Here is a 144,179-nt window from a genome sequence, read left to right on the forward strand (position 1 = left end):
GAATGATGATATGAAAAATTATATAGAATAAATTTTATAGTAATAATTATATTTTTGAACAGAATTACGAACGTTAAGTTGCGATAAGAAAAAAAAATCTTATATAGAAAATGTTAATCGGTGTATTTGCATTTTTGTCATTCAAATACAAGAAAATTTTTAATAAGTTTAATTTTGATACATTGATAGTTTAAACCATTTTATACTATATTTAATCATGTTTATTTTTTTAGATTACTAATTACACGTTAATGATTAAAAGTAGTTATTTTTGTTCATATGGTGATATAAAATTGAATACACATATAAAATTTTTTTATACGTTAGTGCATTAAAATTAAATTTATTTTTAGTTTCTAAAAGAAATTCTCAAAAAATTTGCTTCAGATGAAAAAGATATTTTTGTCACCATTTTAATGAGACTATCACTCTTATTTTTTAAATAATATTTAAAAAAATTAACGATGTGATGCACACTAAAATAAATAAATAAATAAATTCAATAATGGCATTTTAAGTCAATAGACTAGATATATACAATAGGCATCTAAAAAATAAATATTAAAAATAGATTAATTACTAAAATACAGGTTTAAGGGAGATTAATTGATCAAATTGTGTATGTGTGCCATTTTATTTTTTTTGAAAGAAAGGAAGAGCTCAACACTGAAGGTGGAGCAAAGAAAGACAAACAAAAATCATAAAAGACAAACAATTTTTATGTCATCTCCGTCATAGCCATCGAACCACATGAGTTATTTACTATACCACTCTATAGCATATGAAAACGATTGATCCACACACTCTGTCACTCATGTTGTCTTGTTCTGAAATATGACGTCATTCCGTCATAGCCAAATAGTCCATATTACTGAGAAGAACCCAACTAGCCAAAACTTGCACTGCTTGTTCCTCATCGGCATAGATCTCCAACTCTCAAAGTGGTCTTTCAGATTATCGGGAGCAGTCCACTATTGTCCAAACGCTGATATCCATGCACACCACACCTGTCAAGAGAGCTCACACGTGACAAATAAGTGTTGTACATTTTCTACACCTTTTTTACAAAACACGCAGACACTTTCATTGTGTTGTAGGATTTCCAGTCTACTTAGCCGATCCTTTGTGTTGACCCTGCCTATCAATACAAACCAAACCAACAGTTCGACCCGAGGTGGGACTAGTCTATTTTATTGTAATTTTGCAGGGAGAATAGTCACTACTAAAATACGGATTATTACGAGTTTACAACGACCCTTAATTAGGCTTTTTGTTGCTTGTTAGTAGACATTTATTTCATGTTTAATAGCAATGTAAACAAGGATTGTGAAATTACTGTTTTGAAAAATATTGATTTTGAAAACAAATTGTATGGATATGGTTTATATTTAGTAAAAATTAAATTTTTAATAAATAATTACTGTAACAATTCGATAATAATTTTTTTCAAATAATCTTAATTTTAAAATTCTTTAAATATTACCGTTGAAAAAATTTACTGCCAGATTCATCTATCTTGTTGATGTTTATTGCCGGAGAATTCTGACCAAAAATTGGTGTCGGATACGATAAATGCAATGATAACATATTTCCGTCGCAATTTTTATATGCGACAGTTTGAGTGTATTTTTTATAGTGTGAGAGTATATAGCATTTCTAATCATGTATGCATGAAATGAAGGTTGGACAATTTCTACACAGGTGCCATTGGACGAGTCCGATTTGTTGTTGATCAACATAAAATGACTATTTTCTTTAATTCAAAATCCGCCTATCGTTACCAGTATGAATTTTTTTTATTTTTTTATTTTTATTTTTTGCGAAAACCGCTTCTTAGTTCTTACATCACACTCTTTCTATGTTTCTCTTTATTATATGTCATTTCAACATACTTTTCAGCTTACTTTTTTTTGTTTTTACAATAAGTAGCACTTATTATTTTTATGTAAAAAAGTTATTCTTGAATGATCAGTCATATAAATACTGAAAAATTGTTCTATTATTATTCTTTTATTAAATAAGAATGTTCTATTATTATTATTATTATTATTATTATTATTATTATTATTATTATTATTATTATTATTATTTCAACGCTCTTAGTTTCTATTTTTATCTTTTGAATACTAACTCTGTTTATTATTTGGGATAATAAAACTAGAATGAACAATTAAAAATACTATGAAAGGAGAAATTTCTTTAACAAGGTAATTCTTCTTTCGTTTTTTTTTTGGTAATCTAACAGAATAATCTATTATCTATTAAAACTATTTAAATATTAGATAATTTACTTAAATAAATTGATTGGAATTTATATTTTTGCAAATCCAACAATTTTAATTTTATTATTATGCCTATTCTATTTCATTTTTATGTAAACCGCATAAAATTATCATTTGACCATAAAGTGCGAGACCTCTACCACAATTTATAAAGAACAAAATTCGTATATAAATCGTGAGACTCTTTTACCGTAGTTTATGAAGGTACATAAAATGTAATAGACAGTGACGGATTTCATTTTCTAAGATTTGAGTCTTTGAATTTGAGAAGATTTGAGAGAAAATCACTTGCCATCGATACTTTAGCGGGTTAGGATCACGGAAGAATAAAATCGTTTGTACCGATTGAACAGTATTGCTCACGTGGATAGAAACATCAATGAAAATATTAGTTGTTTATAGGTTGTTCTCTTTATATGTTAGTTGTTTGTTATCCCGTTCATATGTTATGTCAGTTTGATGTGTAGTTTTGGTATTTTATAATAATTTTGAAGATATTAGTGATTTATCTGTTAAAATTTGATTAGTATCAGTTTAATTTTTTTTGTTAAGTAATGTGTTAGTCTTTTATCTTTGAATTATTTATTTTATAAATAATTTAAATGTTAATAATTTATCTATTAAATTTGATTAGTACCAAATTAATTGTTTAGTTAATCGATGTGTTAGACTTTTATATGTGAAGTATGTAATTTATAAATAATTTAGGTGTTAGTTGTAACATCCTCACTATCAGAAGTCACGCTTCCGGCTGCGCTGCTCTGATAGAAAAAAAGTATTACGACTACTTTATATATTAAATACTAAAATAGGAGCCTGTGACTCGACACTGTATCGCTGTTTTCTTTGAACATCGGAAGTAAATACTTTATCTTAAAAAAAACAAACAAGCAAGCATAGATTCATATACAAGACTCCTTACATAATAACTCAACATATTAGAAAATATAAAACGTACAATTCCTATCCCTCTTACAAACTTGTAATAGAAATTAGATTTTAAGAAAAACCCCTACCTCGATGTCGCAACCGCATAATTTTAACACAACAGTCCCGCTTAGCCTAAACCCACAATAATAGTGGCGATTCCAACACAACCGGGGCGATGTTGAGAATGTTGAGAATGTGAATTTTGAATTATTCACATGGCTTATGAATTTGAAATATCTGAGATACGAGGTTCCCTGGATTAAGTGCCGTGGCTTGCCACCACGTGTACCAGGTTGAAAACTCGATACTCTGTTGACCCTACGATGTAAGTGGGTGACCGGGCACTATATAAATTCCCGGGAATGTTACCCCTATTGAGTAATATTGATTATTTGAGAAAAAGCCATGCATAGACTCTTGTGGATGCACATCGGGGGACAGTCTAAGTACAATTCAGACTTGTCGGGTTGGCTGGATAACCGACAGATGAGCCTCATCAGTCATAGGACAGGCATGCATCATATGCATTTGTATGCTTTGCTTGAGTTTGAATTTGTTTTGGTTTGCCTAATTGCTAAACTGTTCGTAACTGCTACTTGAACTATTTGCTGTAACTGCTGCCTACTTGTGCTTTCCTTGTCTGTCTTGCCTGTGTTTGTCTTGGTGTGCTACATTAGTGCTTTATTTATTAAAATTTGATTAGTACCTGTTTAATTTTTATGTTAATTTATGTGTTAGTCTTTTATCTTTGAATTAATTATTTTATAAATAATTTATGTGCCAGTGATTTATTTGTTAAAATTTGATTAGTAGGCGTGAACGCGGATTGGATCGGATATTACCAAAATTTTGATCCGATCTGCACTAAAATCATCGGATCGAATCCAATATCCATAGTTTTTTTAGCTTGGATCCGATCCGATCCGCAGATCATATATCAGATATATCCACAAAACATAAAAATACTTTTTAAAAGCTTATTTTTATTTAAAAAATCAATAAAATTTCCTTTTTTCCCTTTTTAAATATGTTTACTTTTAAAATAATATTAAACATACTTTTTTCTTAAATAATAAAAACAAAATAATACAACATATATAATAATTATTAGTTGAAATAAAACAAAAAAAGAATATTTATTTATTTATTTATTTATTTTTGCGAATTTGCGGATATGCGAATCAGATATGCGGATACCTACATAAAATCCGCAATCCGATCTTATTAGTGTGCGGATCCGGTCCGATAGCTTTGCGAATCGGATCCATATCTACATTTTTTTATCGGATTCGGATAAATACTGCTGAAGTGCGGATCGGATCTAATCCTTGAACACTCCTATTGATTAGTACCAAATTAAATTTTCGGTTAATTGACGTGTTAGAGCTTTATTTTTGAAGTATGTAATTTATAAATAGTTTAGGTGTTAGTGATTTATCTATTAAAATTTTATTAGTATCAATTTATTTATTTTTTGTTAATTTACGTGTTAGTCTTTTATCTTTGAATTGTTTATTTTATAAATAATTTATGTGTTAGTGATTTATCTCTTAAAATTTGATTAGTATCGAATTACTTTTTCAGTTAATTGATGTGTAAACCTTTATCTTTGAAGTGTTTAATTTATGAATAGTTTAAGTATTAATGATTTATCTGTTAAAATTTAATTAGTACAAATTAAATTTTTTTTTTTTGTAATTAATGTGTTACTCTTTTAGCTATGACTTATTTAATTCAAAATTAATTCAAGTGTTGGTATTTTTTCTGTTAAAATTTGATAGGTACGGTTTAATTTTTTTGTGCATGCATGTATTCGTCTTTTATCTGTTAATTATTTAATTTAAAAATAATTAAAGTATTAGTCTTTTTTTGTTAAAATTTAATTAGTATTAAATTAATTTTTTTTGCATGATGCAGTCAATTAGGTGCATTATTGGTGTTAGGAGACAACAAAATATGCTTCTACATGAGCGGATTATACCTTATTTTAAAATTACGAATTTGTATCACTTGACGAGGCTGAACAGTCATTGATTTTGGGTGGATGAGTCTCTGGTGAGTGCATTCATTGAGAGGCAACGCTAACTAATGACTTGCAATGTCGAAAGACCTAAACCTGTTTCCCAACTCTAACTGGAGAAGTTTTCAACACTGTAATGGTTCCAAGTATGGTGAACTGGACTCCAAGTATCCAATGTGGTAACTCACTGTAGGACTCTTCTCAATCTCCATAGATCTGTGTTATTGCCTTCTGCTTCGCCATCCAAACCTTCCTATAGGTAGGCCTGAAATCGTAAATTGCTCTATTGCTTCCTGCAACACCTTTATCGTAATCGCAGCATCCGCTCTAACCAACGGAACGATTCTCGCACAGATGACGTGATAATCAAGTTGCTGGTGATCGCTTGAAATAGATGTAGCTAAGCAAGTGTGCAAACCATTATACCGTCTAACCTCTCAAGTATCCATTCGTTGACGTAGTGTTCAACTATGTGCAACCTTTCTCGAGTTTCTTGCATTTTTCATGGTACTTAAGATGATCTGATTCTAACACCCTGTACTCAACTCCTCTATGGATGTTATGATCCTTCACACTCAACACAACTTTCTCTTTATTCTGGAATGATTGTCCAATCTGAAATTTTGTAGGAGTAGTTCCATGAGGCAATCCTTGACCACTAAAGACAGCATCTACATTCGGCTGTTGCCCTAAAACTTCCAAGTTCAGGGTTGAAAAGTGTGGAGGATGCTGTTGTGTTTCGGAAGTTGATGGGCCCTGCTGTGTACGTAGATTGCTCCTTGTATCTTCGTCACTGTCCCCAATTATATCGATAGGCTTTCCATTCGAATCATCCTCGCTCATTGCATTTTCAACTCGATCAGGTTCACCGTCACCTACACAATCAGGAATCATGACAGGAGAATTAGCCATCTCAACTGCAAACTACTGGAACGAATGATTCTCCAATGTTACACAACCATCTTCATCCGCACAATTCAAATAAACCGCAACGGATAGGGATGCAACGATCGGACAAGTCGGTGCAGCTACATGCATCAAACTGGAAGTACCCCTAAGCCAATCGACTGAGGAATTGGAGCTGATGCTCCATAACTGTTGACACCATCCTTCAACTTCATATACAGCTCGTGTGTTCTGACCTCCGAAAAAAATTTCTGACAAATAAAATAGAACATGCAGATCTTCATCAGACCCTGTCATAAACGTACCATACTTCACACCAATTGACACAACTAGAATAGATATCTAAAATAACTTCTTCACCCATTTGGTCCCAAATACCCCAAACTTCTACAATATACTTGATTTTAGATCTGACAAGGTTTTCAATGAACGGATAAATACATTCAAGGGGTTCCTTGTCGGTAAATTTCACACCCTCTCTTATACTAGGACTAAGAAACTATCTTCCTCACTAGACGTTGTGAAGATAACACTCTCTCTCTCTCTCCTTAACAATTACCTTCAACTCGTATATATAAAGCCAACAATTTTCATAACTGTAATAGAATCCCACAGTATATATTCGAATGCTGCATTTCATAAACCACGATAGAAGTCTCGTAATTTATACCTAAATAATATACCGTTGCTATCCATCGCAATTTACATAAAAACGAAATAGGACAGATATCTAATTAGTTACATATTATTGAATTTAGATAAATATAAATCCCAATTAATTTATTTATATAATTGCTCATAAATATTTGTTATTAATCAATAAATTATTAATAAAATTCAAATTCTAATGCCTATTTAAACAAACTAATTACTAATTATGAGACTAATTCAAATTGGTTCTTCTTTCGTATTATTTAATTGTCACAAAAGTTAATTTAAAAAAGAAAAACACTGTAGAATCTTTCCAAGCAAAGAGATATATATGAAGGGCATGCACTCATTCCATCATGATCCTGATAATGAGATAAAGTGGCCGAAAATGGGAAGGCACGTGCGACAGAGAGGACATAGCTTGGAAACAATGGTGTCCAATTCTTACTTTATCCACTTGGCACTTCCTCATTGGTTTGCTATTCCCTAGGTTGTCTAACTTGTCTTGGACATTTTTGGAAATTAAAGACAATTATTATTTGGCTCATTTTTTTCGATATGGCAGCAGCGTGTGTATTGTGCGTGGATGTGAAGAATATAGGTATTAGACATGAATGTGGGATAGTTTGTTTTGAAATAGTAAAAAGAGAAATCGGACTATCCGATTTCTTTGTTAAAAAAAATTTGCCTTCTAATCGGACAGTTCGAGTTATGTGGGAGAGAGAATTTGAATTTTGGCTAAACTAATCGGACCGTCCGATTTGTACATTCTAAATTTTTTTAATTATTTAAACATAAATCGGACGGTCCGATTTTTGTTCCTGACATCACAGTTACGTAAAATACCCATACACTCCATAACTGCGACCTACACCATTTTTCTCTTCATATCTATAAAAAAAATGTCTTATTATTTGTATACTCCAAAGTATAATTTTTTAAAAAAATATTTTTTGTTTAATATGTGTCTTAGAATATTAATGTTTTCTTGTACCATACATAAAAATAAAACATGCACGAAATTTTCAGTTAGACTTAAATTAATCACAAAGTACAAATGAGAGTTTAAGTGTTAAGAATCTTACTGGTTTTTTTTTTCTTTTGAATAACTATAAAAATGTACTTTAGTTAATATTAATTGTTTTTATTATAAAATATTTTTATAATTTTTATGTTTTTAAAAAATTTAAGGTTTATATTTAAAATTTAAGATTTAAAATCAAGACAAAATAATAATGTTAAAATATTAATAAAAAAAGTTACACATCCAAATCTTTTACCTAACAAAATTCAATCAAATTAAAATAATACAGTCATGTTATACATACAAGTCTTTTTGGTTTACAAGTTTTACAAGTTGGGCCAAACCCAACAGAAACTACGCTCATCCACAAAAGCGTGTTAACACGCGCATCACGTTTCCAAAGCGCTCCCTCACCATTAAGAACGACTCTTCTTCTTCTTCCTCGATGAAAATCATAACTGTCATTTTTTCTTCGCGTTTCTCCTCCTCCTCTTCTTCCTTCTTCTTCTCCTTTTTCTTTGTGGTTCTCCTCATTTTTCTTCGCGTATTTCATCTTCATCATCGTGTTTCTCCTCCTTCTTCTTTTGATTTTGCAATATTATGTATTTTTTTCTTCTTTGTTTGATTTTTTCCTCCAAAAAAGAATTATGAGAATATGAAATAAGAAGATGAAGAAGAACAGCAGAAAATGAGGAGGAGGAAGATGAAGAGTTCTGAATTACACAGAACTTATCAGAATAAAAATACACCCAAATATCTTCATTTTACACTCAGATTTGCTGCAAATACAGAAATGAGTTATGTTACATGTACACTAAAATCAACCACTAAAGTCAGCCACCAGTATAAAATACATACTGAAATACAAATAATACATTGAAAATAAATTAAAGCACACATATATTTATACACAAATATATTGGTGGTTGATTTTAGTGACTGATTTTAGTGTACAAATAGCATTTTTGTACAGAAAAATATTTCCTTTAATGCTGCATTTTTTTCTTCTTCTTCTTTTCCTTATTTCTTTCTTTCTTTTAGTTAAATGAATGTAAGTTCATCATCTTCCAAGTAATTTTGCAGCATTATGTGTTTCTTCTTCTTCTTTGTTTGAACAAGAAGAAACTTGAGAAGGTAAAATAAAAAGAAAAGATGAATAAGAAAAAAAAGAAGAAGAAGATGGTGATAATGATGAAAAAAAAGAACCAGTAGAAGATAAGGAGGAGGAAGAAGAAGAGTTCTGAATTATGCAGAACTTATCAGAATAAAAATACACCCAAATGTCTTCGTGTTACACCGAAATATCTTCGTTTTACACCCAAATTTGCTGTAAATACAGAAATGAGTTATGCTATGTGTACACTAAAATTAGCCACCAAAGTCAGCCATTAGTATAAAATATATATTGGAATACAAATATACATTGAAAATAAATTAAATCACATATGTATTTATACACAAATACATTGGTGGCTGATTTTAGTAGTTGATTTTAGTGTACAAATAGTATTTTTGTACAAAAAAATGTTTCCTCTAATGCTGTATTTTTTTCTTCTTCTTTTCCTTATTTCTTTCTTTCTTTTAGTTAAATGAATGAAAGTTTATCATTTTCCAAGTAATTTTGGAGCATTATGTGTTTCTTCTTCTTCTTTGTTTGATTTTTTTTTTTATTCTTATTAAGAGAGTAAAACAAGAAGAAACTTGAGAAGGTAAAATAAAAAGGAAAAGATGAATAAGAAATAAAGAAGAAGAAGATGGTGATGATGATAAAAAAAAAAGCAGCAGAAGATGAGGAGGAAGAAGAGAAAGAGTTTTAAATTATGCAGAACTTATCAGAATAAAACTACACCCAAAATTCCTTAAAATACACCCAAATATCTTCGTGTTACACACAAATATCTTCGTTTTACACCCAAATTTGGTGCAAATACAGAAATGAGTTATGCTATGTGTACACTAAAATTAGCCACCAGTATAAAATACATACTGGAATACAAATATACATTGAAAATAAATTAAACCACATATGTATTTATACACAAATACATTGGTGGCTGATTTTAGTGTACAAATAGCATTTTTGTACAGAAAAATGTTTCCTCTAATGCTACATTTTTTTCTTCTGAATTGAACCACACCTCAGCTACTTGATTGGATTCAAAACAATAAAAGGAGGAGAAGACTTGTAAAGACTTGTATGAGAAAAACGCTTGTATGTGGAGAACAAACTGCTCATCAATACCATAGAGGGGCTGCAAAATATACCAAAAATACACCATATTAAAACAAGCATAAACTATAAAATGCAAATAGAACTATAAAATCATCATAAAAAAATAACAAAAATCAGATTCATGAATCATCATTAAACAGAAACTAAAACAATTCAACTAAAAGAGTAAGACAATTAACCCTCAATGAGATGAAAAGTTATAAACTGTAAATACACCCAAACTTTCTTAAAATACACCCAAATATTCCTGATTTACACTCGAACGTCTGATATAAAATGCAAAAAATTCATCAGAACTAGTACATTAGATTCAATTCAAATAAGGAATAATAAACAGCCAATTTCACGGACAAGGTTCACGCATTATTCAACTATATAATTATAAACTACTAACTGGATTCAAATTCAAATTCAATTATTAATTGGAATAAAACCACACCTTGAGAACTTCATTGGATTCAAATTCAAAATCCACTTCGCTCTGATTCAGCTGATAATCTGAAATTGAATCATTCATTATCTTCAAAATAATTTCAGAGCTTAATTTCAGAAATAATTAAAAACGAGAAAAATGAAGAAAGAGAATAGAAAGAGAAACTTACGTAAATGGCGAAGAAGGGAAAGAGAAACACACGAAAGAGATTGAAAAGAGAAGACAAGAAAAAGTAGAAGGAATTCAAAAAAGGAAACGAAATCCTTTCGAAAAAGAAAGTTATATATTTGTGCGTTGATTGATTGAAAAATCTGTTAAGGATGTGCGTGAAACATACATGTCATAAGAGATGCGTTTTAGGAATTAAAAATTTTCAAAACTTGTATAACTTGTATAGTGAAAAGGCTTGTATGTAAAGATTAATCCAAAATAATATATCTCAAACCTATGTGCCTTTTCTCATTCGCTAAATTTTTTGGAAGGGTAACAATGATGGAAGGTATCTTTTCCTTACTCATTGGAAGTTATTAATTACTCTAAGAAATTTTGGTGGTTTACGTTGGTGATTTTTTTTTTTAGTTAATGTTACTATGATAAAAAAAATTAGTGTGACAAATAATAAACTATCAAGACAAGCTATGGGTTTAAATTATGCTTAATAAATATATCAATCAGTCTTTGAACTTTAATTTATCTGTTCCAAAAAATGCATCATATTATTGGAGGAATATTGTGACAGTGATTCAGAGTCTTCAAGAAGGATTAGCTTAAAATCCTGGTAGTATAGAACAATTAGTCTGGTAAGATCTTTGGCACCCAGATAAAAAAAATTGTGATTATTTTCTTTTGTGCACATCTCTGATATTAATTAAAAATTAGAGATATTTAAAATAGGAAAAATTTAGAAACTAACATTTTTATTAAATTCTGACTAACACTTAATCATAAAAAAAATTTAAGTAATCTTATATCATTCGATGTAATCTCACACAATTAAAAATATTATTAATGACTAATTAATGCTTATAAATCACATAATCTGCTGGCTCCCTAGCACTTTTCTATCTTTAAAATAATATGCATGGTTGTTGGAACGGATTGCAACGCTTTTACTAGAATAAGTTCTTCATATGTTTCAAAGTACCACCTTCTCTAGCCAGCTCTCAGCAAAACCATAATGGGTTTGGACGGAGTGCTCCAACAAATCTTATTTAACCAGAAATGTATATTTGTGGCTGTTGAGGAAGAAGGATTCACTAGTACGAGGGGCAGAGCTGGAAGTATCTGTGGCGAATGAACAGTTTGAAAAAATCTAAGTTACTGACCTGGTTAGCCATTCATGGTGCTTTTTGTTCCTTTCTTTTTAGACACTTAAAAAAAAAACCTACTTGCCATTTTTATTTCGGCTGAAATGAAAACTTATATAACAATTTTACGTACGTTATGCGTCGTCATCTTCTTCTACGTCTTTAATTTTTTTTCTTTCTCATTTCTTATCTTCATTATTATCATCTTTTTCTTCTTTTTTGTTCTCTTTTTCTCTTTCTCTAAAAAGAACAAAAACAAAAAAAAAAACAAAAAATCATAACAAAATAGAAGAAGTAAGAATAAAAAACAACAACAACAAAAATAAAACGAGAAAAAAATACATAACAAAAAAAAGAAGTAAAAGTAACCAAAAAAAAAAAAAAAAGAAGAAGTCAAAATTTTTGTTAAGAAACTATTGCACATGTTTACATAACAAGTCCATAACCTTATTGAAAATTCTTATGTTACAGTTAAAAAATTTTAGTATCAAAGCGTATTGTAGTTAATAATTTTTGCGGCTATTTTTCTATTTTTTTCTTTTTCTAAATTTTCCTTCCTCCTCCTCTTCTTTCTTTTTTTTCTTTTACATTCTCATAATTCTTCTTGTTTCATCCTCTAAGAAGAATAAGAACAAAAATAAAAAAAAATCAAACAAAAAAATGACGAATAAAATAAAAGAATTATGCAACATTTATTTTTTTTGTTTATCCTTTTTAACAATAAACAAAAAAGTTTGAAGAAAAAACATGTAACTTTATAAATAAAAACATGTAAATTCTGTTTGAAAAAGGAAAAAGAATAAAAAGCTGAAGTTTTGGTTAAAAAATTGTAGTGTCAAAATTAAGAATTTTCAATGTCAAAGTTAAAAAAGTCTTGTGGCATGATTAAAAATTTTTTGTACTATTTTTCACGTGAAAAAAAAAGAAATGTGTGATTTACACGCAAGCTTATGAGTGGTTTTGTTGAATTTAGACCAACTTAGTTGACAAAAATGTTTAAATATATAACGAGACTGAAAAATTAATTGAAATTAATTAAAATAATTAATTTCATAATTAAAATTTTGTTTTTAATTATTTTAATTTTAGGATTTTATGAATAAAAAGGAAAAAAATATTATTTTTATTGTTTCTACATTTCTTTCATAACAGAGAATATCAAAATGAAAAAGGAAACACCATTCTAACTTTAATAAGTGTTAGGTTTCTATGGTGAGTGTCACTATAATAGATAAAAAGTCAGGAGCTTGTTTTAATTTCTATTTTAACCTTCAAAATCTTTTGTAGCTAGAAAAAGTAACAAATATATTTTTTTAATTTTTTTTCATTTTTAATAAAACTAAAGTCTTAAAATTAAATAAATAAAACACAAAAATAATGATATATATATTTACAATATTCCTCCTTGGGAAACCAACAGAATCAATCTGTTCCACTGCAAGCCATGCCCACCTCATCTTACTCCATATATAGTCCAAATATTCAACAAAGGTACAATAATAATTACTACTAAAAATAAATAAATAAATAAATAACACATTTCAATTTCAAAACATCAAAGATCAAACACAAGTGATGTATAGGGATGAGCATGGGTCGATTTGGTTTGGGTTTATGGTAAAATTAGAATCGAACCGATCAAAATGTAATTGGTTCGGTTTGGTTCGGATTTGTATTTTTTTGTATATGTATCCGAATCAAACCAAACCGATTAAGAACGTATTGGTTCGGTTCGAGTAATTGGATACCCGATGACTTTGAAATTAAAAAAAAACCAAATTTTTATCTTAAAAATTCAACAAATACACTTGTAACATCAATAGAAATAATACAAACATGTTAAACACCAAATACATTAAAAACTAAACTCATTAAAATACAAACATATTAATAATGAATAATCATTGTCTAATGAAAAAGTCATATATATTTTTTTATTTTTTTATTTAATTAATATATAATCGGATTCGCGGGTTGGTTCGGGTTCCGTACCCCCAAAACCGATATCCGAACCGATTACTAACAAAAACCATTGATTTGATTTAGATTGGACCCGATTAACCGTTGGTTTTAGAACCAATTTAATTAGTTCGGTTCGGATTCGGACGGGTAATACTCACCCCAAGTGATGTGTTTTTTATTTCACGTTTGTTTCACTGAACTGACCCACCCACAGATTAGATTCAATCCCCCTCTTATTAAAATGCTTGTATTGATAAATAAAAAACAAAAAACAAAAGAAAACAAAGGAAAATGTAAAAACCTTATCTGTCCAAAAATCGTTATGGTGTTTCCTTTGTCATTGCCTTTTTATTAGTGCATATACACTTATCTTTATAGTCAGCATAGTCAAATAAAAACAATGGTGTTGATGATTAACCGTAAGAAACGGAGGGAAAAGATAGAAAGTAATAATAACAAAAATAAAAAATAAAAATTAATCATTTTGCATACATTGCTATGATTTGAACTTATGAATAGTTTGTGTCTTAAATTATTCTACCAACCAATGCCGACGCACGTAAATTTTACTTGGATATATATAGTCAGTTCAGCTTTAAAGGTAAGTGATAAAGAAATAAAAAGATAAACAAGACAATAATTAAAATTGAATAGAAAAGATACATTAACATTGAAATAAAAACAAAAGAATAGGTTGAAATTAAATACAAAGAGAATCACTTTATTTTCTATTCAATTTCTTAACGCAATAAGAAAGGGACTCTTCAACCTAACTTGTCAACGCCATAGTTTAAAAATTGAATCGAAGAAACTCATCAACCTTCTACCCAATTCCCCGATGTAATAAAAGAGGAAATTCTCAACTTCAATTGTCCACACCATGGTTTCATCACGAAACCAAAAAAGGAATTTTTAAACCTCTAAATCATTCTATACTACGACTATCCTAGTTTATGATGTATTTATAACCTCTTATTAGATTAAAATATAGAAAGCCCTAAGCCTATAAACATAAGGCTCAATCTAGTAATTAAATAAATAAAATTAAAATATATTAAATTAAATAAAAATATTCTAAAAATATAAACTAATATCTTCTAAATAATACTTAAACTCTTCGTATCTCGAACATTTGAAGCATGTATTTGTAAGGAAGAGAATATAATTTATAATTTATAATTTATAATTTTATTTTACTTTTTAATTATTTTCTGTGTTTAGTCGGGTTGAGAATATATTGAAGTGCGCTACATACAAAATTTATTGTATATGTCTTTATTTTCATGAGTTATTATTTTTTATTCAATTACAATGGAATAACATTGAGTTATAACTTTTAAAACTTTTAAGATACAAATAGAATAAAAAATAATTAAGAATAACATTGACACTTGTTTAAAATATTGGCCATAAAAAAATATTTTATTTTAAAAAATTTTAAATATTAAAAATTTGGTAAAAATTGTGAAAATACAGAATATGTAAGATAATACATACACTTTTATTATTATACGCTAAATCCTATTCTTCTTATAACAATATAATAAGTATAGAATAAAATATAATTTTTATTTTTAATATTTTAAAAAATAAAAATATTTTTAAAATATATATGTATATACATGTGTGTGTACATATAACCAAGTTGCAAGATTAGCATGCATAAGGTTCAGTACTACTATAATAATAATCACGAACCCCAAAGGAAACAGAACAAAGAGGTACAGAGAAATCACAAGCGGGCTAATTCAGCAAATCGAATCCTACGTACTAATGATTTGTCTGTATGTACATGTTTCATCGCTTACATAGTAATATTGATAAGTACTTATCTCTTTAGGAAAAAGAATCCGATATGATAGGATTACCATGAAGGATGAATATTTCATTGAGTTATCGTATTTGTATTGAGTTATTTAATTGAGTTATTGTATTTGTATTGAGTTATTGTATTTGTATATTAAATATATTTTAAATATAATATTTATTGATATTTCTTTGATATATAAACTTATTGTATTTAATTATTTTTAATAATTTCTTTTAAATACATTTAAATATTATCACTGCAAGTGAGGCGCAAAATACCGGCAATTTTTTTATGATTAGCGACAGTTTTAAATTGCCGCAAAATCAAAGGCCGGCAGCTCACTGGAACGCCATGGTTATGGATGTCGGGATTAGGTTTGGCGGCGGATTCCAGCAACCGCTAATATAACTACCGCTAAATCACTATTTTACGGCAATCATTCAGAAAACCGCCGTTAAATGCGAGTGACACGATTTTTAGCATGTTTACTGGCGGTTCCAAAACCGTCGCTATTTACTTTGACGTTCTCAAGTTGACATGTATTAACCGCCGCAAACCGGTGAAATGGTTTCGGACATAGTTACCGACAGTTGTAAACCGCCGTAATATCGAACAGACTTTTCAAATTTAGAGACACTTTTCGGCGGTTAAAAACCGCTGCTAAATTAAGAAAAATTAATTAAAAAAAAAAAGAAAATTTGGGTTTTCGTAAAAAGATCATAGAATTTTTTTAAAATATTATAGAACTATTTTTTTCTTTTTAGATTTTTTATTATTTTAAGAGTTAATATTTTTAACCTTAGAATCTAAACTTGTATAAAAAACAAAAAAATTATCTGTGAAATAAAATAATATATTCATGAAAATACGAAGAAAACAAATCTCCCGCAAAGAATTGCATAGTCTAATTCAAAAAAATGTTTGCTTCAATCCAAAATATCTCCAATCTTAATATACTAATTTTCACTCTATCATTCCACGGATCTCAGCCCTGCAGTGATGCCTGGTGGCAGCTCCTCACCCTGCCGTAGAAATAGATAAATCAGTGCACTCTCCATCGCCTGCCTCTTTTTTTTCTCTGTTGCTCCCTCATCCTCCATCGCCTTCCTCTTCAACTTCTTGCCTTCCAGCTTTGGCTGCAGTTCAAGCAGCTTTCTTTGTATCTCCTCTACTTGGACTCCGTTGCCTGTCGCATGTGAATTCGGACCGAATAGTTGACTAGGAGTTGGTTTGAAACCACGTATTCTACTCGGTTTCTCTTTTCCGAAAACCTGAATAATTGAATCATTTTGAGACAACACTCTAGAAGACTCATCCTATTGCTTAATCTCCTCAATTCTTTCCTACAGACACAAATTAACAAATACAGTCATTTTGTTGATGGGTCCAGGGTGGAGCAGAGGTTAGGGATGTCGCACACCTTGGATGAGGGAGTATGGGTTTTAGGAACTGTGGATGAGGCAAAGGGTCGACGGCAGCCAGAGGACGATGGATCAGCAGCAGTAGCGCGGTAGAGCAACGCTGGCAGTGTTTGCGCGCTTCCAAGGACTCTTCGCGGGTTTTAGTAAATTTGGGGAGGAATTAATTAAAGGTTATAAGATAAAAAAGGGTAAAAAAATTGAGTTATGAGTAGATTCTCACCTAGCGGCATTTCACTAAGCAATCGCCGCTAATATTGCGGCACACGAAAGAATCCTTTTTCCGCATTCTTGTTTTGCGGGGACAAGGTGAAAGGCCCCCAATTTTCCGGTGCAGTTCTTCGTTCCTGTTGTAGTGCATCACGTGTCAATATATATATTCAGCCTTATTCTTAATATGTATTTTTTAAAAGAGTTTAAAAATAATATATATTATTATTTATTAAAATAAAAATATTTTAAATATTTACATAATTAAAAAAGATATTAAAATAGTTAAAAAAAATTATTTTATATTTTAATATCAATAAAAAATAACATATTATTGTAATTTAACTAAAAATAATTTATATTTTATATATATACAATATTTTTGTATATTATAAAATTTTAAAATTTGTGTATCTAATACTGTATCGTGTCCCGTATTCAAGCATCATTTGTGATGGATATTATCATTTATGAATATACCAATCAGCTTTTTATCTGCTTTTGGAGCAACATGAATACTATACCCTCACTATAAATAATCATAAACAAGCTTAAATATTTTTATTATTGGGTCGAAATTTCACAAGTATTGGGTTGGGATTAGCATTGTGCTGAAGAAGAGTTATATATATATGTTGAGTCAACCCAGGACGACAAAAACAGTTATTTGCATATAAATCATGGCCAGCCAATTATTTATACTAGTGTATCTCAATAACCACTCATTTTTTTATTTATTAAATATGTATAAAAATAATAAAGATTAAATTAATTAAGATGATAAGTAGGTTATAAGTTAACTAAAAATTTTTAGATTCCAATGTTGGTGATATAAATTCAAGATTGAAAATAATATTTTTTTATAAATTATATAATGAAGGATATTTTAAAAAAAAATTAGACACCAACTTTTCTAATATCTCATTATATAATATAGATATAGAGATAAATTAGTTTAAATTGATTTTATTTTATAAACTGCTATATTATATTATAAATTAATTTTAAATTCTCTTGTTATGCAAAAGGGATAATTTTGTGTGACTTCCAAACTCACTACAACAAAAATTATTTTTAGTGATAATTATATTTTTTATGACAATAATATAATAGCTACTATATGTCTTATTTAATTTATATTTTCACAATAATTATATATTTGTTGTTATTATTAGATATTATAATGATAATTATATACTTTTACAGTTATTAAAAAATATTTTTATTGATAATTGTATAATTACAGCTAAAAATTTTAGTGACAAAACATAAGATAAATAATGTTTAATTATCGATAAATATATTATTAGCATTTATTTTTATCGCTACTAAAAATAAAATAAATAATCGTTAAAAGTATTTTTTCTAGTAGTGACTATTTATAGAAATTTAGTGATATTTTGGTTTATTTTTGAAAAAACTACGTACAAATACTGTTAATGCTGACCACATTATTGGCTTTTCAAAATAAACAGGAAAATATCACAATGGCAAAATGATCAGTATGGTATGGATAAATAGTTTAAATATAGATAATATTTTGATACTAATAAATTATGAGAAGAATGATGGTTATATTATGTATTTTAACAGTTAAAGTTTGGAGGTGAATTACATTTTAAAAGTCTTTTGGGTATAGATAAATAAATAAATAAAAGTTTAATTTATTGTTTTGTTTGTTCATGTTACTTTTGGAATACAGAAAAAGGGAGCTTAGGTAGGTTTAAGTTTAGAGGGCATTTGTTGCAAGGATGTGATTGTGATGGGTGGGTGAATGTCTATTTAATTTAATTTGTCCTCACAACAATGATTACATTTGTTGCATTTGGTTACCAGAATAGGATAAGATAAAATACTAAAAATAAAATATAAAAAATAAAAATACAAAAATAAATATTTTTATATTTTATTTAATAATAAATTAAAATAAATTATAAAAATTAAATTTATTTTCATTTTTTTAATTTAAAAAATTAAAAAAATATATAATAATAATGAATAATAAATAATATTTTTTATTAATATTTTATTAAAATAAATACAAAATAATTTTAATTTAATATTTTTAAATATAATATTTTTATTTATATTTTATCTATAAAATATAATTTTATATCTTTATATTTCTGCTCTCTCAGTGTCTTTGTAGACAAAGGCAACGCAGCCACAGAAATTTAATTAGGTGATGAACCTAACTCAATTGTAGAAGTCCCTTTGAATCATGATTGTCAATTATATTAAAGATCTTGACGTTTATGAGTTTCAATTTATTTTCCTGACTAAGTACTCATCATCAATTCTTATTTAGCTACTCAGGACGTAGTATTATTCTTTAGAGTAAATGGTTTTTTCGATCTCTAATTATTTGCCTGATGGACTTTCTATTTTTTAAAAAATCTAAATACTTAAATCGGTTTTTATCTATTTTGATTTATGTACGTTCCGGTCTCTATCTATTTTAAGTAAATGCCTTTTTCGATTCTTAACCAAAGACCGAAACGTACATATATCAAAATAGATAGAAACTAATTTAGGTGTTTAAATTTCTTAGAAAATGGAAAGTCTATCGACCAAATAATTAAAGATCGAAAACGACATTTACTTTATTTTTTATTATTTTACTATTAATTACCCCTGCATTAATTATTTGAATAACTTGGTGATTGCTTTGAATCAAGCCCACTGAATTGTCCGGGTACAAAATCCAAATTTAAATTATATTTTGTCAAGTTTAAATTTATTATTTTTATCTAGTGTTATTTTTAGAATTGGATATGAATATGAATTATGCTTTAAGTTGATCCAATCCAATACGAAATCATATTATAAAACTAATATATATATATATTTTATAATTAAATTAATAATAAAATATTATATTTTTATATTTTAATTAATATTTTATATTATATAATGTCATTTTATTTTTAAATTTGACTCGCGGTGAATATGATTGACTGGAGTCGGATTGAACTGAGAGTAGAAGGTTAGATTCAAATTTATGTCATCAAGCCAATTCTATTTGACTAATCCAAATTCTTAATATATAATGTATATATTTAAAAATATAGTATATAAATTTAATAATTGTATTATTTTTTATTTTGACATGAATTTAATTATGATTGTGTTGTTTTTAATTTTAATATAAATTTATTTTTATAATTTTTATATTTATATTATTAATGTGTTTATGGAATATTTTTTAGTAATATTAAACCCATATGTAAAGTACGTATTCGATAATAATATTACACCCATATGTATGTATATATACTAATGGAATACTATTAGTGAAAAAGCAATTTATTAGCATGCCTAAAGGTAGTTATTTTGATTTCTTATTAGTAATGGAGAAATTTATCTTGATAACATATTGAAATTTGAAACAATAATTGTGACTAAAAATGTAGTAGCTATTTTTCTTCCACCTTTAAATAGTTCTTTGGTACCCTTAAGATGTATTTGTTTATTGATACAGGATATTCAGACATAAAATTTTATTTAACAGATAAGATATGAATATAGACATTGTATTCAAAAGGTTTAATTATTCTGTTGGTTTCTATAGTTTTGCGAAATTTTTAATTAGGTTCCTATATTTTTTTTAATTGAGTCGCTGCACCAATTTTTTTTAATTAGGTCCCTCTTGACAGTAAGTGGCTTAATTTTATAGGGACCTAACTAAAAAAAAAATAGTGCAGAGACCAAAATAAAAGAAAAAAAAAGTATAGGGATCCAATTAAAAAAGAATTTTTGTGCAAGGATCCAATTAAAAGAAAAAAAAAATACAGGAACCTAATTACAAATTTTGTAAAACTATAGAACCAACAAAGTAATTAAACCTATTCAAAAATACTAAATTAGAATATTTTGTATCTATCATGACAGAAAAAATACAAAATTACTAACAAGAAACAACTTATTTTTTATTTTTTTATTATTTTTATTAATTTTTTATAATTATATTTTTTTCAATCTTTTTAAATAGAAAAATGATAATAAATTAAATTTTCATAATTTGTTATAATTTATTATCAAACAAAATATAAAAGTACTAATTTTTGTGCCTCTATCTTTTATATCTTGTTTTTAATATATTCTTTATATCTTGTCTCAATATTTTATTTTATTCTATTTTCAGAACCAAACACAACGTTATTGATGAGCTCCCATCATCAACATGGAATGTAATTATTAATCAACTTTCATAATTATAATTCAAAAGTTTTTCACAGCAAGTCTCAATTATTGATGGACGATGTAACATAAAAGGAGTATGACAAGGGTAAGAATTTTCTGGTAACAGTTTCTAAAAGATAAGATTTTTTTTTTCACGTACATGCATGAGGTCGTTTTTGGCGGACATAATCATTATTATATTTTGCTAAAATTTACTTTATACCTTAGCGGTGACAAGAACTTAGTAGTGTCCCTTCACCTTCATCCACTTCTACAAAACAATCTAGGTAGAATGAAGGCCATAATAATTTAGGTTAGGATGTTGGTATGTGATGTGAGGTGGATATATTAGCTTCAAAAATTCGGTTGTTAGCTAGAAGAAAAGCTGGTACAAAATTTAATGGAGTGGGTATTTGACAAGTGACAAATGATAAAAATTGAAGCCCACAAAAAAACTAATTAAATATATATAAATAAAGTTTATTTTTTGTCTTTGATGTTTTTATTTTTATTCAAAATTATTCTTAATATTTAATTTTATTCAATTGTCTTTCTAACGTTTTCAATTCATTAAATTTTGTTATTAATGTTTTTTATTTGTATCACATCTATTTTAAAAGAAGAAAAGAGCAAACGAAGCATGTCCAAAAATAAACCAACCCCTTGGACTGCTACGAAAAATACCATCTAATTTTAAAGTGGCACGATCTAATTCAAAAATTTCACCCAATTGAGCACGTTTAGCATATTTTTTCATAGTAACGGAATCACTATAACTGACTCTGTTGAGTTCGCCTGATATTTTTAATTTTGTCTTTCAATAATATTTTAGATGGAGTTAACGTGTATTTAGAATAATTTTAATACACTTAACTAATGTTGTGCATCACAACGAGAAATATAACCACAGTAGCAGAGAATTACACAATTAGTTGTTAGTTTCTAGCAACAGATATATGGACATCGCTAATCCACAATTACTTACTTTTAGCGACGGCCCACCCTCTTGTTATTTTTGTAGCGGATATATTTTCCATTTTTTTTTCAACTATTCTTCTATATAACTCGTATTTTTGTTTGCGTTTGGGTTTGGATTTCTTAATCCAGTTTGAAGAAGAATGGACCCTGTTACTTGCTTTTGGGCCAACCAAAAACACTATCTAAATTGTGGTGGTGATCAAAGGTCTAGGGTCACGTCCAAAAAAAAAAAAAAGGGCTAGGGTTTAAATTGTAGAAATTGTAATTGAGGAGAAAATTTGGTAAATATGTGAGGAGTGTGTGCATGTATTGCATACTTAGAATTGGGAGTTGTTCAATCCATTAGGTAGCGTTTGGTAGAGAGACAGAGACGGAAAGACTGAGACTGAGAGACAGAGACTAAGAGACAGGGATTGAAATAAATCTCAGTATTCTGTTTGGTGCAAAATGGAAGACAGGAATTGAAACAAGAATGAAACTCTAATTTAATTTGCATAAAGGGTAAAATTGGAATTAATTAATTGAAATGAAAGTATTTTAGTTATAAAATGTTATTAAAGTTTCAGTCTCCATCTCTAAAAATCTCAGTCCCCTGTGTCCCTACTTTTTGGAGGTACTGAAATACTGAAATTTTAGAGACAGAGACAAAAATTTTAATATCAGTCTCTGAACTAACAAACATGATACTGAGTCTCAGTCTCTCAGTCTCTGTCTCAGTATCTCAAAACAAACGCTACCTTAGACGTCTAAAATTGGAGATTGTTTAATCCACTGACCCAAAAAAAAATTGTGGTGGTGATTGGGTTTTCAGTCTAAATTCCATTTATATAAAATAAAAGGGAAGTGACAAAAGTGTATTTGACTAAGAGTTTAATCTTTTAATCAAGTTGAGTTGAGTTGGTTTAGTAGTTAATTTACTAGTCTATTTAAACAAGCTAAGTATAAAAAATTTGAATTTCACCTACATGCAGCAACCCGTTGGTAAACTCTTAAATAGAGCTCAGATCCGCAACAGATTAGTCCTTAGCTTGTAGATAAAGAAATACCAGTAAAAAATAAAAAATAAGAGTTTTTTTTTAAAAAAAAAATTAGATGGTTTTTTAAGTTGTGTATTTAAAAATTTTTTATTTTTACTGATATAGTATAATATACAAATGATTGTTTATCTAAACCTCTTTTACAAAATATTTAAATTTTAAATTTTTTGTACAAATATAATCCACTAAAGTTATGCAAAATTATCTAAGTTAGAAATTAATTTAAGAGAAAATGACAAATAAATCATTGACCTTTTAATCCGCAGGCATTTATATATTTGAGAATTTAAAAATACATATCTGCATATGTACATCGGTCAGGCCAATACTATGAAAGATTTAAAAAAGTTCGAAATTTAAATATATTTTCAAATCGTTAGGAATTTAAATGTTTATAGGTTAAAAAATTAATGATGTATTTATTTATTTATTTTTAATTTAAAAGTTTGATGATAGTCATAAATTACTTACTGTGTTTCACAGAGTAGAATTTAAATCTTTGTATTTGTTTTTTTGACGAATGAGTCAAACATGTGATAAACCAAAGGATACATATTATTGTTAATAACAAGATATGATGATATCCAAGTAAAATAAGTAAATATCCAAAAACTAATATAATCATGTCAATGGCGTTCATAGTTAAAGTGATCCCTCTGCATACACAAAAATTAATTGGACAACACATTATAAAAACTGGTTGGATGAAAATTATATTCATATGACAATATATAAGTATTAAACTATCAATGTCCTTAATCATCCTTATAATAACAAAAAAGAATTAGTCAACGAGTTATAACTCAAATGACATAATCTTTCCATACTCAACGGATTCAAGTCTTCCTATATCTTCAATAAAAAAAATGAATTAAAGATGTATACTTGATGAAAATTCATGTTGGGACTAAACCCACTTCACCAACACCAATTCCAACATAAATTACAAACATATAAATCACAAGAAAAGAAAAAGCAATAAACCAACAAAAAATACTAGCAAACATCCTCTTCCTTTTTCTCCTATTCTCAACCCTAGCAAGTCTCATCTCCAAAACCCTAGCCGCAATATCCACCATCGCTCTAACTGCCTCTTCATTGTCCACGTCAGCATTGTAAGCCGACGACGAAGACACCGACGACGACGACTGATCACAACTGCAATAACAACCTCCATTTATGGCGTAACGATTATTAGGGCAACATTTTTTATACTCGTTATTATCATAATCACAAAAATTTGACCTAATTTCGTCGATACAAAAAGGACTCGAATCCACATCTTCAAAAATTTCAACATCATCTTCTTCTAAATTGAACAAAGGCATGTTACACTTCAATTTGCCACTTTCAATAGCCTCCACGCGCTCATGGATCGCCTCACGCGCTTCAATGTCATTGTCCCTCGACACGATGATCGGGTCGAAGTTGCAATAATCTTTCTCGGCTTCACGTTGAAGCTCACACGTGTTTTTTCTTGAAAAATTAGAAACATACCCATATCCTTGTTCTTCCGTTAAATCAGAAGAATAGTGATTGTAACTGCTCAATGATTTTTTCAATGAGTTAGAATTTTGCTTCATGGCGTGCCAATCTTGTTCCAGCTTCTTGTAAATCTGCTCAAGATTTTGTGTTTCCCTTCTTTTTTGTTGGAACCCTTTCATGGTGTTTTCTATTTATTTTTTCTATGAATGTATACTATACATATATATAGTTGATCCTCTATAGGGTTTGAATTTGAAAGGATTCGAATTCGATTAAATTAAAGGAACTCAAAAATATTTGAGATCTATCTAATTTGATTTTGGATTTGATGAGATTATTACGGGATAGCAACTAACCACGTTCTAATAACTTAAAATTTATTTTAAATGTTAAGAATAAAATTAAATCAAATCAAATATTAGAAAATATTGTTAAAATTTTTTCAAAGATTTCAAAGATTAAAAACATATTTTATCTTTTTTGAATTGCCAAGTTCTTTTTTTTTTTATATACTTCTTAAATCATTAAAAGAAATTGTGGAACTTTTCAACCTAACACGATTTATGTGTTTTAGTTGGTAAATTGTTTCATAAATCGCTAGGAATCTTTGTGTTTAATTTATTGACCAATTTATAAATTCACATGCATATCTATATCGATTTATGCTTTAATAGGTGATGTTAATTTATTCATATGAATCATTATAAATGTTTTAAGTTTTAGGAATAAATTGTAAAACCCAATCACCCAAAAGAACGTACTAATTGACCATAAACGATAAGAAATCTTTGACTGATAGTAATGGATTCTTTAGAATGTAGAAAAATTTTTTTTGAGTGTTATTTTGTGATTTTTTTTTGGTTGGTCATATCCCTTGTTCTAATAGGTTAATGACTAATCTGTTAGGGATTTAAATTTTAATTAAGGGTATGTTACTGATTAATAGGTTACTGCATGCCTATATGTATAAAACAGAATTTAAACTTCTGACATTTATTTAAACTAACAAGTAAATTGACCACTTGACTAAATTGGTTTACTGAAATTTAAAACAAAAAAACAGTTATTTGAAACTCTTTTTGTTGGGCTGAATTGTTCGGAGTTGGGACGAATTTTTTTAATTTCACTAAATAAAAACCTATCTTGTCATTTACATTATTGGGCATCATTCAAAAATCAAAGCCCAAAATCTCCCCCTCTCGTCATTTTCTTCTTCCACGTGCTTGCTGTCTGATACGAGAAGAGCTTAGCCCATGTCCCAAAAAAAGAAACAATTCAAAAGTCCTAAAATATTTTACATTTTTTTTTTACCAAAGATAGGAGACTCGAACCCACAACCTCTTAATTAAGTATAAGAAGACTATGCCATTTGAGCTATTACTCATTGGCTAAAATATTTTACATTAGACATATTAGGAAGATTAAAATTTATTTATTAACAAATTAAAAATTAAGAGATTAATATATTTTATTTATTTTATATTTAAATTAAAATAAAAATTCAGATGTAATTAATTTTATATAAAATTAATAGTTAAAAAATTCTTAAAATATAATTTAGCTAAATTTATTAAATTATTTAATAATTTTTAACTATTAATTTTTATAAAGTTAATTATACTTAATTTTTATTTTTAAGTTAGAAGAATGCTAGGGGACAGTAATTTTTGTGATTTGTAGCCATCAAATAGTCATCAATAATGGTTTTAATGGTGTGAGATTGTGTAAAATTTTATCCAATAATTCATTTTTCTTTGCTGGTTACAGGTCAAAATTTAACAAAGTTGCTATCCCTAGACTTTTCTTTTAAGTTAATATTAACTAATTTATATTTATTTTCATTTTTAACTAAAGTGTTGGTATTTACTATTTTCTTATTAGAGATTAATTTATTGAAAATAAAAATTAATTGGGAGAAATTTGATTGTTTATTTGGAAAAAAAAAATTTAAGAAAAAATCAGATCAGAAAAGAAAAATAAAAAAATAAAAAATAAAGTCTGAAAAATTAGATCATGTTGTTCGTTCCTTCTTCCTTGACCCAAAATTGAACCACCGCATGGAGGACTCACCGTCACCGTCGACATCGACATCGAGACAGAGCAAGAAGGCGGAACTTTCGAATGACGCTAACGTCACCGGGAACGGTGGAAGTTTCGGTTCGGTGAACGAGGACCTTCTCCAGAACATTCTGGCGAGGCTCCCGGCTCGTTGGTTCGCTTCCGCTGCTTGCGTCAGCAAATCATGGAGCTCTGTCTGCAATCGAATCCTTACTCGTCCAAAGCTCTCTTCTGCTCTTTCTCTCAATCCTTCACTTTCCGTGAGTTTCACCTATTTCCCCCGAATCAAAACATTTCTTAAAAGCTAGGGTTAATTGAAAATGGAAATGGAGCTTCATGATTCTGTCAGCTTGTTTTTGGAGTAAAATTTTCGAATTTGTGCTGAAAACGATACATGTTATGTTCTGACGAACTTAGGAAGATTGCATTTTGCCCTCAAATTGGTGATATATATGGAAATGAATTTAGTGCTTGAATTTATGATAAGGACTAATTTTATGCCTAGCATTTTTTTTGAGTCACCAATTTGAGCATTTACCCTTATTATTTATCTTTTTGATAACTCAAATTTATCATCAAATGTGAAAAAATTTGGTCTGTGTTTCGACAGAAACGATGTTTGTGTGCATGTGTTGAGATTCTTAAATGAATGGTATGGAATAGTGTGAGTTGAATATTTTTGAAGTTGATTACCAATGTGTGCTTCATACTAACAGGAAGCTGTAGATGATGTTCTTCAGAAGGTTCTGTGTGAGCCGATTCGGCCTCATTTTGCCATTGTCAATGTTGGAAGTGGATTTGACTTGGAGAAGATAATGCATCTTGTATGGGATTAAAAAATCTCTTCTGGTTTTTGTGGTGGAAGCATTGTTTGTTTTGCACCGCTGACTTTGGTCTGTCTCTTATGCAGATAAGAAAGACCCTGGGATGCAACATTCCGATTATTGTTACCGTGTCAAATGGTATTATAGGAAGGGATGCACTCACTAGTGAATTTAAAGAGGTTGGATCTTGATGCTTGTTTCCATTTATGTTATGGATTTGGTAAACTCAATTGAACATGGATACTTTGTGTAGGTCAAATGGGGAGCCCTTTTTAGTGGTTTTGAGGGTGAATCTTACGCAAGAAATGTAAATGAAGGCATATTATTGACAGTTGGCTACCTTCCAGGATTAAAGGTTGAAGCTATACCATTACGGCATCCAACCCGGGTAACGAAGTCTCTTGTTAAGAATTTGAAGTTTGCATCCTCAGACATGTGTCCTTGACTCATCCCCGATATTAATGAATATGTAATAGTATAGCATATATGCAAGAGGTTCCTTAAGTTGCGATGGCTTTTTAGCTCCTTTAGGCTAGTGGCCCCTCTGCTCCCCCAAGAAAGGCATTAAAATTGTGACAATTTTGCATTAATTTATTGTAAATTAAGTTCTTAATCAAAATAGTAGGGTCCTTCATTAGACAAGTAGTTCTTTACTTAATGTGCTACTATTTTACCATTTAGCATCACAATTAACAAATTATGAGTTGCTATTATTTTAGAAATATTTTTGATATAGTTATAGAGATAAGTTCCTAAGAAAGATGCGCTAACCCCTTCTGGTGCCTCACTGCAGCTCCGTAGATGCGACATTCTGTACTGCTTTTGATTACCCTGATACCATCTAGATTAAACAATTAAATTAAATTAAGACTGGTATGTGTTATGCTTTTATGATTAACGAAGTTTTTAAATAAAAACATTTTTGATGCAGATATATTCATCAGTGTGTGTTGACGATTTTATAAAGGATATCAAGGAATATTCAGCCTCTGTCTCCAACTGCCCATTTCCAGTTGGGATTATATTATTTGGAGTTAGTAGTTATCCACATACTTGCTAACATTTTATTTAATGTTAATAGATATTTTTATTTTCTCATTGTTTATGTCATTCTTGACTCCGAATCACACTGATGTGGATTCACAGAAAGCAAATGGTGACATGAATCCAGTTATGGAGAAGCTAGGTGAGTAGTACGTGTATGCATATATTTTGTTTTACCTACAGTGTTTCTTAATGATTTTTTTTTTTTTTGGTGATACCTAGTTACTCTTTGTTTAACTTTTTTAGGAACAGTTATAACATAATTTGGTATTTTACTTGATAGAGCGTGTATCCATTTTTTGTCTGATAAAAGTGTAGGGAATTAAAATGCACTGATGTAGATAGATCAAAGATATATCATTGACTAGTGCCTTGCTACATAATCTATAAGGGATGCATAAAATGGGAATTTGGTGCTTGATTTTTTACAAGACGTGCATTTTCTTTCCCCCCTGGATGGAGCAACTTCTGTTCTTGACCTATTACAAATAACGCATATTTTTGCTTCAGGAATGTGGTTGGCTGTTTGTTTTGGGTTTACTTAGTGACTTATTTTATTACAGATTGTGCCATGCCAAGAGACACTGTTATTGTAGGTGATGAGAGGGGCTGCTTTATATACAGAAGTGGAAATGCTAAAAGGAATACAATTGGGTCCTTAGATGCTATTGCTCTTGTATTTGCTCAGGATAGAGACAGGTCTTCAGGTACTTTTCACTATCTTTTTGGTAGCTCTTGTTTCTTGGTGTACATATGATCCATACCAATCTGTTATGGTGCATGCTCTCCTTTTTCATTATATGGAATGTGATTTTATGTATTTCTCAAAGGATAACTCCTTTATTTTCTTGTGTAATATTCTAATATTTCATGGGACAAATTGTATCATCATTCAAATAGTTTTCAAAGAAAATAAATAAATGATTGGGAAATAACCTCAACTTAGATTAGACATGTCTAAATATCTATTAGCTTCTTCTCTCATATAGTTGCTGACAATAAAGGGTGTCTTATGCATATGATCTTAGAAGTGATTGTTTCCGGATACAAAGCCTTGATATTGAGTTACATGTATTATTTTAGTTTTCATTTATTTTAGCAATTCTTCACAAGTTACTCATTTTTTTGTGGAATGATTTCTCAATACAGGAAATATTAAATTTCATGTTGCATTGTCAAATGGTGTTTCACCTGTGGGTACAACATACAAGGCAGCTTCAGTCAGAACAAGCAACACTGATTGTTCAACATGGTTAACTGCCAAGAGGGAAGGGCAACAACAACTTCTTGATGGTCAAAGTATTCTGGATGACATTAACAATTTGGTGCGCAACTTTTGTGTGTGTATTTTTCGATAAAACTGTCATTTCCATTCTTGAATAACAAACCTTGATATAATGTAATTAACCCTCATCCCTTTTCAAAATGCTTTGCAAGATAAGATTAATGGAATTAGGAGCAAAACAATTTGACGAGAACTTATTTTGGAAGTAGAGACAAATAAGTAAATAAAATTAGTTGAGTTCTTATAAGATTGATTTAATGGAATTTTAACTAAATATGTTCGTGCCATTATATCATGCTGATTTTCTCCTATTTTATCATTTTATATCCCTTCAAGTAAACTATGATTATAAGTTTTGGTATTGATCATGATGAAAAAAAAAATTAATGCACACTTGACTAGTAAATTTGGTATGCTAGTTTTTGCTGCAAAACTGAAGATAACATAGGGTGATGCTATCTGTTGTTGCCTTCCCTTTTTATTCTTTAATTTGTAGTTTTCTGAACCTTAAACAAAAATGTGGCAGCTGGAAAATCATATTGCATCACCTGATTTGTACATTGGGGTGATTAAAAACAGAAAAGTCTCGATAGAAGGAGGGAAGCCAACACCAAGATCTTGTATTGCATATCATGGAGTTGTGGGGTATGATACAAAACACTTATTATTTTTATCTTCTTTGTCATTTTAAACAAATATCGCAAATTTTGGCCAATTTAGGTAATTGGTATTATACAGCTGCTTATGGCATGACGGTTATGATATGTAAGCAAATCAATGAATATCAACTGAAAATCACCGCAAAATTTTATGTTTTTTTTTTTTGTTTTTTTTGTTTTTTTTTTTTACCTTATTGGGGAATCATGTGCTACATTGATAAACCTTAGCAAAATTGGTCAAGCATGTAACTATCTATATTATGCTGTCATTTAGATTCTTGGAAGTTGGAACTCTGACCAATATTCCAACTCGTATTTCTTGTTCGTTCTAGGTACAATTATATTTAGAGAAACTCTTGGAGGTCAGTAATTTTTAGTATTTTTTGTCATGATTTGGCCAGCACAAACAATAAATTGTCTTTAACAAATAAATTTTACTAATTCATGTGTGCAAACTCAAAAAAATGTGGGTGCAAACTGTATTGATTCATGTGTGCAAAACTCTGATAAATATAGGTGCAAACTATATGTTTCTTGTGTGCAAAACATCTGTAAATATGAGTGCAAATTATTGCTGGCCAAATGCATGTAAAAAAATGATAATATTTGCTGGTCATGTAGCATTGCTCCTATATTTTATTACTTCAAAGTTAAGCATTAAAATGTTCTCTATTTTAAACTCCCTCATTAGAAAGGGCTATTGTGTTTTGGACAGAGGTGATGAAGAGTACCTCTACGTTGATGGAACTGGCATGAAAACAGGAGATATCTTCCAATTCTACTATTCTGATCCTAATGCCGCACAAGCTTCAGTTACTAAGGTCCATGATGCTCTGAAGAATATTAAGCTCAAGGGTGAAGGAAACAATAGTTGTGTTTTTGGGGGCCTTGTGTTTGCTTGTTATGGCCGCGGCGAATCATTCTTTGGATGTCACAATGTGGATAGCTCCCCGCTCTTAGAGTGTTTTCCAGGGCTACCAGTGGCCGGAGTATTTTGTGGCGGAGAAATCGTGCGTCCTTTTACTACTATGATTAGTCGAGAAGGAAGCCATGTTAACTGCTGTCTGCATGTTTACAGCTCTGTATATTTGGTAATGTCATATACCCCTCCATCTATGGGATGTTAGATTTTTCTCAGGTCTTTGTCTCATGAGATGTACATTGCTAAATTGAATATGATGGTTTGTTTCCTCTTTGCTATAAAAATTGATAAAACTATCTTATGGTGTATTTAATAATAATGTTGCTTTGGATGCTCATGGAATTTGTGTGGTGTTATGTGGTAATGTTCTAATATCTCCATGCTTCATTTTATGATTGAATTGGACACTTCTGAACCCCACAAAGTTTCAAAAGTGCCAAGCTTAGCAGCAATGCATGGTGACCCTTTTTGTTGAAGGGACAGATTACTGTATATATAATATATGTTTACTTTTTATTTGAGAAATTGAGATAACAATTAAAAAGGTTTCCCAGTTTTAATTCAAAATTGAAATGGTCCCCTAAATTTTAAACTAATCAAAATGGTTTCTCAGTTTTAAATAGTAAATCAAAATAGTCCTTCCGGCAATCATCAAATTAACGCCCATAAAAAGGGACCATGTTAATTATCTCTATCTAATATTATGCCAATCAAAAAATTAACGTGCCCTGCACTTTTGTTGATAGTGTTAATTCGGTGATTGTCAAAATGGCCATTTTGATTTAAGTTTAAAATTGAGATACTATTTTGATTAGTTTTAAAACAAAAAGATCATTTTGATTATCAAGCTAAAACTAAAGGACTATTTTAATTGTTATCTCGAATAATTTGATATTAGTTCTCCAATTCCAAACTTCCTCATTCAAGCCTATTGGCAACACAGAAAAAATGATTACTGATATAAAAATATTTTTATGTAAAAATATATTTAATTATTTAACGATTCTTAATCATTATTATTATGAAATTTTAAAAATTTTGAGAATAAATTTGTTTTTATTCTGATTAATCAATTATATTTTAGATTATAATTATAAGTTTGTTATTATTTTTAAAATTTTAAAAGTATTAATAAAATTAAAACTAATTTTAAATTAACAAAATAAATATTTCACACCAGAAAATTTTTAAGTAAAAATTTACATATAATTATTTTTGTGTAAAATTAATATTTAAAAATAAATAATTTAATTAAATATATTAAAGAGTAAAATATCGTTTTTGTCCTCAACGTTTGGGGTAAATTTTATTTGTGTCCCTAACGTTTAAATATCTCTTCTTGAAGTTAGAATACAAATATCTGGTATAAAATCGATGATCCACTCTGAAAAATAGTTCATCAAAAGTTAAAACTAATTCCTACAACATTTACATAATTCACTTTTCTAAGAACATAATTGAATCTAAACATAAATAGTGGATATAATATTAAAATCAAACACATCCAAGTGAGGTCTAATTGAGAATGAATACATCCAAGTGAGAATAATTGAAAAATATAATCTGATTTGATAGTATAATTGATAGTAGGATAACATTGAATCACTTTTATAAACGTTAGGGATACAAATAGGACGATTTAAACGTTGCGGACACAAATATGACTTACCTCAAACGTTGGGGACAAAAACGATACTTTACTCTATATTAAATTATCTAAATATTATTAACAAATAATTTCTATTAGTTTATTACAGTTACATGTACCCGCGCACGCTGGACAAAATTCCACGTGTAACGTGTGTTGTAAAATGTCCCAAAAGCATGGCGTTCTACTCTTTCTTTTAACATCTCTCACCACCACGACAAGGAAGAAAGAATCGCTGACGTGGATGAATTTTATTGGCTCCATTTCCAGAAGTTAGCGTGCACTGACTTCTCATCTCTCATAGCGTCATAGTATCTTCTCTTCTCTTCTCTTCTCTTCTTCTACCTAGGGTTTGCTTCCTCCTCTCTCTTTCTTCCTTCTCCCTCTTTTCTTAGTCGCCGGCCGGTCCTTTAGCTTCACCGGAAACTCAATTTTCCGGTCATTTTCCCGGCCACCGTTACTCCGAGCTGCGTTTTTTCGATTAATTCGTCTTCACTTTGAAGTCAACATAATTTCACAGCAGAGTGTTTCAAATTGAACTTGCTAGCTTCTATCTTCTATCTTTTCGGTGAGTTTCTTTGATTTTGAATTTTGTTAGTTTGCTTGTTTATTTATTTATTCATTCATTGATTTTGGTTTTGTATTTGGAGTAGAAGGGAATAGAATATGGCAAGTCAAAGTGGTGCGTCTCGAAGGAGCATAACGTCTGTTAGAAAATCCATTGATCATGGAGCTTCTCAATCTAATGCTCGAAAGTCTCTTTCTTCTTCGCGTCCCTTGTACGTTAACTCAAGTTCTTTTCTCTTTCTTATTTTCATGTGGTTCTGTGTAGAAATGTTACTTTTTCTTCAGCCGAATGATTCCTTTTTATTTCGGATAAAAATGCTCTTTTTTGATACTATTTCACCTTTCACAAGTATGAAATGAAAAACTTTTCATCAATTACAGAACTGTACCAATGTCAAAATTTACATTTTATGACTTAATTTATGTCCAAAATCCTTGGAAGACTTCGATACTTCGATGATAACACGTGCATTTTCATATTGTTGATTCTCTGCTCTTATTTTTAGGTGTAAAGGAATTAACTTGAGAAAAAAAATGTTAAAATATTTAAAAGCTATATTCTATTGTTAGTACTATTAAAATTTAAAAGCTATTAATTCCGGTGGTCTTTCTTTGATGTCGCTTTTAGAAGAATTCACGTTTTTCGGTGCTATAATTGCAAAAGTACTTTGAAAGTGTTATTGTCAGACAAGTATTACTTTGCAAAGCGTTGCTTTATTGATTGGTTTGTACTAATGGTAGCAGCGAACTGTTTATTACAATATTACTTTACTGATTTTGGGGTCAGTTTCTAGTTTGTTAGTAGTCAACTTCAAATAATTGAAACACTTTTCCAAACAGATCGTTTTCCAAGAACTCTTAACAAGCAGAGTACTTGAAAAGTGTATTCCAGAATGTTTGGTACTTTAACGTTGCTTGTTGACCTGTTGCTATATTCTGGTACTATTTGGATGTACTTATTATGCATTGACATTAATAATCTACATCAACGAAGTCATGTTTGTGTCTAAGGAGTAAGAACTGCCCACAACTAATCTGAACCACTGAATCACGTACATTACGACATATCATTTAATTTCTGAAGGCCAAAATGTTGGATACATTTCATGAGATGATAAGTGCACTTAGTTCATCTTTAAACAAGCTTGTGAATTATGATAGATGCTGCTTAAGAATCTAAAAAGATGACACTTTTTATCAATTTAAATCATGATATGATCTCTTGTTGCCAATTGGAAATCTGATCAGGGGACTGACGGCAGAGCGGACAGTAAAATCATTGCGTCTTTCAAAGGCTCTAACAGTACCTGAAACAACAACCATCTATGAAGCTTGTCGTCGCATGGCTGCTCGCAGATTAGATGCTATATTACTCACTGATTCAAATGCTTTGCTCTGTGGGATCCTTACAGACAAGGTATTTACTCATGAAGACTTTTTCTCATCATTTAACAAGAAAGTTTTAATACTCTGCCTGAATTTGCAATTTTAACATGCATGATTGTGTCCTATTTTTGTGGGTTGAAGGACATAACAAAAAGAGCTATTGCCTCAGAGCTTAGTCTTGAAGACACACCTGTTTCTAAGATTATGACAAAGAATCCAGTATTTGTCCTTTCTGAAACTCTTGCAGTGGAAGCCCTCCAAAAGATGGTGCAAGGTTGGTTGTATTTATAGAGAACACTTTTCTTTACAAGTTGACTATTCTTTGTTATTCCTTTTAAGTTTTAATACAGAGTTGACATATGTTGACAGGCAAATTCAGACATTTACCTGTGGTGGACAATGGAGAAGTTGTTGCCATACTTGATATAGCAAAGTGCTTGTATGATGCTATTGCTCGTATGGAACGGGCAGCTGAGAAAGGAAAAGCAATTGCAGCAGCTGTTGAGGGTGTTGAAAAACAATGGGGATCATCTACTGCGGGTTTGTAGAGTATTTTCATTTTTGAAGACTTATCTCTTTCACTTTGAAATCTAATGAGGGGGAAGATGCCCTGGTTGTTGTTAGGTTCACGGTTTATTCTTTCTAGTGGCTGAATTTGTTAAATGCTAATGTGGTCTTTGTGCAGTCAATTCAACATTCATTGAGACTATTCGGGAACAGATATTTAAGCCATCATTGTCTACGATCATTCCTGAGAATTTAAAGTAGGTAATATCTTCTTTTTGTTTGAGTTGATGAAAATTTTCTACTTAATTATTCTATGTATGTAGTTCCCATTTCAGTTACTTTAACAGATAGTGTTTCTTTTCAGGGTTGTAACAGTTTCACCAACAGATTCTGTTTTGACAACTACGAAGAAGATGGTTGAACTTCATTCAAGTTCTGCTGTTGTGACAGTTGATGGCAAACCTCGCGGCATCCTTACGTAAGTTTGTAGCCAATGAAATTTTCAGCCATCCACTTTGTCTTTTCCTTTTGCCATCCCCCAGTTGTTTTTATATATCTTTAGATTATTTATTTATTTATATTATAATATGCGTACAAATTTCAGTTCCAAGGATATATTGATGCGGGTAGTTGCGCAAAATCTTCCTCCAGTTTCAACTCCTGTTGAGAAGGTACTTAATTTTATTTTTTGGCTGTTTAGAGCAAGCTAATTTATTTTGTTCACCTCCTCTGTTCTTTGATTTTGGATCACCAAGGTAAAATATTTCATGTCACCATATCTTAGAAAAAAAGAAGCTATTCTGAATTTCATTGTTTTATTGTCCCTCTTGTATGAATCTGTTCAACACTATGTAGGTGATGACTCCTAATCCAGAATGTGCAGTTATTGATACACCAATAGTAGATGCACTTCACACTATGCATGATGGGAAATTTTTGCATCTTCCTGTGGTTGATAGAGGTAATGCCATGATAACTGGAATGGCAAAGAGGTTAATGCATCAAATATATTTTCTGATTTGGGTGGTTGAAAACAGATGGTGGGGTAGTTGCGGTGGTTGATGTGATTCATGTCACGCATGCTGCTGTTGCAACAGCAAGTCAGGTGTGTTTTAATAGACTTTTATACTCGATACTGTTTATTGCATGGACTGTCCATTTGATTTTTGTTGCATGAAAATGGGATAAATGGAAATATTTATGTATAGACTTCCGACCAGTATCCTTTATTTGGCTCTGTTGATATTGTTGATTGCTTAGACTAGATGTAGGTTTAAAATTATCAAATACTGTCCATGTACTGATAGGCATTGATATCTCAACATGTATGGCTATTATTGACAAGCAGTTTCAAGTCTGCAGTTTAGTTCTGAACCTGGCAAAATGCAACATTTGTTTTAGCTGATTGTTGCTCTTTAAAAACTTTTCAAAGATAACAATTGGGTCTTAGGAAGGGAAAGGGAGTAGACGGATCATGCTAAACAAATTAATTACACCATGTAACCATTTACCTGTGAATTGGCACACAGTATGTTACCAGCATGCCCTTTTTTCTCCCTTTGCAAGAGTTTCATGATGTCATTTTCTCCACTAATTAGGTTGGAAACAATGAAGCTGCCAGCACCATGATGCAAAGATTCTGGGATTCGGCCATGGCCTTGACTCAAAATGATGATGATGACGAAACACGAAGGTTATATATGTTTATACGTATTGAGTTTTTTGGAAAAGTATTTCAAATTCTTTTGATGTACTTACACTTAATTTATTATGTACCAGTGACAGTTCCTTGAAATTTGCTTCAGAAGGAGGGGAAACTGGGAGATCCCTCACTTATCTTGCAGCAGGAATGCCAAATATATTTTCATTCAAAATACAAGATAGGAAGGGCAGAATGCATAGATTCACATGTGGTATGAGTGCATTACCAATTGGATCTCTTTCTGGTTTCTGTTATACTTTTGACAGCATGTGAATGCTAGTGTCAACTATAACTATCAACATATTTTCTATCTAGTCCTTTCAAGAGTCTCACTTGAACAAGACTGGGTTGCATAGTCTCCAGTCAGTGGATGCATATACTCCTCAAATATAATCATGTATTTTCTTCTTGATCTACTTCATAGGTAGTAATGCAGTAATAATAAGACTTTTGTGCTTGATTTGTTTTGAATTATTAACAATCTTGTGTGTTGTGGTAATGCATCTTCTATGTAAATACTAAACATTGACATCAAGTTTGAGGGCAAGTAGAAAATTATGAGTTGAGTGGTTTCTGTGGTTGGTTGCAATTCAGATACACGGAGCATGACAGAGGTTATAACTTCAATCCTTCAGAGACTTGGTGATGATATTGACCCCAATAATCTACCCCAAATTCTGGTACTCTTCTGTATTATATATTCATTCATAAGATTGAGTTGACATGATTCCAACCTGAGGCAAGTTGGTCATTGTTTTTCTTTTTTTATGTTCAGTATGAAGACGAAGATCATGATAAAGTCATATTGGCTTCAGACAGTGATCTTGCAGCAGCTGTAGACCATGCAAGGACAACTGGCATGAAGGTATAGTTGTTATGTCTGCTGAATCCTTTCTTGAATGGACATTTTCTGGAAGGGGGGTTACACATTTGTTGCTTTGAAGGAAATTTTAGTCTAGTGCAGTATAAGATAAATGTGTCTTTCTATTTTTTGTATAAATATCTTTTCATAGGATCAGAGATATCACACGGGACCAGCAAACCTGGAAACTTTTTATAGAAGCACAGGTCTATTATAGCCGCGCTGAAATTAAATTTGTTAAAAGATATAATAGTTTCAGTGGTGTTGAACCCTTGGCCATTTGATGGCATTTGGTTTCATGCAATCTCAGACACTGATCATTTTGAGAAGGTTTAAGGGCAAGATAAAGCCTGTAGACTTCCTCAAGAGTGGTTTGTATCTGATAAAGCATTCTCTACACCTGTTGAGGCTTGTGGCAAAATGGCAATGCCCTCTCTTTATTTGGGTAGCTTCCTCAATATATAAAACTTGGAATTCGACTTATGGTCGAAGTACTTGTAGGTATCATAAACTATAAATCTGCCTCGATGAGTCTGACTATGGATTGATGAATTTTCGCAGGGATTGAGATTGTACTTAGACTACTCTGGAACCGGAACCGGAACAGGAACAGGAACAGAAAAACGCATTCATGGGAGAGGTTCTGGTTCAGGGAGTTTGGATCATGCTACTAAAGATGCATGGGCCTCAGCATACAGTACCTATGCTGCTGGAGCTGCACTTGTTGCAGGCTTAGGCATATTAACATACTTGAAGCGAGTTTGATCGAAGTTTAGTGGCTACGCCAAGCTGAAGCCATGCACATCCGCTAGCTCCAAAATTTTGTATTACTGAAAACCATTTATAGGTAAATTTTTTCAACAAAAAATAAAAGGCAAAAGGTCAAAAGCATTTTTTTAGCCTTCACTTTGGTTGCAGCATAGATCGTTGCTTGTATATTTACAATTTTAGTTTTCTGCAGCGTCATCAGCCCTGCATAGTGTACAAGAACAAACGGCATAACCACAAGTTTGTGTCCATTTTCTTCCCTCATCTATGTGAGTTCATAAAGTCAATCACTCAGGATTGAGTTTGGAGGGGATGATGATTTTTTTTTTCTCTTACAATAATGATCTTGTTTGTACTTTATCAGTAAAAAGTTTAATAAGCTGTGTGTAATGACTAAATACTAATGATAGTGTTACAAAGATTGATTGACTTGGTATAATTGAGACTTGATAATGTAAACTTCCTTTTTCTTACTAATTAACATTATCTTTTACTTCTTGAACCAAATTGAATTAAAATCTTTTTCTCTAGTTGATGAGGATTCTTCTTAATTATTTATGCCAGATTTGTGGCTGTTACTACTACATAATGTCTACCCCAGAAAATTCGGACTCACATCTTTTCTGAGGTGTGTTTTTAGATTTTATCACTTTTTTTAATCCTCTTTGGCTATTCTATTATTTAAGTAAATAACACTTTACCTTTGAAATCAATTAGCATCCAACCGTGAAGAGAGACTACAAATTAGTTATCCAATGCCAACTCTTTTATTATAGATTAAAGATATATATACTAGGAAATAAATGAATTATTTTTAGGTAACTATTTGTATTTTGCTGTTTTTCATATTATTGGTGTTTTATATGTTTTTTGGTCAGATGAGAGGCTTGGAACGCTCCAGGCTCCAGCATAAAGACATGGTCTGGCCCATTTGGCCCATCCAATCTTTTGATTTCGAGTCTCTTGTTTGTATCTGGGCCCTATTGGCCCCATGTTTGTCTGAAAATCAATTTCGTTTTCCCCTACTATTTTTCCCTCAAAATAATTCAAAAGTAGGACAAAAAAAAAAAAAAAAAAAAAGAACAGAAAGCAAAGCGCGTCACAATTCACAACTATTCTTTTCTGTGCTCTTTTGACCATAAGCACCGACAGAATCATAACCATGTTACTCTCAACTCGAGCATAAAGAAATTGCCATTTTTCTTTTGTTAATTTAATTGTTGCCGGCAACAAATTAGTAAATTACACTCGAAAAGATGACACTACCATAATAAAGCTTAAAACCCAAATCCTAAAGCGAGGTTCATATAAAAATAACACTAGAAAGTAAAAGAATATTAATATATAAAACACTCAAATTTAAAATCTAAATTTAGGAATCCAAATGATGTTATGCTAATTGTTAATAATAATAGTGAATATAAATAAATAAATAAATAAATTGCACGTTGTTCTTGTCTCTCACATGCATTACTGTGTGCATGTCAATGTACAAGTGACCACCAATTAGTCTACATAACTAAAATAATATAACATAAAATATAACTAAAATATTTAATTTCCTCAAGAATATAAAATAATACTAAAATATATAACTACAAATTCCCTTGTGGTCTCAAACGCGTGGATTGTGTTGCTAGTTTTCAGAAAATTTGCAGTTTCAAACTTTCAATTTCTGTCCTTATATGAAAAATTCAACTTATTACTTTCATATTCATTTTAATTGCAAGACCAGATAATATATATATATATATATATATATATATATATATATTTTTTTTTTTTTTTTCCTTTTGTTTAATTAAGATATTGTTGTACGGGAAAGGATTGAAGTCTCTTTCTTTTTACCTGCTTTATTAATTCATGTGGTGGTAAGTTTCAAATGATTGCCGCTTTTAATTCACATATTTATTTTCCAATCATAGTAGTATTTTTAATTTTGAATGATACGAAATAATGAATATATATATATATATATGATGATGATGATGAACTTTGTAATTATTTAATGAACGGAATTTGATACTCATCAAGAGACAGCCAATAATAATTTGATTAATTTCTACTAAATTGAAGTTATTTGCAAATGCCAGCTCAGCATCATTTGTCTTTCTTCATCACGAGAAATTACAACTTCGTTACATGACAAGAAAGATTTATAGGATTAAATTAACTTTAAATTCATATCAACAAGCTAAGTACCTAGCTGCCCAAGATTCATGTCTTTCAAATTCTTCGAAATTTAGGATTCTAATCCACATCAAAGGGTTGGTTAATGGTTATTCCGTTCTTGTGAACCCAAATCACTATTTAATCATATACTTATTTCTATTACGTGACAAAGTTCTCTTCCAATCATATGAAATATAATTAATGCATACTGACCTAATGACAAAAGGACTATCATTATTCTATACATGTACAAAATAATTAAATAAGACATAATCACATAGGATATTTCCTTATAGATTATAAAGTGAACAAAGTTTGAGACTTTGAGGTAGTTAAGAAGGAACAAATTTATATTAACAAAATTCTAGTTTGATTTCTTTTTATTAATGGAAGAATTCTTTCTTGCTTCTCTAAACCCAAAAACAAACTACTTAAAAGAAAATAAAAAATAATAATGACAATCCTAAAATTCTATTACAAAATTTTAAATAATTAACAACTCTATTTTCATTCTTTTTTTTTTTTTACCAAAGATAGGAGACTCGAACCCGCAACCTCTTAATTGAGTATGAGGAGACTATGCCATTTGAGCTATTATTCTCATCGACTATTTTCATTCTCTCTTCTTCACAAAATAAAGAAAAAAAATATTTGTGTAGTTAGTTTCTTTAATTTGTTTTCTTATGTTTTTTTTTTAATCAAAAATAGGGAGATTCGAACCTACGACTTCTTAGGTAAGTATGAGAAGACTATGCCATTTGATTAACATTATTAAAAATATATATATTAAAAATAAAAAATATTATATGAACAAAAAATCAATCATCATATATTGTGTATAAATATATATATTATTTAATTTATTTTTAATATATATTTTATATTCTAATATATATTTTATATGAATAATTAATTTAATAACTAATTTTTTATATACACTTAATATAGTTAAAATTTAAAAATATATTAATAATTATGACCTATAAAAGTGGAGTTTGAATTAAATACTACTAATTTGAGTTGATTGAATGTTCAATTCATTTATTCGCTTAAATAAATATAAAAATTTAAATTTTATCTTATAAATACAGCAACTTATAAACCTTTAAATAAAATTTAAATTCAGAACGAATTATTTCTTGTCCCATTAAAAAAAAAAACTACTAGTAAGAATGCTTTAAACAGAGTGTGCGTAAAAGGAGGGTGTAGGAACCACAATACGACACTTTCAATTTTCACATTCCCATTAATTGCGTCACCTTTTTCTTCTTTTTCCAAATAATATTCCCACTTGAACTTGAGTGATTGATTCAGTGAGGTAATGCACAAAAACAGAACAACCATAACCAGAAGCTTCTCTTTGCTCTCTCATGTACTTACTTTGCTATTACTGCTATCTAAACACTTCCTCAACCATATCCATTGTTACAAAAAAACCTTCTTAGTTCTTAGATTCACATTTACATTACGAAATTTGCATTTTTAGATACCCATTTGGCAAAAGAATCCAACTTTGGTGTTTAACAATGGGGGTTATCAAACCCAAATCATCACCACCAAACCTTGTTTCCTTCATTGTTTTGCTCTTTCTCACTGTGTCAAGTGTGTTCCTTAACCCAACAAGTTCTGGTTTTGCAACAGCACAACAACAACAACAACAACAACAACAACAACCTATTAAGACCATTGTTGTTTTGGTTATGGAAAACCGTTCGTTTGATCACATGTTGGGTTGGATGAAGAAGGAAATCAACCCTTTGATTGATGGTGTCACAGGTGATGAATGCAACCCGGTTAATTCCACGAACCCAAGGAATGGTACAATCTGCTTCACTGATGATGCTGAGTTTGTGGATCCGGATCCAGGACATTCATTTGAGGATGTTATGGAACAGGTATTTGGTTCAGGAGGTTCAATTCCTTCAATGTCTGGTTTTGTGGAACAAGCATTGTCTCTGTCTCAGAATCTCTCTGAGACTGTGATGAAAGGGTTCAGACCTGAGTCTGTTCCTATTTATGCCACTTTGGTTAGGGAATTTGCCGTTTTTGATAGGTGGTTTTCTTCAATTCCTGGTCCAACTCAACCCAATAGGCTTTTTGTGTATTCTGCTACTTCTCATGGCTCAACAAGCCATATCAAGAAGCAATTAGCAAAAGGGTATCCACAAAAAACCATCTTTGATTCATTGCATGAGAATGATTTGGACTTTGGGATTTATTTCCAAAACATCCCCACAACTTTGTTCTATAGGAATTTGAGGAAATTGAAGTACATTTGGAAATTCCATCAGTATGATTTCAAGTTCAAGAAAGATGCTAGAGATGGAAAGCTTCCACCATTGACTGTGATTGAGCCTAGGTACTTTGATTTGACCGGTATTCCGGCCAATGATGATCATCCATCTCATGATGTTGCTAATGGACAAATGCTTGTTAAGGAGGTTTATGAGACACTAAGAGCAAGCCCTCAATGGAATGAGTCTCTTCTCATCATTACATATGATGAACATGGTGGATTCTATGATCATGTCAAGACTCCTTTTGAAAACATCCCTAGTCCGGATGGAAACACCGGTCCAGCTCCTTATTTCTTCAAATTTGATAGATTAGGCGTTCGCGTGCCCACGATCATGGTGTCTCCTTGGATCAAGAAAGGGACTGGTAAGGTTAAAATCCTCATAGTTTACCATTTTGTAGCTTCTAGTGGGTTATCAAAACCAATTCCATTGGATACTAGATTTGTTTTCCTTGTCCTTGACCTCTTTACTTTCTTTTCAAGGGTATTCTCATCATAGTTACATGAATTCACCAATTAGGTAGTATACTGCGTACCAATTCGCACGAGCTGCGTATCAATTCATCTATGTACTGGAACGTATTGCGTCCCATGTAATGATGATTATGATGCCTTTTAGGGATCAGATAGCCTTAACTAACCTTGAACCCAATTCCATTGGTTGATTTTCTAGAGCCTATATATGCTTTTGTCCTTTTCCTTGTGTTTTGAGGTTTGTTCTTTTGTAGTTGAATGTTGAGTAAGTGTGGGTTGTAATTGATTGATTGTATATGTTGGAATCTTAAACTTCAAGCTACCCATGATTAGTTTGAAATGTGAACTAATGTACTACACTGATCTGGTTTTGTAGTTGTAAGTAGGGCCAAAGGACCTACCGAAAACTCCGAGTTTGAGCACTCTTCCATCCCTGCCACCATAAAGAAGATGTTCAACCTTTCATCTAACTTCTTGACTCATAGAGATGCATGGGCTGGGACATTTGAGCATATTGTTGGGGAGTTAAGTTCCCCAAGAACAGATTGCCCAGGTATCATTTCCAAATCTTTTCGTATCGAATTGTCAAGTTCCTTCATGTATGTGGCATCATGTGGTAATTGAATTAAGATTGTGTGGTATGTTTGTTCTAGTGACTCTACCGGATGTAACACCTCTAAGGAAGACCGAAGCGAAAGAAGACGGCAAGCTATCCGAGTTTCAGAGTGAGGTGGTTCAATTGGCAGCTGTTCTCAATGGTGACCACTTCTTGAGCAGTTTCCCGGACGAAATGAGCAAGAAGATGAGTGTGAAGGAAGCTCATGGATATGTAAAAGGAGCTGTTTCAAGGTTCATAAGAGCTAGCAAAGAAGCCATCAAGCTAGGGGCTGATGAATCTGCTATTGTTGATATGAGATCCTCCCTCACTACTAGAACTTCAATTCACAATTGATAGGAGTAATAAAAGAAAAAAAAAAGAGGACAAGTGTGGTTATCTTTTATCTAATTATTAATTATTATAGGTTGTGAGATTGTTCTGGTGTTAAGATACTGTTAGGTTATTGAAACTGAAGTTTCAATAGTAGGGAAGGGTGTGTGCCAATGTGGTCTGGTATCTTGTGTGTGAAGAAAGGTTCATTTTGTTTTTATTTCTTCAAACATTTACTCGAAGAGTAATGGTTTGGTTAGTGCTTAAAGTTAGCAGTAGAAAAATTTTAGTCTTCTTGTACAAAGTACAAATCATATTATAAATGAAGCACCACGATTTTATTGAGTTCCTTCTGTTTTTCATGCAAATGATTTTCTGGCATTCATTTTATTATTATTATTATTATTATTATTATTATTATAATGAAAACGTCCAAATTTTGGTTTGATTCCATAGTTGTCAAAAATTTCATTTGGGTTGAGTGAATTTTCTTTTCAAATCAAACGGCAAACACCCTCCTTTAGGGTATGTTTGGGAAGCTTTAAAATAATTTTTTTGAGCTTTTTATTTATGAAAAGTAGTAGTAATAATGTCTGGTGCAATTTTTAAAATTAAATTACGGCTTTCTAAGAAACTATTTAGGAACTTATAGAGAAGTTAAAAAAAAAAAGACTTCTCTCATAATACTACTTTTTATCACATTTTTATAAAATAAGCACTTTTAGAACTAAAAATCAAAATACAAAATAATTTATTTATAAGCTATTTTTAATATAGTTATTTATTGTTTAAGCTTTTTTTAAAAAAAAAATTAATTAAGCTATTTACCCAAACTGAACTTAGTGCAACTCCAATAAGATATTTTTTGGATATTATTTTTGACATCTACAGTAACTACAGATTAGTATTCCCACAGGACTGAAACCTGTCCCGTGGATAAATTGGGATGGAGGAAGGAATTGATATACCTACCTCACAAGGATCCGCGAAAAAAAAAATTAATTAAATGTCTTTATATATATAAGTTGTGTAAATAACTCTAGTTCATTTTTATTTTAATTTATATATTAAAAATTTTATATATATCATTATGTTAAACTTATGTTTAAATTGTATTTGATTTGATATATTTAATTGAATTGTATATGATTTTATTATGGTTGTGTAATTGGGCATTGAAGATGCTTTTATTGGTGTTGTAATTGGGCATTGAAAAGTAGTTGACAACGATAATCTTGCCTGAAAAGGAGGCAATTTATAAAATAAAAATTCAAGGGTTATATAGAAGTACTGATCAGAAATTCATAATATTTATTTACAAAACCTATTCTTTAACTCCCAAGTAGAGAAGAAACAGTAAAGAGAGAATGTATTATCTGCAGTATAATAAAAATCATCCCTTTGAGTGTCCTAGAAATGTTAAAGGGTCGCATATTTTTCAAAGCAATCATGCTACTTACACAAAAACAAAGACACTAAATTAACTACAATATAAATTTTATAATAAAATATAAAATACATATTGACAATAAATTAAAAAACAATGTATTTATACAAAAATATATGATGACAAATTTAATGGCTGATTTTTTTTTATGCGCATAGCATTTTTGTTTCTGAGGATAGAGGAAAACAAAGAATTCCGCTAAAGAATGACACCAGATCCGTGAGACCAGAAATCCTGCTACACAACATTGAAAAAAGAAGGTTGTTAGGATCATGTTTAGAAATCACAGGCATGAAAGAAATAAAAGGGAAAGTAAAGAAGATGGTAGGTATAGATTCTTTCACTTTATAGAGAGTAAGGATCAATGGATACCAATCTCATCTTGGTTTCTTTTTTCTTTTTTTTTTTTTTAAATTTGAAATCCCAACAATTTTCTCTCTCAAAGTAGAGAAAGACCTTTATCCTTTATTTTCTTAACTCACAAGTAAAGAAGAGGGAGATCTTTTCTCATTAAACTTGAAGATTTTTTATCACTAAACTATGTAACCACTTTCCCATCCCCTTTTTTTTGGTTCATACACACCCACTCACACACTACACTAGAAGCTCTTTTTCAACCACTAGGGATCACGCTTGGTGTGTCTCTCTAAGAGGCAAACATATTTGCCACTAGTACACAAGCCTCAGCCACACTTTCCCATCCCTTAATCAAATATTTCTCAAAATCAAATAAATGAATATGGTAATTTTCAAACTGGACCTGGAAATAAAAGGCACCAATCTTAAACCTATATAAAAAAAATAAGGTAACAAATACAATTCTTGTCATAACAATCGGATGACTTAATTCTTTGATAATAGTTAAGTAAAAAAATTCTAATCGTAATCGCACATTAAACAATAATCTCAGGGAAGGAAAAGATCCCTTTTGTGATCAACTATGCAACTTCAAGTGTTAGAATATCAAGAGGCATAATTATCACTTACTGTACTCTGAACTCAGGTTTTCATTTTATGATACTATCCTCAAATTTAAGAGTTCATCCTAATCTTCAGGTTGAATAAGGACTTTGCCACGTTGATATATCAGAGAGAAGATCACGCAGTTGATCAATGAGTATCTTTAGGTGCATGTTCTTGTTGGCAAGCTCCTATATTAACGAACAGATATTCAAATGTTAAACACAATAAATATAATTTGAAAAACAAAATAGCTTGTTTCAGCAAGCTAAATTTATTAACCCAATTAAGTTGTTTCAGCAGTATTAACCAGTTAGATTGGCAAGCCCCTAGAAGAATAAAATAGCTTCCAGTAAACTTAGCTGACATAACATGGATCCCCCAATACACAAAATTTGAGCCCAAAGTGACAATTTCAATGTTCAGGAGTTGAAATATTTATCATAAAAATATATCAAAGTTTATAGAAACATATAAAAACTTCGCTGCAACTTACCTTTCTTAGAGAAGAGGCTCGCTCCTCCAATTTCTCAATTTCCATATCATCCAATTCCATTGGACTATCAGTTGAACCAGTGTCAAATGATTTTGCCTGTAACACCGACCTATTTAGTTTCGTGGGAAAAGGGAAAAAAGCATCCCTAGACAAAAAGTTGTTAAGTTCACAATAAAGAATATGCAAGTTTGCATGCCAATATCCTTTAAACTTCATTTTACACTGCATGGTTCAAATTCCGGCAGATGACATGATAATACACAAGAAACAAGTTCAGTGAAGGTGATGTATTATAGTTCTACAACTATGGTTCTGTTGTTTTATCCTTTAGTAAGATCACTATCACACCAGTGTTTATCATAGTCATGGAACAAATTATATATAAAACACATGAATGGATAAGTTTGGAACTCTTGTGAGAAAATATTTGAAACCACTCAATAATTAACTAACTTGATATCATATGAATATGTCATACACTTAGAATTAACTAACCACTTTACTTGAGATAATCATTCGTTAATCCTTCAGCCAGATAGATCATTTTCAGTACTCTATGAACAACAATTACCATAGTATTCTGACAGTTCTAAAAACTTAATCCCTATCCAAACCATGCATGTGCCAAAAAATAAAATATATTGAATAAATAAGAGTTTAATTTATATGCAACTGTCACATACATAAAAATGGTTTGTCTTCAAATTCTGAAAACAAAAAAAAATGTACCTTTTGAGAATTGGGAATTGCTTCGAGAACGTTTCGAAGAGAAGCAATAGCGTTCTTATAGCGAAACCTTGCCTCTTCGAGTGCGCCACCAGCGCCAGCTCCTCCACCAACGGCACCACTCTCAGCATGGTGGTTGGAGTTATCGGAGGCAGCATCTCCGGCGCCACCGTTGGAAGAGTGAGAAGAAGGACCGTTGTTATGGTGAAGCGGGGAAGCTGAGGAAGCTGCAGACGGAGAAGCAATGGACCACAAAACGGGGTTGCAGAGCTCGTCGTTCATGGAAGATAGGATCTGAAAAGCGTACTCTATGGTTTCTTCGAGGTACTTCTGGCCTTCCATTGCAAGCTCCTGTGTCGTTCTGGAACTGCTTGAACCTGAAACGATGCCGTTTACTACTGATTGCTCTTCCATTTTAGTTACTGCTGAGTTCAATCGAGTGTCTTGGATTGTTGATAGTGGGAAATTGGAAAAAACCCTAACCCTAATTTGGAGAAAAGAAAGTGAAGATTGAAAATCAGAGACAGAGGGATTCGAATCTGTTCGGGTGAAACCCAGAAAAATCCAAGTTTACCTCCTTTACCACGTTCCCCAAATTTTAAATTAATTTGACAAAATTATTTAAAATAAATAATCTATCGAATACTTTTATTATTTTAATTTTTTATCTTTATAAAATTAATTTATAAATTTTATTATTAAAATGGTTAATGCTCAAATTATAGTTTACTTACCTAGAAAATTAAATAAATAAAAAGCCAGAAATGCACTTTTACTTTCTATCTATAAGCTTTTACTTTTAGATTTTACTCTCTTCATCGTTTATAACAAAAAAATATATTATATATTATATAAATGGTTAGATTGGTCTTAAATTTTTTAAAAAATTAATTGTTAAAAGTATATTTGATACAAATAAAAAATTTTTAAGATAAAATTAAAATAAAATAAAATTTAGAAATATTTTTAAAATTTTTACTAAACTTTAAAGACAAAATATATATTTTACTCTTTTTATACAATTGTCTGCCCAAAATTTCATCCCACTCAATTATATACTCATATCAAATTTTAGAATCATGTCATATTTATCAAATCTTTTATTTTTCAAAAAATATATAAATATTTAATTAAAATTTATTAAAAAATATTTTTTTTATTTTTAATACATTGAATATACTACGGATTTTAAGAATTTAATTTTAAGATATTATTAGTGTAAAATAATTTTATACTTATATTTAATTATATAATATTACATTAATAAAATTAATTATTTTTTATATATTGTGTGTGAATAATTATAAAAAAAATTGTAATTTGCTCTGTAAAATATTTTATTGTAATTATATCCCTCTCACCGGCACCGCAGCAGTCGTCGCGTCGCGCGCCTGAGAAACCTCAGAGAACGTTGTCGTCGCGCGAGAGGCAGCGCGGTCGCCGTCGCCGTCTTCGTCGCGTGAGAGGCAGAACCGTCGCCGTTTTCGTCGCGTCATCTTCGTCGCCGTTCAGAGGAGAGTCATCTTCGTCGGCGTCCAGAGGAGAGTTCAGCCTGACAATATTACCATTTTGCCCTTCATTCTCAGAGAGATTGCACAGTAGCTGAAAGCCTGAAACAGTGAAAACAACACTCTCCTCAGAAACCAGCAACTCAACTAACTATTCAATACATCACAAAAACAGAACCTTTCATTCTCTTTCGTTTTGTGTTGTATTGTTCATTACTTCACTGCCAATAATTCTTCTCGCAATTTCCTTTTCCCGGGAAAAAAAAAAGTATCCTTTTTCTCAACCAACAACAAGGTTTTGTTTCCAGTGGGTCCTCCTCGATCTTGTGGTAACTCCATCACCTACTACTGTTCCATTTTCCCTTGCCGTAGTTTCGAATCCCTTGAAATTGATGCCGCGTTTTTTTTTTTTTTTTTTGAATATTATTAGGTTTTATGTGTTTTTTTGGTCATTTTTCTTTCCTGATTTTTACTCTGCTGACTGATTTCTATTGCCTGCTGCAGGATTAGGGATTTCGTGCATGGATCCTGCTCTCAAGCTCTGTGCTTTGCTGGTTCTTCTTCTATTAGGTATCAACGGTGGATGATTTTAAAAATGTGGTTAAAATTATTCTTTTTTAGTACTTAGGTGTTAGAACTTAGAACTATGCATGAGTGCGTTTCTTATGGTATTAGTGAATGGTTCTTATAGTACTTTGATTGTTTTTCCTATGTTTATTGTTTTGGTGCTAGTGAATGATGCTTTTGCAAGTGATTTTGGGCACTGTGAGAGAGTTGTTAAGAGTTGGGCATACACTTCACTTGATAATGAAATCAGGGAGGATAAACACACGCTGGGGGATTTGCTGTTCTTCCTCCATGTGCCTAGGACGGGAGGGCGGACATATTTTCACTGGTAAATTTTGTTTTGTATGATGTAGTTATTGAGGCAGCTGAATGACTTTTAGCTGTGTTGTTGACAAGTTTGTCGACCTTTGTGTTTTTGCAGTTTCTTGAAAAAATTGTATCCCAACTCTCTGGAATGCCCTCGCTCTTATGATAAGTTGCGCTTTGATCCAAGGTGCTATCTTGTTCTTACTATCATGCAGATGTAAAGCATAGCAGCTTCTCTAAGTTCACAATATTCTTACTGTTAGTTGTAGTTTGTTCTTGAATAGCCATATTATACATACAAAAGTTTACTGTAAACTGAAAACAGATTACTTATTTAGTGTTTTCTCTGTGTTTGTCAATTTGTAGCAAACCAAACTGTAGGCTGTTAGTTACACATGATGACTATAGCATAACATCCAAACTTCCGAAGGCAAGAACTTCAGTTGTTACCATACTTAGGGATCCGGTAGATCGTGTCTTTAGTATGTATGAATTTTCAATAGAGGTTGCAGCTAGATTTTTGGTGCATCCCAACTTGACATCTGCAACACAGATGACTTTACGCTTGCGCTCTAAGACCAAAGGAGTTAGTACACTGGATATCTGGCCATGGAAGTATCTGGTTCCATGGATGCGGCAAGATCTTTTTGAAAGGGTATATCATGTTTCATTTGTAAAGCTTACTAATAAGTTCTGTGTCTGACCATCTATAGTAGCATTTATTAGAGGAGGATGGATATTGCTGATATAGTAGCATTGAAGAGCATATGTATCTAGCCTGGTTCTTGTGTGAAAAGTAATCTTGGACTTGCTAGGTAGTCTATGTTTAGGTGGATAACTTGTTTTTTATGGTATGATTATGACATAGATGTGTTTAAACCAATTGCTTATTTTGAAGATGGAAACATAAATCACCAAAATTGCCAAGGAGAAAGTAAATTATTTACTCCATGATGTTCTCTATTTCGATGCGTTGCATATATGATTTATGTGGACCTTAAATTGACAGAGAGATGCAAGGCGCAGAAACGGACAGCATATAATAGAGAAGGGTGATTATTATGACATGGAAGATTTTGCAATGCCATTATATGAATACATCAATCATCCTGCGGCCAGGGATATTGTACATAACGGAGCCACATTCCAAGTAATTCAGCTTGCATTTCTTTACGAGTATAGGGATTCTAAGTCATCATTTTATGCAATTGCCATGATGTGTTATGCTGATTTCTCAAATAGTGGTTCAACTAGAATTTGTTGGCAAGAATTTCTTTCTTTCTTTTTTTTTTGGTCAAATCTTATGTTGTTGATTGTTGCCACAAGAAAATATGGATGAATATATTTTCATTTGACTATAATTAACATCACATTGTATTAATTAGTTTCTTGGTAGTGGTGACCATAATCAATAAAAAAAATTTGACTCTGACTATCAGGTTGCAGGTTTGACGAACAATTCTTATCTGGCAGAAGCACACGAAGTGCGCCATTGTGTGCAGAAGTACAAGATTCTTGGCAAATATGTGCTACAAGTTGCAAAGGTAATAAATAAGCTTTGGAAGTTGTGATAATTTCAATATGTAGTTCTCAGCTTCTTCCTGTTCCTTTTCTCAATATGTGTTTCTTGTGCTTGTACATCTTGCAGAAGAAACTGGATAATATGTTATATGTTGGTCTTACTGAAGAGCACAGAGAATCTGCAACTATGTTTGCAAATGTGGTTGGTGCTCAGGTTATATCACAGCTTAATGCTCCAAACACTAGCCTGGAGCTTGTTGATAAAACAGGTTAGTGTATTATATAACTTTATAAGCAATTTTCAGTTTCGGTCAAACTTTGACGTAGGTTACAAAGGGGCTGTAAAATTAGTACAGAATTTAGAGCTAAGGCTATGTACCTGTGCATGTAATGTTTTCAGATGATATCGGTGAGCTTGTCTAATATTCTAATATCGCGTTTTACACTGAACTTTGGTAGACATTGATGTTGTCATCTTATGTTTAGTCTTGGGCTCTTGGCCATATTTTTTATTTTTTCTTGAAAAAAAAAAAAATTCAATGACGTCTATCGTTGATGTACATGTACTGCAGAACAGAGTTCAGTTTCAGATTTTGATCCTGATAGCAGTGAACATCAGGTAAGAAGCACCTCTTTCTTGATGTTACTTGGTTATTAAAGTTTGGGTGAGGGTAAATCCCTTTTCATTAAAAAATATAAAGGGAAGCACTCTTATAGCATTTCTCCCTTCAAGACAGAATAGTACCTCAGAGACAGTAGCAAGTGAGGTTACTTCAAGCGACAGTGGTGAAGCAACAAAGTTGAAGGTAAAGATGTTTCCACAACAACTATGCCGGTTTTATGGATTTATCAAATAGTTTATTTCCAATCTCTGATTGCATGCTTATTTTTCATCGATTTCAGATGTCTGCTAAAGAGCTGATGGATGCTTATGAAGGCTGCATCTCTAATTTACGCAAGGCCCAGTCAAGCCGGCGTATCGCTTCTTTGAAGGGGATTTCTCCAGTGAACTTTACTAAGGAGGTAAATAAATAGATCTAATGCTAAAAGAATATCATTCCACAATTCTGTTCAATGAAGCATGAAACCTAGTCTTGTTGTTTGTTTGACTTGGGTGTTGGATAATTTAAAAGCCTACCATTAACTTGCAGTGTTGTGCTATCCCTTGCCGATGACTTTTATGATTTTACAGGCACGTCTTCGAGTTAGCAAAGATGTTCTCCAAGAGATACGGTCTCTTAATGACCTGGACTTAGAGCTTTACAAGTATGCAAGAGCCATTTTCGATAAACAACATAAAGCTACAAAGCGGACGTTCACTGAGGTATGTGTTGAAGGTCTGATCTTTCTTCTTTTTCATTTTCCTCTACAGGTATTAAAATAGTTAGGATAAGTAACAAAAGATATATTTATTAGGCTATGAAGTTGGGTTAACTATGAATTGGCCTGTTTTTCGTGGCGTGCATGTTTCCGAGTTTTTTAATTTTGATTGCTTTTTACCTTTTCTAAATGCAGCAGAGATGGGACATCATATCAAGCAATGCCTCTGAAATCACTTTCTGGGAGTTTCTTCCATTGGCAATTACTTTTGCCTTCCTCATTTTCGTATCGCTACTAATTGTAAATCTGAGAAGAAGAACGTTGAAGATTAAGTAAGAACTGTACTAAGTGCCATCTTTTTGTTCCTAGTTTTGTCCCTTCATATAGAAAGCTCAATTCTCAAGTCTTGGTTGGGGGTTCTTTCTGGTTTAACCATTTAGACATTTCGGTGCAACTATGAACTGTTATGATCATGATGGTATTTTTGTACCAACCAGTTCTACACATACAAGTATATGATTATAAGGAAAATTCAGAGCAATAGATTGGGCCCTTATTTATACTCTTCATATTCTACACTCCTATCAAAATTCCCATAGATTAAAGGACGTCATTGACCCCTATCATGTATCAAGTCACAGTGAATTTGTTTACAGAGATTTTTTTTTACCACCTCAAGTATAGTAAATTTCTTGTATCAAGCAATATGTTATTTTTCACTCTTATTTAAACACAGCTTTGCAGAAGTTGCTAACTTTATCTTGAACGAAAGGTTTTGATTTACATTGTACTGAACAGAATCAACAGATATAATTGAGCATTCCAAAATAGGGAAATAATTGATTGGACACTTGTACCCTTCATATTCTACAGTATGAGGTTTATTATGTAGATGTATTATTACATTAGTATTTGGATTATCCACTGTATCAAAAATCATATAAATGCATTATTTAATTGGACAAATAGTGTAAAATTTTTAAAATAATATGAATTCATAAAAAAATGATTTTAATGCATGTTTAGTTTTCTAGCTTTATAGAGGCAAATCTAACTACACTTAAATGGACTAATCTTTACCTCAATAATAATGAAAAAGGATTTCAATGGAAAATGAAAATAGTATTGATATATTTTTATTGATGGATACTATGTACATAAAAAATTGATCATATTAATATTAAGTTATAAAGGAATTTCAATTCAATTTATCCAATACATTATGAAACATCATTTATTATGTAATAATTGTGTGTGTGAATAATTATAAAATGTTTTACACAGTCGTATAATTATAACTATTTTTTTGGATAACTATTTACGCAGTCAATATAAAAGCTAATTATTTTTATTAATATGACGTTATAACAGTGCATTAAAATTAAATTTTTATGTAACACCCTCAAACACTTTTTAGTTTGAAATGCAGTAACTGTAAATTTGTATGTAAATTTGTACTTTCACCTTTCACAAAGGAACCTACATACTTGTGTGGCTCTAACAAGCTTTTAACTGAAGAGATGGATAGAGAAACTGACTTCACTTTCATGAAGTCATGAGTTTTATGATTCTATCATTCCTCCCTCCTCTTACTTCTTCTTCTTCTTCTTCTTCTTCTTCTTCTTCCACAAACACCAACAATCTTCTTCCAACACTGAAGAAAACTCACCCTCATAATCCAAAACTTGGTGGACAAAGCAGGGTCCTACCTAATCTTCTGTCTTTGGCCCTTGCAGCTTCAACATTAACCTCTCCCTTCCATTATTCACTTGCAATTCCTTCCCTCAATTCTCAATCATTCCCTCCACCAATCTCTCCCACAACTCCTTTCTCTCAATCCAAGAACTTACAGCTTGGACTGGAAAATGGGTATGTCAAAATTCTCAATTATTCATCATATATTGCCTTGTCTATTTTTAATTTTGAGTAGATATCCAAATTGTTCTTCTAGAATTCTTTGTTGAATATTTTGCCATCTAATTAGTTTTTATTTTAGAGAATTATTTTTATCAGACAAATTAGTTCAGTCATAATGATATTTTTAAGAACTAATTGTCCTATAATAAAATCTGTTAAAAATTTATTGATCTAACATGAATATTAAGCATTTGATTGAAAGCAAGAACTTCTATGATAATAAAGTGTCTCATCTGAACTAATTTAAATGTTATATATTAGACTAAGTTTTATGTATGTATAAGTGAAATTTTGCTCAATTTTGTAGTCTATAGCATGTTTTATAGTGTTTTTTTTTTTAATTTTATAAAAAAGACTTATAATTACCAAAAATCTTTTTGTATTATTATTCTCTTGCAGAAAAATTAGACCATGCCCATCATTCAATCCAGGATGTATATCAACAAATGCTAAGTCTTCATCATTTGCACTCCCTTGGACAATTCCAGAAAATTCCTCAGACAATGCTATTGAGGTTACTATATATTATATCATTAATCATTAATTAATCAAAAGTGCCCTGTGTTTCTTTTATCCTAATTTCTTTGTTTGTGACTTTCTTGTTACATTTGCATTTTACATTTATGTCTTCTAGCCATTCCTGATTATTATCTCTTGAATTTTCTCCCATTTTTTATATATTTTTTTTCCCAGAAATTGCGGGAAGCAATACTAAAGACTCAGAAAAATGTGAAATTTCAGGCTGTGGAAGATACCCCTGATGGTAATGCATATTGCACTGTGAAGACTTAATCCATGTTTGATTTTATATCAACTTTTTATAATTTAATCATTCTTTTCAAAACTTCTATCATAAACTCTTTTGAGTTTTGAACACAGGTCTAAACTAATGTAACTTGCTCTATTCAGCTTTTAATTAAGGTTTAATTACTATGTTCGTCCTATAGTTTCGTGAAATTTTTAATTAGGTCCCTATACTTTTTTTCTTTTTAATTAGATCTCTGCACCAAATTTTTTTTTCAATTAAGTCCCTCTTAGTAATAATTGGCTTAATTTTATAGGGACTCAACTAAAAAAAAAAAAAAGAATTGGCACAGGGACCTAAATAAAAGGAAAAAAAAGTGTAGGGATCCAATTAAAAAAATATTTTAGTGTAAGGACTCAATTAAAAGAAAAAAAATATAGGGACCTAATTGAAAATTTTGCGAAACTATAGGAACCAGTAGAGTAATTAAAACTTTAATTAATATACAAATTTGTTAGGGTAACTCCTTGAAGTTTAACAAAAAATTTTAAAAATATTCTTTAAGTTTTATTTGTTTCAATTTCGTCTTAAAATTTTTCGATTTGCATCAAATATACCCCCAACAACTAAATTTTTAAAAAATTTAAGACCAATCTAACAAAAATACATGAAAAATTGAAATTATGCTTGATTTATTTGTGTTGAAGGTTGCTTTTACGAAATTATTGTTGAATTGGTTCTAAATTTCTTTAAAAATTAGCCGTCATAGATAATTTAATGCAAATCAAATATTCTTTTGATAAAATTAAAACAAAATAAAATTCAGGAATATTTTTAAAATTTTTAACCAAATTTTAGAGACAAAAACTATATTTGACCCAATTTGTTACTAATATCAGCAAGATAGCAACAATGATATAGGAAGTTACATTAATTACCAAAAGTGTCATGATTCATGAACCATTTCTCCTTAAAGGTTAAACTATTAAATAGCCGAACATGTATTGTTATATATCTTACCCATTCTTAATATCAAATTGTAAATTATATTTAGATTTATCTTTGTCTTATAATGAAATTCTATCTTAATTTACAAGAATGAGAATTGTCATGTAAGTTATTTCATAACGTAATATTAGAGTTTTTATAACAAAAAAATAAAGTTTGATTTTTATTATATAAAAAAAAAGAATTTTAATATAAAACAAAAAAAAAAAAGGAAAAAAGAATTTATGTAAACTTCCTATAACTATTTGTATCACTGTCCATTCATTTAAACTTTTGAAATAAAATTTTAGATATTTTATTCATATAAATTCTAACACCATGTTATGAACTATTTTCTTAAAAAATTAAAATATCATAAAAAAATAAATAATTATATATCTAACAAAAAAAATAATATACCATAAGCAACAATATAAGAATGAAGTTCTATTTAGGTTTAATTACTCTGTTAGTTCATATAGTTTTATTGAATTTTCAATTAAGTTCTTATATTTTTTTTCTTTTTAATTGAGTTCCTATATCATATCAGATTTTGTAATTAAGTTCTTACTGTGACAAAAACGTTAAAACTAACCGAATATTCTGTTAAATTATAAAGAATATTCAATCAAGTGTGAGGTATATCCGTTTTATTTAATAGAATATTCCGTTAATTCCAGCATTTTGTTTACAAAATCTAATATGTTACACAGACCAAATTAAAAAGAAAAAAATGTATAGGGACCAAATTGAAAATTTGGTGAAATTATAGAGACCGACAAAATAATTAAACCTTGTATTTATTATAACTTCATTAATACTAGGAATCTATATATGCAGGGCAATATCTGCAAGCAGAAGTTGATGGAGGGTTTGATAGAGATGTATTTGAGTTTCTAGTGAAAGGTGATGTGGTTTTATACAGATGTATGGCAACAAAAGTAACTTATGTATACCCTTTCACAACAGCATTTGGAGATTCTAAGGGTCAAGAATCAAGACTCAAGCAAATTGGAGACCAATTGGGATGGTATGCTCCAACTTTTGATTCCATGCAAGAACAAGAATAATGCTCTTTTCATCTTGTTTTACTTCTTACAATTATTTGTATCAAACTAGCAAAGTTCATTCATTTGTCATCAACACAATTCTCATATATCAAATATATAAATAACAAAGTTCTATTACAGGTTTAATTACTCTGTTAATCTCTATAGTTTCGTGAAATTTTCAATTAGGTCCCTTACTTTTTTTCTTTTTAATTGGGTCCCTGCACCAAATTTTTTTTTTCAATTAAGTCCCTCTTAGTAGTAATTGGCTTAATTTTATAGGGACCCAACTAAAAAAAAAAGAATTAGTACAGGGACCTAAATAAAAGGACAAAAAAGTGTAGGGACCCAATTAAAAAAAAATTTTGGTGCAATAACTCAATTAAAAGAAAAAAAAAGTATAGAGACCTAATTGAAAATTTTGCGAAACTATAGGGACCAGCAGAGTAATTAAACCTCTATTATATTTTACATTTTAGTGTCTGCAGTTTCATGGTTTTTGCTGCTTATTATTAATTATTAATTTATTATTAATCTCAGAGTCTCAAACTCACCAAGACAGAAACATATTTCTGGATATTATTCAATATTTTTTATTTTAATGTGTCATAAAATTATGTATTCTAAAAATTTAAATCAATAGAAATAAACACATGAATAATTATATTTCTAACAAACTTCTTCATTTAACAACTTTTTATTTTAGGTTTATGTAAAATTTTTACATAGATTTTTTTATATTGTTTATATCATATTGAAATTCTTTTCTTTTGGAAGTAATAAGAGACAAATTTTAAATCTTTTAGTCATAAAATATTCTGACAATATATTATAAAATTATTTATTTTAAAAATTTAAGTTGATAAAAAAATATATATAAATATTTTAGCTTTTGATGCATTCCACTTAACTAAAATAAATAGTTGCAAATACCTTAGAACAACACGGAATAATTAATAATTTAATATTCTATGTACTTTCCAAATTTTAAACCAAGGTAGAGAATTTCTTGTGAGGAAGGATGGTAAATTACTACTTAATCTTAGGCATTGGGAATAAAGAGATCAATAGTATTGCCCTTTTATGACTAACAGAGGAAAAACATAATTTTTTAATTATTTTTGAAAAAAAAATTGACAAAAAATGCTAGTTATATATGTTACCATAGATGTAAATATCATAAATATCTTTATTCAGATTTAAATTTTATTCACTTATTATAAGTTCAAATGACTTATCATCATATATAACCAGTTGTTAACAACAGCCTATATATATAATATAAAAAAATTTTAAGTATATCAAAAAACACCAGTATTTCAGTTGTTTTAACCGTTGATTTTAATTAATATATTATATATATATTTTTTTATAATTCAGATCAATCGGTTAAAACAACTAAAATATATGTGCTTGTGAACCACATTCTTCCTATAATATATACATATGTGTGCTTCTGAACCACATTCTTCTACACAAAAATCATCATTATTTCTTAGTTTTTATAATTTTAAAATATATTTTTTAATATTTTTTCAGCATCACATACAAAAGGTTGAGCCCCACATGATGTGATGGATCTAAAAGGCCTGATATTTCTTTGGAAGTATTAGCAAGAAGGACGGTTAACAAAAACCAATTAATAAAAAAGACTAATTATATCATTATTATTAAAAAAAATTTATTTAAATAAAATTTATAAAGAACGACAGATTTATTGTTTTAAAAGGATAATAACGTTATTAGTTAATCTCTAATGGTATTTTAAATATCAAACAAAAAAAAAGATTTTTTTTTTATTTTTTCAGTTTCAGTTCATTATTCATCTTTTTATTTTGTGTAATTTTAATTTTTAATTATTTTCACAAAAAAATCACATATCAAAATTAATTATCAAAGATAATTCAAAGAATAACCATAACCAAGTCTCAAGGTAAAATGAATTTGTATAAAAAAAAATTATTCTTAGATGCTCTAAATTAGGCTATAAAACTTACTTTGCTAATTGGTGATTTCTTTTTTTTTTTTTTTTTTTTGATAAATTTCTTCAATTATCCTCTATTTTTAAGTATAAATAGCGTTAGAGACTTAGATGAGTAATATTTTAGATATTACAATATTTATAAAAGAAGATTAAAAATTTAGAGTTATTAAATTTAGGAATTTTGAAATAAAAAAAATGAATTAAAGTTTTTTTTATATTTTTTTAATGTTAAAAATTGATTAAAGATATTATTGTCTATTTAAAATAATTATTTAATCCTTTTCCTTGAATTGATTTAAATTGGTCTTTTAAAATAATTTTAATGTAATTAGTCCTTTTTAATAATTATTTGTTGTTAGTGGTCCTTGGGATTAATTAATTTTCCCTATTTCTTTTGAGACTCCAGCACCTTTAATAGAATAATATCTTCCAAAGAAGTATCAATTCCATGATGGAAAGTGATCAAGAGAGAGACACTAAGAAATATCTTTACTATAATTACAAAACTATCATCTTTAGTATTAAGATATAGGCTATCACAAATATCCAGCAGTTTAAAAGTATTATTCAATGGATTTTCTCTTAACAAGAAAGATATTTTCCTCCTTACAAAATTTTGGATATATTAAGTTAACACACATTTCTTTCTATATTATTATTAAATGAGATATAAAATTTATAGTCAACATTTAAACTGGTCCCTAAAAGATTTTAAATAGGATCTTTTATTTTCAAGAAAATTTTATTATTTTTTAAAATTATTTTTATAGATATATATATATTGATTTTTTTATTATTTAAAAAAACTAATTTATATTATATTAATAGTTTTTGAAATTAATTATCTTATAATAAAATTTATTAAAAATTTTATTTGTTCAACATACATATTAAAATTTTAATTGAAAGTGATTAAAAGACTAATCTATTCAATAAAAATAATTTTTAAGACTTTTGGTGTAACAAAAATTTGTTGATGATCTATTTTAAAATTTATTAGAGATTAATTCGGATGTTACTGACTTTTATATCATTCAATTTTGAAGAGGTATGTATCAATATGAGAGATATTTTTGTAATCTTTTTATTTTTAATGTGATAATATATATAAAGAAAACAATGGTAAATATTTTTAATTAAATGCACATCAATACTATTTCACCATATAATATAAGAGGTCATACTTATATCTAGGGATGGATTCAGAAATATTATCATGGGAGGACCAATAACATATATAAAAATTATGTAAAAAATTATATAATGTAAAATGTATTACAAAAATATACTGATAGCGAATATATTTTAAAATACAAAAAAATGTATGTACTTTTTATTAACGAAGTGGTCGATTATTCGTATCATAAAATTCATCGATAATAGAATTTGTGTCAAATTTTTCAACAATTTTCTTTTCAATATAATTAAAAGACAATTAGCAAGAAATTCATCGTTTATTTTGTTTCTGGGTTATTCTTCACAATATTCATAATTGAAAAAGATCTTTCAGTTATAGTAGTTGAAAGAGAGAAAACTAATATCAAATAAATCAAGAAGGACGCTTACAAGAAGAAAAAAAATTCCCTTTATAGAATTTGAAAAATTTTATTTAATTAAAAAATATTAGTAATAATATCTTTTCATTGTTACTTATTTTTTAGATATTAGAAATAATGAATATCTAAATTAGACTGGACTTTTATTTATATTAAACTAAATATTAAATAAATTTTTTAAAAAATTAAATCACACTTAATAATTTATTACTATTAATCTTTTTTTAAAAAAGTTGAGGGGGCCAAAACCTCCACTCGCCCCGTATGTCCGTCCCTACTTATATCTTATATATACTTTACATTAAATCTAATTATACAAAATAAAAAAAATGTATATTGAATCAATTTAAAAATATAGTACTAATACACACAAAATGACAAATATGATCTAAATAATATTTACATTCAATGATGGCAAAAACTCACCTGCAACTGTTTTTATCTAAAATTAATAATTAAAAATTATTATATTTTAATTTAATTAAATATGTTAAATTATTTAACGATTTTTAGCTATCAACTTCACATGAATACAACTAGACGGGAGTCTCCACCTTCAATGATACATGAGTGCATCTCTTCCTTCATTATATATATTGGTTATAATGCTAACTTGATAAGTTAACCCCAGAATCATTCATCATCTATCACCAAGAAAATTAGTGGCAAAGGAGAAAAATATAGAGCAACCTGAACCAACACATAACAAGATTGTTTAACTAAGAAACATGGTTGTTTCAATGCAGAGGAAGAACAAGTTGAAGGAGTTCATAGGACACAAATGGGTAGTGTTTGTGTGTGCAATATGGGACATGTCATTTGCAGGAACATCATACATGTTTGGGAGCATTTCTCCAGTGATCAAGAGCAGCATGGGATACAATCAGCAACAAGTGGCGTTCTTGAGTGTTGCAAAGGATCTTGGTGACAACGTTGGACTCCTTGCTGGTAAGATCAGTGAGGTTTCACCAACTTGGAGGCTCATTCTTGTTGGGATTATTCACAATGTTTTTGGTTATGGCCTTGTTTGGCTTGTTGTCACTCATAGGCTTCCTTCTTTGCCTTTGTGGATGGTAAGTTAGTTAGTTAGTTAGTTAGTTACTCAATCCAAATTTCTTTCAATCCAAATTTCTTTCAGTAAATTGGTTCATCGATTCTACAAAAATATCTTCACTTAAAGATAATATTGTGAACAGTTAGATTGTTAGAATATAATTAGGATCAATTAGCATTATTTAGCATATCTGAATATTTATTATAGGAGATTACGTCTTTATTATTACGATTCTCTTAGTATCTATAAATACCCTTTTATATTGTATCATTCTAGACAACTTGAATACACTCAATAATACACAAATCGCTCTTCCAGTTGAAGATAATTGAACTATCTAACTGTTTACAATATCAATTTTTTTATAAAAATGTGAAGTAGCTACTATCATAAATTAGTATAATGTGATACGTTAATTTTTAATATTTTTCTAGTTTAAAACGATTCTTTTCTTAAACCATTTCTTACAAATAGTTTAATGCCTAATGACACTTAAGATATTTATATTTTAGTTATCATTTTTGTATAAAAATATTTTTATGTAAATAATATTTTTAAAATATGTCACAATTGTTCAATTTTAATTTATGCGTAAAATCAACGAAGTACATTTTAGAAACTTACTCTTTGATTTTGTTAATTGTTGAAATCCTAATATTGCATTTTTTCGGTTAATTTTTGAAGTTGAATTAGGTATAGTCTTAAGATTAACGAATGATTAGTGCATTATTACTCTTTTAGGTTTAAACTATATATGTCTAATATTATTTCTCAATTATTACCCCCTTAATAGTGCTATATATTGTTTACTATTTTATAGTTCTCACCAATTTCTTTGTCCTGTTCAAGAAGTTGTTGAATTGTGGAGAGGCTTAGAATGACCACAAAGTGTTTGATAAAATTCCTAAACGAAAAAATTCAGCATTTGATCTATTATAAACTTGAGAGCCTTCACATAATATGTTATTATCATAGATCAACAAGGTCACATTTATCTTACCTAATTCATCTTACTATGCATTTTTAACTTGATTATATCTTGAGTTTCTTCTAATTGCTATACTTTTTTTTTTCCCAATTCATATTCTGTCAATACTTTCTTAACATGACAGTGATTTGCAGCTATGCTTTTTCATCTTCTTGGGACAAAATGGATCTACATATTACAACACGGCCGCGCTAGTTTCTTGTGTGCAAAGTTTCCCGGAGAGTCGAGGACCGGTGGTGGGGATACTGAAGGGTTTTGTTGGCTTAAGCGGCGCAATATGGACTCAAATTGTTGCCATGATCAGCTTCCCTGATCAAGCATCTCTGATTTTTGTCATAGCAGTTGGGCCTGCTATGGTTTCTTGCGCTCTCATGTTCATCATAAGGCCTGTTGAAAGCTACAACAAGCAATCTTCTAGATCCTCTGAGGATGGTTCTGGCTTCATGTTCATCTATAGCGTTTGCCTTCTATTAGCAGCATACCTTATGGGGGTTTTAATGCTAGAAAACATGTTCAATTTGGACCACAACACCATTACATTAATCGCGATTGTTTTGATCATTCTCATTTTGCTTCCAATTATAGTTCCTATCTTTATGATTTTCTTTACTCAACCTCAAAATCTAGATCAAGAAAGCCTTCTTCAACCAGAAACAAGAACAAGTACATCAACGCGTGTGGTAGATGATGAGACTAGTGCAAGTTCTTGCCTTGTCAAAGAAGATAAAGCTCAAAAGCAAACAGGGCTGCCAGTAACGGAAAGGCCAGGGAAAATTGTTAAGTTTCAAGCTAAGCTTTCGCGAGTAATCTCTGAAGCTGTGAAGAAATTGAAGCAGAAGAATGGGCCGCATCGAGGAGATGATTTCACCCTATCACAAGCATTGATGAAGGCTGATTTCTTGATCATGTTCTTCTCTATTGTCTTGGGGTGTGGATCAGGTTTGACAATGATCAACAACATGGGTCAGATTTGCCAGTCCTTGGGAGACAACAATGTCAATATGTATATATCAGTTATCAGCATATCAAACTTCCTCGGCCGAGTCGGCGGCGGCTTTTTCTCAGAGGTTATAGTAAGGTTTGCCTTCTTCCTTCTTGGTTTTGAATTTTAGTACAACCTAGTGTTTGATTGCGAGTTTTGATTTTGGATAGGAAAAACAGGATCAGAAGGGTTTGAAAGTTGAAGTGTAAAGCTTAGTTAATTTTATACTTCAGTTATTTCACATCCTTACCTTTCCCTCCAAGATCAAAACTCCAAATCCTATAATCCCTCTACTGATGTACCCTTTCCCCTAAATAGAAATTTTGCGTACTCGAGACTTCTAGCATTGGCAGTGGTTCAAGGAATGATGGCAGTGGGACTCTCCTACTATGCCATGGGTTTGGTTGGTCAAGTTTATGTAGTGGCCATATCAATGGGTTTTGGCTATGGTGCACACTGGTCAATTGCAATTGCTGCAGCTTCGGAGATATTTGGCTTGAAGAACTTTGGAACTTTGTACAATTTTCTCACTGTGGCTAGCCCAACCGGATCTCTATTTTTGTCCGGATTCGTCGCGAGCAAAATATATGACTACTATGCAGAGCAGCAAGCAAAACAGAGAATGCAGAGTCTTAAGGCCTCGTTGAACTTTACATTGCCTTATGTTGCAAGAAACGAAGAATCGCTTGTTTGTGAAGGAAACATATGCTTTTCCCTGACATGTATAATCTTCGCAGTGGTTTGTCTGTTCGCTGCAGCTTTGAGCTTGATCTTAGTCTGCCGGACTAAGAGGTTCTATGCGCAACTTCATGTGAAGTCTCTATCTTGAGTAGTGTCACTAAGATTGCGTTCGAAAACTGTCTCAGGATAGAAATATAGACATCGAGCGACACAAAACCTATTTGCGCAAGAAAATAGGTGTGTCGGAATATATTTTTTGGCCACCATATAGGACAATGGAGACAGATTCAGTGTTTTTGAATTCAATGTCTTGAAGTTACAGAGATCCTAGGTTTGAATGTTGTATTGGATGTGTACATGGTCTATTATGTGTAATTGTTGTGGCCTTTCTTGTCCAAGATTGTTATATTCATGTTGCCTGTGTGAGCTTGCTTATATAGAAATCCCGTCTTGGAGATCATATGCAAGAATCAAATCAAAACAATAAAAAGAAAGAATTTTGTATCTCCTTTTACTCTTAGCTTGAAGATGTTTAAAACCCACTACATGTTTAAGGATATCAATTTTATGCAGTTGTACAATTAGATTTGTCCTTTTAAATGACTATTTATGCGGTCAATATAAAAAGTAATTATTTTTATTGATGTAGCATTATGTAATTAAATACATATGTAAAACTACTTTATATTAAAAGTACATCAAAATTAAATTCTAAATAAGAATTTAACTTTGCAATAAATCATATTTTAAAAGATATTTTCTAATTAGTTACGGGCTCCGTAATTGGAACCCAGGCCCTCTTGTCATTTTTGTGGATTTGGATATGTGTCATGTTGTTTGAAAAGATATTATTGTATTTATTATAGTGTGTGGGATATAAAATTGAAACGAGAATCAATTTGCGTTGATTGAGTGATAAACTCACTTATTCGTTTAAGCAAGTGTGAGAAATTTAAATTTCGCTTTGTACATGTAATAATTTTTTGGCCAACAGTAAACCTTTAAATAAAATTCAGATCTATGACAAATTAATTTGTAGTCTGTTGAACTGAAAAATACCATAAATACCAAAAAAGAAATTTAAATCGAGAAAATGTAAAGAAAATAACAAAGCAATGGGGACCGTGAAATATTACTTTAATTACGGATGATGATATAGAGATGACATAATCTCACTTCTAAAAACATATTCTCAAACATTTACTATGAATAAAAAAAGATGATGGCTGCCAAATTTAAATCTAACCATTAAAAAAAAAACTAATTTTAATTAGGGTTGGACAATAAAAATTCAGATTTTGAAATTTAAATTAAATTCAAATTAAATTATTTAAAAAAAATTAATTTTAAATAAAAAATTCAAACCAAATTGAATTTCTTTTATATTTTGATTTTTTAATCTAAATTATTTAAATAATTTTAAAGACTCATTTGGAAACTTTAAAAATAATTTTTTTTGAGTTTTTAACTTATGAAAGTAGTAGTATTAATATTTGGTGCAAATTTCAAAGTCAAATTATAGTTTTTTTTAAAAATTATTTAAAAATTTATAAAAAAATTAAAAAAATAACCTTTCTCATAATATTATTACTTTTTATCACATTTCCTTTAAAATAAGTATTTTTTGAACTAAAAACTTAAATACAAAATAATTTATTTATAAACAATTTTTAATATAACTATTTATTGTTTAAATTATTTTTTCAAAAATAACGTAATTTTAATCTGTATTAAGTAACTTATTTATAATTAATATGTTTACTAAAACTGGCCCTAACTTATGTATTGTTTAAATTACGTTTTTTTTGGTGACTAAAATTACGTTTACTCAAAAGTAACGTAATTAATATCTATTAAGTAACTTATTTATCTAAAAATCTATATTCAATTTAAAATCCAAAATTAAAAAAAAAAAAAACCTCATCTATGACTGAATTGGTGAATCCACAATCCAGTTTCACACGCACAACCGTGTTAATGGTCTTTCCTCTTCGGCTCTTCCCTCTTGGTGCTTCCTTGCTTCTGGATCAGTGGCTCAAGGATCTGAAAGCGAGCTTGCTTTGCTCCGTGTCGCCAAGGTCACTGGTGGTGCCCTCAATAAGCCCTCCAAGATGTAAAAGATCTGTTCTTTGATGGGTTGCTTTCTTTCTTTAACAGTTTGATTGCTTATGCATTTAAGGTGTTTGTGTTAATGCCATTTTCATTTTGGGGTTTTTTTTTTGTTGCAGCAAGGTTGTGAGGCTGTTCATTGCTCAAGTGTTGACAGTGATTTCTCAGAAGCAGAAGGCTATCTTGAGGAAGCTGCCTTTCGAGAGGCAATTGTTAAGGGTCAGTCTCCAGGTTCATTCATCTTTCATAATTCTATTCACTTTTAATATGATTACTTCCACTTTCTCACTTCACGAGTTTCCGGGGATTTGATTTCTTTAAAAAATCATGGGATGTGAAGATCTGAGGATTCAATTTTTAATATTATTGGAAATGACTTCCACTTTCTTCTTCTGTTCTATCCCTTTTTGTTATGTGTTCTCTCTATCATTTGGATTTGTTTCCTTTTGCTGCCGTTTCTTTTGTATTTTTTTTTTAAAACAAGAGCTCAACACAATAAAGTGAGCAAAAAGAACTAGCAATACACCACAAACCTACTAAAAGAACTAACACAAAATCAAGAGCTCAACACAATAACGTAGAGCAAAGAACTAGAAAACCACCACAAGCCTACAAGAAGCAGTAACATGATAAGGTCCCGGTGTCATCTTCGGCATAGCCATCAACAACCCAGAGGATCAACACCTTTCCATTCATTAACGCTGGTCGCGGACATGTGGATAACTTGTGCAACATCTTTGCTTTGATTCTGGAAGATCCGCCTATTTCTTTCCAACCATATATTCCAAATAATTGCGCTAAAACACCTTAGTCACTGCTTTCGAGCCTCCGTACTCCTCGATTCCTCTGTCCAACTTAGAAAATGCTCTTTCATCGTACCCGGGCAAGACCATTGGTATCCACGTCCTGATTTTCAAGCACTCCACACCTGCCAAGCGAATGCACAGTCTAAAAACAAGTGATGTACCCATTCCACATCATTATTGCATAAAACACATACGTTATCTTCCTGTCTAATAATGCCAAAACGACTCAACCTATCCTTTGTATTCACCCTGCCTATCAACACAAACCAAGTAAACAGCTCCACTATTTGTGGAACCAAACCTTTCCAAATAGTTCTTTTTGTATTTTATTTAATTTATTTTCCGCCCTTAAAATTCTCCTTTTGTTCTTATTGCTTTTGGACATAAAATTATTGTGAAAATGACTTTAGATGTGTGTTGTAGCAGCATCTATAATTTTTAGCTTTTTTTTTTTGTGACATTTCACTTTGATTTGTGTATGTCCTATTATTTCCCAATAAGTTACCGACCTGAATTGAGTTTTGAAAAGCAAGATTTCTTCCTTTTATTTTCAGTTACCCACTCCAGTTGGAAATTCCTTCACAAAGATTAATATTAGATTACAAAATCCCCAAACACTGGCTCACGCGTTTTTCATGATGCGAAGCTAAGCGAAGTTCTTATAGAGAAATGCAAGGATATCCGGGTAGATGAAAGGATGCAAGGTCTTATAGAGAAGAGGGAGATGAGTAGTTTAGAACTAGGTTGGGTTGCGTTTGGTGTCTCCGGGTTTGTTTGGTAAACTCAAATTCGAAATTCTTGATCTTCTCGCTCCTTATCATCGCAGTTTGAGGGAGTAAATACCCATAGTAGTCCCTGAGATTCACGCAATTACTCATAGTAATCCCTAAGATTTCGATTTCCCTATTGTAGTCCTCCAGATAGAGCTCCGAGCACTCAAACTAGTCCCTGGCCATATTTCAGGTGATGACTCATCACCGGAACGCTGACGTGGCCTAGGATTGCCACGTGGGACATGTCCAAAACGACGTCGTTTTGGGTTTGGCGCCCTTGAAAGCCAAAAACGACGCCGTATAGTTGTTACTTAATATGAAAAACAGTTTTCTCCACCAACACAAACACTTCGTCTCTTCTTCTTCCACCTTCTGAGTTCTTCTTCATCTCCCCAACAATGGCGTAGCCGTAGGGTTGTATGTGCTGGGTTAACAAAAATTTGAGAGAGGAAGTCATCTAATCAGAAGTTGTTGTTGCTCTTCCCTTCCCTTTGTTCACCACAAAGACGAGGTTCTGACGTTGTGATCGGACTCAAGGTAACCTTTTTTTTTTTTTAAGTTTGCATTTTGAATACAGTATTGTTTGATGATAGCATTGGTCAGTGTTGTTGAGGTTCTGGAGTTTTGGTGTCATTGTAGTGTCTAGGGTTTGAATGTTGGTTGGGGTTTGTGGGGTTGCTGTAATACCAATGAAACAGGGAAGAAACAGGGATTAGTATGGAGGTTTGAAAAAAAAAGTTTTCTTGTGGTGATTATTTTTCCTTTTTAATGCATGAGTAGGCTTTCAAATTCTCCCTATGTATTGTAAAAATTTTAAATTTCTTGCAGATGGAGGAGAAGTTGGACATCATGTTTCATCATGGGGGTGACTTCAAAAAAAATGCAGAAGGAATTATGATATATTCTCCGGACAATAAGGCCTGTTTAGGTGATCTAGACACTGATACTTTGGATGTGTTCTACATAAGGAACTACCATAGGGAGCTTGGGTACAATGACATTAAACAGTGCTGGTGGTATGTTCCTGGAAAATGTTTGGAGAAGGGGTTGAGAAATGTAAACAGTGACATAGAGATAAGAGAGATGGTGAATTGTGCTAGGACAAATGAGGGATTGATTGATATATATTTCGAGCATACAGTGTCAGTGCCGGAGGTGTTAGAGGGAGATAACACAGTTGTGTACTTGGATGATCATGGTGGAGAGGGATGTAATGCAGGTACAGATACTGATGTGAGTCCCCCAGTTACAGAGACTCATGCAATCATAGTTGCTCCTCCTATCCCTAAGGTTGTACCCAACACTTCTTGCAAATCCAGTCCCAAAAAAAACAGAACATCTCCACGGCAATCACAACCATCACACTCCAAAACTGCCAATCCTTCCAAGACAACCAAACCTGTGAAGAAGAACAACTCCCCAAAAGTCACCAAGCCCACCAAGCCCACCCAGCTCACCAAGCCCACCAAAATCAGCCAGCCCACGAAATCCAGTCAGAACACCAAATCAGATAGGAGCAAGAAGCAGAAACTGTTTAAGAGACCAAGTATTTCCAGGAGACCCTGCACACGGTCTGCTGCTAGAGGATTTACTAGCAAAGTGTTTAACAATGAAGTTCCCTTTGATGTATCTTCTGATTCCTCTGATAGTGAAGAGGATAGCATGTTCAAGCCAGGTCCGGATGAGGGTAGTTCCTCTGAATCTGAGGCTACAGGGATTGATCCTAAAACTGGGAGTAGGATTAGGAGAAACATGATACATGCTACGGTGGGTAAGAGAAATATTAGTCCACTAGGTAAAGGGAAGGAGAAGATATTACATGAAGACGATGGTTTGGTGGAGGAGGTGAGCGACGCTGAGGTTGACCTTGGGTTTGTGGGTTGTGTTCATGAAGGGGTAGAGGATGACCTAGACCCAGGTGTTGACTCAGATGGCACCAATTCTTGGCACTCGGAGGAGATGAAGACGCCTCCAAACTCAGAAGATGAGCTGGAGGAAGGAAATGAATCTGAAGAGGCAAATTCGCTGTTTAGGGAGGGTGCAAGGTTTGGAGAGCTGCACCTTGAGGTAGGCATGAAGTTCGAAACTAAATGGGAATTTAGAGAAGCTGTGAGAGAATATACAATCCAAGAGGGAAGGAGCATAAAGATAGTGAAAAATGATAACATTAGGTACAGGGCGGTGTGTAAGGTGAAAGAGTGCCCATGGGTGGCTTATGCATCAAGAGACCATGAAGACACATGTTGACAAATTAAGACATTCAATGATGACCACACTTGCCCAAGAGAGGACAAGAATAGGGCTGCCAACAGGAATTGGGTATGCAGCAAGCTTGTGAAGAAGGTGAGAAAGTATCCAAATTTTAGACACTGCGAGGCTACAACTTACTTCAAGACACGGTTTGACTTGACTCTGAATAAAAACTCAATATCCAGGGCATTAATGGATGCAAGAAGTGTAGTGTATGGGGATGAAAAAGAACAATATAGGATGGTTAGGGATTATGGTATGACGCTGTTGAAGACTAATCCCGGTTCCACTATACAAATATGCACCACCCCCCAACCAGATGGTGAAGTTACCTTTGATAGAATGTATATATGCTTAAGTGGCTGCAAAAACGGGTTCAAGGCTGGTTGCCGTCCTTTGATAGGTTTGGATGGTGCTTTCCTGAAGACCCGGTTTGGTGGACAGATTTTGTCAGCCGTGGGGTTAGATGCTAATCATCATATCTATGTCATAGCCTGGGCTATTGTCAGAGTGGAGAATACAGAGACATGGAGATAGTTTCTCGAGCTACTTCATCAGGACTTGGGTCATTATAAAGAGCATGACTGGTGCTTCATATCGGATATGCAAAAGGTGTGACTTAATTTGAATGTCTCTATTTGATTTTATGTGATCTTATATTAAGAATTGTTTTGTTATGCTTTCTGTGAATGATTGTGCTTTCATTAGATTTGGCTGGTTAGCTTTTAGTGTAAGACCTTTGATCATTGGATTATTGGATTTTGGTGGTTAGTTATAAGGGAATTCAGATTTCTGCTGTTATGCTTACTTGAATAATTGTAGCTTCCATTCGAGTATGATGGTTATTTATTTTGTTAAGAATTTTGCTGTTTTGCTTATCTGTATAGACTGTGAGATGATTGGATCTTCATGGTTACTTATTAGGTGTGCTGTTATGCTTGCTTGAAGAATTGTGCTTTCATTATGATTGTAGTGCATCTTATAGAGAACTTGTAATTACTGGTTTTGTCATTAATCGAGCTGTTCTATTAAACGCTAGGGACCTTTATGGGTCACGACCCTCAATTATAGGGACTATTATGGGGATGTTAATCAAATGTTAGGGACTATTATGTGTAACGATTATAATGTCAGGGACGATTATGTGTCTAACATTTACTGAATTTGGTAGGGACTGATATCAGCAGTGAAAGCGGTGATGCCTGATGTGCATCACCGTTTCTGCGTCTGGCATTTATGGAAAAATTTCAACAAGAACTGGAAGGACTTACAGCTAAGGGGACTTCTGTGGGAATGTGCAAGGGCAACAACATACCAAGAATTCAGGGATGGAATGGAGAAGATCAAAAGGTTAAATGAGGATGCCTGGGCATACTTAGAGAAGTGGCCTATGAATGCTTGGACCAGAAGCTTATTCAGTCATAAGCCGAAATTGGATAGCATCTGTAACAACGCCTGCGAAGTGTTCAATGCTAAGATCAAGGATGCACGAGCCAAACCCATCATAACATTGCTGGAGGAGGTAAGGATGTTTGTTATGCGAACCATAGCGAAAAACAAGGTGAAGCTGCAGAATCACACCGGGAAGCTCACACCTGTTATAAAGAGCAGGCTGGAGAAGGTGAGGAAAGAATCCAAGCATTGGAAGCCTATTTGGACTGGGGATAACGGATACGAAAAATTTGAGGTGCACAGACATCCAACCAACCATGTTGTGGACATAGGAAAGAGACTGTGCACATGCCAATTTTGGATGCTAACGGGTAAGTTAATTGTGTTTATGCATTTTACTTTCTTCAGCCATAACTATTATCATGGTTCCTCTCACTGTTTGGCACCTGCAGGTATCCCGTGTGTGCACGCTTGTGCTGCCCTGTCTCGTGTGAACAAACAGCCAGAAGACTTTTGTCACAGATGGCTGACCATGGAGTCATACAAGGAAACTTATAACCACCACATTAATCCAATTCCGGGTCAACCACTGTGGGAAAAAGCAGAGGACTGTAACAGGCCACATGCCCCTAAAATCAAGACAAAACCTGGAAAACTAAAGATGAAGCGGAGGATGGATGCGGACGAGAAGAGTGCTTCTGGAACTAAGAAGCCTAAAGTTGACCCAAAACTCTCAGGCAACACTGCAGATGGTGTACACCTAAAGAGACAGCTGGGTGCATTTACATGCAGTTACTGTGGTGATAAGGGGCATACAAAGAGAGGCTGCAAAAAGAAAAAAGATGCTGATGCTGCTACTGCTGCTGCTGCAGCAGCAGCCGCTGCCGCTGCCGCCAAGGCAGCTGAGAAGAAGAAAAATGATGAATTTCATACTGTGCCTGAGAAGCCGGTTCATCAGCCCCAACACGTGTCTGGCCAAGCAGATTTGGGAAGCAATCCCCAGGAGATCGAATTAACTCAGCCTTCTGCTTCTGAGCAAGAGGATTCTGAAAAGGTAACTAAAATTTTACATTTGAGTATGTTGTTATTTCCATGCATAAATAGTAGTTAATGCCACTTATTTCTCCTATAGGATCCTGCACCGAAAAGACCTTCCAAGCTGTCACCACGAAGACGATCCTCTAATCAGCCAACCGCACCAACGGTGAATCCCTTGCAGGGTGCATCTTCAGCAACATCTTCAAAGTTTGCCAACTTGATGCAGTTCATCCCAACGCCAGGATTTAGGCCTCCAAGAAAGAAGAATTGAATACTAGATATATGTACTTAGGAGTTTCTGTTTTGTGTTTTGTTATTAGTATTTTCCATCGTATAATGACTAGATGGTAAACTGTGATGCAAAGGCCTTTTTGGTATGCCTTGGCCTTGCTGTTGATGAAACTACTGATAGCAGCAACATGGTTTCTAGGCTGCCTTTTACAGTCAACTTTTGTTGTTTCTTGATAGACAATGGAATTTATGTTAATATGCTATGCTATGTGCTTTACCATTCAAGAAGCAGTTTCTTTATTTTTTTCATACACAATGGAATTTAAATTAACAACAATTTCATAGTTAGTAAAACTTTTCATTCCATCAAGAAGCAGATTTTTACAAATGTTGATAACAAGGAACCCAAAACCACCAATTCATTCATCATTTACAATACAGGATCACCAACAACACTGTCAATACACACACACCTAACACTAACAACTGGGTCATCACTTTTTGCATCTGGACATCCTCCTCCAACCTTCGAAGCCTCCAATCAACGTTGATCTTCACTTCATCACCACACGATTCTGACTTTTCAACCTGTTCCTCATTCACAGAATCTGCCCACACAAAAAGCCCGCACCATCTCTTCCCACTTGTCTGCAACCAATAAAGGATCAAAGTTTGGAGAGGAACAGCACAAAAACAGTCAGGGGAGGCATAACAACACAAGAACAGTCAGGGGAGGAGAATAACAGCAACAAAAGTGATTACTCTAACCTACATTATAATTGGGGCAGCCATAGAACGGTTTGTTCGGATTCGAATCTGTGCCAGACCATCTGAGAACTGGCCTACAGCCACAGCCGCACCATTCTGGCGGCGCCGATCTTCTGCTCTTCGTTTGCGTTCTACTCCGATTCCAGCTAGATGGGAAACGAACAGAGCTTCCACCCCCAGTGCTACCTCCACCAATCATCGACATCAGTAACAATCCCGGATGAGAGTGCATGAACAGGAACAATTGTATGGAAGAGGAAGAAGAAGAGGTGAACAAGACGAAGAGGGGAGGTGTATGAGAATTTGGGGATTTAGGGTTAATTATACTACGAGGGACCAATCTGGGTAAAAATTGGAACTTAGCCAGCTCAGCTAGCCGTTGGCAGCAGTCCAGCGTGGCAATCCTAGGCCACGTCAGCGTTCCGGTGATGAGTCATCACCTGAAATATGACCAGGGACTAATTTGAGTGCTCGGAGCTCTATCTGGAGGACTACAATAGGGAATTCAAAATCTTAGGGATTACTATGAGTAATTGCGTGAATCTCAGGAACTACTATGGGTATTTACTCCAGTTTGAGGGCTTCAAGTCCCAAACAAATTTCGGATGAGGCAGGGATATATCCCGAGTGAAGAAGAATTTGATGTTCCTTGTGCGCAATATTCGGTCGCACAGCCACTCGGGTACAAGGTTCTGAAAATCGAACCGATCATCAAACCGTTTTAGTCACTGGTTTATTGGTTTATTGGTTCAACTGGTTCAACCGGTGGTTCAATCAAAAAAACTGTTTTAGAATAAAATAATATATAAATTATAAATAAACATCCTAAAATATCTTCCAAATCTAAAACACTACACAAAAAATCATCAACCAAAAAGGATTTCAGATTAACCAGATTAATTTTGTGATAAAGTATCAGAAATTTAATGGATTTCAGACTAATAACATTTATTTTTTCATCTTTACAGATGATATTAAATTTCATATACATATACTATATATGGGTTTATTTTTTATTTTTTGGACCGAATATTAGAAACATTAATTATCACACACTGCACTCTTTCCCGCTACTGTTTATTGAGCTTAGCCAATAGCACTTTTAAGTTTCAATTCGTCTACCAATTAGCAGTGATTTTCTAATAACAAAGTCAAAAACCAATTGGTTGTTTTTGGTCTTTTATCATGTATGTAAGTATGTTAATTAACAGGGACAAAGCAACGTTCTGAATAACAAAATTGTTAGCATAAAAATTAATAAAGATTAATAAAGATAAACATAAGATTGATTATAATGAACAAGTAATAGTTTCACAATTTTAACATGGCCTGAAGTGATCTTAGTGGATGATCATGAACAAACTCTACTAAAAAACAGGATGAAAAACCAAAAAGAAAGGAAAACTTGGAATGCTAGAACACTGTAATTGCTATTTAGAAAATCAATATAGTAACAATGTTATTGAGTTTGCACATATATGTTCAAGACTCATCCCAAGACTCCTTTTTAACAAAACTAATCTCAATTGATATACTAGATATATATTTCTTATAACTAACAGAACTTAATTTTACTAAGTGACTTCACTATCTTTTGTACCCTTTGTCAAGTATAAATTAACTAATTTAGTTAATACACAGCTCCAAACACAGCAAGTAATCTGCTTCATACACTCCTCAATAACAGTGAACTATGCTTCATAAACAACTCAAATTGTCAAAATCAAATTTCAAGAAATGCATAATTTATCAAGCATGGCAAAGCTAAGTTCTCAAACAAAATTTTAATTGAACACAGAATCACAACATAACAGAGCACAAAATACAGCAGAGTATATCACAATAGCATTGAGCAAAGCTAATCAATAATAAATTAAACATTCAATAATTAATCAATCATTCAATAATTAATATAATATCTGAACGAAAAATAAAAACAAAAAGAAAAACAAGCATTAGCAGTGAGCAGAGAAGCCATTGCCTTCTTCGATCTGAGCAGTCTGGGCAGAGTATGAGGAAAAGTGGTTGAGTGCGACGGACGACGGTGACCAGGCGACAAGCACGATGACGGACGGCGGCAGAAGCGTGGCTGAGCAGAGGTAGACCAGACGACGGACGTGGAGAACGAGGAAGAAGCTGTGATTGGTGAATGAGGAGAGGAGTTGGAGACTTGGATCACGACGACAACGACCAGACAAGGACAGAAGCTCTTGAGCGCGACGGACGGCGGCGGAAGCTATTGTAAGCTAGGGTTTCTTTTTGGGGGAAGATAGCTTCGTTTAAGAGAGTGAGAGTTGAGAGGAGTTGGGGTGAACAGAGGTTGGAGAGCTCAAGAACGACGATGGCGCGACAGACGTCGGCAGTGTCTCCTTCCTTGCAGCAGCGGTGGAGGCTCCTGCTAGGGTTTTGTTTTTTGTTTGAGAGTGAGTTTGAGAGGAGGAGGAGACTGAACGCCGAACGCTTTCCCTTGTTGTTTTTATCCGAAACCCAAAACAGCACCGGTCGGTCAGACCGGCCAGTTTTGCTGAAACGGTGCTGTTTTGGGTTTCGGATAAAAACAACAAGGGAAAGCGTTCGGCGTTCAGTCTCCTCCTCCACTCAAACTCACTCTCAAACAAAAAACAAAACCCTAGCAGGAGCCTCCACCGCTGCTGCAAGGAAGGAGACACTGCCGCCGTCCGTCGCGCCATCCTCATTCTTGAGCTCTCCAACCTCTGTTCACTCCAACTCCTCTCAACTCTCACTCTCTTAAACGAAGCTATCTTCCCCCAAAAAGAAACCCTAGCTTACAATAGTTTTCGCCGCTGTCCGTTGCGCTCAGGAGCTTCTGTCCTTGTCTGGTCGTTGTCGTCGTGATCCAAGTCTCCAACTCCTCTCTTCATCCACCAATCACAGCTTCTTCCTCGTTCTTCGCGTCCGTTGTCTGGTCTACCTCTGCTCAGCCACGCTTCTGCCTCCGTCCGTCATCGTGCTTGTCGCCTGGTCACCGTCGTCCGTCGCGCTCAACCACTTTTCCTCGTACTCTGCCCAGACTGCTCAGATCGAAGAAGGCAATGGCTTCTCTGCACACTGCTAATGCTTGTTTTTCTTTTTGTTTTTATTTTTCGTTCAGATATTATATTAATTATTGAATGATTGATTAATTATTGAATGTTTAATTTATTATTGATTAGCTTTGCTCAATGCTGTTGTGATATACTCTGCTGTATTTTATGCTCTGTTATGTTGCGATTCTGTGTTCAATTAAAATTTTGTTTGAGAACTTAGCTTTGCCATGCTTGATAAATTATGCATTTCTTGAAATTTGATTTTGACAATTTGAGTTGTTTATGAAGCATAGTTCACTGTTATTGAGGAGTGTATGAAGCAGATTACTTGCCGTGTTTGGAGCTGTGTATTAACTAAATTAGTTAATTTATACTTGACAAAGGGTACAAAAGATAGTGAAATCACTTAGTAAAATTAAGTTCTGTTAGTTATAAGAAATATATATCTGGTATATCAATTGAGATTAGTTTTGTTAAAAAGGAGTCTTGGGATGAGTCTTGAATATATATGTGCAAACTCAATAACATTGTTACTATATTGATTTTCTAAATAGCAATTACAGTGTTCTAGCATTCCAAGTTTTTCTTTCTTTTTGGTTTTCCATCCTTTTTTTAGTAGAGTTTGTTCATGATCATCCACTAAGATCACTTCAGGCCATGTTAAAATTGTGAAACTATTACTTGTTCATTATAATCAATCTTATGTTTATCTTTATTAATTTTTATGCTAACAATTTTGTTATTTAGAACGTTGCTTTGTCCCTGTTAATTAACATACTTACATACATGATGAAAGACCAAAAACAACCAATTGGTTTTTGACTTTGTTATTAGAAAATCACTGCTAATTGGTAGACGAATTGAAACTTGAAAGTGCTATTGGCTAAGCTCAATAAACAGTAGCGGGAAAGAGTGCAGTGTATGATAATTAATGCTTCTAATACTCGGTCCAAAAAATAAAAAATAAACCCATATATAGTATATGTATACGGAATTTAATATCATCTGTAAAGATGAAAAAATAAATGTTATTAGTCTGAAATCCATTAAATTTCTGGTACTTTATCACAAAGTTAATCTGAAATCCTTTTTGGTTGATGATTTTTTGTGTAGTGTTTTAAATTTGGAAGATATTTTAGGATGTTTATTTATAATTTATATATTATTTTATTCTAAAACGGTTTTTTCGATTGAACCACCGGTTGGACTAATAAACCAGTAAACCCGTGACTAAAGCGGTTTGATAACCGGTCCGATTTTTAGAACCTTGTTTATAAGTTAAACCAAATCGTAATGAATTTCGGTTCGCGGTTCAACCGGTCGGACCGGGCGGTCCGTTCCGGTTTTCAGAACCTTGCTCGGGTATAATGAACCGGTTCTTTGTGGTTCATTTGTGGTGGAATTCTGAGCTTTGGTCTAGCTCCATCTATTTTCCGGCCTTAGAAGATCCAAGAAGAAGGAAGGTGTAGCATTGGTATTCTCTTCGAATGGCATTAGCAGGAGTGGGTGGGTATCATTGGTAACCGAGCTTGGCAATTGGTGGCTATGAATACCTGCTCGTGATTTTTCCCCCTTCAGGGGAGGGAGTTCAAGCATAGGGAAGGGTTGGGGATCGGGTTTCCAACTGGTTGGGATTTATCGGCTTCGGGTTCGGGTTCTGTATAGGACTCGGCTTGTTTTTGACTGTCCTTGATATACTCTCCTTATAACACACCAATGCTGACCCGAATAAGTTCACACAATCCCCAAATTGACAACCCGATCCGTTGCCACAAGAATACTACCTGGAAAGTGGACACATTTTTCATTCCTGCGGTGAGCAAAGTCTTTTCTAGAGTAACTGAGGTAATCCCTTTTCTTCCCTTTTTCAATCAATCGTTTGCTGATAGTAGCGTGGTTTCTATTGATTGAAGATGGACTCTGTCTTCTACGTTTTTCAATATCAATTGAGAGTTCGTTTCGTGTGTTGGGACTGCGTTCCGGGACCCATTCTCCATTCTGTTGGGTTTAAGTCTATGTCTATGTTATTGAATTCACGGTGGATAATTTCTCTCGTTTGAAAGTGTGGAATTTGTTTTTGTTGTTATTTGATTTTATCTTTTCATGTATTTATTTATTTTGGTGTCTGCTAAATGATGGGATAGAATCTTGTATTCTTATATTCCTTCCTCAGCTCTTCATGCTTTATTTTGAATATTTTATTTCCTAATTATATGAATATATCAGAATATGCTTGTGTTTGTGTACTCCGTAGAATGCACTGTTTACAATTGAGTGTGGGAGAAACCCAAGTTCTAAGTTTTCATGTCATTCTTCAGCATTTATATAGTATGAATAGGTTTGTTGTAGGATTCTATTCTAAAATTTATCTAGTTGTCTGAGAGTTTGTAACTAAGTATTGATTAATGAATAGTCTAGAGTTATGTCTTGTGGGAACTAATCCTTCAAATAAACTTTATTTGTTTGACTAAGTTATTGACCATGTTATGTTTATGTTGCGAATGATAATTCTTGAGGAGGAAAGTGGGGGTAATGGGGAATGCATGGGAAAATAGTTGATAATTGAGTGTGGAAGAAAAGAATATTTTAAGTTAGAGAGGTGCTCTTGAACATATCTTCTCATTCTTTGAATGAAATTCTTGAGTTCTTTTACAATTTTTGCTATCTTTTTATTTGGCTAAACCATAGCTCTTCACCCTCTGTGATGAAGATTTGATATTCACGAATAGATAGATCAGCAAGTTTTTACTTATTTTACTTGGCTAAGTATTTCATCCATAAAATTCCCCATCTTACCTTGCCTTTCAGACCAAAGCTTCTTCCCTTCTCTTGATGACATGGGAGCCAGAGGAGTTGTCGGGGACAAGTGGTCCATGAGAATTCTTTGGGCTTGTGCTCTTGGAAGTGCTGCTGGTAAGCATTCTTGACTTTGTTTTGATGGATTTTTATTTCGCCAAATTTGTTAAACTGTCAAGAAACTATGATTTGAAATCTGTCTTTTCCCTTTTTAATGGGAGAAAATTTATGTTTAATTAATCTTATTTTCTTCTTGACTTTTTCCAATTGTAAATATATTTTTCTCTTCTAAATTTCTTCTTCGTTGGAGATATTAGAATATCTATGAATAAATGAGTTAGGATATTATATGGTCCGTTATGATATGATAGTTAATTGTGCATATCCTGTAATTGTGTATAGATTCCTTCTACCAAACTGTATAAACTTGCCTTTGCTGTGTAACCAACACACAAGAATTCTTATGTCTTTCTCTCCCTCTCACATTTACCATGGTATCCAGTGTTTAAAGAGGCTTATTTAGTTCGTGTGCCAAGGGGACACACGGTCCTTTTTTTCATTTTCTTTTCCCGTTGTTATCGTGCGTCTTTTCAGTTGCTAGAACCTCTCCTGCCCTATACAAGCGAGTTACTCTGGCAGCACCTTTTGTTGTATTTTTATTTTTTAGCTTTCCTCCACCAGTTCCTCCATTGTAGGTTCCACAACGCTTATGTCATTGGAGTTGTGTCGGCATGTGCTGCTCAGCCTTTAAACCAGAACTTCTGTCCGCCTTCTGACACCCCTTCACTTGCCAATTCTTCTCCTTGCAGCACACCCACCGCCATCCCTTTTGCTTGCGCATTCACGGTCTCGTTCCATTGCCACAGCTACCATCGTGCTCACCTTACTGTCGACTTTTCAGATCCGATTATTTTTCTCATCCGATCATGTTTGACCTTGCCCTTTTTTATTTTCGTTTTTGCCCCTGGATTTTTTTATTTCTTTCCCTCTCTACTGGTCATTCCTTTTTGTTCTCATGGCTGTTGCAAGTTCTACTTCCACTGCAAAAACTCCCATTTTTCACTAATTATGTTAGTGTACCCTTTACCATAGACAAATTGGATGGTAATAACTATATGACTCATGGTATTTTGATATGTTTTGGCGTACTATTCCCAAACAGGCTAAAATTGATGCGCAACTTTGCAGCCTCATCAAGAGCACCATCCATCCCTTTATTAAGCAATTTTTTTGTGCACGTCATTTGTTAAGTCGTCTAGATGCAGGCTAAAGGCCCTTTATACTAATGACACTCAGTGGTCCTATATAGTTTGCTAAGGCCTCATGAATGTCATTGCCCTTGTCAAGTTGATGGTCCTATGTCTTCTTATTTGGCAAAAATTCATGGTGCTCTCCATGATTTCAATGAATTGTTGCCTCCTGCAACAACTATAGAAAAAGAGTTGGAACAAAGTATCTCATTCTTTATGATTCTAGCCTTATATGTATTGCCTCGATTACTCTTCAACCTGTGATTTAATTTTTGGGTCCACGACTATTCCCTCCCTTAATAATACAATCTGGGGTCTCTCTACTTTGCATTCCTCAAAACCTCCTGTTGAGCCTACCATTAGTTCATTTGCCTTTGTCTCCCGAGCTATTGGTCGCGTCATTTTTTTGGTGGCCGCCAATGCCCAGAATGCTATCACTACCATTATTTGGGTCATACTATTTGTAAATTTTAGATTTTTCGTGGTCTCCTGCCACGGGCGATTAATGTTGCTCAAACAAATCCCACCACCACCTCAACTACTCCAAACCAATCCACATTATCCCTTGCAAAGTATGCTGATCTTTTTCAGTGATATCAGCATTGTTAAAATTCTAGTGCCACTGAGCATGTTTTTCGATTGATTGACATTCTACCTCTAGCTATTGTGTCCTCATTGCTGGCAATTTTATTTCTTGGAGAAGTCGAAATTTGGATGTGGTTGAAAGATCTAGTGCAGAAGTAGAATATTGTGCTATGGCATTGATCTCATGTGAGCTTATGTGGCTGAAACAACTTCCTGCAAAACTCAAATGTAGGATAATCAAACCTTAAGACACTTGTATGTGACAACTAGACGGCTTTGCACATTGCTTCTAATCACATTGAGATTGATTGACATTTCACTAGACAAAAGATACTCTCTAATAACTTTGCTACTAGCTTTGTCAAATTAAATGATCACTTGGTAGATCTCTTAACTAAAGTCTTATGAGGTCTTAGAATAACTTATTTATGTAACAAGCTTGGTGCATTCAGTCTTAGCTCAAGCTTGAGGTGGACTGTTAGAATTCTATGAATAAATTATTTATGATATAATCGGTTATTATACAGAAATTGTGTATATAATGTACTAATGGACTGAGTCCTTTTTTTTTGCTATATAAATATGGCTATTGTAAAATTAATTTTCAAGCAATATCTGCTGTGTAACCAAAACATACGAAATTTTATAGGAAAAATCTTTGTTTAATTATAATATTAAATTCTTAGTTTCAAACCGTTTTAACTAGAATTAGATCCATAAAATGAATACAATTAATGAATACAATTAGACTAAATGAAAAAACTTAAAAAGAATTTGTAAACCACATGATATATAATTGAAATTAACATTCAATTTTCTAATTTTATTTTTCATGACTCACGATAGTACCATATATTTTTAACATATTACAACTACATGATATTAAAAAATATAAATTATTTAAAGAAAAAATAATTTATGAATGTTATAACTAATGAATACAATTAGATCAAAATTAAAAAAAAATCTAAAAAATTATAAAGGTCTAGTGTTTTAGGAATTTATTACTTGATACATATGTTTAACAAACAAACAAAAAGAGTTTTGGTAATCAACCGAATTCTTCAAATACTTGTGCAAAACATTAGTAAGAATGGAGGAAAAAGAATAAGAGGCATAAAATTATATGAAAAGAGGAGATAGAGAAGATGTATGAAGTGAATATGATTTATATAGTAAACATAAGAAAAAGTGAGTATAAAATAAGAGGATGAATTATGCGTGAGTGAAAAAGAATCCTAAGTTATAATCTTATATAATAAACATAAGAAGTGAGTATAAAAAAGATGATAAATTATATTTATACCTGTTACGGATCCGACCCACGGATCCCGCATATCCGGTTACCCGGGGACAACCCGCTTCAACCCGAAGGCCCAAAAACCGGCCCTTCAAAGCCTCTAACCCAAATATCTCTCTTATCTTAGCTAAATAAGATAAGATAAGATATTCACCACCACCTATAAATAAGAGGACCCAGGTCCCTCCAGGTATTCATTCATTCCTCACACTTTCTACCTCTTAGATCCATTCTGACTTGAGCGTCAGAGTGTCTTTGCAGGTACCTCCCCCCATCGCTCCAGTCAAGCAATCCGGTTCCAGCCTTGCCCGCAGGTTCCCGATCCACCCTTCAATATGTACCGGAGACATCTCGTACAATACCTATTAAAGAGAAATATTATTAACATTGAAGATATATAAAAAACTAATTAAAAGTATAGAGTAACCTAAATAAAAATAAATGTAATGAGAGTGAGAAGAAAAGTAAAAAAGAATCCAAAGTTATATTAATGAGACACAAGAGGAGTTAGAACAAAAAAATTAAAACGTAATTTAATTAGATAAGTAGTAAGCAAATTGTGCCAAACAAATTACTTATGCTTACGTGGCATAGTATTAGAAAACTATAAGATTAATAATGCATTAGGAGATTACTTTGTGTTCTGTTTTAATATATTATAAATAGATAGATAGATTATTCTCATTATTCAATTATAATCTAACCAACTTGGGTTGGTCGAGTGGTTAGCTCACTCGTCCACTTAAGCAAGTGTCGAGGGTTCGAATCTCGTCTTGTGCATGCAGCAATCCATTGGCCAGCGGCAGACCCTTAAATGGAGTTCCGATCCGCGACAGATTAGTCCTTAGCCTTTCGGGTTGAGGGATACCGTGGGCAACCAAAAAAATTATAATCTTAAATTCTTAATTTCAACCATGTTTAATTATAGTGTTAATTTTTTCTTGAATTTGTTCAATTATAAGCTTGTGTTTATTGTTATTAATGACTATACTTGTCTAGGCCTATATATGGTTGCTGTAGACAGACAGAAGAAGAATAGGGAGAAGATCCTAGCCGAAGCTCTGAACATGGAATTAGGGGAAAACACTGGCAAAGATGCCTGAACTACAACATGATTTTGCCCCCCCAAAAAAAGAAAATAAATAAAAAAAGAAAAAGAAAAACTGTGTTATCATGCAGCCTAACAGATGCAGAATTGCCAGTCTTTTTTCTAAAAGTACCTTTTGATGCATAAGGTTTCTGCATTCATCTTTTTTTTTTTTTTCCCAAAGATAGGAAACTCGAACCCGCAACCTCTTAGATGAGTATGGGAAGACTATGCCATTTGAGCTATAACTCATTGGCTTCTGCATTCATCTTTTGTCCTTTTATTGGCAAGATAATCAAATAGTTTATTAAATTTTAGATGTGGCATATATATGTGTTGCAGTTTAGTATTTGTTGCAATTTCATCAAGAAACAAATCTCGGTATTTTCATTGAGTTAGCTAGTGAATAGTGGAAATTACGGATGAAGGCAAAAGCTTTATCCTGAAAAAGTATTTGAAATAAAAACATTGGTGTTAATTCTCCAAGGGTATATTTGGACTCCTTGAACTTGGAATTGATTTTGTTTGAAAATTGAAAAGTTTTTTTTGAATACATACAAAATAGGAATTGATTAGATATGTTTAGTACTAAATTCAAAGACTTTAATTTTTCAAAACGATTTAGTTGGATTGAAATGGTTCGATGCATTAAAAATGTAAAAAAAAAATGTTTTATCTTTTATGTATTAATATAAAAGAGACAATGTGGTTTGGGGTTCAAGATTAATATTAAGGGCATGAGATGATAAGGGGCTCATTTGATGGAGGACAGAGATAAGCGATTTGGGTTCAAGGTCTCTGTCGACGGTAATGGGGGTCACATGGTGGTGATTATTAATGAGGGAGCCTACATGAAGGAGGACAGAGATGGGGGATTAGGATTCTAATTTGTGTTTAAGCTCACACCTCAATATCATGATCTTGATAATCGACATCTAAAGACAAATGGATAAAATGGAGATTTCACACTTCTAAAAAGTTCCATTTTAAAGAACATGCAAAGAAGCTCAAGAAAAATTTTGAAAACTTGGCACCCTCATACATGAGAAAATCTATCAACTGTCGGCCAAGGGAGAAAGGACAAGTCTCATTGGACTAGTTGAGAGTGCAAAAAAATCTAATAATGCTTTTTAAATTTAGTGGAAGGCATAAATTATCTGTTGTTAAAATTTATTAGAAGATTTTTTTGGTGACTAATTTATTAGAAGATTTGATTTAATTTTAATTTGTTTAGTAGTATTTTTAGAAATTTTAAATTTAAATAAAATCTGATCTAATCTAATAAGATCAAATCTTATTTAAATTAGTTATCATATCTTTTAATTTTAGAGTCATATTTAAAAAGATTTGACTCACGTTTGGGTTAATATATTAGGGATCTATTGAAATACTTTTGTGAGTCATTTTAAAGAACTTTTGATGAATAAATTTTTTAGGTGTTAATATGCACGCTTTTTATGTGTGATCAAGTGAGGTGAGTGATTTACTTTGCTTGTTGCATGAAGAAATTTGAAGGATCCAGTCTAAAGATAATTCTTAGTGTTAGTTCTTTCAATTTCCAACTCTTTGATCTAGGTTGTCAATAACAGGTTCTTTGAAGGTTTAGTAGAAAAAACCCTTCTGTTAACCTAGGTTGCTAAGAACAAATTTCTTAGAGGTCTAGTAGGAAAATCTTTATCTATCTTTTTATATTTTCGCTGTCTTTTCTTAGTCTTTCAATTTCATCTGTATTTTCTTATCATTTAGTATTAGTTACAGGTAATAGGTAAATTCTTATTTATTTATACATTTATAGATTCTTGTTTAGTCTCTTTGTTTTTATCTTCTATTTTTACAAATTTACTTTAGAGTCACAAAAAATCGAAAACTCCAATTTTCTTATTTGATCTCTTGTTTTCTGAAATTATTATATTTTAAAGTCAGAGTCTGCAAAAGAAAAAAAAATCACCAAAAAAATAGAAAAAAAAAAGAGAGTAAAAAAAAAATAACAAATTTCGAACATGTTTACTTTGTTTTAACTTTGTAGAATTATTGTGTTTTAGTTAGGATTAAAATTTTTATAGTTCTGTCTGATGGTTTTCAGTGGCTAAGAGAAGGGGGGTTGAATCTTAGCCCCTTTTTCACTTAATAACATTTGCTGGTCTTTGAAACAACTTCTGGAGACTTTTTGCCTTTTGTCTCGTACCCAACCACGAGACTTTTTCTTTTGTCTCGTACCCAGCCACGAGACTTTTTTTTTTTGTCTCGTCAACCGGCACGAGATATTTTTCAGTTTTATCTCTTGGGCAGCAGAAACAGAAATGGAGTAGAAGAAAGAGAAGATTACACCAAGATATATCCTGATTCAGCTGCTAAGTGCAGTGCAGCCTACATCCAGTCTCCATCACAACAATGATGGAATTTCACTATAATCATCCTTGATTACAAACACCAATTCTCCCTAGGAACTACCCTTCCTATCCGGGACAAGTCCATAATCTAAACTCCAATCCTGAACTTGACTTGGTCAATGCCAAGCTTTCAACTGCTAAGTACTAACCCACTTGCAAGGAAATTCCCACAGAATCATGAAACACAACACAGATGTACAAAGGACCTCTAAGGACATCTATGGCTTTTTCTTTTAATTTTGCATACTCTGCCTTTTTTCGCTCTATGGCTTTTTCTTACAAATCTCACTGTTTGCCTTTTTCCATGAGACTCAATACAGACAAAATTAAAAAGAAAAATTACAAAATAGAAAACATTGAAGGAGAAGAACTTCTGTTAGCTTAGGTAGCTATGAGAACTCTGTGCCTTGCACTCTCACTCCTTGCTTCAAGCCCTGGCTGTTCACCCTTACTTATAGGGAGAAGCCTCCACAGTTGAAACCAAACAAACCAAGCTAAACTTCTTCTTCTTCAAACCAGAACCGGTTCTGCCAGAGAGAGAAGAGATAACTAATGCAAAATCCAACATGCAATTACCTCTAGTCCTTCCTTGGTCACCAATCTTCATCAATCCGAGCCCTCCATCTTTGCCTTGCTCTCCAAGATGGACTCCTGGCCCTTGATGCATGCTTGATGATGACAGCTTCATCTGCTCCAATCTCTGCCTCTTCCATCACGTAGCCACTGTAGCTACCTCCTGTGGTGGTTGAGCAAGATCAGAGTCAAGCCATCTCTCCAAGAATCTTCTTCTCTGACCGAGATCTTCTCTTCCATTTTTGGATATGAAGAAGCCAAGATCTCTTCACCAAATCTTACCAAAAGTGATGAGAATCTCAGCCATAGCAAACATTATGTTTTCTTTTTCTTGCCATCATTGTGATGGTCTTGTAGTGTGCTTCTTCTTCTCTTCGGTGGCTAGCTTTAGCTTCCATGCTCTTTGTGATATGACCGAAAGAAAGAAGAAAGAGTAGAGAAAGAGATAGAGTAAAAGAAAAATAATTAAATGAAGTTGGACAAATTAATTAAAAGTGAGTTGCTTTTTCTTCTCTCTATGCTGAGTATCGTGTAGCATTAATGCAATCAATCAAATCAATTACACTTTCTCTCTTATGGTTCCCAACGTAAGTTTAATTGAATTTGAAATCCATCACATGATGAAAGGTGGGATCCGTTGGAAGCAATGAAGCAAAACATTTGCTTTCTCAATTAGATACGGACCAAGCATTGAATCATTAATCAAAGATTATAATTGGGCTTGTAGCAACAAAAATCCAATCTGGCCCAATTCCTTTTGATTACGGACCAACTTTAATGGTCTTGGAGCAAGAATTTCAATTGGGCTTGTATCACAAATTCTGACCCAAATAACACAACAACTATTCAGCCATTAGGATCAAATTAATTTTGTATCAATGCTGAATGTATTTTCAATATAATTGGGCTTGCAACATTTTTCTTTTCTGTTCGGCCCATATGCTAAAATCTGCACCAACAAAACTGTCAATCAATACATATGAATTAAAATCAAATTAACAATTTTGTAATTTAAATTAAATTAATAATATTTGTTCATCATCAAATTAAATTTAGAGTTTTCAAAACTCATCACTGTCACCTTAGCGTTGCTCATTATTTTCTTTCCACTGTAACATACTCTAGTTTTCTTCTTGTCAAATTGAAAGTCTCTATCATTCATATTATTTTAGTTTGCTCTCTCATTTTCTTAATTTCTGAAGTGCAACTTGTTAAAGCAATCTAAGAGTAGCAAAAGATAAGAGCAGTAAGCTCAAAATTAAAGAGGGTACAAGCCAAAAATTGAGTACAAATACGAGTGACTTCATTCAGGTGATACACATGAGAAGAGCGTTGTGAGGACTTTTCTTATTGCAGTTCTTCGATGTCATTGAAACCAAACCAATCTGTGACTAGTGAAGAGGAAACGAGCCAAGATCCAAAATTGACATTCCAACTCCAAGCCATCGTTTGCATACTGAAAGGGTTCAACAGCGTCTTGATGTCATGGATTCGAGATTTAACTCTTTAACATCTACTAGAAGAGCGCATTTTTGAGAATTTATTCACAATTATTCTGAGGAATTTAAGGAGGAGGCTTCATCCAAATCCAGGAGGTATAGGCAACAAAAAGATATTGATAGTAATATCAATGCTATCAACATGCGCATACCGAAATTTAAAGGTAGAAGTGATTCTGAGGCGTACCTAGAATAGGAACGAAAGGTGGAGCTAGTCTTTAAGTGTCGCAACTATTCTGAGGTGAAGAAGGTGAGGCTTATAACTGTAGAATTTTCAGATTATGCTCTTGTTTGGTGGGATCAGTTAGAGAAAAATAGAAGACAGATTGGAAAAGCACCAATTCAATTTTGGGAAAACATGAAGAAGGTTATGCAACATCGATTTGTACCATCTTACTACTACAGAGAGCTATATCAACAGCTCCAAAGGTTGTACCAAGGCTCTAAGTTAGTAGAAGAGTATCATAAGGAGATGGAGATGCTACTAATCAAGGCAAATATTGAAAAAGAGCCCGAAGCTACTATGGCATGTTTCTTGAGTAGGTTGAATCGAGACATTGCATATGCTGTTGAACTTCACCCATATGTGTAAGTGGAGGACTTGGTGAATATGGCCATAAAGGTAGAAAAGAATTAAAGAGAGAAGCGGATGTGATCTTCTTCCAACTCTAATTCCAGATAGAATTTTAGGGGAGCTAAGTTTGAGGAGAAAAATGGCTTCAAGGTTGCCGATTCGAAAGAAAAGAACACAAACAAACATAGAAAAAGTCTAATTCCACACGTAACCCTTCTTCAAAGCATCGAGAAATTCAATGCTTTAGGTGCCAGGAATTAGGCCATTATACTTTAGAGTGTCCAAATAAAAGGATAATGGTCCTCAAGGAGAATGAAGTGTTCTCGGAGTCTGAAGATGCTACAAATGATGAAGAGGTTCTCAAGTGTACAGAACGGGCCCTCCCATTTTGCGGCGAGCTTTCCATGAGATGGGGGGTCGCCTGGCCTGTTCGGTCTTTTGGAGTACTAAGTCGCCGGTTTGGAATGAGCGAGGGTGGACCATCTGATTGTATCTCGGGGCTATGTTTTGTTGCAATGCTCGGTGGCGGACGGAAGCTATGTCTCGAGTTTCTTCAATTAAATCAAGTTCGGTTCGTCGAACTTCGTCATGATTAGTTGCTTGTGTCCTTAGTGAGGATTGAGAGATCTCTAATGGGATCATTGCTTCAGACCCGTAAACCAAACGGAATGGGGTTTCTTTAGTAGAAGAGTGTATGGTCGTGTTATAACCCTACAGTATTTCTAGAATAAGTTCTGCCCAAAGCCCTTTTGCATATCCAGTTTCTTTCTCAAGGCGTGTAGGACAACCTTGTTGGCTGCTTCAGCTAATCCATTTTTTGTGGGTGTTCAACTGAGGAGAAATATTGTGTGATTTTTAGATTCTGCAAAAAGGATGTGATTATGGTCGGCAAATTGGCGACCATTGTCAGTAATAACATGATGAGGTATACCAAATCTGCATATTATATGTTTCCAAACAAAGGAAACCATTTGCTTTGATGTGATTTTTGCTAGTGGTTGCGCCTCAATCCATTTAGAAAAATAGTCAATTGTCACAACCAGAAATTTTACCTGTCCTGGTGCAATAGGAAAATGGCCGAGAATGTCGATTCCCCATTGATAGAATGGCCAGCTTACCTCTGAGTGATGTAGTTGCTCGGTTGGTAGATGTATAACTAGAGCGTATTTCTGACAGTTTGTGCAGGTTTTCACTTTTCGAAGGTAGTCCTTCTGTAGGTTGGGCCAGAAGAACCCGGCTTGGAGTATTTTTGAAGGTAGTCCTTCGGATTGGTGGCTTCAGATGGAATATTTTCAGTTTTTAGGTAATGGATGTAAGGCCATTGCCAGTCATCTTGATTAGTAATGTGATAAATTTTCATTGAATTGATGCTTGGTGTAATCAAAGTGGATTGTAAAATAGTAGTAGTATGTGATTGTGTACTAGCCAATTTTGACAAAATATCAGTTCGGTGATTTTGTTCTCTAGGGATATGATGAATTTCAAAATTTGAAAAATTATTTATAAGTTGTTTAACAATATCCAGGTATTTTGTTAAAAGAGGATCTTTGACTTGAAAAGATTGATTAACTTGTTGAACAACTAATAGAGAGTCACAGTATACCTTTATTGCTGAAATATTTAACTCAATGGCTAACCTTAAGCCGGCAATAAGTGCTTTATATTCGACTTGATTGTTGCTTGCCTTAAAGGAGAAACGGAGGGAGTGTTCCAAAACTATTCCTGTTGGGTCTTCGAGGAGAATTCCTGCCCTTGACCCTTGAGGATTAGAAGCTCCATCGACGTATAATATCCATTCGGTATTTGCATCATTGGAATTGGGCACAATAAATTTGGTAACGAAGTCCGCTAGGTATTGTGATTTTATTGATCCTCAGGATTGGTATTTGATATCAAACTCTGATAATTTGATTGACCATTTTATTAATCTCCCATCTAGTTCTAGCTTTGTGAGTACTTGTCTTAGTGGTTGGTCAGTGCGTACATTGATAGTATGACTCTAAAAATAAGGTCAAAGACGTCTGGCTGAGAAAACCAAAGCAAGTGCGAGCTTTTCTATCTTTGGATAGCGAAGCTCGGCGTTTTGCAATGATTTGCTCGTAAAATAAACAAGTTGTTGGACTTTGTCTCTTTCTGTGACAAGAACCGAACTAACAAGCCCACTCAATTATAGACAAGTAAAGATAAAGCTGTTCCCCGACTTTAGGTTTTTGCAAAATAGGGGATTTTTAAAGATTATTTTTCAAATATGAGAAAGTAGTTTTACATTCATCATCCCATTTAAATTTGTTTTTCTTTCTTGGTAATTGAAAGAAATGAAAAGATTTGGAAGCTAAGTAAGGTAAGAATCTAGATAGGGCAGCGAGTCTCATTGTTAGTTGTTGAATTTCTCTGATTGTTTGAGGGATTTGCATCTCCAGGATAGCTCGATACTTTTTTGGATTTGCCTCTATACCTTGGCTTGTGAGCATAAATCTGTGGAACTTACCTCCCTGGACATCGAAGGCGCATTTTTGGGATTTAATCGTATGTTGTATTTTCGGATTTGTGAGAAGATCTCCGAAAGGTCGTCCACATGAGACTTGCCGACTTTTGTTTTTGTGACCATGTCATCAACATATACTTCAACGTTTCGGCCGATTGTTTTGCAAATACTTTGTCCATAAGTCTTTGATACGTAGCCCCTGCATTCTTTAGGCCAAAAGGCATAACCTTATAACAATAATTACCGTATTCTGTTATAAAAGCGGTTTTGTCTTGGTCTGATGGATGCATGAGAATCTGGTTGTAACCAGAGTATGCATCCATGAAACTTAAAGTTTCAAAACCATAAGAGTTATCAACTAAAGTATCAATAGAAGGTAAAGGGTATGCATCTTTACAGCATGCTTTATTTAAATCAGTGAAGCCGACACACATGCGCCATTTACCATTGTGTTTCTTTACCATGACAACATTGGTTAACTATGTTGTGAATCTGAGTTCTCGAATGAAGTTTGCATCAATGAGCTTCTTGGTTTCTTCCATGAATGCTTGTTTCTTTTCCATTCTAAGGTTGCATTTCTTCTGAGCTATGGGTCGGGCTTCTGGGTTTATAGCCAGCTTATGGGATATTACTGATGGATCAATTCCTGGCATGTCTGCTGGTGTTTAAGCGAAAAGGTCGGCATGTTGTTTAAGGAATTGGACGAGCTTTTCTCTTTTGGTGCCATAAATGGTTGATCCTACAAAAGTGAACTTGTTTGGATTGTTAGTTAAGTTAACCTTTTCTAGTTCTTCATTTGGTATAGGTCGGTCTTGAAATTCAACACGAGGATCCAATTCGGCTAGTGGAGTCAGTTTGATGGATTTGTTGATAGCATTTATTTGTGCTCCTGCAGTTCTGTTTGGTATTTTGAGACTGATGTTATAGCAATGTCGAGCTTCGCGATGGTCACTGTAAACTGTGGCAACAAGATTATCCTCGCATGAAACTTCACACAAAGATGAATTGTAGATACAATTGCACCGAACTTATTCAAGAAAGGTCGGCCAAGTATTAAATTATATGGACTGAAGTAATCAACTATGAGGTACTGAATATCTAGAGTTTTAGATAGAGGATTCTCACAGAGTGTGGTTTGTAACCACACTGAGCCTAACACAGGTACCCGTGCACCTGAGAATCCAACGAGGTCTCCAGTTGATGGCTGGAGTATGTTGTCACTCATCTTTATCTTCTGGAATGTAGAATAGAACAGGACATCAGCACTACTTCTTGGGTCCAACAGCACCTTTCGAACTATTAGATCTCCTAGTTAAATGGAGATAACAACGGGGTCATCTAAATTGAGCTCTGTTGAATTAAGATCGAATGGCTTAAAAGTCATTTCAGGTATGGTCGACAGTGTTTGTTGAGTACTAGTTGTGCTTTCTACCGCGAGCATAGCTTGGTATGTGCGTTTGCAAGCGGAGTTTGATGCCCTTCCACCAGCGAAACCTCTGGATATGCAATTGATCACCCCACGGGGCCGGTTGGGCTGAGTTGTATAAGCTTTGTCTTTTTTCCGAGAAGATTGATGATGGATCCACATTTCATGGTATTTATTTGCTTTAATTGAGTAGATTTTATTGACTTTTCTCACATTTATTCATTAAAATAGCATAGTTTCATGATTTCTTCCTAAATTGTGCTTGACAGTGAAAACATATTTTTTAGGCCTTATAATTGCTAAATTTTATTCACTTTTAATCCCATTCGATGCCTTTATGTGTTTGTTGAGTGATTTCAGGTTTGGAAGGCAAAGATTGGATTGAAGGAATGAAGAAAAAGCATGTAAAAGTAGAGAATTCGTGAAGAAATGAAGTTTTGGAAATCTGCCATGCGACGCGTACGCGTGACTAGAGACCTCATCAAGCGCGTGACACTCAGCACGTGATTTCATTTAATGCAATACACTGGGGGCGAATTCTGGGCTTCCAAAGCCCATTCCAACTCATTTCTGAAGCTATGTCAAGCCTAATTCAAGAGAGAACAAGGGGCAAGCAATTAGGTTTAGTTTTAGTAACATGCTTTAGGTTATTCTAAAGAGAGAAGCTCTCTCTTCTCTCTAGAATTAGGTTAGATTTAGTTAATTTTATCTTAGATTTAGGTCTTAATTCTTGTCTTGATTTAGTTTCTTTACTATTTCTTGTTCTAGCATCTTACTTCTTTTATTTTTACTTGTTATTTCTTTTATTTGGTTATTTTATTGTTGATGAACTCTTGTTAATTTTGATTTCTATTAATGCAATTTGATTTTTTTATGTTTATTGATGTTTAATTGAGTTGTTATTATTAATTTCTTGCATTTGGTAGCTTTAGATTTTATTTTTATTGCAATTTAATATGCTTTTATTTTTATGCATACCAAGTGTTTGATAAAATATTTGGCTTAGTTTTAGCATAGTTTTTCACACTCTTGGCTTGGAATTGAGGACTTTTGTAACCTAGAGTCATTGATGTTCATTCTTGATTGATATATTAGGGTAGTTAGTTGATTTGGTTTCCACTAACGCTAGTCTTTCACTAAGCTAATTAGTGATTTGGCTACAACTTGTGGATTGAGATCAATTATACCTATTTGACTTATCCTCGATGTTAGGGTTGACTAAGTAGGATTAACTCTTCATAATCATCATATATTTGTGGTCAATGGCTAGGATAGGTAACCTTAACTCTCAATCTTTGCAAAGAGGTTTCTTAGCACCTGAATTTTCCTTTATCTTGATTAAGTGCCTTGAGTTAATTACTTTTGATATTTAGTTATTGTTTATTTCTTTAATTCCTTACTATTTACATTACTTGCCTCTTGCAATCTCAACCCCCATTTTCCCATAGCCAATTATTGAGCACTTCATTGCAATTCCTAAGGAGAATGACCCGAGATTTAAAACTCTCGGTTATTTTGTGTTGCTTGTGACATCTTTGAATTAAACTTTGATTGAGAGTTAATTGTTGGTTTGGACTATACTTGCAACGAAGAAATTCTTTTTGTGAAATTCCAAACCTACTCTTGGCCTTCATCAATTGACCTGCAGAAGATAAGTCAGTCGGATGGGTGTTGCGCTTCTGAATGTGCCCTCCGATATGTTTGTTCAAATGCCCCTGCCGAGCTAAGTGCTCGAGCAAGTCTTTGGCTATGACACACTCATCGATGGTGTGCCCATATTTCTGGTGGAAAGCACAGTACTTTGTTTTATCTACATTCTTTATATCTTGGTAGGTTCCAGCCTTTCGGGGAGGTTTAATTAATTTTGAGTTCAGTATCTCCTTGATGATGTCTTCTCTTTTGGTATTAAGTTGGGTGTAAAAGTCGTAACGTGGTACTAATCGGGAAGGCCTCTTACTGTCCCGACCTTTGTCATTTTCCTTATTGTTTGGATTTTTCTCAGATTTCTGAGATTATCTCAATTCCTCGATTTTCATTTGGCCTTTAGCCTTTTCTTGAATTTGGCCAAGGTCTTTAGTTTGGAAACTGTGATGGTTTCTTGGAACTTTCTAGGAAGGAGTCCGCTTTTTATGGCATGTAGGTGCACCTCAGGGTGGAGGTCTAGAATGGTCATTGCGACTTTGGTAAAGCGAGTAATGTAGTCCTTTAAACTTTTGTGTTGTCCTTGCTTGATAGTGTTTAAATAGTCAGAGTCATGGAGATAGGTCGAAGATGTAGCGAATTGATCCTCGAATTGTTTGGCAAGTTCCTGAAAGCGCAAAATGGAATCTACTGGCAAAGAAGAAAACCAATCAAGTACAGGACCATCTAAAAAAGTAGGGAAGCAACGACATAAAATAGAATTAGAGGCACTGTTAATTATCATTATAGATTGAAACTTCTTGATGTGCTTTTTTGGGCCTCCCATGCCATCATAAGGAGTTAGCGTGAGTGGTAAAGTGAAGTTTCTAGGTAATCTGAAGTTCATAACGTCGGCCGTAAAGTGGCCGACAGCGTTGTCTAATTCATCCCCGTCATTGTTGTGCGGGTCTCCCTCTAGTCTTTGAGTTTCAGAGACATGAGTTGGATCAAAATTTTCCTCCTTATCCTCTGGCTATTCGTTGTGATCGTCATTATTCTCAATCTGAGCATTGGTTAGCTCGGCTATTTGATTTGCCATTCGCTAATTCTCTTCTGCCATGCGCTGATTGTCTTGTTGTAGCTCGGTTACCATTCGAAGAAGTTCGAATAGTGAGGGGGGAGGTTGGTCAGCCATGATCAGGGAAGAGAATTTTGGGGCCTATAGAAATAAGGATTTTATTTCGTGGCCCCACGGTGGGTGCCAATTGTTTTTGCTAACATTACCGATGTATAACTCGTCCACTGATGGATGCTCACAACTTCTTCATCAAGATGAAGTATACGTCGGCGGTGAAAAAACAAAAAAGGGGATGGATACTTGTAAAAGGCGCTTCAACGCTCAAGTAAGTAAATGAGTAATAAGATTTGCCAAAAATGTAATGTCATGAAAATGATTTCCCTGCCATTCCTTTATATTCGAGAAATGAAGATAACCGTTATGTCTCTGAGTAACGGTGCCTGAAACAAAGATTAATTGTATATCCGACGTTTTGATTTCTGGTCGGATGTCAGTTATATATGGTCAGTTAATCTCACTACAAGAAAAATACCCATTCATGTACACTTGAAAAGTGTAGCCAAAAGTGAAAAAAAATGATGTCTTAGGCTACGGCTACGCTTTCTGGGCTACGGCTACGCTTTTTGGGGTGATTCCTATTCGGCCGTTGCCTATTCTCAAAGGCTACGCTTTTCTGCACCAAGGGATACACTTTTGGCGTTTGGGAATAGGATGCGCTTTTCAAGTGATGCTGTCCAGGACCAAAGGCTACGCTTTTCAGCTTCCATTTTTGCCAGAATAGGCTACGCTTTTCAACACTACTGCATCACCTGTAAAGCATAACCACATTGTATACCATGGCTACTTTTTATAAGTATAGCCTTAGGTCCCTCATTGTTTTTTTTTTATTTTATATATATATATATAATATTCTAATAATTTTTTGTACAACATAATATTTAATAATATGATTACATATTAAATGAGTTAAATATTATAAAATAAAAATAAATACACAATTATACTAAATTAAAAAATATTCTAACAAAGCATAGTAAATATATTCTAAAGATTCACAAGAACTATAATGCTACAGTATATTAGTACATAAAACAATAGATCCAACTATCCAATTGAACAATCATTCAACAATAGAGAAAAAAATGAAACATGTCTAAAGTCTAAACTACTAATTTTCATGTATCAATGAATATAAAGAGGATTACAAATTAAGTCTAAAATTAAAATAAATAAAAGAAAAGAGAATAAACAAAGACCTTAGTGCCCTGAGTACTAAGTTCCTATCAGTTGTGTGCCTGAAAATCATTACATACCCCACAAAGAAAGAGGATTTTTTTTGTTGGAGCCACTTATGTTGCCTGCTAGTGCCTTTACAAAGTGCTGAATAAATTTAGAGTGCCCTTCATAAGTGGCGGCAGTAATGAGATTACCATCCACCACTGCTGGTGCCATGGTGTCTGGTTCAACCCAATGAGCACCAGAGGCAACCGATGCTGGTTTAACAGGAGAAAAAGCGGTGCACTTGTGATCTTTAGCTACACCTGCAGCCACCAGAATCAACTGTCCGTGGCAAATGGAAGCAAGTGCTTTTCCAGAACTGAAAAACTTGATCACCAGTGCCACAACAAAAGGATCATGAGCAAGATACTCTGGCGCTCTTCCACCCAATAACATCACCCCGTTATAGTTTGCAGCATCAATTGAAGTCTGGTGGGAAGAAATTCTTTTATTAGCAAACATAAGGACACTAACATGTGAAAGGAAAGAAGTTATGGGACAAAAGATAAAGAACACTAGCTATTCTATTTAGGTGCAAAATCCTAGCTATTTATTAGATAATGGTTCTATGTCTGCATATCTTGATATGCTTAACCAATAATTTGGAATTAAGAAAACAATCATTTGAAAAGAGAAGTATTAAGACCATACTCAGTTACTTTTGCAGTTCATTCAGTATTGGAAAAAGGAAAGTAATATGGATTTCAAATATATATGCCTTTGCCTCAGCCTCTTTCATGTTAAAAGTCTTAGTCAGCTCTAAAATATCTCTAAATCACACAGATTAAGCATGAAAAAGGCAAGTATCAATAGATTATAAACCATGGCAAATTTGTCAAAATATTGAATATCAAAAAGGAAATAAAATTCACAAGTTATAATACAGTCAGGGCATCAAAAAAATAAAAAAAATCAACATAAAAAATAAATTTTAATATATTTTCAGAAGTAAAAGGAATATCTAATGTAACAAACTTCTGAGAATAAATTGTACAGCTAAAGAAGTGCACAAATAATATTCTAAATAGAGAAAAAGCCTGTGGATGTGGTCTTTTAATTCATGCTCATTGGCTTCACTTTATCAATTATTTTACTCACAATTGTTAATTAATGAGTGCACCATTCAGAAAGTAATTTTCTTAGGTATGAGAATTAAAAACCATTAGTGCTGCAGTTTAATCTGCTCTGTCTCTATGTGTTTGCTTTCAATATGAAGGATTTTGATACAGTTAATTATTCGCTTCATTTTTTCTATGAGAATTTTATGTACTGAAAATGCTAGTAAGTTTTCTTGCTAGAGTACCTATGGATATTTTTTGAATCTAGTATATGCTGCCTAAAAGAAAAGTTTTCTCCGCAGAACATTACCTTAAAGATTTAGCTTCTGCTGTTATTTTGGACCATACTATTGTTTACCTTATTTTATGCTCCATTATTAAGCAAAGTGCAAAAATTATATCACTGCTTCTCATTTATATTCTCCATTTATCCTTATAGGAAGAAAAGTTTTTCTCTATATATTGTCTCAGAAGTTTTGTGAGGCACTTAAACTGGCATCCATATTTGGAACGGATGAATAAATTGTACAGCTAAAGAAGTGCACAAATAATATTCTAAATACACTTAACTCAGTTTCTTATATGACATATTTAATTACTATTTATAAAACAGAAGAGAATTAAGTGCATTTGTATGCCAAACTATTAAAAAAGCATACACTTATTACTTTTTATTACTTGTTAGTTTGATTTTTTTATGTATTACTATTAAAAGGCAAGGAAATATATGTATAGATATAAGACCATTGAATAATTAAAACTATTAAAACATATGTCCTCGTATCACTCACTCTCTAGCAAGCTCTACGTAAGACCATGCACCATCCTTTAGCTTCTCATCCAATCATAATCCAAAACAAATTAAATTAATTTACACACAAATCAAATCAAAATACATGGAATTAGTTAACAGATAGAGTGAAGAGGAAGTACCTATCACGGATTTGAACTTGTTACATCATGGACGCTATTCTTTGCTGATCAACTTCTGGAAGTGATTCCAAACCAGTTAACATACTCTTATCCATGATTCAATTCAATTCAACTCAACCTAGTGTTCTTCATTCACATTAATCAAATATATCACACACCTCAAGCAAAAATAAAAAAACCTGTAGAGACGGAATCTCTAGACCAAGACAGAGGGAGCAAAGGCAACTGGGGAGTTTGGAGAATAAACTCAAACCCCAGGAACAAAAGTAATGGAGGGGACTCAAAGCAAGTTCAACATGCATTCTTTGATTCCTGAGAACCAACAACAGTCTCACCAAAGTATGGAACTTGAAATGGAGTCAACAACCAATGAAGAACAATGGAGCCGAGAGAAGAGGTCTAAATTGGAATGTGAGACGAGTTCAACAAGCATTATTAAATAGTTTAGCTAATAACTGCACTATTTTGCTTTGCAGTTAGAACAAGAAATTATGATAAAAGAGGTTAAAGTATGCTTTTTTTATTCTGTCAAAATTTTTATTTTGTCTTAAATTGTGAAATGGCTTCATGAATTTATTCATGTGCATGAACTGGTGATATAATCTTGTTTTTTATTATAAGGGAAGGTTATGCTAGCAAGTCATTTACATTCGCTTTGTATGTGATATTGTCGCATTCTTTTAAAAAAATCCACATAAATCTGCGGCGGTTTTGAAACCGCCGCAAAATCAAATCCCCACCCCCTAATAGACAACGTTTGTAGAATCTCTGGAATTTCGTTTTGCGGCGGTTAAAAACCGCCACAAATTCCTAAAGAACCGCCGCTATTCGGCGTGTCTCTTGTAGTGTGATCAAGTGGCCCTTTTAAGTGTCGCCAAGGATCTCGGCGACAACGTAGGCCTTATCGCCGGCAAGATCAACGAGTCGTCGCCGATGTGGGTAGTTATACTTTTTGGAGTGTTCCAAAATGTTGTTGGTTATGGCCTTGTTTGGCTTGTTGTCACTCACCACCTTCCTTCTTTACCTTTGTGGATGGTAAGTTACTAAATCCAATTCATATAGCTAGCTACTACCCAAGTTTGTGCTTGTTAATATACAATATATTAAGACACCACAGCAAAAATTATTTTTAGTAGCAAATTTTTAGCGATAATATATAACATTATGATTATTATTATCGATCTTATTTAATTTATGTTTCTATGATAATAATATATTTATGGTTATTATTACATGTTATAATGATAATTATATATTTTTTATGGTTATTAAAAAGTTATTATCGGATATTATATAATTGTTGCTAAATTTTTTTAACACGAAGCATAAAATGACTAAAATTTAATTTACAGTAAATATATTAACAACTATTTTTATTATCACTAAAAATAAATAAATTACCGCTAAAAATCATTTTTGAAGTAGTAATTTGATATATATTCTCCTTTCTAAATTTGTATACATCCGTATTTATTATATTAATAGCATTAAAGTTTGAATTTAATATTCATATGTCATCAAACTCATTGTTTACTTTTGCCCTGGAAATAGGATACGAGTTAATGGATACTGTGTCTCCCTAATAACTACTATCTTGTCCTACGTGAAGAATTCTAATATAAGTCATGAGGATTTTGGTGTCTCTAAAAAGTCAAAATAAAGCATTAATGGAAGAGTTAGGTTTTTTATTTAAATAAAATTTTCATATTTCTTAGTTTAAGTTATAGGAAAGGAAACTACATAAATTTTTGTGCATTATGTTAAAATATAATTTCGCATTAGCGAAATTGAGAAAGAAAAGTAACTAATATTTAACACTATGGCTTAAGAAATCTTCTTCTAACTACACAAATCTAATTGGGTAATGTTAGGGAGACAAAAAAAAAAAAAAAAACAGCAGAATTTGTCTTATTTAACATTCATTAATTGTCGCAACAATTAATAAATACTAAATAAGCTAAGGCAAAAAATGGCTGTTTTTGGCTGATTTTCTTTGGTTACCAAACATTTCTGAATCTAATTATGCATGAAGTCACCAAAAAAAAAAAAAATCTAATTATGCATAAAAATTAAACACTTCATATATTTATCATAAATTTTGTTATAATTCTTATTTTATTTGTCACTCTTAAATTGAGATGATCACAATATAGACTTATTTTCAGAAGGAATAGATATTGTAACTGTTATTTTGAAATACGATTTCTTTTCTTCATAATTTTTACAAACATACAATATAAAAAAATTATATGTGAATTAGAATGGCATTATAAAAAATGGAAGTAGAATTTTCATTTATTATTTTTAGATTATAAGTTGTTAAATGTTATATATACTATTTTGTTTTGTATACCTTCACAATTATAAAATGGCTTAATACAGACAGATTTGATCTATATTACAGACGAATTTTTGGTTACCGACGAAATTACAGACATATTTTATCCCTCTGTAAAGCCTCGTCGAAAATTATTTACCGACGGTTTTTTTTCTGTCGAAAAATTACCGACGGATTTTTACCAGTTACCGATGGATTTTCCCTTTGTAAATTCTCCATCCATTTCCCGAAGACGAAAAAAATTTCCAACGAATTTTCTGTCGGTAATTACAGACAGATTTTTCGTCTGTAATTACAGACAGATTTTTCATCTGTAATTACAGATGGATTTTCTGACAGATTTTCTGTCTGTAATTGGAACTTTAGAAAACCATTCTATACTCTAAATACAGATAGAAAATCCGTCTGTAAATCCGTTGGTAAAGGTAAAATAATTTTTTTATTTTTTCATTACAAAATAAACTTGTTTTCATACAAAATAAATATAAATTTAATAAATACAAATTTTTATCTAATTTCTATTCGAATATTTATAATATTTCAAAAAATAAACAAATTCATCGTATTATCAAACTAAAAGAAAAATACTATAAACAAACAAGTCAATATAATTCAAAACATAAATAAAGTGTATTGATACATCAACTATAATAATAAATAACAACCATACATCAACAAATTGTATTGAGTAAATTAAAAATTGTTAATGGGTATCCAAAGGGCTTTAAATAATTTTTCTCATACTAGTAAATTAAAAGAACTATGCTGCAAGAAACTCCTATTCAATTTCCTAACTCATTTGAACAATTTTCGCTACTCTAATAATTAACTTGTAACAGAGGATTCATTAGATGAAGTTGGTGAAGGAGATCCTGTGTTAATTCCACTTATCTCATCTGTAAAATTCACTTCACTTGCTCTTTCTGCTGCTGCTGCTTCTTCTTCATCATCCCAACTTTCCTCACATTTCAATTTATATACTTATACACATGCCTTTAAGGCTAGATTCCCCACTGTAATTCAGATTCTACATTAATATACATCAGTTTCAATTCCATTTCTTCAGCAAAATTAGAACTGAATGAATAGTAGCAGAGAAATAACCCACCACAATCAAATGCAATCACGGGCTTCAACTTTATTTCTTCTTCCTATATAAACACATACACGAAATGAGGGATGAAAAATCTATTCAAAACAGGAAGCACAAAGACCTATGACTCACAATTAATATCATATAGTTTTCGACCTAGTCATGACTATTGAACTGAATGCTTTAAGAACTAGAAAGCATAATCACAATATAAAAATAAAAAATAAGTCAGATTAAGAATACCAAAATCCAAATTTAGGTATCCGAGGTCATAAGATGTTTTCACTAGTAAAACACACATTTATATATCTTTGTAATTACCATACTAAGTTTCTAAACAAAACATTAAGAATTTACAGAGGAATATTAAAGCAAAAGCAACGCTTTCACAAGCTCTGCTAAGCAACAATAAGGAAAGTATGAAACACCAACCATACCTTTACTTTAAGTTTCTTGGCTCGTCTAGAAACATTGTGCTGAGAAAGCTCTCTACTTTGTTGATCCTATCAAAGAAGCGTATTACAAACACCATAAACATGTTATATATGGGGAAACCAATTGATGAAATTAATACACAAAAAATGCCAATATAGAGAGGAAAAGAAAATATACATGCTAACAACGCTTGCAGGGAGAAAATGCAAAATCCACATCTGAGCAAGCATAAAATAAATAAATAAATAAAGCAACATATTTCAATGAAAATTTATATATGCATGATGCAAACATTTATGTATCTTCCAAAAAGAAAAAATGTCACCTTAATAGAATTATCTGCTGAAGAACTCATAAGCACTGGCTCATTTGCAAAAAAATGTAGTGATGTGATCACACTATCATGAGCCTCTCTTACAACTGACTGGAGCCTTTTCTTTTCCAGATTCCATACGTTTAATGACACCTGATGAACCTCCAGAGGCTAGAAGGGGTTGCCCATCTAAGCCAGATAAAATAATCCACCAACAAAATCAACACAAAACACCAAAAGGCACTAAAAGCCTGAAGAATAGAGGCAGCTCCATATTTGATTTATTATGCAAAATATCACACACTAATCAGTGCAGAAAGATAAGGCAGTGACAAAACCTCGTGTAGAATGTGTAAATGTAACCAATTCTTCATCATAACGAATGTTATGAACATGAATGCTTCCATCTGCACACCCAACTGCAACGACATCTAAAGCAGGGGAGGAAACACAACAGGTGATTGGTGAATTCCATCCCTTAAACTCAAATATCTTTTTCTTTGTGCTAATGTTCCAAAGATGCATAAGACCTTGCTCGCTCCCGACGAGGACCTATTGCATATTTCTCAATCATAAAGGAAGTCTCAACTCTAAATGCCACTTTCACTTAACTCCTTAATTAGCCCATGACTACAATTGCAGTCCCAGTAAAGCCTATTGCCCTATTCATTCTCAACTGAAAATTAAAGCGTACAATGTCTATTTAATCTTTGGAACAAGAAGAAAGACATGATTACCTTATTTAGGTAAGTATCAGGATGCATTATACAGCTGGGGCTAAAACTCCGATCAAGCAAAATGTGCCTAAATGGGGAAGGGTTCTGATCCATAACTTCCTTAAATTCCCATAAGAACATGTTGCCATGAATATCAACACTAATAACATGGTCTCCAAACAACAGTAGCAACTTGACTTTTTCACCATGCTTGCTCCAAGTTGCAACCTTAGAATGGTAATAATTTTATTGAACGATCATACTTTTTGATAGATATAGCCTTTCATTGCAACCTTAGAATAAAAGATTCAAATGATGGGTTAAGGGATAGGAAGAGGAATGCAAAAATTTATACTGAACAAGCATTTGATAGCTTACCAATAATTAATAACTATATCACCAAAAGTTTTCGCTGGATTTATTATCTGCAAGAGAAAGCATTCATCTAAGTGTGTATCTAATCTAAATCCAAAACCAACTTCCTCAATTTTCAGGATCAACTCATCAGCCGTAATTCCAAAATCTAGAGGAAAGTCCAAAACGTTTTGTTCACAAACAACAATTTCAAAGTTGTAGCTTTTGTGGCATAACTTCAAATATATGTGCTTGACGAATTGAGAAATGAATTTTAGGGAAAGATGGTAGAGGGAGACTTGACTACACTAGCAAATTTTCATACTTTATTATTCACATGGTGTAATTCAAGTAGGCTAATTTCTACAAATTTTAAGGAAGCTATTTGCTCATGCACCATGGATCACAATCAGACAAATAAGATATTTAAAATAAATAAATAAATATTAATAGAAAAAATGAACAAATTAATGAGAAAGAAAAGGTTAAATAGAGAGAGGATACGGTATCTTTACAAGAAAGAAAAAGATAAAATGAAGATCTTATTCCACCAATCTATCAATGATTTATTTGCTCAAACTATTCAGATAATCTAGCTTCAGCCAAGACGAGTCTATTACCTGCAATGAGAGCACGACATTAACAACATCATATAGCCTCTCTGCTTCGATTGGTTCAGCAGCAATCTTTGGTGAAAATTTGGAAAGTAATAGAGCATCCTGAAAGTAGCATATTTAGCGACATGGCAGAATAAATCATCAATATTATGTCAAAAAAAAGACTCCATTATTTATTTATTTAGTTTCTGATAATTAAATTATGGCTCAACATTTGAAATTAATGGAATAAATATTAGAATAATAAATTTAAAAAAATAAAATTTTGCAAACATAAAACCTAAATAAACTCCATTTATTCTACTTTTAAATTTTGGCAAAGTGAAATTGGCCTAACATAACATCCCTCATTCCCTCCAAACTTAAAGGTATTAGATCCTTTAAGCTGTAGTATTTTTCTTTTCTTCCCCCAATTTGATTACTCCATTTCTACTTTTCAATTTCTTTTTCTCTTTATGATAAATTTTAACATATCATGTTGGGAGCAATTAATTTACCTTCTTCCTCAATTGACTCTTCCTAGCAGCCTCATAATTCTGAGCCAGTCTACGAATAGTCTAGAAAAATGTTTATATAAAAATGTAAGAATCAGTACTACCAATGAAACAAAAATTGAAATAGTAAGCACAAGCAGTAGCACACAAACAATGAAACAAAACTTCTGATCCTCATGTTTAAGCTTAGTTTGATCATTGGAGTCCACAACTACAAGTTTTCCATTCCCAGCCCAATTATTTGATAAATAGGAGAGTGAGTGAGTGAGTGAGAGATAAGGTATATTTGATAAATAAGAGAGTGAGTGAGTGAGAGATAAGAGAGTGAGAAAGAGAGTAACTTGAGGTTAAATCAAAGGCATGATGATAGTGCTGTTGTTGAAAGACAAGAGCGACGGCAAGATCAGAATCAATTAAACGCGTTGTTGTCTTTGGAGTTGTGTTAGTGTCATCTCCCCTGTTTCAAAAACACTGAAAAGAATGAGTTATATGTCTGTAATTCAGCAGATTCAGACAAGGACAAGAAGGATGAGCCAAAATCAAGTCATAACAAGAACAGGAAGGAACAAGAATATGCATGCAAATTCCAGATAAAATATCTCAGCAATTCAAATATATAGTTCATAAACAAACTTCATTCTATACTACCATCATAGAAATTATGTTTCAGATTTCACAAATTATAGGAATATACAAAATCCATACCTTAGAATTTAGAAACTTCGTTCTCTGCAGTAGCAACAGCTGATTTGCAAACATAAGAGCTCTCCTCGATCGTATTCTTTGATTTTCAACTTCAATCAAAACAGGAAAGGGACAGGGTTAGGGCTAGGGGTGGCAACACTACCCGAACCCGCACCGGGGCGGGTTTTAACGGGGCGGGGCGGGGTCGGGTTTAGGTTAAACCCGCCCCTACCCGCCCCGGTATATATAATATATATATATATATATATAAATATATATATTTTTAATATATAATATATGTAACATATATAAAATAATTAGTAAAATGATTAATAATATTATATCATATATACATTTTTACTTTAATTTATGTTATGTATGTAAATGGTGGTTATATAATTTTTAAAATTTTATTTTATTTGTTGGATTTAATAATTATAGGGGCGGGTAGGGGCGGGGCGGGTTAGGGTTTAACATTTTACTACCCGCGGGTAGGGCGGGGCGGGTTTCATGCGGGTTTTATGTCAGGCGGGGCGGGGTCGGGTAGAGCAAAAACCCGCCCCTACCCGCCTCGTTGCCACCCCTAGTTAGGGCTAGGGATCATGAAATCGGAACAAAATTACAATGGAAGGGTTAGGGTTAGGGACGAGAAGGAGGCGGAGGCCTACCTGAACTAACAGCGACCAGAAGAGATGATGACAAACCTCCGGCGAGGAGAGAAGAAGTAGCGCGAGAGCGGCGGCGGAGGGAGCTTGTAAGACATTTCAACGCTGATCCTGCCAAAAATCTGAACAAGGTGGCAAGTCGCCGTTCAGCTGTTGGACTTCTTTTAAGCAAGTCGAACTCCTCATTTCTGAGATTGTTCTACACTTGTCGGGGTTAGCCTCAATCCTCCTTTGTGTAAGTATAAATCCTAAGAATTTTCTGGCTTCTACTGTAAAGGTGCATTCGGTGGGATTTAGTTGCATCCCATGCCTCCTTATGGTGTCAAAGACTTGCGAGAGGTCGGACAGGAGATTGACCTCATCTTTGATCTTTACCAACATGTCGTCCACGTATACCTCCAATAGGTTCTCAAGGTGAGGTGCAAACATCTTGTTCATTAACCTTTGATATATGACGCCTACATTTTTTAATCCAAAAGGCATGACCACATAGCAGTAGTTCGCTCTGGGCATGATGAACGACGTTTTCTCCTGGTCTGGCTTGTTCATCGGGATTTGATTGTATCCCGAGTAGGCATCCATGAATGATAGGTACTGGTATCCTGAAGAAGAATCCACCAAAGCATCAATGTTGGCCAGGGGATATGGGTCCTTTGGACAAGCTTTGTTTAGGTTGGTGTAGTCGACACACATCCTTCATTTCCCATTCTGCTTCTTTACCCGTATCATATTTGCCAACCATGTCGGATATTTTACCTCCCTAATGAATCCGGATTCAAGTAGGGCTTGAACTTGTTCTTCGACCACTTGAGCTCGCGCTGGTTCGAGCTTACGACGCCGTTGCTGGACAGGTCGGGATCTGGGATAGACCGCCAGCTTATGCGTCATGAGCTCGAGGTCTATTCCAAGCATATCAGAGGCCTTCCAAGCAAAAAGGTCGGAGTTTTCTTGTAGGAGTTTCACGAGCTTCTTCTTCAGATCCGTTCTCATATTGACTCCTACATTGGTATTTTTTCTGACTTCTTCCCCGATTTAGACTTCTTCTGTCTTTCTTTCAGGTTGTGGCCGTATCTCTTCTTTTCTTCGGACTCCTTCGAGCTCAATGGCATTGACTTCTTTACCTTTACCTCGTAAGTTCAAGCTTTCATTGTAACATTTTTTGGCTAGTTTCTGATCTCCTTTGATGGTAGCAATTCCTTCCTGCGTGGAGAATTTCATGCAGAGGTGAGGAATAGAAACAACAGCCCCTAGCCGATTCAGTGTTCTCCTACCAATTAGGACATTGTAGGCTGAAGCTACATCTACAACAATATAATCAATACTTAGGTTTTTTTATTTCAATCCTTTTCTAAAAGTAGTATGTAGGAAAATGAACCCTAGTGGCTTAATTGGGGTATCTCCCAATCCGAAAAGAGTATCTGGGTAAGACTTTAGCTTCTTTTCTTCCAGCCCTAATTTATCAAATGCAGGCTTAAATAGTATGTCGAGCTTCTTTGGTCCACCAAAATTCTATGTAGATTTGTATTGGCGAGTATCATGGTGATTACCACGGGGTCATCGTACCCTGTGCAATTCTCTGCGCGTCTTCTTTTGTATAGGAGATGGTAAGGAGGTCAGGAGTCTCTTCTCTAATGTGGTAGACCTCTTTCAAGTGTCTCTTCTGAGACGACTTGGTCACTCCTCCCCCAGCAAAGCCTCCTGCTATCATGTGGACGTGTCACTCTGGGGTTTGTGGGGGTTGACTTCTTCGGCCGACTTTTTCATCGTCTCTCTTCCTTTTATAGTGATTGTCCGACCTTTCCATGAGGTATCTATCCAACCGACCTTCCCCGGCCAATTTTTCTATCACATTTTTTAGGTCGTAACAATCATTTGTAGAGTGCCCATACAGCTTATGGTACTCATGTTACTCGTTGCGGCTTTCCCCCTTCTTATTTTTTATTGGTCGCGGTGGGAGAAGTTTCTCTGTGTGACAGATTTTCCTGTAGACATCCATGAGGGAAACTCGTAGCGGGGTGTAATTATGATACCTCCTAGGTTTCTTCAGGTTGTATTCTTTCTTTTTCTTGGGCTCTTTTTTCTTTTTCCTGAGCTTGGAGAGGGTTTCTTAATCGCTAGTTCGGTTTTCGCAGTTTGGCGTTCTCTTCCATGTTGATGTACTTTTCAGCTCGTTTTTGTACATCACCCAAAGAAGTCGGATGTCTTTTTAAAATATACTGGGAGAATGGGCCTTCTCAGATGCCGTTGACTAATCCCATTTTTATTTCCTCAGTGGGTAAGTTCTGGATCTCCAAGCATGCTTTATTGAACCTTTCCATGTAGTCTCTAGGGAATTCTCCAACCTCTTGTTTGACTCCCAGTAGGTTAGGCGCATGCTTGACCTTGTCCTTCTGAATTGCAAGTCGCGTGAGGAATTTGGTGCAAGTTCGTCAAAACTAGTAACTGACCTAGGGGGCAGGCTATCAAACCATTTCATGGCCGACTTTGTCAAAGTCGTCGGGAAGGCTTTGCCCCGAGTGGCATCGGAGGTGTCGGTTAAATACATCTGACTTTTGAAATTGCTGAGTTGGTGTCTCGGGTTGGTCATTCTGTCATACAAATGCATGTCAGAGCTTTTGAAGTTTCTAGGAATTTTAGCCCACATGATATCTTTAGTGAAAGGATCTTCTCCTCCCAACTAGGTATCCTCCCGAGTTGCACGTGAATTCTTTCCTTGAATGTTGGATTCCAGCTTTGAGAGCTTGTCCTTTAGCTCTCTTCGTCGCTTGATTTCTCTCTTCATATTTCTCTCTGCCTCCCACTGTCGTTTCAATTCTTGCTCTAGTTATTCAAGTCAGCCATGATGTCCGTGTAGTAGCCCCATGAAGTTAGTGGAGTAGGGTTGTTCTTCTCCTTCCAGGTGGCGGACTTTGGAAGGGATCCTTCTATGATGATGTTCACCTGAGGTATCTTCTCCACGTGGCTCCTCTGTTGCTGAGGGAGGTACCACGAGAGCTTGATCATTATTGATGGTGTCTTGGTATTCGGGATCCGACTCCGACGCGGTACGTCCGTCTTCGAACTGATCGTCCGCCATTGGGTGTCGACTTCCAGGTCCCCGACAATAGCGCCAATGTTCAGAAGGTTACCTAAAACTTGGTTGCCTTTTGGGCTTGTAAGTGAGGCTCAAATTCTCAATGGAGTGGATTCCGACTTAGTCCACGTCTGGTGGCCATCGCCCGAGTTGTGAGTGGGGATATGGGTGGTGGTACCTGCAAAACACTACGATACTTAAGTCAGCAAGGTTCTTAGTAGGTTTAAGTGTATTGAACTTAACTATACCTGAGAATGTCAGTGTATTTATAATGAATGAGCTAATAACCACCGTTGGTGTAGTTCCACTTTTAGTGGTGGATAACCGTCCCTTTATCTTAGGATTTTTTATATCTCTCTTCTAGAAGTGGGTGAGAGATATTAGGAGTTAGTTACAACTCCTTTTAGGGGGGAGTTATCAACTTGTAGCATTCTTGTCTGACCTCTCAGGAGGTCGGTTATACGGTAAATATCTCTTGGGCCTTTGTATGTTTTTGGGCCTGGTGATGAATGGATTTTTGATGGTATAGAATTTCACAAATGAATTCTCGTTGCAAGTATAGTTTCTAAACCAATCACTAATCCTTTCATACAAAAAGTTGTTTGTCACTAGTACAAACCCCTAAAATTTATAAACCGAAGTATTGGACCTCGGGTCGTTCTCCCTAGGAATTACAATAAAGTGTCTTGTTATTGGTTATGAGTTATTTTGGGGTTTTGGATAAGAAGCATGAAAAGTAAATGGCAATGAAAATAAACTAACAACTATAAAAGGCTCTTGGCAAGGTGTGAGAACTAGAAGTCCTATCCTAGTTATCCTTCTCAATTGTGATGAGAATTGTTCATTGCTACCACTTAGTTAACCCTTACTAATTAAAGGAAAGTCAAGTGGATGAATTGACTTGAGCCACAAGTCCTAGCCAACTCCCAAGGAAAGACTAGCTTTAGTGCACTCCAAACCAATTAGCAATCTCTCCAATTATCAATCAACAAAGGAATTAGATAACTCAAGTGTCACTAATTACTCTACCTAGGCCAAGAGGAACAAAATCTACACTAAAACTAAAAGAGACATTTCAACAAACACATAAAGTGCAAGAGGAGTAAACATTATTAAATGCAAGAATTAAAGGAATCTACAACTACAAAAACAAGAGATCAACAATAGAAAAGCAAAGAAGACACATTTATTATGAATTACCTCTTATTGAATTGGAAGAATGTAGAAGGAACAATACTAGATCTACAACAAAGTATAAGAACAACATAAAGGAAATTACAACAAAGGAATAGAAGAAGATTGAATGTAGCAACAAAGAATTGAGAGATAGAAGTGGAAGAAAGCAAAGATTAAAACCTAGATCTAAGAGCTAAACCTAATCCTAATCCTAATTCTAGAGAGAAGTGAGAGCTTCTCTCTCTAGAAACTAACTCTCACTACTAAACTAAGCTAAAACTAAACTAATGATAACTAACATCTAAAGTGTGAAAAGTATGAAAAGTCTCTTCATTCCCCCTTCAATCCTTGACTTAAATAGCATCAGAAATGAGTTGGATTGGGCCCACAAGGCTTCAGAATTCGCTGGCCACGTTTTGCTTTAAGTGAACCAGATGGCAGCAACGGCGCGTGCGCGTACTATGCGCGTACGCGTCATCATGAGCGGTTCAACCATAGCAAATCTTATATCGTTTCAAAGCCCCGGATGTTAGCTTTCCAACCCAACTGAAACCGCATCATTTGGACCTCTGTAGCTCAAGTTATGGCCGATTAAGTGCGAAGAGGTCGGCTTGACAGCTTTCCGGTTCTTCCATTTCTTCATGAGTTCTCCAACTTTTCATGCTTTCTTTCTTCATTCCCTTGATCCAATCTTTGCCTCCTAAACCTTAAATCACTTAACAAACATATCAAGGCATCTAATAGAATCAAGGTGAATTAAATTTAGCTATTTTGAGTCCTAAAAAGCATGTTTTCACATTCAAGCACAATTAAAGGAGAATATACAAAACCATGCTATTTCTTGAATAAATATGGGTAAAAGGTGATAAAATCCCCAAAAATCAATACAAAACAAACCGTCAAATTGGGGTTTGTCAACCTCCCCACACTTAAACCAAGCATGTCCTCATGCTTAAACCAAGAATGAAGTAAGGGTATGGCATTTATTCAATGGAAACTAACTAAATGCAATCTACCTATATGCAACTATCTAAATGAATGCAAGTGCTTGGTCAAAATAAATCAATTCCCAAGAAACATATATGCACAAGGGCTAAGGACTAGCAAGTCTAATCCACAATTGAATTGAGTTATTAAATATTTTTACAAACTTGCATGAAGAATGATGATCATAGGTGAAAACATGTAATTGAGCATCGAACCCTCACCGGATGTGTTTGCACTCTATTCGCTCAAGTGTTTAGGGTTGATTCACTCAATTCTCCTCTATTTCATGCTTTCCAAGATTTGTTTTTCTTCTAACAATCAACATTTATTTCATGCATGCATACAAGTATCATGAGGTCTTTTCATTGGTTGTAATGGGGCTAGGGTCAAGGTAGGATGCATATTTGGTCAAGTGAGCTTGAAATTTGAATCTTTGATAAGCTTAAACTTTCCACCTAACCTATGACATCCTATACAATTAAGTTCTAATCTAGCTACCCATTCTTCACTTTTTCACATACTCATGCATTTTCTTTTTTCATTTCACAACACTTATGCATTGATTTTATTGGACCTTGCCTTGGGGCATTTTGTCCCCTTTTTATTATTTTTTTCTTCTTTTTTTTTATTTTCTTTCTTTTCCATATTATTTTTCTTTTCTTTTTCTTTTGTTTTTCTCATTTTTTTTTCTTTCTATATACAAGAGCATCAATGCATAAGGTTTTACATTTGATCAATACATGAGTATGTACCCAATTCCCAATATTTTCAATAACAATACAAAATACCCTTTTATTCACCCAATGTCCCAAGGTTCCCACACTTGAATGATACTCGCACACACTAGCCTAAGCTAATCAAAGATCCAAATTAAGGGACAATTATTGTTTTTCGCTTTAAGGCTTGTAATGTGCTAAAATAAGAATAAGTGGGTTAAGCGTAGGCTCAAATTTGGCTAACAAAGGAAGATAAAAGGTAAGGCTATTTGGGTAAGTGAGCTAATAAAATGATGGCCTCAATCATATAAATGCATGAATACACAAAATAATGGACATAAAGAATCAAACAAATCAAAGATTACAATCATAGAAAGAGAATAATGCACACAAGAAGGAAAAATAAGTGGTTGTAAGATGTAACCACACCGTTAGGCTCAAATCTCACAAGTTTGTGTTCTTAGCTCAAAACATGTTCCACAATATATAATTCAAGCAAGTTCTATGAAAAGTTTTCACTCAAATCAATTGACATGCCCTATAGATAGAAATCTTGAAAAATTCTCATTATCTTGACTAAGCTTATTGTGTATACATATGCAAAAATAAGAAAATGCAAGTAAAAATCCTAAAATCCTAGAATGAAATGCAAAAGTGTTGGAATTAGAAATTTGTCACCCAAAATCGCCGACCGGTCGGACGACCTCCCCACACTTAAAAGTTTGCACCGTCCTCGGTGCACTCAAAGATGAGCAAGGGGGTGCGGCGACTCTCCGGATTGCTATGTGTTCTTTCTTCCACTTCCATGGTTGCTTGTGGTGCATTCGTTATGAAAAACAAAAATATAACACCATAAGATGAGAAGATATAAAAGCAAGGAAGCATACATTGTTGGAATGAGGTAAATCACTAGAATGAGGTGAGTGAATTAGTGTGACATTAAGAAATATTAGGTGTGTGAATTCTAAATTGCGCGGTTTAGAATACACATTAGCATAAAAGCTATGTCACAAAAGAAACATGCACTTCACTTATCCTAGTGGGCTTGAGATGCTTTAAGTAAGCTTGTAAGGTAAGACAAGCATTAGAGAGGCATGAAAGTATTCAAGTCAAACATATGGACGGATATAATCATGAAATACGATGCATTAAGGTAAATGCTCAACATCATCCATCAAGAGGTAGCCTAATCGAGGAAAAAGATTCAAATCACATGATGGCTAGCTACAACATGCAATTCAAAAGAGTTATAAGCTCGAAGACAATTCTCATCACTTGGTATTTTTCAAAAGGTAAGCATGAAGAACTCAAAACCAAGTAACAAAATATAACCTCAATCATAGAATCCAACAAAGATTATCTAAAAACATTCATGCTAAAATAGCATTTAGGCAATAAGGGATATAGCAATGTATAGTAAACAAAGTCAATACTCCAACACGTATAATGAAAAGAGAGAAAATAAAATGAAAGCTAAACGAAAACTAACTAATTAACTAACCAACTAACTAATTAACTAACTAAAATAAATGGTTATTCATGGTGTTTGGAAGTGTTGGATGAGGGGTAGGAGAAGGGAAGAAGAAAGGACAAGGAAAGAATTGGAAAGAGGAGAAGAAAAGAAAAGTGGATGGGAGAAAGAAATCCGCGCGTACGCACACATGGTGCGCGCGCGTCGTTGGCTTATTTCGAGAGTGGCGCGTACGCGTCATGTGCGCGTGTGCGCAAGTGGGGTTTGTGCCAGAGGCACAACGTTGGCGCGGCGCAGGCACAACTCTCTGGAAAATGTATGGAGGTTGGAACTTCTCAATCCACGCGTACGCACGCATGGCGCGCGCGTGGATGTTTGAAAATGCTGGAAGTGCGCGTACGCGCCATGTACGCGTACGCGTGGATGGTGCTCTGTTTTTCAAAAAAAAATTTCTATGTTTTTGCACCAATCCAAGCATTCCAAACCTCCAAACAGCTACCAAAACACCATAAAACCTTATTTAACATACTTAAACTACCAATTAAACTCTACCAACTAATCTAAACATGAAATTAAACTAATTTTACCAATATTTACAAAAGAAAAAATGAAAAGATTTTACCATGGTGGGGTGTCTCCCACCTAGCACTTTTGTTTATTGTCCTTAAGTTGGACTTATGGGGAGCTCCTCATCAAGGTGGCTTGTGCTTGTGTTCATCTTGGAACTTCCACCAATGCTTGGTTCTCCATTGCACCCCAAGATTCTTCATGGATTGAGCCAAGTCTTGATGGAGTTCTTCACAAGCTTGGGGCTCCCAAAGTTGATCCTCTTCTTGTAATCCGGGATCCCACACTTTATTTTCACACCCGTCTTGAAGTTGATCATCATTATTAATCCATCCGGGTAGTGAACAAGATGAATTCTCTATGAAATGCCCAACAATCCTCCTAGACCCATCTATTTGAGCACTATTCCCACCTTTGTATTCAACTCTTGAAGTATCAACCAAAATGAGCCTTGATTTGCAACGCCAACCACGAAACATCTTTCGCTTATGCTTCATCCCACAAAGCATCCTAAGTTGACCATCCGTTTCAAGCAAGCCATACTCAAGTGGGACAATAAAGCTAATAGAAATGAATTTTACCCACTCAAGTGAAGGGGTAGATGACAACCTAGGCAAAGATGCTTCCAACGATCTTGACAAAGCATAACCAACCCTCGTTCTTCTATTTCTAGGGACTTCCACCTCTTCACAAGATCTCTTAATCTCAATTCTTTGTTCAACAATTTTATCTAAACCTTTTCCTTTACTCAAATCATAATAGGGAGGGTGAGAGAAATTTACCTCCTCAACGCTTTCAAATCCAACCGGCGAAGGTTCTTCATGCTTAAAGGATTCTTCACCATTAAGACTTGATGCTTGATCTTCATCACCAAGGGAACTCAATTCTTTCTCTATCCCATCCAAGTCTTCATATGGGATATGCCTTGGAAGGTGTGCACTTTCCTCCCTAGCATCAATTTCAATCATCTTGGAGGGGTTTTGTTCCCATGGAGGCTCCGCATCTCCTAAGTCTTCTACCACTTCTTCCTTGTCTTCAACAATTAAAGCTTGCTCCAATTGTTCCAATACAAAGCAACTTCCGTCATTTTCCACCGGAGTTTTCAATCTCTCCTTCATGCTATGTCCTTCATTCGATTCTCCACATGTAGCCATGGGAGTTCCTTGAGTGTTCAAGCATTGGGAGGCTAATTGATTTGTTACCGCATCCAAGGTGGCCATGAAATTTTGCACATCCCTTTTCATCTCTTCTTGCCCTTGAACAAGAACACCAAAGGTTTCATCCATTAGAGATTGGGGTGGTTGAAAGGGTTCATTAAATTGCGGGGAGTATAGTTTATAGTAGGAAGGTGGTTCTTCTTGGTAGAGTTGTGGTGGTTCAATATTCTCCACTCTTTCTACTTGTTGCACAACACACTCCATGGTTGCTTGAAATTGATCCAATGCTTCCTTGAGACGATCCCTTGACTCTTGTTCCTTTTGGATAATATGATTAGGATCATGTGGCTCTTGGATCAATGGATATGAGTATTCTTTCATGGGGGGTTGTGGTGGAAAGTAGTATTCATCTTGTGGTTGAAAATTTTCATATATTGGAGGTGGTTCATCTTGGTAATAATGTGAAGGAGGTGGCTCTTGAAAATATTGATGTTGGAATGGTGGTGGCTCTATATGTGGTTCATATTGCTCATATGGTTGTTGGTAGGATGGATATGGATTAGGGTCATATGAAGGTGGTTGGTAAGAAGGGGCTTGTGAGTATGGTTGGAAGTTATGTTGAGGGTATGGATCATAGGCATATGGTGGTGGTTCTTGAAAGTCACAAGGTGATTCACCATAATCATTGGATTGATATGCATCATAGAATGGCTCTTCTTCATAGTGCATTGGTGGGGGTTGTTGCCATGAGGATTGATCATAAGCATATGGCTCCTCCCACCTTTGGTTATCCCATCCTTGATACACATCTTCATTATAGTCCTCATTTCCTACAACATGTTGATAACCAAACTCATAGCCAAGGTGAGAATTCATGATAGCAAGAGGAAAATGAAAACAAAATCAAATAAGAAGCAAGAAAATTAAATCCTAAAACTAGCAAGAGCTAACAAAAGCAAACATATTCACACTATTCACATATATACAATAACCAATAACATAACACCATTGCAATTCCCCGGCAACGGCGCCATTTTGATGAATGGATTTTTGATGGTATAGAATTTCACAAATGAATTCTCGTTGCAAGTATAGTTTCTAAACCAATCACTAATCCTTTCATACAAAAAGTTGTTTGTCACTAGTACAAACCCCTAAAATTTATAAACCGAAGTATTGGACCTCGGGTCGTTCTCCCTAGGAATTACGATAAAGTGTCTTGTTATTGGTTATGAGTTATTTTGGGGTTTTGGATAAGAAGCATGAAAAGTAAATGGCAATGAAAATAAACTAACAACTATAAAAGGCTCTTGGCAAGGTGTGAGAACTAGAAGTCCTATCCTAGTTATCCTTCTCAATTGTGATGAGAATTGTTCATTGCTACCACTTAGTTAACCCTTACTAATTAAAGGAAAGTCAAGTGGATGAATTGACTTGAGCCACAAGTCCTAGCCAACTCCCAAGGAAAGACTAGCTTTAGTGCACTCCAAACCAATTAGCAATCTCTCCAATTATCAATCAACAAAGGAATTAGATAACTCAAGTGTCACTAATTACTCTACCTAGGCCAAGAGGAACAAAATCTACACTAAAACTAAAAGAGACATTTCAACAAACACATAAAGTGCAAGAGGAGTAAACATTATTAAATGCAAGAATTAAAGGAATCTACAACTACAAAAACAAGAGATCAACAATAGAAAAGCAAAGAAGACACATTTATTATGAATTACCTCTTATTGAATTGGAAGAATGTAGAAGGAACAATACTAGATCTACAACAAAGTATAAGAACAACATAAAGGAAATTACAACAAAGGAATAGAAGAAGATTGAATGTAGCAACAAAGAATTGAGAGATAGAAGTGGAAGAAAGCAAAGATTAAAACCTAGATCTAAGAGCTAAACCTAATCCTAATCCTAATTCTAGAGAGAAGTGAGAGCTTCTCTCTCTAGAAACTAACTCTCACTACTAAACTAAGCTAAAACTAAACTAATGATAACTAACATCTAAAGTGTGAAAAGTATGAAAAGTCTCTTCATTCCCCCTTCAATCCTTGACTTAAATAGCATCAGAAATGAGTTGGATTGGGCCCACAAGGCTTCAGAATTCGCTGGCCACGTTTTGCTTTAAGTGAACCAGGTGGCAGCAACGGCGCGTGCGCGTACTATGCGCGTACGCGTCATCATGAGCGGTTCAACCATAGCAAATCTTATATCGTTTCAAAGCCCCGGATGTTAGCTTTCCAACCCAACTGGAACCGCATCATTTGGACCTCTGTAGCTCAAGTTATAGCCGATTAAGTGCGAAGAGGTCGGCTTGACAGCTTTCCGGTTCTTCCATTTCTTCATGAGTTCTCCAACTTTTCATGCTTTCTTTCTTCATTCCCTTGATCCAATCTTTGCCTCCTAAACCTTAAATCACTTAACAAACATATCAAGGCATCTAATAGAATCAAGGTGAATTAAATTTAGCTATTTTGAGTCCTAAAAAGCATGTTTTCACATTCAAGCACAATTAAAGGAGAATATACAAAACCATGCTATTTCTTGAATAAATATGGGTAAAAGGTGATAAAATCCCCAAAAATCAATACAAAACAAACCGTCAAATTGGGGTTTGTCACCTGGCTGATGCTTTTGGGCCAGGTATGAACAAAAGCCTTTTGTCGTTTTTGGCGAAACCATGCACCGCACAGAGTAAGACTCTGAAACTCTCTTTTGATCAGAGCCAAATTCTCTCAAATTCCCAAACCCAACATCATAACATAAAGCAACTACCTTTCTCAGCTCAAATTTCTCATTTGCTTCATTTTCCGGTCGCTGTTTCAGCTTTTAAGTTTTTTGGCGCCACTTTCAGGTACCTCGTTGTTATGATCATCAATGTGCCTTTTCTCTTTTATGATTTTAATTTTGGTTTTTGTGTGTTCTTTTAATTTGTTCTGATACCATCTGATATTAAAAAAAAATAAATATTAAATTATGGATTGTGATTCTATGTTTGGTTTTGTACTATTTTTTTCAAGTTTTTATTTTTTATTGTAACAGGAACCGCATTGGGGTTTGCGAAAATTGCAGAAGCTAATACATAATCTAATACGGTATAAGGACTCAATCGAAAAGAAAAAAGTATATGGACCTAATTGAAAATTCAATAAAATTATAGGAACTGACAGAGTAATTAAACCATTTAATTATGCAATATCACATCAGTAAAAATAATTAACTTTCACATTGACTGTGTGAATGATCATCTAAAAAAATGAATGTGATTATACGATTATATAAAATACTTTACACTATCAGTGCATCAAAATTAAACTCTTTATAAAAAGTCTATAATAATCTAATTTGATTGGCCATGTTGATTGTCTAAATTTATATTGTGTAATGTTGTTATTTATCAACCATGTGTGGTCTAATCGAATTTAGTAGACATTAGTAGATTACATTAATTTATTATGACGATAATAATGTTATAATTAGTAAAGAAATGAGTAAAATATTGTGTCTTTTTAAATAAATTTTTTATTCACATAGTTAGACTTTTTGAAAGAGTGATATTTGATTAAACATAACAAATGCATTTTATTCTTATTGTGCCTTATGCTAAATTGTTGTAGGGTACATTGATTTAGCAATATGTTGCATTCAACTCATTAAATCATGATAGGATGTAAAAATTTATTAATTTAAACTCAAAACCCTACTAAATCGTGATAATAAAATTTACGTATAAATGATAAAATATTTTATCCTGTTATGAATTACATAAAAAAAAACAAATAAATAAATAAAATTAATTTAGAATAATCGTATAATATTAATTTTCAAATAATTTATTTACGTAAAAATCCCTTATGCCATAAAATAGAGATATTTTATATGTTGTTATATTTATTTTATTTTAAATAGGTTTATATATGTTCTTATTATTATTTTGCAACGGTTTTTAAATACAACCTAAAACTTGAATAGTATGTAATAATCAAGTAATGTTTGTTGTTGTTTTTTTTTTTTCTAAAGATAGGATTGAGATTCAACTCGCGATCTCTAGATGATATGAAAAAACTATGTCATTTGAGTTATAACTCATTGACAATAATCTTTATTGTTTGAAACTAAAAAAAGAAAGAAATTTATTTTGGTTATTGTCTTTCTTGTCATTATTATTTGTGAATCTAATAAACATTTATGCTATGAAACGTGTTATATTTTATTACTTTTTAAAATACATTTTGAACGGATACCTTGAAATAATATCCTTGATATAGTGAGAAATATTAGCAGGTATAGCTTAATAGGAGAAAGACTTAATATTTTTAGAATACATTATATTATTTACTAATCATGTAAATAATAATATTTACATGATTAATAAATATTATTATTTTTTATTAATATTTAATTAATGATAATTTATATATAAAAAATATATAATTTATTATTATATTTATTAAAATTTTATATACATAAATTAATATAATTTATATCATATTTTTTAGAATTTATATATATAAATTAATAAAATTTATTTATTAAAAATAATTTTAATATTTATACTAATTAAATAATGACTAAAAATTACTGTCTCAAGAATTTTTCATAATTTAATAATAGTATCTTTGTAAGATGGCATAATCTTAAGAGTTGGATACTGTAAATCATAGCTTCCAATTTTGGTCGGATATTGATTTGTGATCCTAATCATACTTGGTAATAGAACTCTCATAATCCAATGATTTATTTAAGGAAACATTAATCATATCTGCATTTAAGAAAAAAACAAAATTGAGGTCATCACCATAAATTGGTTATGAAATTAAAGTGTTTGGATCTGTACTAAATATTTTTTTTTTAAATAGGAATGTATTTTCTTTAGCATACCCCATAAATAATTTTTTTTTTTTTTTTTGTCTTTATAGAGTTAGTTACTTCATTGAAGTACCCTTTCACAAACACAACGTTTCACACGCAAGGCTTCGTTTGAACACAAGAATAATAATACTCAGAAAAGTTGCACACACAATTTTCAAATGAATTCCGAGAGCCATTACAGGATCTGTATAATGTGTATAATTGACTATTTATTTGGTTAAAAATGAACATTTAAGATAAAATATTATTAATTTATCAAATACAATACATCCATATTATCCAAAATAACCATCCGGGTATCAGGGATAATTCAGGGTGAGCATGGGTAGCGGGTACCCGATTATCCGTTCGAACCCAAACCGAACCAATTAAATTGGTTCTGAAACCAACGGGTAATTGGGTCCAACCTGAACCAAACCGATAGCTTTTGTTAATGATTGGTTTAGGCATCGATTTTGGGGGTGCGAAGTCCGAACCAACCCGCGAATCCGATCATATATTAATTAAATAAAAAAACTAAAAAAATATATATGGCTTTTCTATTAGACAATGATTATTCATTATTAATATGTTTGGATTTTAATGAGTTTAGTTTTTAATGTATTTGATGTTTAACATGTTTGGATTATTTCTATTGATGTTACATGTTTATTGTACTTGTTGAATTTGTAAGATAAAAATTTGATTTTTTTTTATGAATTTCAAAGTCATCGGGTACCCAATTACCCGAACTGAACCAATCCATTCTTAATCGGTTTGGTTTGGTTCGGGTACAGGTACAAAAAAATACAAATCCGAACCAAACCAAACCAATTACATTTTGATCGGTTCGATTCTAATTTTACCATAAATCCGAACCAAACCGACCCATGCTCACCCCTAAGGATAATAAACATCTGATATTCTACTAAATCAAACACAATACAGCCCATTATAAACATTGTACAAATACCCATTAACTTCCTATACTTCCTCTTTTCAAATATTTCTTTTTTATCACCAATAATTAGTTTACAAAAGGATAAAATTAACAAAAATATCCATATGATAACTGACCAAGTTCTTCGAATGAAAAATGATAACTCTGGTACACTTTTAGTTAGGCCATAATGATATTACCCTTAGTTATTATAATACATCTTCTAAAATAATTTAATATCATCAACATTATTAAATGGTAGTATATATATATTATACAGAGACAATTAATTATATATTAACATATCGGCAAAAATAACTAATTTTTTAAATTTATTATTTGAAAAATTATCTAAACACCTAAATTTAAATGGATGATCATGTAAAATTCTTTATATTAAAATATATATAATATTTGTTTCATAATGTATTTAATAAATAATGAAATAATATCTTACTGACTTATTACTTGGTAGACAGACATATAAATGAGGACGCAATGACGCATTACCATTATTACTGCCGTTGTTATTTATTGAATTTTGTTTTGATAACAAAAGTTAAAATATTTTATGTTGTCACCTAATTAAATTCGTTTTTATAGATTATTATTTCAAAAGGAAGTATAAAGGATATACTATTATTTTGGCTTTTAAAATATGTAAATTTTTTTTTATAAAATAACCTTAAAAAAATAAATGATATTTTTATCTTTCAAAGATGATTTCATATAAATAATAGAAAGAGAAATATAAATAATAATATATTTGGACAAAATTTTAATTTAGTTTTTAACATTTCAAATGTCATATTTCAGTTTCAAAAATTTTTAACTATTTTTTTAATTCCAAAAATGTTTTAAGCATGTTTAATATTGTCCCGCCATTAAATTTGACATAAATAATTTGCATATTGAAAAATCAATAGTATTTAATTTCAGTACGTAAGTAAAATTGATCTACCAACGATCACTAATATAATTTTTATTTTATTTTAAAGTATTGATGATTAATTATTAGAATTTGGAGTTTTATATAAATAGAAAATTGAGGTTATAAACTTTAGAGACAAAAATAATATTTTATTCATAAAATTTTTTACCAATAATAACCTTAAAAATTTAATTTATACATTTATGCTAACACCAAATTAAATCATGTATTTGAGGTTTACTTAATTCGTTCATCCTTGTAGTTTTACTAAATTTATAATTAAGTTCTTATATTTTTTTAATTAGATTTCTATACTACTTTTAGTTTGTAATTAGATCATTGCCAATATAAAAAATAGTAAAATTCAAAAAATATTTCTCTACAAATTAAAAGTATTTAAAATTATATATTTTTTGAGAAGAATATTCCGTTAATTTTAACGTTTTTAATATTAAAATAATTTAATTATAAAATTAAAAATAATATAAAAATTTAATTAAAAAATATATATATAAAAATTTATTTATAAATTTGATAAAAGTACAGAAAGAATAGATTAACCAAACCTTTATTTAGGTTTAATTATTCTATCAGTCCTTATAATTTTACTAAATTTTTAATTAGGTTTATATATATATATATATATATTTTTATTGAGTCCCTATACCGTATTAAATTTTATAATTAAGCTCCTGTTATGATAAAAATATTGAAATTAATGGAATATTTCGTTAAACAAAATAAATATGCCTGATACTTAATATTTGATTGAATATTTTGTATAATTAAATATAATATTTTATTAATTCTAACCTTTTTTTTACGGTAAAAACTTAATTATAAAATCTGATATAGTATAAGAACCTAATTAAAAAAAAATATAAAGACCTAATTAAAAATTCGACGAAATTATAGAGTGAGAGAGTAATTAAACTCTCCATTTAATACCATATTTATGATAATTGGTTTTACATAAGAAATTTGTGTAGCATCAATGTGATGAGAAAACATTATAAAACCTTTCGTCGTTTTTGGCGAAACCATGCACCGCACAGAGTAAGCTCTGAAACTCTCTTTTGATCGGAGCCAAATTCTCTCAAATTCCCAAACCCAACATCATAACCTAAAGCAACCACCTTTATCAGCTCAAATTCCTCATTCGCTTCATTTTCCGGTCGCCGTTTCAGCTTCTGAGTTTTTTGGCGCCACTTTCAGGTACCGCGTTGTTATGATCATCAATGTGCCTTTTCTCTTTTCTGCTTTTGATTTTGGTTTTTGTTTGTTCTTTTAATCTCCTCTGATACCATCTGATACTAAAAAAAAATCAGAAAAAAATAAATATTAAATTATGGATTGTGATTCTGTGTTTGGTTTTGTACTGTTTTCTTTTTTTTCCGAGTTTTTATTTTTTATTGTAACAGGAACCGCCATTGGGGTTTGCGGAAATTGCAATGTTCGTGATTCTCAGTGTTCATGTGTGCTAACGGTATCAGCGCTGCTGTGGAGAATTAAGAACCTTAATTCCTATGCTTGTAAGTATGAAAAATATTGAATTTTGTTTTATTTTTGTTGTTCGTTGGTTGTTGTTGTTGTTGTTGATGATTGTTCATTTGAAGGGTTGTTTGGGTGAGTTTATCTGTTCTGAAAAATCTGGAAGAAAAATTTCATGTGTTTTGTAGTCAGCAAAATTTTGAATTTGGTTTTTGTTGTTCATATCTTTTCTGTTGTTGTTGTCGTTGTTGGTTGTTCATTTGAAGGGGTAAGTGAGTGATGAATTTGTGTGTCTTTCTGAAAAGGATGGACAATTAGGAACCCTACTTTATGTTGTTGAAAGTACAATTTTTTGTTATTTTTTTTATTTTGTTTTCTGGCTTTCATTGTTCATTCCTTTTTGTTGGCAATTGTTCTTGCATGAGCCACATATTTTATGTTTCTTGAGAAAAAGAAGAAAAAAAAAGCATTAGACAAGTTTTTCTATGTTTCGAATTTGTGCCTTTCATTTTTGGTTACCATTGCCTGTTCATTTGTAGGGTGCATGAGCAATGAATTAATGTTTTTTGAACCCCTTTCTTTTGAGTTATTAATTTTATTCTAAGCTCTTGTTCCTTGTGATTGTTGGTAAAGTATTTGCATTTGAATAGCTCCATGGGCAAGAATTTAGTTATAAGAGAAGCATGCTCTGTTTTGATGCCCTAACATTGAGAAAAGGGATTGAAATTACATTTGGTCTTGGTATTTAGAAATTGTGTTGTGGTATCCCATTCTCCTTGCAATTTTGTTTGATGGGGGAAGGATTAAGATTTTCCCTGGATTGTGGTTGGGGAAAGTATTAATAGACTTAAATTGCTGAAATATGTTGGAGAAAACTTTGAATCATGAAATTTATATGCTTCTTTGAGCATTTCGGTACTTGATTACATGTGTTCAATTTGTGGTTATTTAGGTAACATTTTGGTATGGATTGAAGTAAGGTCTGGATGGAACTCTGTTATTCATTGACTGCTGTTTTTGCTATATCTTAAAAATTGTCATTAAGGAGTGGACATTAAGCATTATTTCGGTTATCTCAATAAGATTTTGTCATTATTATTGTCTGATTCTTTTTTCTTTCCTTTGTTGGTGACCTAGTTGTTCCATTTTGGATTATTTATAGGGTTTATAAGATATTGTAATTGAAGAAAGCAACTTTATACTGCACATTTATGCCAAGCACTAGCAATGCTTGAATATACCGAAGCAAAGATAGAAGAGGAGTTAGTGGCCATTTAGAGAAATAAACTGCCAAACATGGAATGTAATAAAGACGACGCCATAAAGGCTAAAGAGCTTGCCGAGAAGACGCTACTTGAGAGGGACCTAAGCAGTGCAAAGATATTTGCAAAGAAGGCGCAAGACATGTATCCTAATCTTGATGGCCTTCGTCAATTGCTGGCCACTATTGAGGTGTATGCTTCGGCTGAAAAAAAGGTTAATGGTGAAGTTGATTGGTACAGGGTCCTTGGTGTTGAACCAATGGCAGATGACCAAACAATTCGAAGACATTACAGGAAACTGGCTCTTATTCTGCACCCTGATAAAAATAAATCGGTAGGGGCAGACGAGGCATTTAATCTTATCACACAGGCATGGACTTGTTTGTCTGATAATGCCAAGAGAGTCGAGTATGACCAAAAGCGCAACTTCTCTGGCATATATTGTGGGAAACCATCTGCACCAGCTCGTCCGAGTGGTTTCTTTGGTAACTTAAATGCTGCTAACTGGAAGAATAGAGATCAAGGGAGTGCTACACATCAAACTCAAACTACAAGACCTCCCACGTCAATGAACCCGACATTTTGGACCATGTGCTTGTCCTGCAGGACAAAGTTTGAGTACAATGCTCATTTTGTCAACTGCAAACTTACCTGCTTCAACTGCAACAAGACCTTTGTAGCTTCTGAGGCATCGCCCCCACGTGTATATAGAAATGCTTCATCTACTTCAAGCATTTCTCAGATGAACCAAAATAACCTTAACAGAATGAGAGCAAACTGTCATGTTTTGGGAAAGGTACCAATTCCTGCTGTCAACTCATCATTCGGGTCAGGTTCTCTCTTCATGCCTGGTGGCATTTCGAGAATGCCGTCATTTTCTACTGCTGCTGAAACTCCTGGTGTTTTCAAAGTTCCATCTGATACTTTGAAGAGGGCATGCGAAGCTTCAACACCCGACAATGCCCTTGCTGCTGAGAAAACTGGTGTTGCAGGTTCAACATTTCATTCCTGTTCATTTGGTTCAAATTCTTCTCTGAAAGGAGATGGGCCAAGGAAAAAAATCCGCACAAGTGAATTCAAAGTAAACAGTGATAGGAAATATACACAAAATGGGGTAGCTTCTCGACACGAAGGAGTAAGCTTGGCAAATGAACTTGGGTCTGAAAAGGATAATTCTGAAACCGGAAGGATGAGTGCTGCTGGAAACTACAAACGTAATGTTTTTTGGGAAATACCACAACAGAAAATGAAGAAGATTCTAATGGAGAAGGCGAGAAAGGAAATTCAGAAAAAGCTTGAAGAATGGAATGTTGCTTCTGAAGCAAGGAATTTGGAAAAGTCAAAGTATGCTGCTACAGAGATCATAGAGAAGGACAAGAAAAAGGCGAAAGATGTCATAGAGAAGGAGAACAAAAAGATTACATATGCTGTAAAACCTGACACGAAAAATGCTATTCGTGGTGCAAAACCTGGTGCACAAGGAATTGTTGCTTCTGATAAAATTGGCAAAAAACATATCCCTCCTGCTGATCCAGTTGTGGCTGATTATACAGTCTTGATGAGTGTTCCAGACCCGGACTTCCATGATTTCGATGGGGACCGTATTGAAAATGCTTTTGGCGCAAACCAGGTGTGGGCTGTTTATGATGAGGACGATGGCATGCCACGCTACTATGCTTTGATTCACGATGTGATCTCAAAGAAACCGTTCAACATGAGAATTAGCTGGCTTAACTCGAAGACAAACGATGAATTGGCTCCAATAGAGTGGGTTAGTTCTGGCTTTCCCAAGACCTCTGGGGATTTCAGAATAAGCAAGCATGTTGTCTATAACAGTCTTAACTCCTTTTCGCACAAGGTTCAATGGACAAAAGGTGCAAGAGGGATTGTGCATATATATCCCAAGAAGGGGGATGTTTGGGCCTTGTATCGGAACTGGTCTGCTGACTGGAACCAATTTACCAAAGACGAAGTCATTCATAAGTATGACATGGTGGAAGTGCTGGAAGACTACAATGAGAAGCAAGGTGTGAATGTTGCTCCACTTGGTAAAGTTCAGGGTTTCAAGACAGTGTTTTGCCGGAACAGGGATCCAAGGAGAATAAAAAACATTCCAAAGGCAGAGATGTTTCGCCTCTCGCACCAAGTACCTGCGTACTTGCTCACTGGTCAAGAAGGCCATAATGCTCCTAGAGGCTGCTTGGAGCTTGATCCAGCCGCCACACCTATGGAACTTCTTCAAGTAGTCACAGAAATACCCGAGCAAGAATCGGTAGATGAATTTCAGAGCAAAGAGAATCCCGGGCGTGATGAGAAGAGTCGAAAAATTAAGCAAGATTCTGCTCAGGAAATTCCAAGAAAGGAAGGGGCTGAAGCAATTGGAAAGAAAGATGGTAAGCCTGATATTTTGTATGTATATAGGAGAAGACATCTAAGGGAAAAGAGAGCAATGTAGTGTGTTACTTGTGAAGAGATTGTGTTCACCATATAGCTTACAATCAAGAACTCAAAACAAATTAGAGCAGGATTTGGAACTTCAAAGTTTTTCTTTTGTTTCTAGTGATAAAAAAGAAAAGATAACAGAGTTGGGTGCACTTGTAGAGTTGATTAAGATGCTCTTTTAGTTGTTGGTGTATATTGGCTCTTTCAGTTGTCAATGTTAATTGTTATAGTTGCTTTTAATCAATGAAAATCATCATCATCATTCTAAATTCAGCATAACAGCATCCCATTAATAACCATATCAACATACAAGAACAATTTGCATTTGAGCTTGTAATACATACATTGCTTGCTCTCTTTGTTCATAAGATTTTGTTATGGAGATATATGAGTTAAGCATGATATTCTATTAATAAGGGTGTTACATGAATTAGCAACTGCTACATGCATATAGTAAACTTCCATTAATTTTGTCATTCTTGAGCAAAATTATATATAAAAAGTTGCAAATTTCAATTTTATGTCCCTAGTGAATGTGTGTTAAACTCTAAAGAATTGACATGAAATTTCCCAATCTTTTTGTGAGAAGCAGTATTAATGCTCTCAACAACAAAGCTTGCCATTCATTTGAGGGGTTGATGACTGAAAAGTAGTTCTTGTTTAATCATATAAACTAATTTTGATTAATTTATATATGTGATCTTGTATAGTTGCAATAAAGAAATGGACAAATTTCGTAGACTGATGAGTAACAACTATATCAAAACTAAGTTTTACTGTACTATTTTTCTAAGTAATTTATGAAATAACCGTTTATATAAAACATAAATAAATAAACGAAGATTAATATTAACTGGATAACTTATAAATTAGAACTTTGACATTTAGGGTTAAATATTGAACATATATTACAAAGTAAAAGTAGAAAAAGGACAGAATTAATTTTGTCTGATTAAATGGATTTTGTCATTAGTCATTCATGCAAAACAAGAAATCTTCTTATAAGAATTATTTTCTCTTATATGTACATATAAGAATTATTTTCTCTTATATTATAGATAGATAGATTACCAATTTCATATTTCCTATACATACAAAGTCAACAAAATTTATATGGTGATCAAAAAAATAGAAAGAAATCTTCAGTAATTAATAAATTTTTTTTTATTATTCTTATAAAGGATCTGGGTTTTACTATTTTCCTTTTAAGGTTATATATATAGAGGAGATTATATTATAATTATACTAATTTAATAATAAAGAATCAAATTTACGTTAATATTATACATGTTCATGTATCTATCCATGATTATGGCGTTAGGTGAAAATATAGTAATTTTTTTAAGATGAAATGAGCTTATAAATACTCTTGTCTAGAATGCAATTTCATATATGAACTATTATGATGAATGTTAGGTGTTTTTTCCACAATATTATTAGAGCTCTTATATGGCTTTTGTTTTTTTCTTCCACCAATATACCTTTCTTCTTCTTATCACCAAAATACCAAAAATTTTTTAATTGCTTATACTAAGTCATTGTCTTCCATTTCAATATATTTTGTTTATATTGTAATATATTTTTTCACATGAAGACACCACAATTTATGTCAAAATTAAAACCATGGATGAGTGAGACAAAATTATGGATGCACAAAATATAACTAGTGGGTGTAGGGGTGATTTTAAACAAAATGAATTGTTTAAGGGGATGTGTAAAATATGTAAGAAATTAATAATTTATGCATAAATCGTTGATTCTTTACATGTTTTACACATCCTTCACCATAAATCGTGAATTTTTACGAATTTCATTCATTTCGTTTAAAATCAGCCACACTCCCATTACTCATGTTTCGTGCGTCCATAATTTTATTTCATTTGTCCATAATTTTAATATTGACGTAAATTGTGGAGTTCTCATGTGAAAAATGTTATATTTCTGATACCTTTAAAATATATACTAGTAGAACCATTTATACATATAAATTTAAAGTATAAATTGTAGTCTTTTACTAGGTTTTATATTTTTTCTTAAAACTAATAGAAGCGTCACGATTTATATAAAAAAAAAAATTAAAGAATAAAATTATAGTGTATTCAGATTTAGAACAATTGATAGTATCCATCTTTAATTAGTAAATTATTCATTTTTATTATATGAAGCAATGAGACGACAAACATGTATAACATATAATCATAATTTTATTTTTATTATTATTTAGTAAACTATTATTTTAATATTTTTTATTACTCCTCCCTCCCCCTCCTCCCTTTTAGTTATGCAATTATATGTTTATTTAATAAATTTTTATTTTATAGGTTACTAACTACTCCATGGATTAGAGCGAGCTCACTATTTTATTCTCACTGAGTTGGCTCCTATGATATATAGAAAAAAAATATATATATATATATATATATATATATATATATTTTTAGAGAAACATTTGCTTTCATATTTAGTTACTATTAAATTAATAATAATATTATTTTCAGAATATAATGAAACCTTGAATAGTTGAGGAGAGAATGGGAGATAGATACAACAAAAGTTTAAATGTACATTTGGTTTGCGTTTTTATTTTTTATTTTTATTTTTAATATTTTTAATTTTTATCTCTTGTTTTTATTTTTTTTATAAAATTTAAAAAATAAAAAATATTAAAAATAAAAACAAAAAATACAAATACAAATTAAATATATCTTAAGATGTCAATGCAAATTATAAATATCTAGTAGGTGAAGAGAGAATGTAGCATATCTTAAAAAATAACATGTTATTAGAAGTGATAAATAAAGTAACAGATTATGAGTTTTAATATTTAGAAATAAACATATTTTTATGTGGGAGTAATATTAATTATCTTAAAAATATTTACGAATAGATTTTTTTTAAAAGAATTGATGATTAGACGTTTATCTTTTTGTTTATTCTTTTTATTACACATTTTTTTAATTACAGTTTCAAAGGGAAGAAATATTTGTTTTTGTTAAAGTTCTTGCCTCTTTTTATCACAGTTCTAAGATTTTTTAAAGTTTGACTAAATTTTTTTAATATTTAACTATAAGAAATTTAATATGTTAATAGATTTTGACAAAATTCTACTAATGGATTAATATTCTTTTGATTATATTCATTGTCTATTGTGTTTAATTTGATATATTGAAATGTTGTATAAATCATTATGTTTGTATTCATTGCTTCTGTTGTTTGTCTTTCAGAGGATCGAACTCTTCATCTTTCGGATCTAGAGCTCTAATATCATGTCATGATACTACTCATCCCAAAAACTTCAGCTGATGGAAAAAGATAACACTAATGATTATATCTCTAATACTCTCTAAACCTTCATTGTATACATTATACAAATATTTCATTGACTCCTCATATTTTTCCATAATTTAATGATTCTTTTTATTTTTTTTTTAATTTTTTTATTGTTCGCGTTCTCAAGTATGCACCAAATAATAGTAATTATTCGGTTATATTAGAAACATACGTATTATGAGTAAAATAATTCAAGTAAAATACAATAACACAAAAGAACTAAAAAATATGGTGCAACAGCAGTAGAAAGAGTGGTAACGGTGCTGAATGAAAGAGACAATTATCTCATCTCTAAAATTATGATTAAAAAAAAAGGAAAAAAGATGTAAAACGTAAAAACAGAAACAAATTCTTAATTATTAATTGTTTCAAGAACGAAAAATAGAATTCAATTTGTAAATATTTTTATGTTAGTTAGTGTTACTCTCAATTCGTGGCCGTATTTTTGTTTCTACGTATTTTTATTTCAGAAACAAATTAAAATATAACTATCATGTAATTTAGAACAACATAAAAGTATGCATCTTTTGTATTCAAGGCCATTAAAAAACAAATCTCTTAACTAGAAGTATATATGCTTGAAATTGGATTATTGGTTCGTCCTTTGATAATATAATCTAAATACTGGTCCTACTAAAAAAAGAGAAAAATAAGATATAATATAGTACCTTTAATTTACTTAATTCATTTGGATTATGAACTGAGCTAATGAATTTCCATTCTCATACAATAAATGGATTTATATATCACTATTAAATCTCGCATAAAGATTTTACATTAAAAGCAAAAAGAATCTATCATTTGATGAAAGTATATTGCTGTTTGTCGAAGAAGAAAATAGAAATGCTAAAAGGATATGCAACTATAGAAGTACAATAAAATCTAGGACTGTATATATTACCATGGAATTCAAGAATGCATTAAAAAAAAAAAAAAAGAAAGAACGAAAACCGTAAATTGATTTTAACAATGCACTATTTGATCATCAATAAAATTTGTTAATTAAAGTCTCACATCTCTCAAATATATAACTTCTTGTTCTTGTATGAATACCTTGGAGGAAACTCGGCACCTGGTGATGGCGCCGAATTATAGCTTTCGACACTGAATTTGTGAGTTCTGGGAGTTTGAGCTTGTAACACGCTTGTGGAGAGAGCGAACAAACATGGGAGAAGTGTACATGCAAAGTTATTTTGATGCTTAAGTTAGTATATTGAATTCAAATTCCTTTTTCAATGATGAGATATCATACCTTTATAGGTGAGGTGAACTAGGTCGGTTACGTTACTGTTGATCATCTTAATTGAATAGTAGTTTATTGGGCATTAATGAGTAATAATACCTGGTTAGACGGTTTTATTCCAGGATGTAATCCATTGAGTCTGATTGTAACGTATAACACCGAGTTATAATGTAACTGCCGAGTTATGGTGCATAATGCCGAGTTCTGACATAGTATTTGTAACAGCCGTATCATAGTCCCCAAGCTTAGCCTGGGAATGCATTTTAACGAAGCAGGTTGAGCTTTTAATGAATCATAAGTCGGCTGCTTGAGTGAGTTCATAACTTGGCTACTGGCGTATCGTAGCCTTGGAACCCCCAGTTCAAGATGCTTTATTAAAAGAATAATTTAATTTAATTGTTATGAGAGAAAAAACAACTTTAAATGGCCATTAAGGGACGTGCGTATTTCTAATGCACATAATTACTCTTGAGGTAACTAATGGGATGGTTAGTGGATTCCAAAATAGTATTAAAGTTTTAATTCAAAGCTTTGGAATCCAAACGGTTTCAGTGTTGATACAAAGATTTTGTTTGATATCAGAGGCACTTTGGAAAAACATGAGCAAAAGAGGTATGGTTTATTTTTTCTGTACTTTCTTCAACTTCTAGTCTTCTTCATTTGTTTCTTTTTGCGAATGGGTTTCGAAAAAGAGAAAAAAAGAAAAGATAGATTGGTCTTACGATTGGTCAAATGAAGACATTAGGAAGCATCCGTCTCTGTTCTTAGATGAGGATGCTGTGAAGGAAATAGACAAGAGTTTGATTGTGAGGGGTGGTTCTGGGGTTCGGTTGGAGTTGCTTCCCTGTTCCTCCAGTGACCGTGTATTTCACAGGGGGGAGGGATTTGAGTATTTTTACATGTACAGTAGTGTGTTGGAAGAGTTGAGGGTAAAGCTTTCCTTTACTGACTTCCAATGTTGGGTGTTTCTTCGCAATTTTGAAATTCTAATGGAGTTTCTGGAAGAGACACCTTTAGTGGAGTTGTTTTTCTATTTGTTTCAAGCTAAAGGTGTTTAGAAAGGGGGTTGGATGAACTTGAATAGTTCGCATGGGTTTGCGGTTTTTAAGCTTTATAAGTCGTCATTTAAAAACTTTAAGGAGATGTATGTGAAGGTTAGTAATGCTGAGGGAGACTTCCCGTTTTATATGGATGTGCATTTAGGGGAAAAGTTTATGATTTAGTGGTGTTCGGAGCCTCTGAACATTTTGGGGCCAGAAACCATTAGTGCAAGAAATGAGTGCATCATTGAGTATTTAGTGAAAGCCGTTAATCGGAAGGAATTGATGTCAGTGTTTGATCTTTTGCAATGGGATGAAAATAGGCAGGCAGTAATAGATTATATAGGTGAGATTTTTAAATGCTGTGGTGTGAGTAAAACCGAAACATTGTGTTAACTATTTGATTTGTTTGATTTCAGGAGGAAAATATCCTGGGGTTTCCGCGGCGACCCTTAGAGCTCAGGTGAAGAGTAAGAAATTGGATAAGGAGGGGTTGACCTCAAAAGCCAAGAAAGTTGTTGGTGCTGGCGAGGTGAATCAACCCAAGCCGAGAAGAGTAAAAGTGATTTTGAAGAAAAGAAAACATGACGTGGTGGATTTATCTGAGGAATCCGAGGATGTTAGTGATGAGGTCCCAATGGAGGAAATTCAAGGGTTTTTTGAAAACCAGAAGAAGTTGCATGACGTTGCCGATTAGATTGATGGCTCGTCACTGTGGAGGAAGGATTTTTCCTATATGGTTGTTGCCGACGAAGTTTGTCAGACATCGGCGGATGTGACTCTGGCGGAGGAAGTTGGTGACGTTGCTATTGATCAATATATGCAGGTATTTGTATATTTTATTTTGTGATTTGTGTTTTAGGTTGATATACATTTGTATATATATTTGTTGTGTTTTCTATGTTGAAGGTGGTAGGTCTTCCGCTGGCGAGCCTAGGGCGCAGTCAAGAGAAAAAACATCGGAAAGTAGCCAAACAAAAACAAGACTTGAGATTGAAGGAGGAGCTGGAGCTAAAAAATGTTAAGGTTACTGAACTAGAAACCAGGCTATCTGAGATTGAGAAAGAATTGAAGCTGACTAAGAAAAATTATGCGAAGGAGGTAGAGGACGTGAAGAAGAAAGAATCTGACCTCTCCAATATGAGTGCTCGGATGGTTGAGGTTATGGAAAAATTGAAAGAGATGGAAAAGAGAAAAGAAACAATGATTCTTGACTCGTTTGTTGAAGGATTTGAACGAGCTTCTCTTCAAGCCCAGTTCCTGGTTCCTGAGGTCTATTTCTCCTAGATGGATCCGGGAAAGTTCATTCGAGATGGAGTTATGGTGGACGATACTGGAGCTGCCGAAGAGGAGGATGAGAATGTGGAACAGTAATATATTTGCTTTGATCATAGTATTTTTTTTTGTTTGAGACATTTAATAGTAGTAGTTGGTAAACTGTTTTGCTCCTTGGTGAGCTTTTGACTGTTTTTTCCTTTGCTTTACCGAAAAAGAAAAGGCAATATATTTGATGATGGTTAGATAATATTGCGTTTGAGCTTGTATGGATTGTTTTTAGTAGTTATTTTGAATCAATTGCGTAATTCATACAACTGTGATGTTTGTTTGGTTAGTCATCTCTACAGAGATGCTGTTTGAAACTGTAGGTTTGGAACCTTAGTTGAATTTTAGGATGGATTGATAATCCACAAGTTGTGAATTGTGATTCAAAAAGATAAATGATAGTTTTGCTATTTTGCAAAAGTTGCAAGTAATGCGGAGAGTAGTAAGATGTATTTGTATATTATTGATTGACCTTAGTCATTAGTTGTTTGATGGGTATATCTAATGAAGATATAATTGAAAGGATAGGATTGTCTGATATAGATCGGCAATTTGTATATTTGATCGGTCAAGTCCGATTTGTTTGATTATGGATATAGATCGGCAGAGTAATTACTTGAATTTGGAAAGAAATTAAAGATGCTCAAAGCAGGATAGAGTAAATTAAAAATATAAAATGTTGTATGTATTTATGGACCTTTGGTTACAAAGGTGCAAGTAGGCAAGCCTCGTTAAAACCTCTTCGAGCGAAACCCTTGTGGAAAAAATCTCGTGAGTAGGAAAAAGAGTACTCGCTTGTCCCTGAATTCTAACTGTAATACAACTTTAAAGATGATACATTCCAAGTGTTTGGGAGAGTATTACCATCCAAAGATTCTAGTCTGTAGGCTCTATTGCCGAGTACCTAATGATTTGGAAGGGACCTTCCCAGTTTGCTGTTAGTTTACCATGGGTTGGGGGCCTTCGAGCTTGTTCGGTTCGTCTAAGCACTAGGTCATTTAGTTGAAAGGACCTTGGATGGAGCTTCTGATTGTATCGCCAAGCTATATGCTGTTGCATAGCTCGGTGTGTAATTGCTGCCAAAGAACGAATCTCTTCAATGGTATCTAGGTCGTGTTGACGAGCTATATCTGTTGTAGTATGGTCGGCCATTTGAGTTCGGAGTGAGGCCTGGGAGACCTCGACTGGTATCATTGCATCCGAACCATATACCAGTCGGAAAGGCATTTCCTTTGTTGTTGAGTGGATCGTTGTGTTGTACCCCCATACGACCTCCGGTACTAATTCGGCCCAGAGACCTTTGGCATTGTCAAGCTTTTTCCTCAAAGCGTGTAGGATAACTTTGTTTGCAGTCTCGGCTAAGCCATTTGTTTACGGGTGTTCTACTGATGAAAAATGTTGTCTGATCTTTAAATCTTGCAAAAAGGAGGTGTATTTATGATCGGCAAATTGGCGATCATTATCAGCGATAATGTGCCGAGGTATGCCGAATCTACAAATAATATTTTTCCATACAAAGGAAACCTTTGTTGTGACGTGATCTTTGCTAGAGGTTGTGCCTCTATCCATTTGGAAAAGTAATCAATTGCTACTATTAAAAATTTTACCTGCCCAGCTAAAGGGAAGGGACCGAGGATGTCGAGCCCCCATTGATTGAAGAGCCAACTTACCTCGGAACTGTGAAGGAGTTCGGCTGGAAGGTGTGTAATCGGGCTGTGCTTCTGGCAATTGTCATAGCCTTTTACTTTTGTTTTACAATCTTGTTGCAATGTTGGCCAAAAGAAGCCAGCTCGGAGTATCTTCGAGGATAAACTTCGGGCTCCGAGGTGTGTGCCACAGATTCCCTCATGTGCTTCGGCCAGCGCAAGTTCAGCTTCTAATCTAGAGAGACATTTAAGCAAAGGACAAAAAAAATCCTCATCTATATAAGAAATTGTTATATATTGCAAAAAATGAAGCTTGTCGGCAAAAGTGCCAAGTATTTTCGATTTTGCCTGGTAATATTCCAGTTTTGAGATAGTCTAGGTAAGGTGTTCTCCAATCTGCATCTTGTGTGACATTTAGAATTTCTATTAGTTCTATACTTGGTTTAAGTAGCATGGATTGATAAAGTGATGATGTAGTTGTTTGAGTACTGGCGAGCTTAGATAGGATATCAGCTCGGCTGTTATTCTCCCGAGGTATATGTTGAATTTCATATTTAGAAAATTTTGAAATTCAGTTTTGAACAATAGCAAGGTATTTGGATAGTAAAGGATCTTTTACTTGGTACAAGCCATTTACCTGTTATACGAGGAGCAAGGAATCACAATATACCTTGATTTTGGTAATATTTAGATTGGCGGTGAGCTTGAGGCCGGCAATGAGAGCTTCGTACTCACTTTGATTGTTGCTTGATTTGAAAGAGAAGTGTAGAGATTGTTCTATGATGTTACCATTTCCATCTTCAAGTAAAACTCCAGCTCCACAGCCTTGTGGATTAGATGAACTGTCTACGTACAAAGACCATTGGGCTGAGTCTTCGGTGGAGATTGGAACTGTGTATTTGGCAATGAAATATGCCAAATACTGAGATTTTATGGGGCCTCTCCCCTGATATCGGATGTCGAACTCGGAGAGCTCAACCGACCATTTTACTAGTCGGCCAGCTAATTCTGGTTTTTGAAGGACTTGCCGTAAGGGCTGATCTGTGCGAACATAGATGACATGGCTTTGGAAATATGGCCGAAGTCTTCGGGCCGAGAACACGAAAGCTAAAGCTAGCTTCTCAATCTTCGAATAGCGAAGTTTGGCATGTTGTAGAGTTTTGCTAGTGAAATAGATCGGCAGTTGCTGCTTTTGTCTTTCTACAATAAGAACAGAGCTTATAGCCCAGTCAACGATAGATAAATACAAAAAGAGTGGTTCCCCTTGGATGGGTGTTTGTAAGTGTTTGTAAAATAGGTGGCTTTGAGAGAGTTTCTTTTATAGTTATGAAAACTTGTTCACATTCATCAGTCCAATGAAAAGCTTTTTTCTTTTTTAGTGTTTGGAAAAAACAGAAAGATTTAGAAGCTAGGCAAGGGAGGAATCTGGAGAGTGCAGCAAGTCTCCCTGTTAATTGTTGGACTTCTTTGATAGTTTGTGGGCTTGTCATATTCAACACAGCTCGGCATTTTTCCGGATTTGCTTCGATTCCTCGGTTGGTAAGCATGAAGCCGAGGAATTTGCCCCCTTGCACGCTAAAGGCACACTTTTCTAGGTTTAACCTCATGTTATATTTTCGGATTTGTTGGAATATTTTTGCAAGGTCGTCCAGATGGTTGTTGCCGAGCTTTGTTTTGGCTACCATATCTTTGACGTAAACTTCGAGGTTTTTGCCGATTTGTGCGGCGTATACCTTGTCCATGAGGCGTTGATATGTTGCACCTGCATTCTTAAGACCAAATGGCATAACTTTATAACAGTAATTTCCATATTCAGTAATAAAAGCAGTCTTACTTTGATTGGATGGATGCACTAAAATCTGATTATAACCAGAATATGCATCCATAAAACTTAAGATTTTATAGCTCGAAGCATTATCTACTAAAGAATCAATAGATGGTAAGGGATAGGAATCCTTTGGGCATGCTTTGTTGAGATCGGTGAAATCAACACACATGCGCCATTTACCGTTATGTTTTTTACCATGACGACATTTGCCAACCATGTCGTAAATCTGATCTCTTGTATGAAGCCGGCATTGATAAGCTTCTTAGTTTCTTTCAGGGAGGCTTGCTTTCGTTCAAGGCCGAGGTTTCTTTTCCTCTGTGATATAGGTCGGACAGAGGGATCCAATGCCAGCTTATGAGAAATTACAGATGGGTCGATGCCTGGCATGTCTACAGGGGTCCAAGCAAATAGGTCGGCATTCTGTTGTAAAAATGCTTGAAATGAGGTTTTTCCCTCCGAGCTTAGTGTAGATCCCACGTAGGTGAATTATTCCGAGCTATCTGCAAAATAGATTTTTTGTAAGTCTTCCGTTGGGGTGGGTCATTCGAGAACGTCCGCCCTTGGATCAAGGTAGGCCATAACTGGAATTCGTCTTGATTGGTGATGCTGTGTATATGTGCATGTATATTTCTGTTGGGTCTTTTGAAACTATTGTTGTAACAATATCTGGCTTGATGAGTGTCATTGTGAATGTTACAATAGTATCATCCTGCAAAGGGAACTTAACACAAAGATGAATTGTAGAAACAATAGCGCCGAACTTATTCAAAAAAGATCGACCAAGGATCAAATTATAAGGGCTAAAACAGTCAACTACTAAATATTAAATATCTGAAGTTTTTGATAGGAGAACCTCACCGAGTGTGGTTTGTAACCACACAGATCCCAAAACCGGGACCCTTTCACCGGAAAAACCGACCAGGTCTCCAGTGGAAGGTTGTAGCATGTTGTTGCTTAACTTCATCTTCTGGAATGTTGAATAGAAGAGGACGTCTGCACTGCACCCCGAGTCGAGTAGTACCTTTTTTACCAGGAGATTTCCTAATTGAGTGGAGATTAAAACAGGGTCATCCAAATTCGTGGTAGCTGTGTTGAAGTCGGAGGCTTGAAACGTCATCTGTAGGAAGTGTGGAGGCGTTTGAGGATTGTTCGGACTAGCTTCAATTGATAACATAGCTTGGTAAGAGCGTTTCCTCGCCGAGCTTGTGCTGCCTCCTCCTGCAAAACCTCCAGAAATACATTTAATAACTCCTCTTGGTTGTTCAGGATGGCTTGTGCTCACCTTTTCTTTGTCTCAGCTGTGCTGTCCTGCCGAGTTGTGATCGCCAGTGGGAGGGGCACGTCGTTGCATATAGCCTCCGATGTATTTATCGAGGTGAACTTGCCGAGCTAGTCATTCCAACAGGTCCTTGGCAATGACACACTCATCAGTGGTATGTCCATGTTTCTGGTGGAAAGTGCAGTACTTTAATTTGTCTGTACCCTTTGAGTCTGGATAGTTGCCGGCCTTTCGCAGTGGCTTGATTAATTTGGAATTTAAGATCTCCTTGATAATGTCGTCGTGCTTTGTATTGAACTGAGTATACGACTCATAACGGCGAGTGGGTTTGAAAGTTTTCTTACTGTCCCGTGGTTTCTCGCCTTCCTTATATTGTGGTTTGTCAACTTTTCGAGCTTGTCGGAGTTCTTCGATATCGATTTTTCCTTTCACCTTTTCTTGGAATTCGGCCAAAGTCTTTGGTTTGGCTACAACAATAGCCTCTTGAAATTTGCCTGGATGGAGTCCACTTTTGAGGGCGTGTAGATGCACCTCGGGGTGGAGGTCGGGAATACTCATGGCGACTTTTGTAAAGCGAGTCAGGTAGTCTTTAAGGCTCTCGTTCTGACCTTGTTTGATCGTGTTCAGGTAATCAGAATCATGCAGGTAGATGGCCGAGCCAACAAAATGCTCCTTGAAGAGCTTTGCAAGATCCTGAAAATGGGAAATGGAATCTGCAGGCAAAGAACAAAACCAATCAAGTGCAGGACCATCTAAATAAGAAGAAAAACAACGGCATAAAACTTTATCAAATGCACCATTTACTATCATGATGGATCTGAATTTCTTGACATATTTTGTTGGATCGCCCATCCCGTCGTAGGGAATTAAGGTCGTCGGTAAGGTAAACCTTCTGGACAGTTCGAAATTCATCACTTCGACTGTGAATGGTCCAACAGGATCGTCAGGTACAGTGTTTTCATTTTCTGGCCAAGCTTTTTCGTTGTGGTGTAGCTGAGCTCCTTTGTTCCTAGCAGTTTCGGACACGTGAGTCGGACCAGATTGATGCTCGGCTTCTTCGGTTCGCTCTTGGCGATCATCGTTGTTGTTTTCAATCCGAGCATTGGTTAGCTCGACAATCGGGTTTGCCATTCGCTGATTCTCCTCCGTCATGCACTGGTTGGCTTGTTGCAACTCAGTTACCATCTGAAGGAGTTTGGCTGGTGTAGGTGGGAGTTGATCAGCCATAGTTGGAGGTGGAAACATTGAGGCCGATGAAATGAAAAAAGGATTATATCTTCGGCCCCACGGTGGGCGCCAATTATTCTTGTATGAATACCTTGGAGGAAACTCGACTCCTGGTGATGGCACCGAATATAGCTTTCGACACCGAACTTGTGAGTTCTAGGAGTCCGAGCTTGTAACACGCTTGTAGAGAGAGCGAGCAAAAATGGGGGGAGTGTACCTGCAAAGGCACTCCGATGCTTCAGTTAGTATATTAAATTCAAATTCCTTTTTCAAGGATGCATGAGATATCATACATTTATAGGTGACGTGAACTAAGTCGGTTACGTTACTGTTGATCATCTGAATTGAATAGCAGTTTATTGGGCGTTAATGAATAATAATACCTGGTCAGACGATTTTATTGCAAGATGTAGTCTGTTAAGTCTGATTGTAATATATAACGCTGAGTTATAACATAACTATCGAGTTATTTAACTTGCACTAGATATAATAAATGCACTAACGTTATACTAAGTAAGAAATTTGATCATAGCAACAAATCTCATGAAAGGAGGTGCATGCTATAAGGAAATTAACCTTTTTTTTCGGTTAATATCAGTTAATTTTTTTAAAATTATTTATTTATTTTAAATTTTTTATTTAAATTATAAAATTTTTATTATAAATTTTAAATTATAAATTTAAATTTTAAAATTAATTAATATTAATTAATCAAAAATTGGTTCTTTATATTTTTTAAATAAATCAAACGTGGGGATAGGCATAAGGCTTATCAATGGTATTGCATACATATATGTGCGGAATGAAAACCATTAAAATTGTTAATCTAATTAACATGCAAAGACAGAAACAAAAAATTAAGTAATCAAAACAAGTTGCAACAAAATTAAAGAAATCACCATGCAAGAGTGCATGCATATCCTTTTATATCTCTCATTCATTACATAATTATTTTCATTCATTTCCACCTCATGTGTATGTATCTCCTAACAAGCACAATCAATTCAAGAACCCTAACTTATATAAAATGCATACCATTCATCTTCTCCCATTCAAAAACACACTAACAAATTAATATTAACACAATGGGAAACCAAAATAGTACTCAACAGCATCAAATAGAGATTGAGAACTTATGGTCCTTCCAACGCCGCGGGATGGAACAGGCTAGCGACTTCAAAAGCGGCCTGTTCTCCCTCGCTCGCGTTAGGAAGATGATGAAGGTCGAAGAAGACGTTGACCGGATCTCGGCCGAGGTGCCGGTTGTCTTGGCCAAGGCATGTGATCTCTTCATCCGTAATATCACCCTTCAATCATGGCACCAAGCTCAGAAAAATAAGCGTTCTACCATCCAAGGCCAAGACATCAACTCCACCATGGATTCCTTTAGGGATGCTTGCCATAACATTGAATATTTTAAGAGATTAATGAGCGCAGCTTAGATTAACTATTTGATTAGACTTGTTATCTTGAATTAACTATGCATTTCAAAATTCAAATAATGGTCAAATATACAGTATCTTTGTCCTTTTTTTCCCTTTCCTTTAATTTTTCGTTGTTATTGTTATTATTTCTGTTAGAATATAGTTAGGAACAATTAGATCAATTAGTATTATTTAGTATATCTGAATATTTATTATAGAATATTATGTCTTTATGATTTTAATTCTCTTAACACCTATAAATATTTTTTTTTTATATTGTATCATTTTATACAATTTGAATAGACATAAATCCTTTATCTACTGTTCTCTCTTAATTTTTCTAACATCGTATCAAAACTATAGTATCTTCTTTGAGGGGGATAGATTGATTTTCTTTTGGTGGAATCACCGTATTTTTCTTCTTTGAGGAGGATATTATGTATTTAATAAGTTGTATGGAATGATATAATATAAATTAAGAATTATTTTATGCACCTCTTACCAAAAATAGTATATTTTTCATATTTTTCTTCAGTGTCATTTTTTTCCTTCTCTTTTGTCAATGCTTTGATGTTTTTCTCATCTCATCGATTAGCTCATTCATTACTTACTTATTCTCATGGAGAAACTATATGTTTTTCGTCACCTTCCGATAGTTTGCCATCTTTTCACACTTTGTCACTTTTCAGTAATTTTCCGGCAGTTCACCATCTTTTCACCAGTTGGTCACTCTTGCGGCAGTTTCATCTGCACTTTTCTTGTGGCAGTTTTGTCTGCTTTCCTTGTATTAGTTTCGTCTGCACTTTTTTGTGGCAGTTCCGTCTGCGTTCCCTTCTGACAGTTTCGTTTGCGCTTTTCTCTTGTGGCAGTTCCATCTGTGTTTTTTTGTGGTAGTTTCGTTTGCGTTTCCTTGTGACACTTCCGTCTGCGCTTCCTTCTGGCAGTTCTGT

General features: G+C 33.1%; 11 protein-coding genes and 1 pseudogene across 20 annotated transcripts; 10 read left to right on the plus strand and 2 right to left on the minus strand.

The window, feature by feature from the left end:
• The first annotated feature begins 26,799 nt into the window (after positions 1-26,799).
• On the plus strand, positions 26,800-31,997 carry LOC107612741 (F-box/LRR protein). The gene is made up of 10 exons (XM_016314461.3): positions 26,800-27,186; positions 27,643-27,750; positions 27,837-27,929; positions 28,004-28,138; positions 28,682-28,783; positions 28,897-28,936; positions 29,358-29,501; positions 29,944-30,119; positions 30,606-30,724; positions 31,454-31,997. Exons 1-10 carry the CDS (start codon positions 26,926-26,928, stop codon positions 31,863-31,865), a joined length of 1,590 nt encoding a protein of 529 aa, XP_016169947.1. The 5' UTR covers positions 26,800-26,925; the 3' UTR covers positions 31,866-31,997.
• Positions 31,998-33,527: 1,530 nt separating this feature from the next.
• On the plus strand, positions 33,528-39,559 carry LOC107612742 (CBS / octicosapeptide/Phox/Bemp1 (PB1) domains-containing protein). 2 transcript variants are annotated; one of them, XR_015896161.1, is made up of 16 exons: positions 33,528-33,876; positions 33,962-34,087; positions 35,124-35,292; positions 35,403-35,535; positions 35,631-35,801; positions 35,947-36,025; positions 36,133-36,246; positions 36,373-36,439; positions 36,624-36,729; positions 36,806-36,873; positions 37,367-37,461; positions 37,548-37,681; positions 38,065-38,150; positions 38,246-38,335; positions 38,894-39,179; positions 39,294-39,559. XR_015896161.1 is itself a non-coding variant. In XM_016314462.3 (15 exons), exons 2-15 carry the CDS (start codon positions 33,975-33,977, stop codon positions 39,095-39,097), a joined length of 1,629 nt encoding a protein of 542 aa, XP_016169948.1. In that variant the 5' UTR covers positions 33,528-33,876; positions 33,962-33,974; the 3' UTR covers positions 39,098-39,559. The 2 variants fall into 2 exon arrangements, 1 of the variants encoding a protein (XP_016169948.1); XM_016314462.3 differs by having other exon boundaries at positions 38,894-39,559.
• Positions 39,560-42,466: 2,907 nt separating this feature from the next.
• NPC6 (non-specific phospholipase C6) lies at positions 42,467-45,313 on the plus strand. The gene is made up of 3 exons (XM_016315933.3): positions 42,467-43,933; positions 44,419-44,595; positions 44,696-45,313. The coding sequence occupies exons 1-3, from the start codon at positions 42,799-42,801 to the stop codon at positions 44,992-44,994; spliced, it is 1,611 nt and encodes a 536-aa protein (XP_016171419.1). The 5' UTR covers positions 42,467-42,798; the 3' UTR covers positions 44,995-45,313.
• Positions 45,314-46,441: 1,128 nt separating this feature from the next.
• On the minus strand, positions 46,442-49,189 carry LOC107614243 (mediator of RNA polymerase II transcription subunit). Of its 2 annotated transcripts, none has more exons than XM_016316467.3 (4): positions 48,603-49,189; positions 47,874-47,969; positions 47,405-47,568; positions 46,442-46,651 (listed from the first exon to the last, which is right to left on the minus strand). In XM_016316467.3, exons 1-3 carry the CDS (start codon positions 49,011-49,013, stop codon positions 47,470-47,472), a joined length of 606 nt encoding a protein of 201 aa, XP_016171953.1. In that variant the 5' UTR covers positions 49,014-49,189; the 3' UTR covers positions 46,442-46,651; positions 47,405-47,469. The 2 variants fall into 2 exon arrangements, with proteins under 2 accessions (XP_016171953.1, XP_016171954.1); XM_016316468.3 differs by having other exon boundaries at positions 46,442-46,654.
• Positions 49,190-49,905: 716 nt separating this feature from the next.
• On the plus strand, positions 49,906-54,492 carry LOC107613791 (protein-tyrosine sulfotransferase). 3 transcript variants are annotated; one of them, XM_021110207.2, is made up of 13 exons: positions 49,906-50,436; positions 50,612-50,677; positions 50,840-51,002; positions 51,096-51,167; positions 51,347-51,635; positions 51,990-52,130; positions 52,420-52,524; positions 52,629-52,770; positions 53,074-53,120; positions 53,239-53,307; positions 53,405-53,524; positions 53,694-53,838; positions 54,017-54,492. In XM_021110207.2, the coding sequence occupies exons 2-13, from the start codon at positions 50,629-50,631 to the stop codon at positions 54,049-54,051; spliced, it is 1,377 nt and encodes a 458-aa protein (XP_020965866.2). In that variant the 5' UTR covers positions 49,906-50,436; positions 50,612-50,628; the 3' UTR covers positions 54,052-54,492. The 3 variants fall into 3 exon arrangements, with proteins under 3 accessions (XP_020965866.2, XP_020965865.2, XP_016171428.2); XM_021110206.2 differs by having other exon boundaries at positions 53,694-53,825; XM_016315942.3 differs by having other exon boundaries at positions 53,694-53,825; positions 54,020-54,492.
• Positions 54,493-55,328: 836 nt separating this feature from the next.
• Positions 55,329-58,666, plus strand: LOC107612822 (thylakoid lumenal 17.9 kDa protein, chloroplast). Its single transcript, XM_016314574.3, has 4 exons — positions 55,329-55,690; positions 56,138-56,252; positions 56,432-56,501; positions 58,311-58,666. Exons 1-4 carry the CDS (start codon positions 55,377-55,379, stop codon positions 58,538-58,540), a joined length of 729 nt encoding a protein of 242 aa, XP_016170060.2. The 5' UTR covers positions 55,329-55,376; the 3' UTR covers positions 58,541-58,666.
• A 3,868-nt stretch (positions 58,667-62,534) lies between these two features.
• LOC107612821 (protein NUCLEAR FUSION DEFECTIVE 4) lies at positions 62,535-66,284 on the plus strand. Its single transcript, XM_016314572.3, has 3 exons — positions 62,535-63,132; positions 64,236-65,179; positions 65,402-66,284. Exons 1-3 carry the CDS (start codon positions 62,788-62,790, stop codon positions 65,910-65,912), a joined length of 1,800 nt encoding a protein of 599 aa, XP_016170058.1. The 5' UTR covers positions 62,535-62,787; the 3' UTR covers positions 65,913-66,284.
• Positions 66,285-67,842: 1,558 nt separating this feature from the next.
• On the plus strand, positions 67,843-74,624 carry LOC148550096 (uncharacterized). 4 transcript variants are annotated; one of them, XM_088496635.1, is made up of 5 exons: positions 67,843-67,877; positions 67,993-68,092; positions 72,874-73,465; positions 73,547-74,148; positions 74,227-74,624. In XM_088496635.1, exons 3-5 carry the CDS (start codon positions 72,901-72,903, stop codon positions 74,401-74,403), a joined length of 1,344 nt encoding a protein of 447 aa, XP_088352761.1. In that variant the 5' UTR covers positions 67,843-67,877; positions 67,993-68,092; positions 72,874-72,900; the 3' UTR covers positions 74,404-74,624. The 4 variants fall into 4 exon arrangements, with proteins under 4 accessions (XP_088352761.1, XP_088352762.1, XP_088352759.1 ...); XM_088496636.1 differs by having other exon boundaries at positions 72,874-74,148; XM_088496633.1 differs by lacking the exon at positions 67,843-67,877 and having other exon boundaries at positions 68,021-68,092; positions 72,887-74,148.
• Positions 68,074-85,513, plus strand: LOC107612823 (uncharacterized). Of its 2 annotated transcripts, none has more exons than XM_088496638.1 (3): positions 68,074-68,104; positions 80,987-81,091; positions 85,109-85,513. In XM_088496638.1, exons 2-3 carry the CDS (start codon positions 81,016-81,018, stop codon positions 85,210-85,212), a joined length of 180 nt encoding a protein of 59 aa, XP_088352764.1. In that variant the 5' UTR covers positions 68,074-68,104; positions 80,987-81,015; the 3' UTR covers positions 85,213-85,513. The 2 variants fall into 2 exon arrangements, with proteins under 2 accessions (XP_088352764.1, XP_088352763.1); XM_088496637.1 differs by lacking the exon at positions 68,074-68,104 and adding an exon at positions 79,649-80,023.
• LOC110266156 (uncharacterized) lies at positions 68,116-72,648 on the plus strand (annotated as a pseudogene). Its single transcript, XR_015895884.1, has 4 exons — positions 68,116-69,989; positions 70,281-72,314; positions 72,411-72,469; positions 72,590-72,648. The product of XR_015895884.1 is annotated as an uncharacterized LOC110266156 (transcript).
• Positions 85,514-124,693: 39,180 nt separating the features above from the next.
• On the plus strand, positions 124,694-129,158 carry LOC107611786 (uncharacterized). Its single transcript, XM_088496642.1, has 3 exons — positions 124,694-124,909; positions 125,116-125,226; positions 126,348-129,158. Exon 3 carries the CDS (start codon positions 126,482-126,484, stop codon positions 128,900-128,902), a length of 2,421 nt encoding a protein of 806 aa, XP_088352768.1. The 5' UTR covers positions 124,694-124,909; positions 125,116-125,226; positions 126,348-126,481; the 3' UTR covers positions 128,903-129,158.
• An 11,534-nt stretch (positions 129,159-140,692) lies between these two features.
• On the minus strand, positions 140,693-141,805 carry LOC107611787 (uncharacterized). The gene is made up of 2 exons (XM_016313681.1): positions 141,376-141,805; positions 140,693-141,291 (listed from the first exon to the last, which is right to left on the minus strand). Exons 1-2 carry the CDS (start codon positions 141,803-141,805, stop codon positions 140,693-140,695), a joined length of 1,029 nt encoding a protein of 342 aa, XP_016169167.1.
• Between the last annotated feature and the right edge of the window lie 2,374 nt (positions 141,806-144,179).

This window comes from Arachis ipaensis, chromosome B8 (assembly GCF_059453495.1).
Source record: "Arachis ipaensis isolate K30076 ecotype BB chromosome B8, ASM5945349v1, whole genome shotgun sequence".
Lineage (NCBI taxonomy): Eukaryota > Viridiplantae > Streptophyta > Magnoliopsida > Fabales > Fabaceae > Arachis > Arachis ipaensis.

Coding starts and splice junctions, on each gene's coding strand:
- LOC107612741 (XM_016314461.3), top strand. CDS start 26,926: ATGGAGGACTCACCGTCACCGTCGACATCGACATCGAGACAGAGCAAG. Junction 27,751..27,836: donor TGGAGAAGATAATGCATCTT/GTATGGGATTAA, acceptor TCTCTTATGCAG/ATAAGAAAGACCCTGGGATG. Junction 27,930..28,003: donor TCACTAGTGAATTTAAAGAG/GTTGGATCTTGA, acceptor TACTTTGTGTAG/GTCAAATGGGGAGCCCTTTT.
- LOC107612742 (XM_016314462.3), top strand. CDS start 33,975: ATGGCAAGTCAAAGTGGTGCGTCTCGAAGGAGCATAACGTCTGTTAGA. Junction 35,536..35,630: donor CCTCCAAAAGATGGTGCAAG/GTTGGTTGTATT, acceptor ATATGTTGACAG/GCAAATTCAGACATTTACCT. Junction 37,462..37,547: donor GATGATGACGAAACACGAAG/GTTATATATGTT, acceptor ATTATGTACCAG/TGACAGTTCCTTGAAATTTG.
- NPC6 (XM_016315933.3), top strand. CDS start 42,799: ATGGGGGTTATCAAACCCAAATCATCACCACCAAACCTTGTTTCCTTC. Junction 43,934..44,418: donor TTGGATCAAGAAAGGGACTG/GTAAGGTTAAAA, acceptor CTGGTTTTGTAG/TTGTAAGTAGGGCCAAAGGA. Junction 44,596..44,695: donor CCCAAGAACAGATTGCCCAG/GTATCATTTCCA, acceptor TGTTTGTTCTAG/TGACTCTACCGGATGTAACA.
- LOC107614243 (XM_016316467.3), bottom strand. CDS start 49,013: ATGGAAGAGCAATCAGTAGTAAACGGCATCGTTTCAGGTTCAAGCAGT. Junction 47,970..48,602: donor CAATTCCCAATTCTCAAAAG/GTACATTTTTTT, acceptor TCGGTGTTACAG/GCAAAATCATTTGACACTGG. Junction 47,569..47,873: donor GAGCCTCTTCTCTAAGAAAG/GTAAGTTGCAGC, acceptor TCGTTAATATAG/GAGCTTGCCAACAAGAACAT.
- LOC107613791 (XM_021110206.2), top strand. CDS start 50,629: ATGGATCCTGCTCTCAAGCTCTGTGCTTTGCTGGTTCTTCTTCTATTA. Junction 50,678..50,839: donor GCTGGTTCTTCTTCTATTAG/GTATCAACGGTG, acceptor TTTTGGTGCTAG/TGAATGATGCTTTTGCAAGT. Junction 51,636..51,989: donor GGCAAGATCTTTTTGAAAGG/GTATATCATGTT, acceptor TTAAATTGACAG/AGAGATGCAAGGCGCAGAAA.
- LOC107612822 (XM_016314574.3), top strand. CDS start 55,377: ATGAGTTTTATGATTCTATCATTCCTCCCTCCTCTTACTTCTTCTTCT. Junction 56,253..56,431: donor CCTCAGACAATGCTATTGAG/GTTACTATATAT, acceptor TTTTTTTCCCAG/AAATTGCGGGAAGCAATACT. Junction 56,502..58,310: donor TGTGGAAGATACCCCTGATG/GTAATGCATATT, acceptor CTATATATGCAG/GGCAATATCTGCAAGCAGAA.
- LOC107612821 (XM_016314572.3), top strand. CDS start 62,788: ATGGTTGTTTCAATGCAGAGGAAGAACAAGTTGAAGGAGTTCATAGGA. Junction 63,133..64,235: donor CTTCTTTGCCTTTGTGGATG/GTAAGTTAGTTA, acceptor AGTGATTTGCAG/CTATGCTTTTTCATCTTCTT. Junction 65,180..65,401: donor TTCTCAGAGGTTATAGTAAG/GTTTGCCTTCTT, acceptor TCCCCTAAATAG/AAATTTTGCGTACTCGAGAC.
- LOC148550096 (XM_088496636.1), top strand. CDS start 72,901: ATGCCTGATGTGCATCACCGTTTCTGCGTCTGGCATTTATGGAAAAAT. Junction 74,149..74,226: donor AGCAAGAGGATTCTGAAAAG/GTAACTAAAATT, acceptor TTTCTCCTATAG/GATCCTGCACCGAAAAGACC.
- LOC107612823 (XM_088496638.1), top strand. CDS start 81,016: ATGGGAGCCAGAGGAGTTGTCGGGGACAAGTGGTCCATGAGAATTCTT. Junction 81,092..85,108: donor TGCTCTTGGAAGTGCTGCTG/GTAAGCATTCTT, acceptor ATACTTGTCTAG/GCCTATATATGGTTGCTGTA.
- LOC107611786 (XM_088496642.1), top strand. CDS start 126,482: ATGGAATGTAATAAAGACGACGCCATAAAGGCTAAAGAGCTTGCCGAG.
- LOC107611787 (XM_016313681.1), bottom strand. CDS start 141,805: ATGGCTGATCAACTCCCACCTACACCAGCCAAACTCCTTCAGATGGTA. Junction 141,292..141,375: donor ATCCATCATGATAGTAAATG/GTGCATTTGATA, acceptor CTTTGCCTGCAG/ATTCCATTTCCCATTTTCAG.